The sequence below is a fragment of the Poromitra crassiceps genome (genome assembly GCF_964638095.1).
Source record: "Poromitra crassiceps genome assembly, chromosome: 4".
Classification (NCBI taxonomy): Eukaryota; Metazoa; Chordata; class Actinopteri; order Beryciformes; family Melamphaidae; genus Poromitra; species Poromitra crassiceps.
Window position 1 is genome coordinate 77,556,635 of NC_139626.1, and position 144,179 is coordinate 77,700,813.

The 144,179-nt window shown below is 43.3% G+C and overlaps 1 protein-coding gene across 1 annotated transcript; it reads right to left on the minus strand.

Annotated features, from left to right (window-relative positions):
- Positions 1-28,586: 28,586 nt before the first annotated feature.
- LOC310775955 (eukaryotic initiation factor 4A-III-like) lies at positions 28,587-95,594 on the minus strand (the record flags this gene model as incomplete). The annotated part of the gene is made up of 12 exons (XM_083636077.1): positions 28,587-28,633; positions 35,114-35,241; positions 36,944-37,051; positions 38,282-38,397; positions 78,860-78,998; positions 87,511-87,652; positions 88,664-88,744; positions 90,986-91,097; positions 91,256-91,318; positions 93,829-93,895; positions 95,036-95,108; positions 95,507-95,594. The coding sequence occupies 12 exons, from the start codon at positions 95,592-95,594 to the stop codon at positions 28,617-28,619; spliced, it is 1,134 nt and encodes a 377-aa protein (XP_083492203.1). The 3' UTR covers positions 28,587-28,616.
- Positions 95,595-144,179: the final 48,585 nt, after the last annotated feature.

Below are 144,179 nucleotides of genomic sequence, written 5' to 3' on the forward strand. Positions count from 1 at the left end.
ACCATTTCACATTTCTGCCATGCATTGCTTACCTCCAGCCACCTCTATTGCAGCTCCAGGAGCAGGAGTGGAACCGGCAGCTATCTCTGATTCTAAAAACACAACAAATGTTCAAAGCTCATTCATGTTTACAGCACAGTCATGCAATGTCAGTGCTTCACAATAGTCTGTGTATTTAGTAAGGTGACGTACAGCCTTATTGTATCAAAACTGCTAGTCACATCGCACATGCAGGTGGAACTAAACTATTGGCACACCTCAGAACCAAACCCGCATTACGTCTCATGTAATGAGTCAACTCTTAAAGGAACACTCCACCGATTTTCAACCAGCTTTGTCATCATCCCAAAATCAGTAGTATATCAGAAAAATATAAACAGTTTTGCAGCCATTCATGGAGTTTGACAGTTATTGAGAGTTGATTTGAGTTAAGCTGTGGACAAGTGATGGCATTTGTGCATGAATGACCTCACTGGTCCACAACTTTCACTCAAATGAGCGCTCAATATCTGTCCAATTCAAATCATGCCTGCAAAACTGTTTCCAGTTTTTGGATATGTGTGAGATTCTGCTAAATAAATCATCATTGAAAATTAGGGGTGTCACAATATATCGTCCCACGAAATTTCGCGATAGTAAAACGTCACGATATGTATCGTTGAGATGAAATCTCATATCGCAAAAAAAAAAAAAATTTTTTTTTTTTTTTTTTTTCTTTTTCTTCAAAAAATAGACTAAGAAACGTCTTTGTTTGTTGAAGTTCAATGTGTGGAAAGTAGTTCAGTTGAACAAGTCTCTGAAGAGACACATGAGAAGTTATACAGGAGAGAAACCATTCAATTGAGTTTCTGGCAAAACTGTTTACTTGACAGGAAAAACTGAAGATGCATAAAAAATAGATTAAGGTCTTGTTGTTTGAGTTTGAAGAAAAACTGAAGATGCATAATGAGAATTTATACTGCTGAGAAACCTTTTAGTTCAAAGTAAATCTAAGTGACGGTGTAACTCATTCTATTTCAAGATAAGCCTTATCTCCAATCTCATGTTTTTTCTAGTTGTTATTGTAATAACAATTTCCCACAACAGCATGTTTTGTATTTGTGCATTTCAAATAAAATACTACTTTTCCAGTCATATATTGTCATTATTCAAGTTTAAAAAAATATTGTTAAAATCGTATCGTATCGTATCGTTATCGTGAACCCAGTATCGTGATACGTATCGTATCGTGAACTGAGTGTATCGTGACACCCCTATTGAAAATCCATGGGGTGTCCCTTTAACATTGCTCTCGTTATATGTACAGATGCTACACACCTTACATAGGAGGAATGTTTTGGTTATTGTGGGTTCTCTGGCAGAGCTGTGGATTTGTGTTGTGTTGTTCATAAATGTGAGATAATTTACACTCACCATTCAATTCGTTCACAAGTGCCCGGTCCCACTCCTGCTCCATCCGCCTACCGGCCTCGTCCTCCAGGGTTTTCAGCTGGGCCTCCAGCTGGGCCACTTTGGTGGACAAAACAGCCCGCTGCCTCCGCTCCTCACGCACTTGGTCTCTTAAAGCAGCCAGCTCCTGAGCGGAGGGAGCGGGCTGTTTGGCCTGCAGGTGCTGGAGGCACCAGTTGGTGATGAAGTCTACCTTCGTACACATCTCTTCCCTGGGGATTTGCCCCTGGGCCAGATCATGCTGTGAAAAGAACAACACATTATTATTGAATAAACATGTATCAGCACATCCAAATACAGCAACCTGTCAACTTTTGTCTGGTGACTTTGTGAACAAGTTTGCACACATTAATATTGCTGGGAATGAAATGTCCAACCAATATATATATGTAAAATTGTGTAATAACTTGTATGGTGGGGTTTTCCCATACAAACATTTACATTAAGCAAGCTCTCAGGTCTGTATTAAAAATATATTTAGTAAGTGTCTCTCAGAAAACAAGAGAGACATCATGTGGCTGGTCTCAGTTGGCAGACTAGCGGTCCGAGCAGTCGTCAAGTGGAGCTGCTTTGTTAAAACCAAAGAGTGTCCTATGGACGACTGCAAGGAGGATGTGACTGTTGAACATCTGCTCTTAAAATGTGAGCCATCTAAATATGTTTGGGGGAAAATGATTGGTATTGGTCTTTATGTTACTGTGAATTACAATGCTGTGATGTATGGTGTCTTTAATTTAACTATGACAGGGCCACACCAGGACTTTTTCTGGACGGTTGTTTGTGTGGTCATGGCCAAATTGTGGAAGACGAGGTGTGCCATAATTATCCACCAAGCCGTCATCCCAGGTGAAGTGGTCTATAAACAAATCATAGCATAACTGAAAATACAAATTTCACTGGACTTCAGAACAAAGACACCCACACCCTGGCTCCTGCTCACCTTCTAACAGACTTCTTATTTTTGATAACTATTTTTTTATACTGTTAATAACAAATAAAATAAAAACACAAAAACAAATGTATTTAGTGTAAATGTTTATAACCCCTGATTGAATAATTGAATAAAGTATATTTAAAAAGGAACAAACAGAGGCTTGTCTGGCAAAAATATGTTGACAGGAGAATGGTTTCTCTGCCTTGTATTAGCGTCCATTCTGGCTGACAGGTGGGTTCTCCATAACAGAGAAACATAACTCACAACACAGCCCCAGTGTAATTCTGAGTTGTTCCAATATCTGTTTTTAGTTAACTACCCAAACATCTATTGTGCATAGCAAGCCATTTCTGCCCGTTTCTCTTTGCTTTTCACCCAAAACCCATTTTCCCTTTACAAAGACAGTCCAATGTTCCACACAAATAGCTTGATTGGACCATGATAAAGTGAACACTGTATGGCTATGAATCTGTTCAAATGAACACAAAATACACCTACCCGAAATATTATGAGCCTCTCCCGGAGTTGGGACATCGGCCCTGGAGTGGCGTATCTCCCGATTTTGCTGGGGGAGCAAGTGGGGGTGTTCGGACGCTGCATTTTTCGAGTGGTCCGTGGTATCTGAGTCAGAACAAGGAATGAGCGCCAAGCTAGCGCGCTTTGACCAAGGTCCTCCACGCATGCGCACGTCACGTTGCTGCAATGGGTTTATTCAAACACTCCCACACAAAACGTCACATTAGCCTGAGTCCTGTAGCACCAGTCTATCGCCAACAGGTGGCAGCATCACTATGTGAACAGCGTTTGTGCAGAGAAGGTCGGGGTTGCGGTACTCTCGCGCGAGCGCGTCACACCCATGAGATCTCGGACCCGGAAATGAAAACGAGCCATCTGAAGTTGAACGTGTGCCTGAAACAGATTCAGTTCTATGGCGTTTTCCAGGTAAGCTGGTGGTTTTGTTAGGTACCCTGTGTTAGAGATATGTTACCCCATATATCTGGCCCACTCGTTTATTTGATGTTGGGTTGTTGTGTTGAACTGGTTGGAATGACTGTGGATTAGCCGTTAGCCGCTAACAGCTAATGGAGCTACACTGCCCAGTTGAAACTAGGGAGGCAGGGGTTAAGGGGTTTGACTATTAACCGCCATTTAAAACGTCACGGTTATATAACCGCAGAGGCTCCGTAACACCGGGTGTTTTGTTGTCAAAATAAGTCCGTCAGTTTAAACAACGATGCGGCGCAAACAACGCTGGAACGAGAGGAACCAATCTCTCGCTTCGTTTCCGCACGGACTATTTAGCGGGTGCACAAACACAGCTCATAGCATAGCCATGGACGTCAGCCAAACATAAACTTTTCAGAGACGTGCGCGATGTGTCAGTCGCCTGACACGAACTGTGGTCTCCGTGACCTCTTAATTTGTTTACTGAACGGCCATCGATGTAACGATGTAACGCTAGTTAGTTATCTGACTCTTGCCTACGCTAGCATTACAGCTAACGTAATGGCAGAGCCTGAGAGACCACAAGCAACTCAAAGAAATGATCTCTTCCCCCCAAAAAAACGTCTAAAGTCATGGGTATGGCAGCATTTCGGTTACAAAAAGGACGCGCAGTGTCTTGTTAAAGATGACAGCTACCCAGTGTGCAAAACCTACCCAAGTTGCAGTCGCAGCTAAGGGCTCCAACATCTCCAACTTTCTACAACACCTGCATAACGTTAGATGATTAAAAATTAATCATAATCAAACTAATTGGCATGGATGAGGATGACGCTGTTGATGATAACACTCAAGTGTATTACCCACATTCGTTATATTTCTCATAGGTCACTAAAAGTTAATCAAAATGTACACTAACAGATAAGTTAGATCTGTTTTTCCACCAAGTTTTACAAGTTCTCTACTCAGGTGTTCCAAAATAAATGTAGAAAAATTATACACCTGCCTGACTATGTTTTGTTCTAAAGCGATCTACTGTCATAAATATTACAGTCAAACTTTGTTCATTTTATTCATTCGCAGATGCTGGGACAACTGCTGCAGTAGACCCATAACGTGACGCCTTCTTACTGTACTTACTGTACAGCAGTCAGCGCCACACAGCTACAATCCAGAATAGGTGGACAAGGCTGTTCAAAAAGCTCTCCTACCTGTATCCGACCTCCGACTGCAAATCAGAGGATATGATGGCCAGCCTAGTGAAGACAGTAAGTTTGCCGGGGAGGTTAAATGATACTGATGCGTGAAACATGGGTTTAGAAGCAGTCTTTGCACAGCCTGCACTGAATTTACAGCAAAGTGTGTTTGATCTCACTATCATGGTGCACCGCTTGCACGCGGCGAGCAAACAACACATGCGGCTGTCAGTGATCAACACAAATCCAGCGCACCTGGGAAGCAAAACACTTTATGAAATACTCAAACTCCCAAGCTTCCTGTCGGCACTAGGAAGCTTCTCCTGTCCTCAATACGGCACAGGCTGTGCAAAGACTGCTTGTAAACAGTTGTTTCACGCACCAGTATCATTTTACCTCCACGACAAACTTACTGGCTTCACTAGGCAGGCGATCATATCTGCAGATCTGCAATCAGAGGTTGGATATGGGTAGGAGAACATTTTAAACAGCCTTGTCCACCTATTCAGGATTCTAACGCTGTGTGGCGCCCACTGCTGTACAGTAAGTACAGTAGGAAGGCGTCGCGTTATGGGGCTACTGTTGCAAATGGTTCTATAAATGAAGGTAAGTGTCTGTGTTTTGATGCACATTGTACACACACACAGACACCTTGTGACAACATCCACTTAACAAATGTCATTAGAAACATCTGTCAAATTCACCATTTCATGTCATGTCTTTATGTCACATACATATGTTACATTTGTGAGTTGTATCTCACACCACTAAACACAGGGTTGGTTAGCACTACTATGATGGCATTCTGGCCTTGAAAAGTGTAGACTCCTGCCTTACAAAATAGGTCACTTGCACTACTCCACCTAGGTTTTATCATCAAATTCTGCATACAATCGTTATATGCAACCTGAAGCTGATGTTGGCTCGCTTTTTTGAAGTTCACCCACAGGCGAGCAGTATAAATGGGGGTACAGTAGGCTCTGAAAAGGTTCATCTTTACATCATCTGAAAATTAACGAAATTTCCGCACCAGCATGTTAGCCTGCCCATATAGCACACGCCACTGTCTAATACATGTGGTCATCATCAGACATTTGGTCAGTGATTAAGTGACCCAGATATTTTGTTTGATCACAAACAGACAGAACATTATCTAACAAATAAAAGGCAGGGAGAGTGATTGAGTGTAACGACTGACCCGGAACTTTTTGAGCTGCTGCAGGAAATACTCGCTGGTGGGATTTGCTAATCTTGACACTGGTATTCAGATCCCATGATGAAATTCATGGAAATGCTTGTACACTACAACATCATGTGTGCTTACAATATGTCTAAGTGCTACACTTGAAGGCTGGCTGACAGTGTGACAACATCCATCAAGTTAATATTTATTTCAAAAAACATTATTCATTCAAAGTTAAAACATACTGTGTAATCAATTAAAACTTAAAGTTTCTTCTCCGTTGTCAGTCTACCTATTTTCACTCAGATGACGAGAAGCCCTGAGTCCCCGTCTCTGAGCAAGAACAGCACAGTCACCAGTGTCCCCGCTGTCCCTGCTGTCCCCACGCAGACCATTAAGGCGCTGAACTTCCAACACCTGCAAGAAATGAAGCTGGTGTTGGCCAAAGATTCCCCCACCTTCTACGATTGACTCCACCGCAAGGACTGATGACATCACCAGCTGGAATCACATACACACAGTTGAATTAACATGAAGGGTTTACTGAGTTCAAATATTCTTCATCTCTGTGTCTTCACCGTGTGTATGAAGGGATAGGCTACTCGTTTCCCCATTTAGCTATAACTACATTAAGGCACTGTAATGTTTATTATGTTGTTTGTTAGGCCATTTCTTTATTTGCCAATTTCAAATGGGATTACAGTATGTTGGCTACTCTGTTTAATCTTGCAAACAAATTACAACTGTGCCATTTGACCGTTTGAGCAATAGCTATTTTCATTCCATCCGAACTTTCATTGACTGGATCCCTTTCAAATCGGAAATCCTCATTCTCTCTCCAATGCACCCTCCCTACCCCGTTGAAAGAAGTCTCCAAAGTGACTCCAATGTCTTCAATGTTGCTGCAGATGCATTTCAGCACTATTAAAATCATGTATTGTTCATATTTGGTCATCACTGTCTGCTAACATTATGCACAATGGAAATGCAGCGAATAGCAGGGGAACTCAACCTATTGAAATTCAAAGCCCACTTTTGATTGGTAAAACTATTGTGAGGACCACCTTCCCAATGCATGAAAAGCTATCTGTGTTAGATTGATGTGAGGTCCTCCGCAGCGCGCTAGATGAGGCTCTGATACCTGCCAGTGGTTAAGAAACACTGCCCTTCATTTTAATACATGCTCGCTTTCTGTAATAAACTGATGGGGCCCTGAAAACAAAAGCTAATTTGTGTCTGTTTAAGCATCCCTGGCGTCACAAAGTTTGAGATGCTTGGACACTATAACATGTGATACTTGTAAACAACTTGTGTGCTTATGTGTAAGTGCTACACAACATGGGGCAACATACAATGGTGGCCAAATGGAGTTTGCCAAGCTATGTTTGTTTATTCTATGACACTACTTTATATGGAACTACTAATTTCATTTACTTTAATCTACTTGCTAGTGCCCACACTTATGTCAAGTAGCGTGCAAAAGCAACATAACTACTTCCGCTCTAAGAGTTTCAAAAGAAAAGTCCCACAAAACAAAGCCAATAAAATAAAAGATTAGCAGAAAGAATGAATTCCTTATTAAAAGACCTTCAGGACTTCTTTACAGCCCTGATGTCCGCCAGATCTGCTCCAGACGGTTACATGCTGCTATTCCAACATGCCTCTACTTACACATTGACGTCTAATTATCATCACAAGTTGCATTGCGAGTTTTCGCCTGCGACTTGAATTGTTAACCACTGATTTCCATAGGCTATAGGCTATTTGTTTATTTTACAGGGCAGCCAGTCAATCGAGGCTGTGAGAGTGTACACTTGTGCCATGCTTTTTTCGTTCAGTTGTTTTTGGAGGAGAAACTGATGAATGTCGGCCGGGCTCTTACCCGCAAAGTCAGATGCCATAGGCTACATGACGGTGAGCTCGGTGTAGAGTCGGGGCTGGTCGAAATATGAAATATTATTATTATTATTATTATTATTAACATGTCTTTTTAGAGGGAGAACCAGCGCCAGGCATATTATGTGTCATGGAAGCTAATAGACAATACATTAAGGATAGAAAGGCATACTGTTGTAACTGACTGCCAAAATGAGCGCGTCTTGGAGACTTTGCGCGGCCAGGCTATTCAGCGTAATTTACAAGCCTATCAAAGGCTATACAAGTAGCCTAGTTAGTGATATCAACTGGGAACGTTTTCAAACGTAAGAGGGATGGATGGAGAAGCTGGCTAGTTCCTGCACAGCCCACAATTGTAACGTCATGTGTCTTTGATAAAATCACATCTCACTTCCTAAACTTGCCACTTGAAACCCGGGCAAACGTGTCAGAATGATGAGCTCTTTTCAGACTATGTGTGTGGCTCTTAAAAGAGCCGTTTTGTTGCTGCAAAGGAATTTTTAAGGGAGACTAACAGCTACTGCCACTCTGATGTTTGAAAGAAAAGCCCTATTCCCCGCTAAATTTAGGTGAACTCCGTCCCTAGCTAAATGATTCAATGTAATATTGGGATGCTTGATGCAATCCAAACCATTGTCTTGCATGAAACCAAACATGACACCATTCAGCCAGCGTCGAGCCCTTTCCAAGCCGTACCCAGAACGGGCAGTTTGGCCTCTCCAGTTCCGACGCGGCAGAATGTCAGACAACAGCAATTTGGTATTGGGAAAGAGAGACTCGATTTCCCGAATGTCTGACTTCATCCTCACCATCAAATCGACCCTCGCTGTAGAGCCAATGTTGTTTCCACCAAGATGGATAACGATGAGAGCTGGCGGCGGAGAAACTATCAGCTTCTCACGGAGCACCGGCATGAGATGCTCCCACCTCATCCCTGAACGCCCAAGCCAGACCACATCGACATCCAGTCCCAGGTTTGGATCACAATCTCCCGCTTCCAAGTGAGCCTGCAGGCGGCGAATTAGCGAGCTCCCGACAATCCAAACAGCCATAGTTTCTGGAATGAATTCAGGCGCCAACATCCTCCTTTTATTCACAAGAAACAAGCCAGTGCCCACGCCCCCTTGCGGTCCTGTCCCCTTCAGGTCCGCTAGCCGGGTATATATAAAACAGGCGTATATAGCATTTCCCATTTTCCTTCTAACGACTCAAAGCATCAACACGCAAGACGACCCGGCGAGGAGCAGCTGTCTGGAGGGAGCGTGGCGGCCGCCAAGGAGCAGCTCATGAAGGAAGCCGCCGCTGGTGGAGCGTTCTGCCGTCTTTGACTCGGGACGGGGAGGGAGCGTGGCGGCCGCAGAGGACCAGCTCATGAACGGCTGAAGGCACAGAGGAAGCCGCCGCTGGTGGAGCGTTCTGCCTGCACGTCTGTGACTCGGGACGGGGAGAGAGACAGCTAGAGATGGCCTGCCGCCGACAACCAGCTCATGAGCGGCATTGACGTTTGTCCTGTCCATATTAGCAAGGTTTTTAATAAGGTTTGATGAATTGCATATGCAGCCAGCTGTCTATAGGAAGCCTTAACTTATTTTAGATAATTAGATAATAAAGTGACCTTTTTGGATTGCCACCCTGTTTCCTGTGTGGGATTCTTTCAGCCTCTTTGATTGTGACATTGAGCCAATTACTGGTTTTATCCAGGTGACGGCAGCATTTAACTGCCATATTTAAAGGTTTGATCACAATATATATTGCAGTTGGAACCTGGCCAGTTCAACCCTAGACCTGCATTATATTACTGTCACTTTAAATGAAGTTGTTTGACACCCGTCCCTTTGCACTCGGAGTGATCATCTTTCTCTGTAGACCATCTCTGATATGCTCTGCCTCAGGGCGCAGAGAGCACTACCGAGTGGCCATCTTTTTTGTAACAGACGATCTTCTATAATGATATTATAGACATAGCGTCATTACATACAGCTCTATGAATAATGCAGTGCAGACTTTGCTTTGGCTAGAGGAGGCTTGAGGCTTTCAAAGCATCACAACTCTGAAATGTCAAACCAGAGGCCCAACTGGAAACAAATTTGATGTTTACATCCCAGGTTCAACGGTGACACCTGACAGGCAAGCAACAGCAGAATACAGTCAATGAGCATCAGTGTTGGGCAAGTTACTTTCAAATAGTCATATATTACATATTATTAGTTACTTTCATTTGAAAGTAATGTTACTTTACAATCTTACTGTCTGTGTAGAGTAACTTGTTACCTATTACACTACTTTTGCATTATTTTCACCAAAACAACAGCTGCAGCAGAATGACATTGCTGCCCCAGAACATCCTGAAAAATAATTGCAACCACCTTGAAGTCAGTGGAAAAAATCCGAAATTCGAAATGTTATCCTTTTCCTTTCTTGTCATCTATAGTGGTTATTTGCATAAAAACACACAGTTTGATTAGGAAATGATTGGATTTTTTTTTTCTATATGTGATTTGATTTCCAAAAAAAAAACTATTTGGAACTTGACTTACTTGACAAAGTAACTGGTATATTACTGGCATATTACTGACATCCTATAAGTAATAACTTATACACTGATGACCATCAGCAGGAACATCTATGGACAACTACAACAACTTAGTACACCCTAGGAAACATCAACCTAATGCCCAACCAACCACCTGCAAACACCGTAGCGAACACAGTTAATCCTGAATCAGAATCAGAATCAAAAAGACTTTAATGATCCCCAGGGGGAAATTGGGACAAGTTACAGTTGCTCGTTCACATAACACACATAGCATAAAATAAAATACACAGTAGTAATGCGATAGTAAAATAAGCAGAATAGGAAGAAAGAACACAACATAGCATGGAATCAACAGTATTAAATGCGATAGGAGCAAAATAGTGGAGTACGTCTAAGTAAGCAAATACATAGAGTAAGTATACCTTACGTGCCAATTGTCTTTATTGCACACTGAACTTATATTATTCGGCTTGCCCCATACGTTACACGTGGCTCAGCCAGGCACTTTTTCCAGTTAGCCTATCTTTATTGCACACTGAAATTATATTATTCGACTTGCCCTATACGTTACACGTGGCTCAGCCAGGCACTTTTCCAGTTAGCCTATCGGCTGGCTCAGTCTCAGGGAGACTGAGCATCTCCGAGGTGCTCTTTTAAGAGAGGCATTAAATAGACCAATGGCCACAAGGCCAATAGGCCTACACCTATAGGCCTACACCTTCGCAACCACACACCAAACATTACCAATTGAGGCCGGATTTAGACTACATCAAAGCTCAGAGTACTTCTGGCGTGTGTCTTTACACCTGCAGCTCCGTTGAGGCAAGCCAGGCCAATGTTTCATCGTACATGGACCGCGGTCTCCATGCGGTGGCCCGTATTTGGAGCAACTGGTGATTATATGTTCCAGAGTCTGTGCAGCCTAGGGGCTCCACACTCGCATGAGGCACTGTCCTTGAGACCCCACCTCTTCATTGAGGCGCCATAGCATCCGACGCCGGTCCTTAGGCGGTTGAGGGTTGTCCACTGCTTCCGGAGCAAGTCCTGACCAGGGACGTCCAGAGGGTCATTGATGTAGAGGTGCAGCCTGGATGGTTCTGCTGACCTCCACTGGTCCCTCCATCTCGTCCTGACCCAGGAGGCCTAAGGTCAAAGGTCAGAGTAAAGGTGTAGTCTCAAAGCTCTACAAGCTCTCTCTTCATTTGTCCTTCAAGCCCCCCCCCCCCTGTCTCTCAGTAAAGAACCGGGAATCCTGTCCTGTGGCCATGTCTGATCATTTGGGGGTTTTCTGCCGGAAACCAATTCAATTGTAATGTGACTTTGTCTGTTCACAGGGTTCGGGGATTACTTTACACATGGAACCACAATTGGATTCAATATCGTAACCGGTAACAGAATCCAAATCACAATATAGAAGCAATGTAATTGATTACTTTCCATTACTTGTGCATACCTTTGGAACACATTTCCTACATTTGACTACTCATGTCCAGGGGCAACTACTCACCACATTAACAAAAAATTAGAACAACAACAAATAGGTCTGTAATGCTCATTTCTGACTTTGTGTTTGTTACGACAGGCATTCAACCACTCTATCTAATGTTGCCTATTTATAGGCTGTCACATGAAATATGACAAACATTTGACCATGTACAATCCATGTAGTCAGTTGTTGTCGCAACCATAAACACGAATGACACTACAAGGAATAGTACTTCTCTAGAGGTTATCATGTCCTATTTTCCTTGAGACAGTTGGAGACATTTAGAATACAGGGTAATTATTGAGGCTGTAGTTTGCAGGTAATGTAGTTTTAGATTGCAGAGATTGAGCCGACTTTCCCCTTTTGTGTCTCTGTAGTAGGCTACAACCAGTCTGACTTCCCCACCTACCAAGTACTTTTACTCCAAAGTCCTTTTACTCACATAGGCACCCCCATAACTACTTAGTCCCCCTAATTGCATGGGCAGGGACCTTGCAAGCCAGGCGGTGCATGGCGAGGACGCAAGCACAATTACATTTTCGGTAGGAAATGTAAACATTCTAGTTATTATTGTGCTTGCTGACAAGCAAGGCACAATCTTGAAATCCCACATACTTATTATTCTTATTATATCTGCCAGAAAAGTTTGTCGCGTAACAACTCCCACAATTTTTGCGCGACATAGACATGCCAGACCTCAAAATGACCGGCTCATTGAGTACATGTATGCTATGACTTTGCTAAGGGTTTGTGAAAGCGGTTTGGCCGCAATTCACCATTAAGCGCAATTTTTTTCCCCATTGACTTGCATGGGGTTTCGAAAAATCTTGCAAAATCTTGCAGTCAATTAGGTGTAATTCAGAAACCATAACAGCTACAGCTACGAAACTTGGTAGGGAGGTGCACTGAGGGGTCCTTTACTATCCCCGAAAAGATTGCACCAATTGACCATATGGTGGCGCTATAACAGCCCTCCTTACCTTTTGGTCCATAACTTTTGAACCGTAGGGTCTATCATCAAAATTCTTTTTTCCCTGGATTCCTTGTGTCCTCCCGCATCTACTCAACTAGGCCACGCCCATTTCCGTCTGACTAGATTTTCCGCCATTTTGCATTTTGTCCAAAACCGTTTTTTTGCCATTTCTCCTTAAAATTTTGTCCAATCTTCACCAAACCAACGCACACATCATGTGGGGACTGTCCTGCACAACACTGATTTGGAAGTTAAAAAAAAAAAACACACCGTTGCGATATAATCCACTTCCAACTTTCTGTGGGTGGGGCCTATTTCACAAAGATCGTCCGATGCTAACCAGACTTGGTACAGGTGTGGACGGATGTACTCTGAGCCTATAGGAGAAGTATTTTGTCATTTAGCCTTTAGGGGGCGCTATAGCAGCATTCAGTGCCTGTCCCTTCTAAATTGTTTTATTTTGAAGGGCGGCAGGAAGTGCAGATTCATTCTCATTATGGCCAGCCTTCCTTCTTGTATGACACTTGACACTTCTGAGTTGATTTCAGAAGAGATAGTGTCATTTGGCGTGTAGGGGGCGCTATTGTTTGCCTATGGGGGGGCGCTACAGCAACGTATCTCCGCAACCGTAACTCGTAGAGACTCACGGATGGCGGCGTTGGAATCGGGGTGAAAAAGTACGCTAGTGCTGGGCGGAATCACGATTGCACCTTCCGTTTCCGAGATAAAAGCAATAATTATTGTGCTTGCTGACAAGCAAGGCACAATCTTGAAATCCCACATACTTATTATTGTGCTTGCTGACAAGCAAGGCACAATCTTGAAATCCCACATACTTATTATTATTGTGCTTGCTGACAAGCAAGGCACAATCTTGAAATCCCACATACTTATTATTGTGCTTGCTGACAAGCAAGGCACAATCTTGAAATCCCACATACTTATTATTATTGTGCTTGCTGACAAGCAAGGCACAATCTTGAAATCCCACATACTTAATATTATTATTATTATTCCATCCGCCAAAAAGTTAGCCGCGTAATAACTCCCTCAATTTTTGCGCCACATAGACATGCCAGACCTCAAAATGACCGCCTCATTGAGGACATGTATGCTATGACTTTGTTAAGGGTTTGTGAAAGCGGTTTGGCCGCAATTCGCCATTAAGCGCCATTTTTTTCCCCATTGACTTGCATGGGGTTTGGAAAAATCTTGCAAAATCTTGCAGTAAATTAGGTGTAATTCAGAAACCATAAGAGCTAGAGCTACGAAACTTGATGGGGAGGTGCACTGAGGGGTCTTTTACTATCCCCGAAAAAATTGCACCAATTGACCATATGGTGGCGCTATAACAGCCCTCCTTACCTTTTGCTCGATAACTTTTGAACCGTAGGGTTTATCATCAAAATTCTTTTTTCCCTGGATTCCTTGGGTCCTCCCGCATCTACTCATCTAGGCCACGCCCATTTCCGTATATCTAGATTTTCCGCCATTTTGCATTTTGTCCAAAACCGTTTTTTTGCCATTTCCCCTTGAAATTTTGTCCAATCTTCACCAAACCAACGCACACATCATGTTGGGAGTCTCCTGCACAACACTGATTTGGAAGTTAAAAAAAATAACACACCATTGCGATATAATCCACTTCCAATCTTCTGTGGGTGGGGCCTATTTCACAAAAATCGTCCGATGCTAACCAAACTTGGTACAGGTGTGGAGGGATGTACTCTGAGCCTATATCAGAAGTATTTTGTCATTTAGCCTTTAGGGGGCGCTATAGCAGCATTCAGTGCCTGTCCCTTCTAAATGGTTTTATTTTGAAGGGCGGCAGGAAGTGCAGATTCATTCTCATTATGGCCAGCCTTCCTTCTTGTATGACACTTGTCACTTGTCACTTGTCGCACGCACGCTATTATACAGACAACAGACACACCTATGCTTGTATCTCAGTGGGTATATCACTCATGGTCTCAATCTCATTTGCATACTGTATGTTTTCAGCAGCTCCAACTCTTCTCTGTTAAAAACCAAATGCTAAAAGTGTACTGGAAACAGGAATCCGGTGAGATTTGACCAGATAAATAGAGCTAAAGAGCAACTCTGAGCAGCAGCGTTGCATGTTGGGTAGAGCAGTGTTGCATCTTGGGTAGAGAGAATGATATACACTTGTCGCCAACCATGGGAGGCCTGTCTGTGCTGTTAGCTGCTGTGTTAATGTAGCATGGTAACATGTCCAGAAAACAATGAATGAACAAAATGAACTGAACCCATGGGTAAGTGTCACCACTTTGTGGTTGTTCATTTTATACAGCCAGCTGGGTTTGAAAACATAATGGAAGAGATAGCCTAGTGTGAATAGCCTAGTGTGAATGGAGGCTGTTAGCCACAACAACTGTGCCTTATAGGCTAACCTCAGCCAGCCAAAACAAACACCTTGTCCCCCTGGCGTTAGGACACACTGTTCATCAATGTTTGGGACTAGTTGCAACAAGCTAATTGAGCTAATGCTAGCGTTAGGCCAGCGTTTCTCAACTGGTGGGTAGCGTCGCGGGGCCGTTTTGATTGGGTCGCGGACTTTTACAGTACAGTCCTTTTTTTTTTTTTTTTTTTTTTTTTTATTCAGATTATTGAAACTGGATTAGCCTGACCAGTTTCACTTGTTTAACAAGCTGAAGCATATGCTCTGCCTGTAATTCAAGAGAAGTCTGCCTTTTCATTTCATATTTAATTTTAGTTCAATTCAGATGATTGAAACTGGATTAGCATGGCCCCAGTTTAATTAAAAGTTATGACCAGTTTAACTAAAAAGCATATAGCCTGCCTGTGATTCAAGAAAAGTCTGCCTTTTATTTCATATTTCATACAGTTCAAATAAGACTTTCTGACCATGACCAGTTTGACTTGTTTAAATTTAAAAACATATAGGCCTGTAATTCAAGTCTGCCTTATTTCAATTGGTTTTTAGCCGTAGTTGCACTTCTGTTGCACTTTTTTGTTCATTTGACAGTGCATGAAGGCATTGTGTATTAAATAAATGCGCAATTTTTTGTGCAATAAATTTGAGTGATTTAAAAAAAAATCTGAAATTTGGGTCGCGACTTCATGACAAGGAAAATAGTGGGTCCTGAGGCTACACCAGTTGAGAACCACTGCGTTAGGCGTTAGTTAGCATGCTACCCAAGCAGCTTCTCTGGCTGACTGGACACATGACAACCGATCAGCAACTCCGTAACAAAACTAAAAGGGTAACATTACTTTGGTGACCAGGGACTATTATCAGTACATTTGACTTCTTACACTAACATAATGGAAGATAGCCTACATTAGTTACTGGCTGATTAGATGCAGCCATTGATAGCTTTTCACTTGTGTGTTTGCAGCTCTGGTAAGCCTGCTAGTTTTGTAAACAGTTGTTGTCGCAACCATAAACATGAATGACACTACAAGGAATACTACTTCTCTGGAGGTTAGGGACTGTTCGTTATTTATGAGAGGGGGGGTATGGTGCAGAAAGGGGGAGGGATATCAAATATTTTTTTTAGTACTGGGGAGGGACTTGTGTTTTTTATTTTGGCTTTAGGGAGGGCTATACAACATTCATTTTTTGTATTTTGTATATATTTTAAATGCGTTTTTTCGTTCCAAAATTCGTGTTTACTCCCCTATTTATATCTATGGTTTACCTGTATGGTGACTGGACTTGGTATCTCCCATTCCTTCCTTTCACATAAACCGCTGCTCCTATGCACTGTGTACAGGCCCTCACTCGGTCCTGCTGTTTGCTTGGTGCATTGACTGGAAACGTTTATCATCGCTTTATATTGTTTCAGAGCTGGAATTGTTGACACATATGCAGTTGGCTAGGCTCAGGGCCGGTTCGAACATATAGGCGACATAGGCGACCGCCTAGGGCGGCACTTGTGCGCCTTCACTTGCAGCTCTCCAAATATTCTCCAGCGCTCTGCCTCTCATGCTCTTCCCCGCTAGATCCATTCTCTCGCCGCTGTCCGCAGCACGAACCGCCCGCCCTACTATGCCTCTGATTGGCCTACCCTGATATTCTTACCCTAACCCAACCAATCATCACTCCTCATGCCTAAACAAGCACTACTACTAACCAATCAGAGGCAGAGGAGGGCGGGTCATCATGTCTTCTCCATCCCACTTGAATGAGGAAAAGGGACACGGAGTAAATTAAATGACATAGCCTACAAGTAGACTAATTTACATCATTAACTTTGGGTTAAGGTAGCCTAGGCCATGTGCTCATATGTGTGTACCAGTATTAGTGTAATCAGTAAATAAGCGCAATATTTCTAACGTTGTTTCTGGGTTCCAAAACAATCTGTTTCCCTGTGCAGCGCGCAGTGCGCACTTTGCCTGCCCATTCATTGGAGAGACCAAATGCAAGATACAATATCTGAAGTTTCTCAAAGTTGAAACTACCTCTGCAGTAGTAGCCTACAATGAAACAAGACAGACTTAATGGACTGGCAACAATCTCCATATAAAATGAACTGGCAGAGAGAATCCTAATAGAGGATGATTGGATTTATTTAAAGACCTTTGCTGACGCAGCCCCCGCTGGTGTCCACTTCTGAAAGGTAAACAAGCTTTATTTGCCAACAGCTCGTAACAACAACTCGCCTTTGTTAAGTTGTGAATCTGCTGATGATATAGGCTATAGGCTAAATACATTGTGAGTCTTATATTACTGTGGTTGCGCCGCCGTGCGCACATTCCATGTTTTATGCACATGAGAAAGTGGTAGATAGCGTTGTACAGTGGGTGGTACCAAATACAAGATAGCGGGAAAAAACAACACAGAAACTGAAAGTGAGGATTTATCCTTCAAGATGAAAAACGTACACCAGGATTTGGTACAGAAAACCTATACTTTCCCCCCAACTCCAGGGATTTCGTTGTCATGCGACCATCAAATGGTAAGTGTTATATGGCCGCCGTGCCAATATTGTGGACGCTGCTCCTACAGTATGCACTGTGTACAGGCCTATTCAGTACATTTGGGAGAACGGTCATTAATATGCACGTGTCGGTATGTTTTGTGTGTGTGTGTGTGTGTGTGTGTGTGTGTGTGCAGAATAGGTTGTTTTGGTCCTGCAGTTTGCTTGGTGCATTGACTGGAAACGTTTATCATCGCTTTAGCCTATATTGTTTCAGAGCTGGAATTGTTGACACATATGCAGTTGGCTAGGCTACTGTAGGCTTTATAACTAGGAGATGAGGCCATATTGGGCTGGATACTATTAACGTTATATGCCCCCCGCCCCCTCTCCCCCCCGATGTCGGGCGCTATCAAACGTAGCGTTCTTCAGTAGGCTACTACCTTTGGTGTGAATATGATAAAGTGTGGTTATTTATGGTGGAGGGAGGGTGATGCATTTATCTCCAGTCACTCAGGGAGGGACATGGGAAAATATTTATAGATCTGGGGAGGGTGAAGGAACAAAACGAAAACAAAGTCGCCCCTGCACCATACCCCCCCCTCTCATAAATAACGAACAGTCCCTTATCATGTCCTATTTTCCTTGAGACAGTTGGAGACATTTACAATACATGGTAATTATTGATGCTGTAGTTTGCAGGTAATGTAGTTTTAGATTGCAGAGATTGGGCCAGCCTTTTGTGTCTCTCTAGTAGGCTACAACCAGTCTGACTTCCCCACCTACCAAGTACTTCTACTCCAAAGTCCTTTTACTCACATAGGCACCCCCATAACTACTTAGTCCCCCTAGGTCCATGGGCAGGGACTTTGGAAGCCAGGCGGTGCATGGCGAGGACAGCAAGCACAATTACATTTTCGTTAGGAAATGTAGACATTCTAGTTATTCTTATTATATCTGCCAGAAAAGTTTGTCGCGTAACAACTCCCACAATTTTTGCGCGACATAGACATGCCAGACCTCAAAATGACCGGCTCATTGAGTACATGTATGCTATGACTTTGCTAAGGGTTTGTGAAAGCGGTTTGGCCGCAATTCACCATTAAGCGCAATTTTTTTCCCCATTGACTTGCATGGGGTTTCGAAAAATCTTGCAAAATCTTGCAGTCAATTAGGTGTAATTCAGAAACCATAACAGCTACAGCTACGAAACTTGGTAGGGAGGTGCACTGAGGGGTCCTTTACTATCCCCGAAAAGATTGCACCAATTGACCATATGGTGGCGCTATAACAGCCCTCCTTACCTTTTGGTCCATAACTTTTGAACCGTAGGGTCTATCATCAAAATTCTTTTTTCCCTGGATTCCTTGGGTCCTCCCGCATCTACTCAACTAGGCCACGCCCATTTCCGTCTGACTAGATTTTCCGCCATTTTGCATTTTGTCCAAAACCGTTTTTTTGCCATTTCTCCTTAAAATTTTGTCCAATCTTCACCAAACCAACGCACACATCATGTGGGGACTGTCCTGCACAACACTGATTTGGAAGTTAAAAAAAAAAACACACCGTTGCGATATAATCCACTTCCAACTTTCTGTGGGTGGGGCCTATTTCACAAAGATCGTCCGATGCTAACCAGACTTGGTACAGGTGTGGACGGATGTACTCTGAGCCTATAGGAGAAGTATTTTGTCATTTAGCCTTTAGGGGGCGCTATAGCAGCATTCAGTGCCTGTCCCTTCTAAATTGTTTTATTTTGAAGGGCGGCAGGAAGTGCAGATTCATTCTCATTATGGCCAGCCTTCCTTCTTGTATGACACTTGACACTTCTGAGTTGATTTCAGAAGAGATAGTGTCATTTGGCGTGTAGGGGGCGCTATTGTTTGCCTATGGGGGGGCGCTACAGCAACGTATCTCCGCAACCGTAACTCGTAGAGACTCACGGATGGCGGCGTTGGAATCGGGGTGAAAAAGTACGCTAGTGCTGGGCGGAATCACGATTGCACCTTCCGTTTCCGAGATAAAAGCAATAATTATTGTGCTTGCTGACAAGCAAGGCACAATCTTGAAATCCCACATACTTATTATTGTGCTTGCTGACAAGCAAGGCACAATCTTGAAATCCCACATACTTATTATTATTGTGCTTGCTGACAAGCAAGGCACAATCTTGAAATCCCACATACTTATTATTCTTATTATATCTGCCAGAAAAGTTTGTCGCGTAACAACTCCCACAATTTTTGCGCGACATAGACATGCCAGACCTCAAAATGACCGGCTCATTGAGTACATGTATGCTATGACTTTGCTAAGGGTTTGTGAAAGCGGTTTGGCCGCAATTCACCATTAAGCGCAATTTTTTTCCCCATTGACTTGCATGGGGTTTCGAAAAATCTTGCAAAATCTTGCAGTCAATTAGGTGTAATTCAGAAACCATAACAGCTACAGCTACCAAACTTGGTAGGGAGGTGCACTGAGGGGTCTTTTACTATCCCCGAAAAAATTACACCACTTGACCATATGGTGGCGCTATAACAGCCCTCCTTACCTTTTGGTCCATAACTTTTTAACTGTAGGGTCTATCATCAAAATTATTTTTTCCCTGGATTCCTTGGGTCCTCCCGCATCTACTCAACTAGGCCACGCCCATTTCCGTCTGACTAGATTTTCCGCCATTTTGCATTTTGTCCAAAACCATTTTTTTTGCCATTTCTCCTTGAAATTTTGTCCAATCTTCACCAAACCAAAGCAGACTTCATGTGGGGACTGTCCTGCACAACACTGATTTGGAAGTTTTTGAAAAAATCGTTGGAATCGGGGTGAAAAAGTACGCTAGTGGTGGGCAGAATCACGATTGCACCTTCCGTTTCCGAGATAAAAGCAATAATTATTGTGCTTGCTGACAAGCAAGGCACAATCTTGAAATCCCACATACTTATTATTGTGCTTGCTGACAAGCAAGGCACAATCTTGAAGTCCCACATACTTAATATTATTATTCTTATATCTGCCAAAAAGTTTGGCGCGTAATAACTCCCACAATTTTTGCGCCACATAGACATGCCAGACCTCAAAATGACCGGCTCATTGAGGACATGTATGCTATGACTTTGCTAAGGGTTTGTGAAAGCGGTTTGGCCGCAATTCGCCATTAAGCGCCATTTTTTTTCCCATTGACTTGCATGGGGTTTGGAAAAATCTTGCAAAATCTTGCAGTAAATTAGCTGTGATTCATAAACCATAACCGCTACAGCTACCAAACTTGGTAGGGAGGTGCACTGAGGGGTCTTTTCCTATCCCCGAAAAAATTGCACCAATTGACCAGATGGTGGCGCTATAACAGCCCTCCTTACCTTTTGGTCCATAACTTTTGAACCGTAGGGTCTATCATCAAACTTCTTTTTTCCCTGGATTCCTTGGGTCCTCCCGCATCTACTCAACTAGGCTACGCCCATTTGCGTCTGACTAGATTTTCCGCCATTTTGCATTTTGTCCAAAACAGTTTTTTTGCGATTTCTCCTTGAAATTTTGTCCAATCTTCACCAAACCAAAGCACACATCATGTAATGAGTGTCCTGCACAACACTGTTTCGTGGTTTTTGAAAAAAAAATGCACCGTTGCGATATAATCGACTTCCAAAGTTCGGTGGGTGGGGCCTATTTCACAAAGATCGTCCGATGCTAACCAAACTTGGTACAGGTGTGGACGGATGTACTCTGAGCCTATAGGAGAAATACTGTGTTGAAGGTGGGGACTGGGACTTTTCCACTGGGAAACACCCACGTCCCAGGTGTCTGGAAGGCAGCATTAGTCCCCCTAATTGCATGGGCAGGGACCTTGCAAGCCAGGCGGTGCATGGCGGGGACAGCAAGCACAATTACATTTTCGTTAGGAAATGTAGACCTTCTAGTTTATTTTATTATTGTATTATTCCTCTATTATTGAAAACAACTATTGTTCAGATGTCTGATGTCTCACTGATGCCAAAAATAAATGGTTAAAGTGACTGTTCTGCCTGTTTGATTGAATTTCACAAAACTGCATTTTTCTCAGCTTTCCTTCTCAGATGCTGAAACCATGCTGTATTCAACGGCTAATATCTACATAACTACTAACTCTACAAACTAACTCTTTTAGACAGATAAAGCACACATTCTATTAGTTATTTTGAGATATTTTGTTTTCACCAAATCATAGCAGAAAAGAATCCTCGGCTCTTGTAAAATGAGCCAGAATCCTAAAAAAAAACCTTGGCAGAACCTACCTACAGTATTGAAAAAACGGCTGGCAGTGAATGTGTTAAGAATTACGACCCAACACGTTCCCCAGCCGTACTACTCACTGCTCAGAGCCTGGCTTCTATCAGCTGAGATGGCTGACTGCTCCCAGTTCCTCAAATCTCTGGCGACAACGAAAAGAGTTCCAAATAGCCGTTATTTTGATCAACTTACTTGACTATCTTTTTTTTTATGGTCCGAAAGCTTCCTGTTAGTATCGCTGGCTGATAGTGAGAATCAACGGAACTGAAAATCTTCACCTCAAACCTGCAGGCAGAAAACAACACAAGCATTACAAACTACTTTAGGGTGTTTTCACACTTGGACCCCTTTAAAAGAACTGAACTCAGACCTCTTTAAGTGGAGCAACAAAAGGGCTTTTCACACTACACTTAGCCGGGGTTAAGTCAGTCTCGCGTTTAGCGGAGGAATACGGTAGTTGTACGGTTGGGAGGAAATAGTGCCGAGAGGGCTGTTTGACGGTAAAGTAAAGCGCTGAAAATTGTCAAAATAGAGCGTACATGTACACCGATATTGATTTGTTTAGGTGGGCGTTGTTTTTAGGTGGCTAAATTATGTTTTAGTTCTTACCCCCCTGTAGCCTACTAGAGACAGAGCTGTGGAGGCTGTTGCTTCAGAGTGCTGGGTCTTGATACACGGTGCGCTCAGCGTCCAGAACACTGTACCTATTTCAGTTAGTGTATGGAACTAGCTGATAGGACCCCACTTCAAACAAACCCAACAATCCCTTTAAGCCTATCAGAAAACTGTAAATAGCCACATGGCATGGGCATAAGAGGTAGAACTCAGGCGATACGCTGAAGCTGTTACGAGCAAAGAGCCAACAAATGGAGTTAGCTTGATAACTGAGGTTCAGGAACACAAGATCACACCATGTCCGCATCATATCTCACCGCCACCTACTCTAATCCATCACCCATTCACCTGCGCTCCTCCAATCCAATCACCGAGCCACACCGGCTTTCTATCAGCTCAATCACCTGTAGCCTTTATATACTCACAGGCATACCACTTCTCTCCCGTTTGTCATGTCTTCACGACTGCTTGTTCAAGACGCACTTGTTCGTTCCGACCCATTTCAACTCAAGCGAACAGTTCATTAAAATAGTTAAAAAAGAAAAGTCAGCTGACACGCGCCGTTGTATGTCCCTCGCCCGGGCGTCAAATCTTCGCCATCCAGTTCCAGCCAGACACCGCCCTCTACACCGCTGCCGTCATCGGAGATCCTCAGGCGACACGACAGCCGTGTCCTCCACGCGCCCCGCGCCGACACGTTCCAGCCCAGTTCGAGCCACAGCAATGCCGAGGCCACCCCATGGCCAACCACCATCTCCGACCGGACCGTCGCTCACCTCCAGGCTCCAGCTGACCCTCCTTGGCGCACACCCATCGCCTTCACGGCCAGGTGTACCTCTTCTGTTTTCATTCAAGTTTAGCTTTCCTGAAACTCTTTCCTATACTATCTGGTTTGACTTACAGTATATTGACATCGCATCTCACGCGATTACCATTGACTTCAGCAACTCCAAACCATGCATTTACTGAATCAACACTACTACCTGTATGAGGGGTGAACAGTGCCAATGTTTACCTCACTAAGCAACAGCCTCTCATCCCACTTGCTGCTGCTGCCACTACTACGAAGCGACGTCATGTCACTACCGATTACAGCTACTACGACTGCTACCACTAGCCGCTCCGACTACTACCACTATTACCACGGCTACTACTAGACATGGCTACTTACTAGGCTACTACTGCTAGATGCCTTTGCTGCTGTAGCGCCGACAACAGTCTGGTGCCGCGCACCACAACAACAGTCCGGTGCCATGCATCACAACAGTCACTACTGCCGCTACTACTAATACAGTACTGCTACGGAAAAAAAAAAAAAAAAAAAAAAAAAAAAATCTACACCGTTAAAAGAAAACAAGACCGTTAAAGGGACAGTTCATCCCAAAACAACATTAGCTCTCAGTGCACACGCTTCCACGCTTCCCCCCCCGCCCCTCCCATCCTTTGCCTTCAGCCTTGGCACTGGGGCCCCGCCAGCACACGGACCCGGGTCTGCACAGCTCGCTTCGGATCACGCCGCTGCTGCCCCCGTCGGGCCCAGGCATCGTTCCCGCCTCCTGAAAAAGACACCTCCTCGGCGCCGCAGCAGCAGGCACCTCAGGTATCGATCCCGCCTCCTCTCCCTTCCCAGCAGCGTGGCCACAGCCAGCAGGCTCACGCCACCACAGCCACAGCCTCCCCTTCCCTCCCCCCTCCCTTCCCTTCAGGCTCAGGGCACCGTGGCCACAGCCAGCAGGCTCACGCCACCACGGCCACAGCCTCCCCTTCCCTCCCCCCTCCCTTCCCTTCAGGCTCAGGGCACCGTGGCCACAGCCAGCAGGCTCACGCCACCACGGCCACAGCCTCCCCTTCCCTCCCCCCTCCCTTCCCTTCAGGCTCACGCCACTGTGCAGAGCCACGGGAGCTCCGTCCAGAGGCGCAGTTTTCATCCTGGGTTGCAGAGCCACGGGAGCTCCGCCCAGAGCCGCAGTCTTCATCCTGGGTTGCAGAGCTACGGGAGCTCCGCCCAGAGACACTGTCCTCATCCTGGGTTGCAGAGCTACGGGAGCTCCGCCCAGAGACACAGTCCTCATCCTGGGTTGCAGAGCCACGGGAGCTCCGCCCAGGGACACAGTCCTCATCCTGGGTTGCAGAGCTACGGGAGCTCCGCCCAGAGACACAGTCCTCATCCTGGGTTGCAGAGCCACGGGAGCTCCGCCCAGAGACGCAGTCCTCATCCTGGGTTGCAGAGCTACGGGAGCTCCGCCCAGAGACACAGTCCTCATCCTGGGTTGCAGAGCCACGGGAGCTCCGCCCAGAGCCGCAGTCTTCCTCCTGGGTTGCAGAGCTACGGGAGCTCCGCCCAGAGCCGCAGTCTTCATCCTGGGTTGCAGAGCTACGGGAGCTCCGCCCAGAGACACAGTCCTCATCCTGGGTTGCAGAGCTACGGGAGCTCCGCCCAGAGACACAGTCCTCATCCTGGGTTGCAGAGCCACGGGAGCTCCGCCCAGAGACGCAGTCCTCATCCTGGGTTGCAGAGCTACGGGAGCTCCGCCCAGAGACACAGTCCTCATCCTGGGTTGCAGAGCCACGGGAGCTCCGCCCAGAGCCGCAGTCTTCATCCTGGGTTGCAGAGCTACGGGAGCTCCCCCCAGAGACACAGTCCTCATCCTGGGTTGCAGAGCTACGGGAGCTCCGCCCAGAGACACAGTCCTCATCCTGGGTTGCAGAGCTACGGGAGCTCCGCCCAGAGACACAGTCCTCATCCTGGGTTGCAGAGCCACGGGAGCTCCGCCCACAGACGCAAGGGCCTCTCAGAACACACGGTCCAAACCTTGGGCCGCTGGAGAAAAGAAAAGCAAAAGGAGAAAAGAAGAGAAGAAAAGATAGGAAAGAGAGAGAGAAGAAGAAAAAAAAAAAAAAAAAAAAAGAGAGAATAGGGGCTGCAGCGCGTCCGGCTGCCGGTTCCTCCACACATGCTCTTTCTGCGGCGGCGCCCACTCCAGGGTCGCTTGCCCCCATGGCCCCACCACCCACGCCAAATGACTCCGTCACTTTTCAGGCTTCCCTCCCGGCTGAGAAGTTCAACCGCACTTCGCTTTACATCACCAACCACCCCCTCACCATGCTCCTGAAAGGACTCCGTAAAAAACGAAGGTCCTCCCAAGCATACCACAGCTACATCCGCGACGACCCCGACGACATCCGACGAGCCCATCTCCTGCCGTGTCGAAGCTCTTTTGGGGGTGGGTGGAGATCGTACGTTATCCTGGGACACCGAGCCCAGCGGGCTCCCACCCAGGATGCGATCTTCATCCACGACGACCTCGACGACATCTGACGAGCCATCTCCTGCTGTGTTGAAGCTCGCTGGGGGTGGATGGAGATCGTCCGCTACTTTGGGACACCGAGCCCAGCGTGCTCCCTCCCAGGATGCGATCTTCATCCACGACGACCTCGATGACATCTGACGAGCCATCTCCTGCTGTGTTGAAGCTCGCTGAGGGTGGACGGAGATCGTCGTTTATCCCGGGACACCGAGCCCAGCGGGCTCCCTCCCAGGATGCGATCTTCATCCACGACGACCTCAACGACATCTGACGAGCCAGCTCCCGCTGTGTTGAGGCTCTTTTGGGGGTAGGTGGAGATCGTACGTTATCCTGGGACACCGAGCCCAGCGGGCTCCCACCCAGGATGCGGTCTCCATCCCGGGCGCAGGACCTAGCAGGCTACGCCCGGGCGCAGGACCTAGCAGGCTACGCCCAGAGACGTCACCCCCACTCAGAGTCTCAACCGCCGGGTTCCTGGTTCCTGACACGGCCGTGCCGCGTACTAGATGAGTCTCCAAGCAATCCTGGTTCCGGACACGGCCGTGCCGTGTACTAGAAGAGTCTCCAAGCAATCACACCACACTCACTTATCAATAAACATATATTCATTCTAACCATGGTGTGATCTGTGTTAGTGAAATGGAGTTAGCTTGATAACTGAGGTTCAGGAACACAAGATCACACCATGTCCACATCATATCTCACCGCCACCTACTCTAATCCATCACCCATTCACCTGCGCTCCTCCAATCCAATCACCGAGCCACACCGGCTTTCTATCAGCTCAATCACCTGTAGCCTTTATATACTCACAGGCATACCACTTCTCTCCCGTTTGTCATGTCTTCACGACCCCCCCCTCCACACCCCTTAGTTCACATCTCGCTACGGGCAGCACGAGCGGAGTTGCAGGTTTCTCCCCGTGCTGCGCGGGTTTTCCCCGGGCACTCCGGTTTCCTCCCGCAGACTGTTAAAGATATGTTTTGCACATGCCTAATCTTGCTTCTCTGTCCTCTGAACACAGGAACCAGGGGGGGTAGGTGGAGATTGTACGTTATCCTGGGACACCGAGCCCAGCGGGCTCCCACCCAGGATGCGGTCTCCATCCCGGGCGCAGGACCTAGCAGGCTACGCCCGGGCGCAGGACCTAGCAGGCTACACCCAGAGACGTCACCCCCACTCAGAGTCTCAACCCCCGGGTTCCTGGTTCCTGACACGGCCGTGCCGCGTACATGAGTCTCCAAGCAATCCTGGTTCCGGACACGGCCGTGCCGTGTACTAGAAGAGTCTCCAAGCAATCGCACCACACTCACTTATCAATAAACATATATTCATTCTAACCATGGTGTGATCTGTGTTAGTGAATGTGATATTAAAGTGAATCTGGAGCACTTTGTGTTCACACTGCACAGGTGAAGTGAACCACAAAGGGGACTTGGATGTGAACCGAACTCGGACCACCTCCCGAGTCCTGATCAGGTCGGAGTTCGGTTCACTTCACTTCAGAGGGGTCTGACTTCTGTTGGAGTGTTCACATATGCACAAAAAATGCTGACTAAAGAGGTCCGAGTCCACTTGGAGGGCTGAAAGGGACCAAGTGTGAACAGAACACACTTTATACTTGAACATGAAAACACAAACATGTTGGAAAACCACTTGAGCGATGAGTTGTTTTGAAGCGAACGTAGCTGGCCTAAACATCAGACAGCCAGCCACACCTTGAACAGCTCAGCTGTAGATTTCCTCTAGTTCTAGTGTAGATAAGCTAATGGCAGGCAGGCGGTAACATTCACTAAAGATCTGCTGGCAGGAAAGTAAAAAATTATTTTAAAAACTGTCAATAAACTCTTGTTACAATACCTTTAGCCGGAGAAAGTTATCTGCGCCACACCGAACAAGGAAATGAACCAACTCAGAGGGGGGAGGAGGCTTCTTCTGAGAAAGTTATCTGCGCCACACCGAACAAGGAAATGAACCAACCCAGAGGGGGGAGGAGGCTTCTTCTCTCTCTTCTTTTTTCTAGTTGCCAAAAAAGTTCTTGTTGGAGGAAGTGAAACTTCAAAATATGGTTTGAAGGCTGGAACACTTCCTGCTGCTGCTGCTGACGTAACGTTAACTCTTTCAGTGGAGAACATAACAGAGGAAAGGGAGGGCATAGAGAGCAGGGAAGAGCTAGAGGAAGAGACAGAGGGAGACTCCCTCAAAAAACTATGGTGATATGGTGAAAACAGTAGGAAATAAATGAAGGTTTACATTCTGGAGAATTTTTTGACGTGAAAATGGTCAAATTTAAACAGTGGCAGAAAGTATCTGCTAAATTATGTTGGTATAATGTTTGTCTAATGAGGAAATTAATCAGGCTTGTTTCCTGTGATTCTTTGATGTTATTTATTGTATTTGTGGTACTTCAACATTGACTGTACTAATGATGTATGAATCACACCCCACCAGAGACTGATCTGTGTGTGTGTGTGTGTGTGTGTGTGTGTGTGTGTGTGTGTGTGTGTGTGTGTGTGTGTGTGTGTGTGTGTATGTATGTATGTGTGTGGTATTTAAACCTGTCAATCAAGCCTTGTCCTTTACTGACTCTGAGGAAGACATTGTCCAAACGTCTGTCTGTGTCTGTGTGTGTGTGTGTGTGTGTGTGTGTGTGTGTGTGTGTGTGTGAGAGAGAGAGTGAGAGAGAGAGAGAGAGAGAGAGAGAGAGAGAGAGAGAGAGAAGCGTTGAGTGTGAATGTGGTTTTTAAATGAGGTGAGACTCGGATGTGGAACCAAAGGATCTTTATTTACAAAAAAAGCATCAGACAGCAACAGTCACCACAAACTAACTCAGACTCTGGCCTAAAATTATTTAAAAAACAAAGTAAAACAGGAAGTCAGGAAATAACAGGAAGTAAAGGGGTGAAGGAGCCGTGGTTCAGTCCTCCTCGTCTAGATCAGGTCGGCCACTGCAGACAAAACAAACAAACAAACAATCAATAATGAACAGAGGAAACAGACAGATGGAAGCTGTGAACGTGTCTGGAGACAGGAGGCAGGACTGGAAGGCAGGGATACTCAACTTGCTTTGCCCGCGGGGGCCACTTTCATGAAATGATAGAAGGCCAGGGGCCAGTTAACTCATTCATGGCCAGTTTAGGACTGCCAATATTTAGCTGAGGCCAAAGATTTTCATAATTGTTGGTCATCATTCAAGACCCACAGTAAATTATCTATTAGCACCAAAGTGATTTGCAATACCTCAAAATGAAGATGTACGTCTCTGGGTTCACCAGAAAAAAAAGTGAGCTTTTAGCATGTTCTGTACTCTACTTATAGCCATTTATATACACCCTGTTTTCACCAAAAAGGTCTCTCTGAGAAGGGAAATAGGAGAAAAGGGCATTTTTGTAAAGGACACAATCTCAGGCAGAACTCGCTCTCAATTATTTTATTTTGAACTGTATTGACATCAGACATGTAGTAGAGTAGAGTAACATCAACAGACACACACACACACACACACACACACACACACACACACACACACACACACACACACACACACACACACAGAGAGAGAGTTCTGTCCACAGCTGCTGCTGGATCGCACCTCCTTCCCAGGGAACACTATTGATCGCCCCGCAAATTAGCATAGGAGAACACCAAACTGGTCTTAGATCAGCGTCTAGCCTCCTCTGCCTCTGCATCGTTGGCAATGCAAATAACTCTGAAAAATGGCTCCTGTCTTGCTGCGTTGTCCTCGTTTTCCTCCTCCTCCTCTCGTTCGGGGTGGGACGAATGCTGGGACACAGGAACGGGGTCCGGCTTGGCTTTGGGACCAGGCGCTGGAACCGGATCGATCATGTTGGTCACGGCATCGGGTTTGACTACCGCGAACAACTCAATCCAGGTTGCCTGCCCTGCAGCAAGGCGACCAGCGCAGCGCGCCGAGGGGCATTTCAATGGCGTTTCTCCTCTCTGCAACAGGCAGCGTTTCTCCGTTTTCTCCTCCTCCCCCATTTCAAAACAACAGCTGCGTAGTTGTTTGATAACGTGTTGTCGGCTTGTTCTTGAGGCCAGGGACCTGATACCATGTCACAGGCTGGGGAAGTCTTTGAACTACGCTAAACACGAATAAAAACAAAAACACGTCAAACACGTCTTTGGCGGGGAGGCACATTCCTGATAAGACGTTAAAGACGTCTTTGGCCATGAATGAGTTAATAAACAAACAATATACATTTTTCTGTAGCGGATTGTAGGTTTTTGGGGTGTCAGCCGGAGTTTAGTCTGACAATGTTGTGCACACCGGATAGTTAGTTAGGTTAAGTACATACATAAGTGCCTGGGTAGCAAGCAGACGGCGGTATTTGACAATTTAGCTGGAGCTCAGCCAAACTTTATTTCACATTAGTTTGCATTGTAAATTAGATTCTAATTCACAATGAAAACTAACGTGAAATTATTAGAAAATGGTCGGGGGGCCACTCTGCACCCTGTCACGGGCTGCAAGTTGAGTATCACTGCTGTAAGGACTTGTCTTGAGCTGTCAACAACTTTTAGAATTCTACAAATTCTTGTCTGAAAAAAACAACATATCCATGTGGGTGTTGCATAACCTCAAGTCCAATCTGGTAATCCAGAGTCTATTTTGATTTGAAAAATAGACTCGTCACACCGTTAGGGATGGGAATCGAGAACCGGTTCTTGTTGAGAACCCGGGTCCCAGTGGATCAATTCCTTGGAATCGTTAGCCAAAATCCTTAACAATTCCACTATCGATTCCATGCGCAATGACGTCACACGCTGCGACACGCACGCAACGCAGCCTTGTTTTGTTTAGACCGCAGCCACCATGGCGTCTAGGCAGAAGCAAAACGATGACCACAGTGCCACTTGCAATGCTTGCAAAACCTCTATTTCGTCAAAGGGGGGAAATACTAGCAATATGCAGAAACATTTGTCCACACAGCATGCAATAATTCTGGAGGAATGTCACGTTTCTGATGTGCTACGGAGTGACGATAACGTGGCTAACAGCAGCGCGGCTAACGTTAGCGCTCCTCCAGACCCTGGCTATTGTGTGTTTATTGTTTGTGCCATTTGTTTCATTGCGTAAACCAGATTTCACCAATACTCCATTTCCATCCATTTAATTTAGATGATGACGACGTTCAGAGTCAGACTGGTTCAGAGGCTGGTAGTCGCTCTGGGTTAGAGGCTGCAGCGAGTACTTCTTGCGCACCTCTAGCCCCTCCATTCACCCAGGCAGGGAAGAGTAAAATGACCGAGGCGAGGGTAAACGAATGTCACCGAGCAGTGACTAGTTTGTCTGACATGCCAGCTAAAGTAAAATGTCAAAGTTGCATGTTGTCATTCTAACCACTAGTTCTGTTTCATTCATTCCCACTATATATTTTCTATAGGGAGATGACAAAGATGCTCAACCCAAAATACAAACCCCCAAACAAAGCCAGTTTAACAGACACTGATCCCTGCTTGGTATGGGATTGAAAAGAGCAATCTGATCTCAGAGCTGAATAAGAATACATAATTATAATGATAATAATATAAAAGAAAATTAATGTTAATAAACCCGTTTGTACTCTTTTTTTTTTTCCTTGCCCAATGAGAATCGATAAGAGAATCGATAAGGAATCGGATCGATAAGCAGAATCGAAAATGGAATCGGAATCGCTAAAATCTTATCAATTCCCATCCCTACACACCGTCACTTCCTTTTCCACGTCCGTGCTCCACTGTTTACAGTCTAAATAGCAACTTGCACCACGACTTTCCAGTAAATTTCCACTGTTGTTGTAAGACGAGTCGACGTCTTCTATGCACTGTGTTTATGCGTTAAGGTTATTTGCGAATAGCCGAAAGGGAAAAGCCGAAAGGGAAAAGGAAAGCGGAAGTGACGGAAAAGCCACGTCACTTCCTTTTCCGCGTCCATTTCGGCTATTTGCTAATAACATTAACGCATAAACACACTAGGGATGCAACGTTTTTTTTTTTTTTATGTACGATAGGGGTGGACGATATGACCAAAATCTCATATGCCGATATAGGTCATTTCATATCCCGATAACGATATACATCACGATATAGCATATTTTTTTGTAAATTCAATTGATAGTTTATATAAAATTACCACATGGCCATTTATTTATGTAGCAGTTTAACCAGTTAAACTTTTGTCAGTCAAATCCCACAAAGGATACATGCATTCAGAATACAGATAAGCATGGCTATTCTTAACAACCCAAACAAATGTATAATGAGTTGCAGGGCAGTGCTCTGAAGACCGAGACGAGCAGCAATGACCCAGCGCAGTGCGGAGAGACTGTAGAACAGTGATACTCAACCTGCGGCCCACAGGCCACATGCGGCCCGCGATGGAATTGCAAAAATAATAATAATAATAATAATTACAGTGCACCTGCAAGATACCCGCTGAATAAGTGTCCAAATGTTCATGTCATTCTGGCCAATACTCCACTTCTGTTATAGCATTTCAGTCTGGAATATGGAATATCCTTCAATAATCTATGATTTAGCTGCTAAATTGTCAAATACCGCCGTCTGCTCGCTACCCAGGCACTTATGTATGTACTTAACCTAACTAACTATCCGGTGTGCACAACATTGTCAGACTAAACTCCGACTGACACCCCAAAAATCTACAATCCGCTACTGAAAAATGTATATTGATTGTTTATTAACTGGCCCCTGGCCTTCTATCATTTCACGAAAGTGGCCCCCGGGCAAAGCAAGTTGAGTAACCCTGGTGTAGAAGAGCGCGACGAGCAGCAATGACCCAGCTAGGGGTGGGCGATATGACGATTTTAGATCGTTAACTCATTGAGTGCCAATGACGACTAAAGTCGTCAATTGCGTTTTTTGACGGGGGGATGTCGATCTAAGCCTCTTACATCGCCTCTTACAATATGGGAGCTATTGAATGTGTCTAACCTATTTTACAGAACCCTTAGGTGGTGACAGTGCTCTCCAGATTAGACAAATGTCCGGAATACAACCTGAAAAAGCCCCGTGATCAAAGAGAAACCGCTCATGCTGCAGCCCAGAGCCATGTAGATTGCTCTGGCTGCAGCTGACTGACGGTGCCTGCCAACAGCAATCAATCCGCGCACACAACTGAGCTCCTCTGCCTCTGTCTGTCTGTCTGCATAGTTTCTTCACACGATTAGCCGCCAGAAAGGCAGCACCCGACGCCGAAGTGCCAAACCTTTCCCTGCAGTCCGGGTTGGCATTTCCTTGTCGCGCTGCCTGGGAGGCGGCGCACAAAAAGCACTCCGAAAATAGACGCTGGGTGCGTGAGGCTGTGTGTTACTAGTGTGGGGAGGAGTTTTCAGCTGAGGGGGGGAGAGGGGGGTGGGGCACGCAGGGCAGCACACAACTACACCACATCACTACATCAGAAAATATTAGCTAGAGTCAGTGAATGTGCTTGAAATGCTGCATTTCACAAAACGCTGAATATCTCAGCTTCTAGATAGAAAGGCCTGATTTTGCTGTTTTTGACCTATCTTCTCCGGCTGATAACTAAAGAACGGAAAATGGTATCAATAAACTTTTTTTTGCTGATGATACAATAGAGTCTCCTTGTTCTTTTTGCGTGTTCGGTGTTTACATAGTAATATCACACAATATTCTGTGGGCCTCGAGAAATCACTGAAAACGCTCTGAAACTCTGGCACTGGGAGCGTCCGTTCTCCAAAAGTGGCTGGCACTCAATGAGTTAAGGATTAGAATGGCTCGACAATCTGCCTTTCCAGACAGTTCGCTACATGCAGTGCACATTCTATCAGTTGCATTTCTTGAAAGACGACTCCAAAGTCCCCCCCCTTCACAACACAGAGGCGGAGTTGGTTTGACTTGTGATGTGAACACACACACACACACACACACACACACACTAACATAGCAGGCTGGCATCTTGAACGAGTTCACTAATAATAATCATTAGCCGCCGTCAGAGTTGCCTCCACAGTTAGGCATGGGTCGGTGTGAAAATTTTGAAACCGGTTCGATATTGAATTTTGCCACTAGGTGTCGCACTTTGAGCAGTGCTTCCCAGTTTAGGCAATCAATGCCTGTAGTGCGACTCCAGTCCACTTGGTGGCGATAATGCACCTCTAAGCTGGTTCGCCAACCACCAATAACTGGCCATTTACCATTTACCATAATAGAGAGCCCTAGGAACGAGTCCGGAAAACATCGATGCTAACACTTCCTGGTTCTTCACTGTTTTCGCCTATGGGATTTTTGAATGGGTTTTTGGCGCGATGCTTCTAAAAAGGTCTCTGGGCAACGCAAGCTTAATCAAATGCGAACCAGTGTTCAGTAGGATAATCTTCACACATGAGGACCACTTTTATGAGTTTTTAAGCTTTTCCATGCCGTTAAAAGGGCGGCTAGCTGGCAAACGGCTAAATGAGACTACACTGTTGAGTCGACGGGGATATTATACGTCAATAACGTCATCACTTCAAAGGACGAATACAGAAATTCTCTTTCCCTCACCTGGTTCAGCCCGGGGTAATCAGTGCACAGCAGCGCACACCTCAACAACAGTCCAGGTTGAGTGGTGACGTGACGTGGAAGCCTATGCGACACTGTGTGTAGTTCTGGATTAGCTTAGCACAAGCTTTTTACTTATAGGGCTCGCATTTACGCTTCAAAACTCATGAAAGTGGTCCTCATGTGTGAAGATTATCCGGCTGAACACTGGTTCGCGTTTGATTAAGCTTGCGTTGCCCAGCGACTTATTTGAAGCATCGCAGCAAAAACCCATTCAAAAATACCATAGGCAGAAACAGTGAAGAACCAGGAAGTCCGGGACTTACGCATTCAGACTACAAAAATACGTGATCCCTATAACTCAGTTTAGCTGGTTGCCGATAAATCAAACAAATCCAAAGCTCGTACACCGGACCTGACCGGCAAAACCGAAAATCAACCCATGCCTACCTGGGACGATGAAAATGATTTTTTTGGGGGGGGAATTTGGGACGAAACTTTAGGGGGGGGGGGGGGGGACTGACCGAGTTACAATGAACCATGATGAAAATATCCCATACAAATATTTGTATGGTATATTTGTATATGGTAAAAAAATAAAACGTATGCATTGTATACAAATATACAATGCATACATATTATAATATGTATTATTATGTCTATTTGTATGAGGTTTTATTTATGTTAAAGGTCACTTGGTATTGTAGAAAAGAAAACAAGAGATTTCAAATTTGGGACGGCCGACATTCATTTCGCGACGGCTTAGATTGCATTTGGGGACAGTTCCAGGAGGATGATGAGAAAAGTGTGTTAAGAGCCGTGGACAGCAGGTAAGATCAGCCAATAACAGAAGGCCAGCTCGTGGGCATCATGGGTGTGTGTGTGCGTGCGTGTGCGAGTACCGTTCATGGGCATCTCGTCGATCTGGGTGGAGTAGTACTGCTCGATGTCTCTCAGGATGCGGATGTCGTCGTTCTTCACAAAGTTGATGGCCACGCCCTTCCTGCCGTAACGCCCGGACCGACCAATCCTGTGTGTGTGTGTGTGTGTGGGGGGGGGGGGGATGATGTTACTTCAGGGGTTCCCAACCTTTTTAGCTCGTGACCCCGCTTTGAAGTCACAAAAATCTAGGGACCTGAGACCTTCAAATTCCAGTACTGATGTCATTCGTGCACAAATTACATCACCGGTCCACAACTTAATTACTCAAGTCAACTCAAAGTAACAGTCAAATTAAATGAACTCTCGCAAAACTGTTTACAGTTTTTGGATCTACTACTGATTTCGTAATGATACAAAACTGGTTGAAAATCAGTTTCCCTTAAACTCAGAATTCTGACTTTAATCTTGGAAGTCTTTTGACTTTATTCTCAGAATCCTGACTTAAACTCAGAACTCAAATAAATTTCTCACATGTGGCCCTAATCCTCTTCAGTAGCTTTTAACACATTGAATGCCAGCCATGTTTTCATTCCTGTAGGTAAGTTGTGCCAGGGGTGTTTTTGACGATTCTGGCTCATTTTAGAACAGCCGAGGATTCTTTTCTGTTAAGAATTCATGAACACCAATCATCTAAAAATAACTAATAGAATGTGTGCTTTCTCTGTCTAAAAGAGTTAGTTTGCAGAGTTAGTAGTTATGTAGATATTAGCCGTTGAGTACAGCATGGTTTCAGCGTCTGGAAATTTATTCAGAGATAAATGGCTTTTTGTGAAACAGTCACTTTAACCATTCATTTTTGGCATCAGTAAGACCGTCAGACATTCTAAACAATAGTTTTGAACAGTAATTTCCTCCATAACAACAGGAAACACCCCTCTCATTCAAACTCCTCCCTCCGTGTGTCTTCTCCTCCTTCCTCCTAACAGCGGGCGTGTCAGAAGCGCGTTGTGCTGCCTGCCTGTCTGTCTGCGTGCCTGCCTGCCTGCTTGCCTGCGTGCGGGGACAAGTCTGAAATGGATTACTGTAAAATCGCCAAGCCATTTCCTTGAATGGCTTGCTCCCGCGGTGTGTGTGTGTGTGTGTGTGTGTGTGTGTGTGTGTGTGTGTGTGTGTGTGTGTGTGTGTGTGTTCGCGCGTTGGTCCGCGGCTCTGGGGGGAAGAGATCTCTGTCCGTTCTGTGTGTGTGTCCGGGCTTCTGACTGTAAAATCGCCAAGCCATTTCCGCGGGAGGCGGCTGCTTTTGGGTCCCGTGGCTGTGACTTCTCTCGGTCTCTGTCGCCACTTAGTGGTCGGTAAAATAGATTACACACATGCTCTTGCTCCAAATAGTTATCTCGAAGATGTAAAAGGGGTTGATTGATGTCCCACCGTCAAAAAAAAAAAATGTTTATGTAAGACGAGTTAGCTCGTCCTTGGCACTTAAGCGCTGGATTATGTAAGACGAGTTAGGTCGTCTCTGGCACTTAATGTGTTAAATTGTCTGGTGTGTAAAAAAAATAAAACAAAATCAGGCGACCCCATTTGAGGTCGCGACCCCATTTGAGGTCGCGACCCCAAGGTTGGAAACCACTTGAACATACTACATAAAGGACAAAGGTGAGTCTGTTTTTGGGCAAGTAGCTGTGTGTGTGTAGTTGTGCTTGTGTACATGTGTATATATACAGCTCTCTGTTGTTGGGCAGGCCATAGTGTGTGTGTGTGTGTGTATTTGTGGTTGTGTACATGTGTATATATACAGCTCTCTGTTGTTGGGCAGGTCATAGTGTGTGTGTGTAGTTGTGGTTGTGTACCTGTGTATATACAGCTCTCTGTTGTTGGGCAGGTCATAGTTGATGATGAGGGAAACCTGAGGAACATCCAGACCTCTGGCCCACACATCTGTAGAGATCAACACATGACTGCGCACACACACACCCGCACACACACACGCACGCGCACACACACACACACACACACACACACACACGCACATGCACACGATGAGTAATGATGAGTAACGTTAAATAACAGTGAAGTCAACACTCACAGCAATGTGTCAGAGAAATCAAATGGTCAAATGCTAATCCCGCTGTGTCTGTGACTGCGTCTGTGGCGGTGTGTGTGTCTGTGACGGTGTGCGTGTCTGTATGTCTCTGTGTCTGGCATTAGTGGTGGCATGTGTTCTCTACACATGCCACACATGATTTCCGCAATGCAGAAAATGTGGGCGGAATCACGGACTTTATAATCGTCAGATTAATCGATAATGAAAAGAATCGTTAGTTGCAGCCCTGATGACTACAGCAAAACCAGGCTGTCTTCAGGTGGTTCTGGTCTACAGGCTTGTGATCTACAGCAGCGTTTCTCAACTGGTGGGTCGCGACCCAAAGGTGGGTCGCGGGGCCGTTTTGATTGGACATTGGCAAAAAAAAAAAAAAAAAAAATCTTCCCATATTTCATTTGAGTTAAATTCAGATTATTGAAACTGGATTAGCCTGACCAGTTTTACTTGTTTAACAAGCTGAAGCATATGCTCTGCCTGTAATTCAAGAGAAGTCTGCCTTTTCATTTCATATTTAATTTTAGTTCAATTCAGATGATTGAAACTGGATTAGCATGGCCCCAGTTTAATTAAAAGTTATGACCAGTTTAACTAAAAAGCATATAGCCTGCCTGTGATTCAAGAAAAGTCTGCCTTTTTATTTCATATTAGTTAAATTCAGACTATTGAAACTGGATTAGCATGACCAGGTTAACTTGTTTTATTATTATTAACTTGTTTAAAAACATATAGGCATGTAATTCAAGATAAGTCTGCCTTTTATTTCATATTTCATACAGTTCAAATAAGACTTTCTGGACATGACCAGTTTGACTTGAACATATAGGCCTGTAATTCAAGTCTGCCTTATTTCAATTGGTTTTTAGCCCTAGTTGCACTTCTGTTGCAGTTTTTTGTTCATTTGAGGTTTATAACAGTGCATGAAGGCATTGTGTATTAAATTAATGCGCTATTTTTTGTGCAATAAATTTGAGTGGTTTAAAAAAAAATCTGAAATGTGGGTTGCGACTTCATGACAAGGAAAATAGTGGGTCCTGAGGCTACACCAGTTGAGAACCACTGATCTACAGGGTTCTAGGTGTGGTACCTGGCTCCGGATCTGAACTCCTTCATGATGGACTCCCTCTCCTTCTGGGGCATGTCTCCGTGCATGGAGGAGACGGTGAAGTTCGCCTCGCGCATCTTCTCTGTCAGCCAGTCCACCTGGAACAGGAAGTGACCTGCGCTTACAACAGACAACAGGCTCCTACACATTTTCAATCTTTTGTTGTTTTGAAGATGTTGTCTGGTGTTCGGGGTGGTGAATGTCTCCACGATCTGCCTTTCCAGACAGATCGTTAGTATCGTGCTACATGCACCCTGTTCTTGACTGGATGTGATTTTGGTGCAAACCCTCTGTTCTTGACTGGATGTGATTTTGGTGCAAACCCTCTGTTCTTGACTGGATGTGATTTTGGTGCAGACCCTATGTCAGGGTTCATACACATTTTGACCAATGGATTTAAACTTTTCAATGATTTTTAAACCAAATTTCCATGAACAAACATTCTCTCGGCATATACATGAAAACGTGAGTACCAAGTACGACATTGTACATTTATTGATATAAATAATCATCAGTAATATGGATACAATGACTAAGTGGGTAAAGGCAAATCATAGAACAGCTAGTAAGAACAGCCTGGTAAAAAAAAATTACACCCCACAACTGCAATGCAACCAGGAAAAGACAAACACTTATGCCATATCACCATATTCAAAATCTAAGACCAGTTTAAATTTTAATTTAATTAAAAGTTGAATTTCTCTCTCTCTCACACAGCTCATGAATGTGGATTGTTGACTGGCATTTTGATGGAGCTATTCTGGTTTACTGTGGATTTAGTTTTGAATAGTGAAAATCCTTCACGCAATTGGCCGTATATGCACTCACGCAGTCACACAAACACACACACACACACACACACACACAAAGTCTTTACAACTAAACTGTCTGAGTCCTCGTCTCTAACTCCTGAGTGGTAATGCCTGAATGCTGGAGTCTGAGTCCAAGTCATCAGTACTCAAGTGTAAGTCGAGTCACGACTCGAGTCGTGAAAACAAGTCCAGGACCAAATGGGCTAGAACACGGGTCCTGACTCCTGACAGATAGATGGAGCTAAGAGGCTTGAGCAGGTAAGTTGTGTGTGTCCAGACAGACACACACACACACACACACACACACACACACACACACACACACACACACACACACACACACACACACACACACACACACACACACACACACACACACACAAAGACAGTCAGTCAGACAGCCAGCCAACCAGTCAGTCAGTCAGACAGACAAACAGGCAGAGAGACAGGGCTGTTCAATTTGGCCTAAAAATAAAATCTCAGATTTTCTTGCTCAAAATTCGATTTTTGATTTTGATTATACTATTATACTTCTCTAGCCATTTGTTGCCCTGCACAGCTCAAAACAAAATCTCTCATAAATGACCCAATTTATGCTTTTACTCTGAAGGCAGAACAACCTAACTTCCCGTCTTAACATGGCGCTGCTATGCCTAACTTCCTGTCTGTTGCTCAGCGCTCGCTAACCACCTGCAGTCTCTTGACCCGGGTATGGGGGTAACTGCGATAGCAGTCGGAGGAAATTCAGACAGATGGGGTGAGTCAGGCTGAGGCTGCTAACGTTACAGCCAGAAGCAGAAGTTGTAAGCTACTCGGTGGTCCCACGTGTTGTTTTGTTGTTACGTGTCCTGCCTTTAGGACCTAAAGGCAACATTTCACCGTCCGGTGAGAACATCTGTGTTCGTGAAATGTGTGTGTGTCTCGTTATCTTGTACAGTCCGCAGTGCAACATGCTGCTCGCACTCTGTGTGCTTTTTTGGAGGTGTTGAAATAAGTTAATTGATGCCGTCTTCAGTAGCCACTAGCCACGGCCTTCAGAGAGACTTTACAGGAGGGAGGAGGGACGAGGAAGCAGCACACGCGTACATGAGAGAGAGCCGCCGTACCGCAATTAATCCTAGTTAAAGTGAAAATTGATTGACGATGTTCTTTTTTTACATCGGCCTAACTAATTAATTATTCAAATTATAATTCAAAATCAATTGTGCAGCCCTAACAGAGAGACAGGCAGAGAGAGAGAGACAGACAGCCAGTCAGTCAAACAGGCAGAGAGACACACAGAGAGACAGTCAGACTCAGATTCAGATTCAGATTCAGATATCTTTATTTGCCATTGTGTAAAACACATAGGAATTTGTTTTGACATTGACAGTGTGCGCATTCCTTAATCTTTTCCACATATAACAACAAGACAACAACACAAACATAGCACAGTGCAGGAAGTATAGATATAAAGTGCAGAGTTAAGGAACATAGTGCAAAAATGTCCGGTGACCCTGCCTAGGGGGCAGGGGTGGGAGGGAACCCAGAGGCATTTAGCAGCCTGGCGGCTGAGGGGAAAAAGCTCAGTCTATGGCGGACCTTTGTAGCCTTCGGCAGCCGCAACCGTCTCCCAGAGGGGAGCAGGGTGAGGAGGCCGTGGCCAGGGTGGGAGGGGTCGGCCATGATCTTTCTCCCTCTCCTCAAAGCCCTGGAGTCATGCAGGGACTTGAGGGAGGGCAGAGGACGGCCAATCACCCTCTCCGCAGAGCGTATCACCCGCTGCAGCTTGGCGAGATCTTTTGCAGCTGCAGCAGGGAACCAGGTGATGATGGAGTGTGTGAGGATAGACTCAATGATGGCTGTATAGAACCGAGCCATCATAGTTCTTGACAGTCTGAACTTCCTCAGCTGCCTGAGGAAATACAGCCTCTTCTGGGCCTTCTTTAGGAGGGCCATGATGTTGAGTTCCCACTTCAGGTCCCGAGAGAGGATCATGCCCAGGAACCGACATGACTCTACTGGGGTCACCTGAGTGCCTCCCAGCATGATGGGAGGGGGCGGGGCTGCGTTCCTCCTGAAGTCCACCACCATCTCCACTGTCTTTAGAGCATTCAGCTCTAAGTTGTTGTTGCTGCACCAACTCCGTAGCCGCTCGATCTCCCTCCTGTAGGCCGACTCATCCCCATTGGAGATGAGGCCTACCAGGGTGGTATCATCCGCAAATTTCAGGAGTTTGACGGATGGGTGGAGGGAAACACAGCTGTTGGTGTACAGGGAGAACAGGAGTGAGGACAGGACACAGCCCTGCGGGGAACCGGTGTTGGTGGACCTGGAGCTGGAAGTGCACTTCCCCAGCTTGACCCGCTGCGACCTGTTGGTGAGGAAGCTCGTGATCCACCTCCGAGTGGACTCCGGCACTTGCAGCAGGGACAGCTGGTGCTCCAGGATGGATGGCAGGATGGTATTGAAGGCCGAGCTGAAGTCCACGAACAGGATCCTGGCGTAGTCGCCTGCAGTGTCCAGGTGTTGTAAGGTGTAGTGCAGAGCCATGTTCACGGCATCCTCCGTGGATCTGTTGGCTCTGTCACTGAAAGAATTTACTGCATGGTGTAGTAATGTTTAGTAAAGAACTGACATAATTTCTACTTAGTAATATTAGGAAGTATAATTTCTAAATATTATTTTGTAATATGTACACATTTTATTCTTGAAAATACATTAAATGTGTGGGATGGGTACATTTTAGTAAGAATGTTTGCGTAATATTTACTTACATAATACATAATAATATTTACATACATAATCCTAAAAACAGTAAGTAAATTAACTGTGTGGAATGGGTACATTTTTGTAAGAATGTTTGCGTAATATTTACTTACATAATACATAATAATATTTACATACCTAATCCTTAAAACAGTAGGTAAATTTTAATCAAGCATAGCTTTATTTAATCCGCGCATGCGCATTTGCACCAGGCAGGCAGTTCTCTTTCGGTTTCAAGCACATGGAGTTGGTGGGTGGCTGCATTTTTGCAAGAGGATTGACTTGGTTGCAAGGTAAGTTTGCCTTTCTGTTTAATTCGATTTGTGATACTAATAGTGGAGCCGTGTGCGTTTGTGATACTTGTTGATATGTTACTGTTCATATTTTAATCTCATAAACTCGTGTTGCTAACAGTGCAGTGCAGCTGCACCGCGCTAATAGTTGCCGCCATTTGACTGCCCTGTATTTTGAGCTGAACAATTCACAGTTTAAGCTGCCTAGTTGCTCTTGTCAGTCCACTCTCGTTCCCCACCAGTGTGGGACTGAGTATCCCGCCAGTCCCGCGCTGTGGAAGAGCTAATTTAATGTAACGTTATGTCTGGACATGTCTGGACATGCCTGTGGCTGCGTTGGGCTCTCGCTCTCGCTTGCTGCTCTCGCTCTCTCTCTCTCTCTCTCTCTCTCTCTCTCTCTCTCTCTCTCTCTCTCTCTCTCTCTCTCTCTCTCTTAATGTAACGTTATGTCTGGACATACATGCCTGTGGCTGCGTTCGGCTCTCACTCTCTCTCTCTCTCTCTCTCTCTCTCTCTCTCTCTCTCTCTCTCTCTCTCTCTCTCGCTCTCTCTCTCTCTCTCTCTCTCTCTCTCTGTGCTGTGCTCACTGCATTTGCATCACACACACACACACACACACACACACACACACACACACACACACACACACACACAGAATGCATGTCTTTAAAAAAGGGCTAGTCTGCACACAATGAAAGAATGTGTAAATACTTTTGCAATTAGGTGAATGTGATCCATGAAATTCACCTGTAAAAAAACATGTCTCTGTCAACAGGACACAGGGCAGCACCACAGCTGCAGGATGAGACAGTGGAGTGACACTGCAACATTAGTCAGGCAAGTAGAAATGTAATGCATTCTATCATGTTGCTGTTACTTATTTCCCCCTATCCTAATGTGATATAAAATTGTGGCTAAATGTTTTAGATCGGGGCTGAGATTATTCTCTGACTGGAGGGGAAAATAATAAATGATCTCTGAACTATCTCTTTAACCAAATCACATACATTTAGGCTATTCTATGTGATCTCCTTTTGATAACTAATGAAATAATGATATATGTTTTAACTTCCATTCACTGAGCCTTCCCTGAAACTGTTTGGAGTCCCCCTGGGGAGGCCCGCCTCTCACTTAGAAAACCTCTGTTTTAGACCATTGTTTTAATATCACAATTGTGTCTGTTACAGGATGACCTTACTCTTACGATGAGTCGAGAGTGGACAGTTGAGGGAGGAGGACACACCAACACCAAGGGAGGTGTTGTGGGGACAACTGAGGCCGTTCCTGGACAAACTGAGTCAGGTGTGCTTGTTTAAAAAAAATTCAGGAAGACACACCACTCCAATCCATACACAGCACAAATCCTCCATCTTTCCACCCATGGCTCTTGTAGGGGTAAGAATCACACGTTTGATCTCAATACAATACTACATGTATATGGATTCATTGGACAATGATGCGATATTTGCCAATATCACGATTTCTATACGATTCGATTGAGCGGCTGTGATCGATATTAGACTATATGCATTGATTTATATCCGAGAGGGGAGCGAATATCCTCTCCCTATTTTTCTTGCGTGCTTGCTATGGTGCTCGCATTGTTTGTATGCGAAAGAGTACGCTAATAATTCATATTGATGTTTTCACTGTCCATCGATGCTGAACAGTCACATGACATCTCTTGCCCCGGAAGTGAGTTTCCCATTAATTTTTTCCATAGACATTTAAAAAACCCTTATATAACAAGTTTTAAGGCTGGAACCAAGCCAACTCGTGACCTACTGAACTGTGAGTGACCATAAAACATTTAACTTGGAGCAAAAACAAAAAATGTACAGTATCAGATCATTGAATCGATGCATCAATGCAGATCGATGTATCGTTCCACCCCGAGGCTCTTGCTCCGTAGCCTGGTAAACCAGCCCGTCACGTGAACTCACATTTCATTTGGTTCTCCGTGACGGTCTGGCCCCGACGCCAGTGGGGGGGTTTAGCAGAAGCGGAAGAGCCAATCAGCGACTCCGCTGGGATTGACAGCGCAAGTTGGCCAATCAGGAACGCCACTAGCACTGCACTAACAAAACAGTAATGGCCGCCTCCTTGCCTGATGGTCTCGAGGAGTCATGTCAGCGTTTGTCTAGTTTAAACAGCCATAAAGTGCAGTTATTGCAGAAATAGACTCAATAACAACAATTAAGCAAGTACAGGAGTATCGCCGCGACCGCAGAGTTTCTTGGCGGAAAATATGTTTTTGCCATTCTCCCGAGTGGATTTGGGTTTGATTGGATCCGACGCTGATTGGCTGAAGGAGTTGTCTGTCAAGGCAACTAAGCCCGCCCATGCTCCCGCCCCTGCTAAACCCCCCCCCATGGCATCGGGGCCAGACCGTCACGCAGAACCAAATGAAATGTGAGTTCACGTGACGGGCTGGTTTACCAGGCTACTTGCTCCGTGCACTCAAATCACATGTTGTGTTCTCTCTTGACAGTTCATCGTGTATGAATAATGGTTCAGTATTGACACAATATTTGTTGTGCTCTGTTCACAGAACCAAAGCATTGAGATGAGACATGAAGCTGTTATCTGCACCTTCATACTGTACCTTGGCGAGAAAGAAGAGGAACTTTTTGACGAATGCCAGGTAATGCATGATTTTTTTAACACTTTAAAATATTAATTTGTTATTATTTAAAATGCTAATTAACGGTAAGAGAGGAAGGCAGACGAAGGGATGGAGGGAAGGGATGGAGATATTACACTCAGCGATGGCCCAAATGGCAGATAAAAAAAATTAAAAATCATAATGTATCATCTGGAAGAACAAACTCAATTTCAATGATTCAAATTAAGTACAATCACAAAAATTAAACGTGCTCAACGGTTACAAAGCCATAGGTGGGCCTTTTCCATTGGCCCCTTTGGCCACTTGAGCTAAACCATGTCACCCTGATTTATGTTTCCTTTACCACTTTAAATGCGCCGAGCCTTGCCCGACATGGACATGGGGCCAAAGGCACGGCTCATGTGATCAGGAAATGGTACAGTAAAATGAAGCAGATATCTGAAAGTACAAACCGAAACACACGAGACAAATTAAACATCAAACCACAGAGATTGAATTATTAGAAGCTACAAAATAACACTTAAGAGGCTTTTAAACACACCTTTCTCTCTGCTCTCTCCACTCTGGAGAGAGACAGGAGAGTTTGCTATTACAACCTATATGCTGCAACACAGCTGTTTGTTTGAGGGGGAGGAGGGGGGTCGTCAAGGGTTGACTGAGGCGTTGCTTCAGCTCGCTTGCAATTTTGCAACCCGCTCGAGGTGGGTCTAGTGTGCTTTGGTCCCATTCCAGAGAAGGTCCATCTCGATCGCAGCTCGGCATGGCTTGGCACATAAAAAAAATTGTAATGGAAACTGAAATCAGCTCGACATGGCATGGCTTTACACAGCTAAAGGTGACAATGTAAAAGGCCAATTAAGGTGCAGAGGCACACGATTGGCTGAAAGCAACATGTATGCAGGGGCTACCATCTGGAATGCAGCCATCTTGTGCCATGTTCTGCAAATATTTTATGAATGCTGGCTTACTGTAAAAGCATCACAGTGTGAACTTACTGTAGATTTGACACAATTTAACATAATCTGAGCTATGTTTAATAAAGGTCATTTTTAACACTACTGTATGTGTTCATTCTGCCCTGACAATGTAATCACTTCAAATGATTCAATCACTCTATTTTGTATTTGTTTCTCAACTGAATTGTCTTCTTTTTTCTTGTCAATTGTATGAGGGGGACAGTCGCAGTGATGCCACTCAACACATCCTCAAGATCCTGGTTGTCCATGGTGCTGATCGAGAGGCGCCAGTGGATGTATCCGTCCTTCTTGAGGGCAAGGAGATGTCAGGATGCGACAGTACTGCTGTCGCCATGGCAAGTACTGTACAATCTGCTGCTGGTACGCCTCAAATCACTTCTCCATCTTGCAAAAGACTGTAACAATTCACCTGCATTGGACCCTCATCTCGCATACAGCAGCTTGTGGACTTTCCAATGTCATGACAGACATTAATCAATAACAGATGCATCTGATATAGAATGGTTGTTTTTTTGCTGTAACTGAATGTTCATTCAAGTGTCTGCTTTTCTGTAAAATGTTTCCAAAGTCAAGTCCTGGACATATTTGACTAGATCCAACACAAGTCTTTTAGAGCAGTGGTTTTCAAACGTTTTCACATCAAGGACCCCTACATGACACAAATTAGACCATGGACCACATTTGATAAGATTTTGTCCCAGGGTCCACCATCTGATACAATATTACAGAAAGTGTATGAAAATCCATGACCAAAATAGTCATACATTCTGTCATTGTATTACTTTTGGATGGAATTATAGTAAAATAATGTCTGTCGCTTTTTGATGGGGATCTTCTTAACACCTTAACTGCCAGCGACGAGTGTACTCGTCAAACACAATCCAGCTGTTAACTGCCAGCGACGACTGTACTCGTCAAACTGTTTTTCCAGTGGTTTCCACTAGGTGAGGCCCTTGGGCAATAGGTGAATGTGGATCCGACCTCTCCCGCTGCCCCGGAAGTACTCTAACAAAGATTTCTATATAGGGAAGGCGGGCTCTTTGATCAGCGGGTTGTGTAGGTAAGATTGAGCGAGTAAGACAGAGACAGAATTACATAGCGATTTATATATAGAGAATTTCAGCAATTTAGCAATTTAGAGTCAGATTTAGAGCGAGTTGGTTAGCGTAGTTGATTTAGTTGTTAGTACAGTAGTAGTGTTTAGTATAGTCTTTATAAAGACTTTGTTTAGATAGATAGTTAGCGGTAGTTACAGTTAGTGTTCATTGTAGTTAGCTTAGCACATTTAGCGTTAGCGTCAGTTCATTTTAGTATTTAGCCTTTATTCTAGTTCAGTTTATTCTAGTTCAGTTTGATCGAGTTGGTAGCCGGTAGATTAGCCTTATTTCAGCAGTAGTTTTATTTCAGTTCAGTTTGAGCTAGTCGTAGCAGTAGTTTTATTTCAGTTTAGTTGGGAGCGGGTGGCGTGTTTGTGCCATGCCGGCCAAACGCAAGCGGTCTTCGGCGGCTGCACGCAAGCGATCGGCCGATCAGAGATCACTGCTTGATTTCTTTTCCGTCCGAAACGAGCTTGTGCCGGAGACCGATTCCGAGGTCTCGGATGATGAACGGGGTGAGCCTCTGGATGTCGCGGTTGCGGCTGCTGGACTGACTGAGTCCGAGTCTAGTGACATCACGTCTTCCCCAGACGTGGAGGACTCTGAAGATGAGTGGGCCCCATCCAGGAGCGAAGGTCCACAGAGCAGTGGTAAGACGATGTTTGAGATGACTTGTGTAACTTGTGTAAATGTAATTACTATGACTGTACAAAAGCCAGCAGTCAGTCAATTCATTTTACTGAATTTCAGACTCTGAAGATGAGCCTGGAGCCAGCTGTAGCGCTACAGCACCTGGTGCCACAGCCTCTCGTGCCAGGAAAATGGGTAAGAGCACACTCCAGAATCAGGTTTATTTTCACATCACAGGTTCCAGCCAGAATTCCAGAAATTCTAGAACTCCAGAATTCAGTACCACACATATAAAAAACACTATTTTATGGTAATTATGTATTTCTATAATTTGCAGATGGAGCTGGAAGTGGGACACGTCCTCGGCCTGCAGGTCCTGCTGAGTGGAGTGGTGCTGACTGGGAGCCAACCCACATCCCATTCAGAGCAGAACCGGGGCCTCATAGTGGTGGTGCTGCCTCACCAGTGGAGTTCTTCCAGCTCTTCCTGGACAATGAGCTGCTCCAGGCCATCGTAGCACAAACTAACTTGTATGCTCATCAGTGCATCAGTCAGGTGAGCGAGGCTCTGCCACATTCGAGGCTTGGGAGGTGGAAGGACACTGATGTGGCAGAACTCAAGAGCTTCTTGGGACTGTACTTCCTCACTGGGATCGTGCAGAAGCCTGAACTGTCCATGTACTGGAGCACAGATGAAGTGACTGCTACCCCCCACTTCCCCAGAACCATGTCTCGCAACCGCTTTCAGCTCCTGACACGATTCCTCCATTTCTCTAACAATTTTGATGTTGATGGTGCAGACAGGTTGTACAAGGTCCGGCCAGTATTGAACGACCTGTTAGAAAAGTTCAGAGCCATGTTGACACCAAGTCAAAACATTAGTATTGATGAGGGGATGCTCCTGTGGCGTAGGCGGTTGGCCTTCAAGGTGTACAACCCCCAAAAACCCATAAAGTATGGGATAAAATCATATATCCTCTGTGACTCCCAGACAGGTTACTGCTATAGCATGAAGCCCTACTGTGGTGAGCGGTCCACCCTAGGCGAGACAGTGGAGTTCCTCCTCGGGGACTTGGCAGGGCAGGGGTACCACTTATACATGGACAACTATTACAACTCTGTTGGAATGTGTGCACAGCTGCTGGAGTGTCAGACACATGTCTGTGGCACTCTGAGGAGGAACAGGGGCGAGCCACCTGCTACAAAGGTTACCAACCACACCGTGAAGCTGGGGGAAACTGTCATGCGCCACAATGGTGGCACCATGGTTCTGGCCTGGCGAGACAAGCGCATCGTCAAAATGGTTTCCACGCTGCACGATGACACGATGGAGACGGTGCAGGTCAGGCAGAAAGGCAGCAGAGAGAGGGTCCCACATGCAAAACCCAAGTGCGTTGTCGACTACAACAAGTACATGAATGGGGTAGACAGATTGGACCAGAACATTGCCTACTATCCCTTTGCCAGGAAGACATCCAGGTGGCCATTCAAGTTTGTCATGTACATGTTTCAAATGTCTTTTTATAACGCCTTTGTGCTGTACAAAGCTAAACACCCAGCTAAACGCCAGAGAAAGTGTAAAACATTGATGGCTTTCATCCTGAGTGTTGTCACTGCATGGACCAGACCTGTGGTGGAGGAGGAGGTGGGGGCTGGGGTGGAGGAGGAGGAGGTGGGGGCTGGGGTGGAGGAGGAGGTGGGGGCTGGGGTGGAGGTGGGGGCTGGGGTGTGGGGTGGCGGGGAGGAGGTGGGGGGTGGGGGGGAGGGCAGTGACCAACCTGCAACCAGGCCGGGCCGGGCACCATACCTGGACCCTCCAAGCAGGCTGGATGTCGATCTAGCGGGCCATCACATGGCCATGTATCCAGCCACACGCAAAAAAGCTGGCCCAACGAGGAGGTGTAGAGTTTGTCTAGAGAGAGGTGTTAGAAGCGAGTCACGCTTCCGTTGTGTCATGTGTAATGTCCCATTACACAGGGCTGAGTGCTATGAGGTGTACCACTCAGAGAGGAACCGTGCTCGGTGGCACAAGTAGGCATGGGTCCTAAAAAAAAAAAAAAAACTGCCTGTTTTTGATGCTCTTTGTTTGATTGTTTGCTAGCTAGCAGGAATACATAAAAAGCACCTGCCGATTTTCATGTAACTTTGTGGATGGGTGTAACATGGGCCAAGGAAGTACCCATTACATTTTGGAGCAGTTCTGGATTCGGTGTACGAGCCCAAACCGGTTTGATCACGAACCGAAAAAACCAATAAAAAAAAAAAACATGTAAAAAAAAAAAAAAAGCTGAGTGACCTGTGGTCTGCTGTTGTTTTGTATTTATTTTGACATTTATTTATTTTATTATGGTATTATTCCTCCATTATTGAAAACAACTATTGTTCAGATGTCTGATGTCTCACTGATGGCAAAAATAAATGGTTAAAGTGACTTTTCTGCCTGTTTGATTGAATTTCACAAAACTGCGATTATCTCAGCTTCCTGCCTCAGACCCTGAAACCATGCTGTACTCAACGGCTAATATCTACATAACTACTAACTCTACAAACTAACTCTTTTAGACAGAGAAAGTACACATTCTATTAGTACTTTTGAGATATTGTATGTTCACCAAGTCCAAGCAGAAAAGAATCCTCGGCTGTTGTAAAATGAGCCATAATCCTCAAAAAACGCCTTGGCAGAAGCTACCTACAGCAAGAAAAAAACGGCTGGCAGTCAATGTGTTAAGGACCCGTGGGGGTCCCCAGGACCCCACTTTGAGAATCACTGTTTTAGAGAGTCAGAACATTTATGGTCGCTATGATTAAGGCACTTAAAGGGATAGTTTGGTTTGTTTGAAGTGGGGTCCTATCAGCTAGTTGCATACACTAACTGAAATAGGTACAGTGTTCTGGACGCTGAGCGCACCGTCTATCGAGACCCAGCACTCCAAGCAACAGCCTCCACAGCTCTGTCTCTAGTACACGGGGCCAATAACTAAAACGTAATTTAGCCACCTAAAACAACGCCCACCTAAACAAATCAATATCAGTGTACATGCAAGCTCTATTTTGACAATTTTCAGCACTTTACTTTACCGTCAAACAGCCCTCTCATTCGGCACTATTTCCTCCCAACCGTAGAACTACCGTATTCCTCCGCTAAACACCTGCACAGAACACAGAGCCATGGTTTACAAAACAGGAAGGCGTAGAAGAGAGACAAAACACTGACTTACTTTAGAGACAACAAGTCACCTGGCCTCTCACGTCACGTTTTCCCCAATTCATCCTGGGAATGGTGAAAAAGGTCTGCAGGACACCCCGGCAATTAGGCACCATATTATGGCAGTTCCTCGTATCTCTCTTTCTGCCTGTTCACTCTCTCTCTGCAAAAGTTCCTCTTCTGTATATTAGTCTCTCTGGTTCATAATTGTATTTGTCACCAAGGTGAATGGCATATCGTCCTCGCTATCAAAATCACTCATATTTTATTCTATTTGTTGTCTTCACTAACAAGCCGGGAGAAATAACGAAAATAACAGCTGATCTGCGGAGTAATCCAGCGCCGCGGCTCTGTGCAGGCATTTAGCGGAGGAATACGGCAGGTGTACGGTTGGGAGAAAAAGTAGTACCAAATGAGAAGGCTGTTTGGCAGAAAAGTAAAGCGCTGAAAATTGTCAAAATAGAGCGTACATGTACACATATATCGATTTGTTTAGGTGGCCGTTGTTTTAGGTGGCTAAATTACGTTTTAGTTCTTGGCCCCGTCTACTAGAGAGACAGAGGTCTGGAGGCTGCTGCTTCAGAGTGCTGGGTCTCGATAAACGGTGTGCTCAGCGTCCAGAACACTGTACCTATTTCAGTTAGTGTATGGAACTAGCTGATAGGACCCCACTTCAAACAAACCGAACTATCCCTTTAAGTGAATGATTTTTGAGTGGTCTTGTGTCTGCCCTGGTATGTCACCTTTTTCATTATCCATGTTTGCATCCCTGGTCAAGCTAATTCCACGGTTTTGTTGTTTCAACCATTTGGAAAGTTTTACGGAATGCACCTTAAGTAGATGTTTCCAGATGTCACATGTGATGTGAACGTTGGTGATTCATTGTTGGGGAAAAAATAAACTGTTAAATGGTATTTTAGTTGTGATTTGTGAATATTTGGTAACATTTATGGAAAACATGTAAAAACATTTACATAATAGACCCTTCTCACGGGGGCCATTTTGTGTCGAAAAGGCAGAATAAACACAGGTGCAAGCAAAACACTAATGAGGATTTCCAAATTCCAATCATGGAAGTTGGAAACCCTCATTAGTGTTTTGCTTACACCTGTGTTTACCCTGCCTTTTCGACACAAAATGGCCCCCTTGAGAAGGGTCTAATTATAGTGAGTAATTATTAAGTAATTAAAATGTCAAACAGAGAACAATACAGATGAATAAGATTTACTTGATAGTTTTCAATAACATTTACTTAAAGGTTTTAAGTAGATCTTACTTGATACTGGCAAGTGAGTTGTACTTAGTATTTCAGCACTAAAATGTACTTGAAAATCGCCGTGCAAATAGTCGCAGAGATTTCATTAAGTAAATCTTACAAATCATTTTTTTGAGTCACTGAAAGAATTTACTGCATGGTGTAGTAATGTTTAGTAAAGAACTGACATAATTTCTACTTAGTAATATTAGGAAGTATAATTTCTAAATATTATTTTGTAATATGTACACATTTTATTCTTGAAAATACATTAAATGTGTGGGATGGGTACATTTTAGTAAGAATGTTTGCGTAATATTTACTTACATAATACATAATAATATTTACATACATAATCCTAAAAACAGTAAGTAAATTAACTGTGTGGAATGGGTACATTTTTGTAAGAATGTTTGCGTAATATTTACTTACATAATACATAATAATATTTACATACATAATCTTAAGAACAGTAGGTACATTTTAATCAAGCATATTTTTATTGAATCCACGCATGCGCATTTGCACGAGACAGTTCTCTTTCCGGTATCCGGTTTCATGCACCTGCAGTTGGAGGGACATGTGCTTGTGACTGTTCACATTTTTCGAGTGGCTGCAAGGTAAGTTTGGCTTTCTGTTTAATTAGGTTTGTGACGATAATAATTGGGCATAGTGCGTTGTGATACTTGGTGATATGTTACTGTTTGTATTTTAATCACATAAATGCACGTTGATGTTACTGCAGCCCTCAGTCAGCATGTTTTCCGCCTGCCATGGCAGGACCCACAGCCTTGTATTTGACCTAAACAATTCACAGTTTAGCCGTCTGTAGTCGAGTGGAAGGAACTCTTTGTCAGTCCGCTCTCCCACTCTCCGTTCACTACCGTGGCGGGTCAGGATAGCCAGTCCCGCGCTGCGGAAGAGCTAATTTAATGTAACGTTATGTCTGATCGGCTCTCTCTCTCTCTCTCTCTCTCTCTCTCTCTCTCTCTCTCTCTCTTCTCTCTCTCTCTCTCTCTCTCTCTCTCTCTCATGTAACGTTATGTCTGGACATGTGCTGTGAACTGCGTTCGGCTGCATTCGGCTCTCTCTCTCTCTCTCTCTCTCTCTCTCTCTTTCTTTAATGTAACGTTATGTCTGGACATGTGTGAGCTGCGTCTCTCTCTCTCTCTCTCTCTCTCTCTTTCTCTCTCTCGTGCTGTCTCTTTGCAATTAGGTGAATGTGATTCATGAAATTCACTGTCATTGGTTTGTGGAAAAAAACATGTCTCTGTCAACAGGACACAGGGCAGCACCACAGCTGCAGGATGAGACTGGAGTGACACTGCAACATTAGTCAGGCAAGTAGAAATGTAATACATTCTATCATATTGCTGTTATTATTTCCCCCTATCCTTCACTGTGTAATGTGACATAAAATTGTGGCTAAATGTTTTAGATCGGGGCTTTTAAACTCTGAGACTGCATCCCCCCACCCCCTTAGTTTACGTATTTACTACAAAATGCCACTCAATACCTGTATTGATCATAAATTCCGTAGACACTCAATAATTGAGCAATGATAGCTTGATATTGCTGTTTGACATCAGACTACACCAAATTCATAAAATAAGGTTGGTCTGAAGGCATGTATTATTCTCTGACTGGAGGGGAAATAGTAAATGATCTCTGAACTATCTCTTTAACCAAATCACATACATTTAGGCTATTCTATGTGATCTCCTTTTGATAACTAATGAAATAATGATATATGTTTTAACTTCCATTCACTGAGCCTTCCCTGAAACTGTTTGGAGTCCCCCTGGGGAGGCCCGCCTCTCACTTAGAAAACCTCTGTTTTAGACCATTGTTTTAATATCACAATTGTGTCTGTTACAGGATGACCTTACTCTTACGATGAGTCGAGAGTGGACAGTTGAGGGAGGAGGACACACCAACACCAAGGGAGGTGTTGTGGGGACAACTGAGGCCGTTCCTGGACAAACTGAGTCAGGTGTGCTTGTTTAAAAAAAAATGCAGCAAGACACACCAATCCAATCCATACACAGCACAAATCCTCCATCTTTCCACCCATGGCTCTTGTAGGGGTGGGAATCACACGTTTGATCTCAATACAATACTACATGTATATGGATTCATTGGACAATGATGCGATATTTGCCAATATCACGATTTCTATACGATTCGATTGAGCGGCTGCGATCGATATTAGACTATATGCATTGATTTATATCCGAGAGGGGAGCGAATATCCTCTCCCTCTTTTTCTTGCGTGCTTGCTATGGTGCTCGCATTGTTTGTATGCGAAAGAGTACGCTAATAATTCATATTGATGTTTTCACTGTCCATCGATGCTGTGGAGCTGAACAGTCACATGACATCTCTTGCCCCGGAAGTGAGTTTCCCATTCATTTTTTCCATAGACATTTAAAAAAATCCCTATATAACAAGTTTTAAGGCTGGAACCAAGCCAACTCGTGACCTAATGAACTGTGAGTGACCATAAAACATTTAACTTGGAGCAAAAACAAAAAATGTATCGGATCATTGAATCGATGCATCAATGCAGATCGATGTATCGTTCCACCCCGAGGCTCTTGCTCCGTAGCCTGGTAAACCAGCCCGTCACGTGAACTCACATTTCATTTGGTTCTGCGTGACGGTCTGGCCCCGACGCCAGTGGGGGGGTTTAGCAGAAGGTGCAGAGCGGAAGAGCCAATCAGCAACTCCGCTGTGATTGACAGCGCAAGTTGGCCAATCAGGAACGCCACTAGCACTGCACTAACAAAACAGTAATGGCCGCCTCCTTGCCTGATCGTCTCGAGGAGTAATGTCAGCGTTTGTCTAGTTTATACAGGCATAAAGTGCAGTTATTGCAGAAATAGACTCAATAACAACAATTAAACAAGTACAGGAGTATCGCCGCAACCGCAGAGTTTCTTGGCGGAAAATATGTTTTTGCCATTCTCCCGAGTGGATTTGGGTTTGATTGGATCCGACGCTGATTGGCTGAAGGAGTTGTCTGACAAGGCAACTACGCCCGCCCATGCTCCCGCCCCTGCTAAACCCCCCCCATGGCGTCGGGGCCAGACCGTCACACAGAACCAAATGAAATGTGAGTTCACGTGACGGGCTGGTTTGTCAGGCTACTTGCTCTGTGCACTCAAATCACATGTTGTGTTCTCTCTTGACAGTTCATCGTGTATGAATAATGGTTCAGTATTGACACAATATTTGTTGTGCTCTGTTCACAGAACCAAAGCATTGAGATGAGACATGAAGCTGTTATCTGCACCCTCGTACTGTACCTTGGCGAGAAAGAAGAGGAACTTTTTGACGAATGCCAGGTAATGCATGATTTTTTTAACACTTTAAAATGTTAATTTGTTATAATTTAAAATGCAAATTAACGGTAAGAGAGGAAGGCAGACGAAGGGATGGAGGGAAGGGATGGAGATATTACACTCAGCGATGGCCCAAATGGCAGATAAAAAAAAAAAAAAAATCATACTGTATCATCTGGAAGAACAAACTCAATTTCAATGATTCAAATCAAGTACAATCATAAAAAATTAAACGTGCTCTACGGTTACAAAGCCATAGGTGGGCCTTTTTCCATTGGCCCCTTTGGCCACTTGAGCTAAACCATGTCACCCTGATTTATGTTTCCTTTACCACTTTAAATGCGCCAAGCCTTGCCCAAGATGGACATGGGGCCAAAGGCACGGCTCATGTGATCAGGAAATGGTACAGTAAAATGAAGCAGATATCTGAAAGTACAAACCGAAACACACGAGACAAATTAAACATCAAACCACAGAGATTTAATTATTAGAAGCTACAAAAGAACACTTGAGAGGCTTTTAAACACACCTTTCTCTCTGCTCTCTCCACTCTGGAGAGAGACAGGAGAGTTTGCTATTACAACATATGCTGCAACACAGCTGTTTGTTTGAGGGGGAGGAGGGGGGTCGTCAAGGGTTGACTGAGGCGTTGCTGCAGCTCGCTTGCAATTTTGCAACCCGCTCGAGGTGGGTCTGTGCTTTGGTCCCATTCCAGAGAAGGTCCATCTCGATCGCAGCTCGGCATGGCTTGGCACATAAAAAAAATTGTAATGGAAACTGAAATCAGCTCGACATGGCATGGCTTTACACAGCTAAAGGTGACAATGTAAAAGGCCAATTAAGGTGCAGAGGCACACGATTGGCTGAAAGCAACATGTATGCAGGGGCTACAATCTGGAATGCAGCCATCTTGTGGCATGTTCTGCAAATATTTTATGAATGCTGGCTTACTGTAAAAGCATCACAGTGTGAACTTACTGTAGATTTGACACAATTTAACATAATCTGAGCTATGTTTAATAAAGGTCATTTTTAAAACTACTGTATGTGTTCATTCTGCCCTGACAATGTAATCACTTCAAATGATTCAATCACTCTATTTTGTATTTGTTTCTCAACTGAATTGTCTTCTTTTTTCTTGTCAATTGTATGAGGGGGACAGCCGCAGTGATGCCACTCAACACATCCTCAAGATCCTGGTCGTCCATGGTGCTGATCGAGAGGAGCCAGTGGATGTATCCGTCCTTCTTGAGGGCAAGGAGATGTCAGGATGCGACAGTACTGCTGTCGCCATGGCAAGTACTGTACAATCTGCTGCTGGTACGCCTCAAATCACTTCTCCATCTTGCAAAAGACTGTAACAATTCACCTGCATTGGACCCTCATCTCGCATACAGCAGCTTGTGGACTTTCCAATGTCATGACAGACATTAATCAATAACAGATGCATCTGATATAGAATGCTTGTTTTTTTGCTGTAACTGAATGTTCATTCAAGTGTCTGCTTTTCTGTAAAATGTTTCCAAAGTCAAGTCCTGGACATATTTGACCAGATCCAACACAAGTCTTTTAGAGCAGTGGTTTTCAAACGTTTTCACATCAAGGACCCCTACATGACACAAATTAGACCATGGACCACATTTGATAAGATTTTGTCCCAGGGTCCACCATCTGATACAATATTACAGAAAGTGTACGAAAATCCATGACCAAAATAGTCATACATTCTGTCATTGTATTACTTTTGGATGGAATTATAGTAAAATAATGTCTGTCGCTTTTTGATGGGGATCTTCTTAAGGACCCGTGGGGGTCCCCAGGACCCCACTTTGAGAATCACTGTTTTAGAGAGTCAGAACATTTATGGTCGCTATGATTAAGGCACTTAAAGGGATAGTTTGGTTTGTTTGAAGTGGGGTCCTATCAGCTAGTTGCATACACTAACTGAAATAGGTACAGTGTTCTAGACGCTGAGCGCACCGTCTATCGAGACCCAGCACTCCAAGCAACAGCCTCCACAGCTCTGTCTCTAGTACACGGGGCCAATAACTAAAACGTAATTTAGCCACCTAAAACAATGCCCACCTAAACAAATCAATATCAGTGTACATGCAAGCTCTATTTTGACAATTTTCAGCACTTTCCTTTACCGTCAAACAGCCCTCTCATTCGGCACTATTTCCTCCCAACCGTAGAACTACCGTATTCCTCCGCTAAACACCTGCACAGAACACAGAGCCACGGTTTACAAAACAGGAAGGCTTAGAAGAGAGACAAAACACTGACTTACTTTAGAGACAACAAGTCACCTGGCCTCTCACGTCTGGGACGTTTTCCACAATTCATCCTGGGAATGGTGAAAAAGGTCTGCAGGACACCCCGGCATTTAGGCAGCATATTATGGCAGTTCCTCGTATCTCTCTTTCTGCCTGTTCACTCTCTCTCTGCAAAAGTTCCTCTTCTGTATATTAGTCTCTCTGGTTCATAATTGTATTTGTCACCAAGGTGAATGGCATATTGTCCTCGCTATCAAAATCACTCATATTTTCGTTTGTGTATTCTATTTGTTGTCTTCACTAACAAGCCGGGAGAAATAACCCAAAATAACAGCTGATCTGCGGAGTAATCCAGCGCCGCGGCTCTGTGCAGGCGTTTAGCGGAGGAATACGGCAGTTGTACGGTTGGGAGAAAAAGTAGTACCGAATGAGAAGGCTGTTTGGCAGAAAAGTAAAGCGCTGAAAATTGTCAAAATAGAGCGTACATGTACACATATATCGATTTGTTTAGGTGGCCGTTGTTTTAGGTGGCTAAATTACGTTTTAGTTCTTGGCCCCCTGTACTAGAGAGACAGAGCTGTGGAGGCTGTTGCTTCAGAGTGCTGTGTCTCGATAAACGGTGTGCTCAGCGTCCAGAACACTTTACCTATTTCAGTTAGTGTATGGAACTAGCTGATAGGACCCCACTTCAAACAAACCAAACTATCCCTTTAAGTGAATGATTTTTGAGTGGTCTTGTGTCTGCCCTGGTATGTCACCTTTTTCATTATCCATGTTTGCATCCCTGGTCAAGCTAATTCCACGGTTTTGTTGTTTCAACCATTTGGAAGGTTTTACGGAATGCACCTTAAGTAGATGTTTCCAGATGTCACATGTGATGTGAACGTTGGTGATTCATTGTTGGGAAAAAAATAAACTGTTAAATGGTATTTTAGTTGTGATTTGTGAATATTTGGTAACATTTATGGAAAACATGTAAAAACATTTACATAATAGACCCTTCTCACGCGGGCCATTTTGTGTCGAAAAGGCAGAATAAACACAGGTGCAAGCAAAACACTAATGAGGATTTCCAAATTCCAATCATGGAATTTGGAAACCCTCATTAGTGTTTTGCTTACACCTGTGTTTACCCTGCCTTTTCGACACAAAATGGCCCCCTTGAGAAGGGTCTAATTATAGTGAGTAATTATTAAGTAATTAAAATGTCAAACAGAGAACAATACAGATGAATAAGGTGTACTTGATAGTTTTAAATAACATTTACTTAAAGGTTTTAAGTAGATTTTACTTGATACTGGCAAGTGAGTTGTACTTAGTATTTCAGCACTAAAATTTACTTGAAAATCGCTGTGCAATTTCTTGCAGTGTTTTATTTAAGTAAATCTTACAAATAATTTCTTTGAGTGTATCTGTCTGTCTGCCTGTCTGTCTATCGATCGTTCGCAATGCAAACGTCACATGCCGTTGGGCAGTGAATGTGTGAGTGTGCCCTCAGTCTGGATTTGAGTGTGTTTGCTCGTGTGACGCTTTCATAGACAGGTTAGGATCGCATCGCACTTCATAATGAGACATACTGCCTGGTTTTGAGCTGCCCGTGAGAACAATGAATGAACATCTAAGAGTCTGCCTGCTCCGGATTAAAACAAAATCTTTGTTTTTGCGGTCTACTCGAGCACGCCATGTGAAATGACTTATATCTCTCGCATATCTCTGAGTCTCTCGTCTCTACTTCGTCCATGTGTCACTGACACTCTCTCACCTGCAGCACTGGAACCGACTGGAACAGGCAATATCGAATCGGATATTTGATTGGCTGAGTAGCATCACGTGTGATGATTTACAGCGCATGCATTGGTCTGTGAGCTTCCTGGCAGATAAACCAGTACCGTAAAGGGTAGAAAAGCATGTGCCGGTTAAAAAAGAAAAGCTCCGTGAAATGTAACAATTCTCAATGATTTATAGGTTAGGCTGGGTTCACACCAGCGACCCAAGCCTTGCCTATGCCTTGCCTTTACCCACGCTTTTAAATAGGCGTCCGTTTTTGGCAACGAGGCTGTGTACACGGGGCGCCTCAGCGTGAACCCTGCGTGTACCCACGCCTTGCCTGTGCCTTGCCGATTTTATCGTTTAGGCGTGAGTTCTATTTTCAAGCCGACTAGGCGCGTGCAGGCAGGCTTCTTCTGTCAAGCTTCTTCTGTCAAGCCATGAAAGAAAAACGCGACAATATCCGTGGGAAATGGCATAGTCAACTGAATTTCAAAATAAAATGGAGTTACTACAACCGTGTTGAGCAGAGAGAGAGAGAGAGAGAGAGATTGACTAGTGGCTATCACGTGGGGCTTTCTCCCTTTTTTTGCAAACAAATCTTCATGAGAGAGAATAGCGACCGAAGAAGCAAGATGGACAATGTTGTTGTGCCAGCACATATTCTTGCAAGATCACCTCTCTAAAATGTCTCACTATAGTCAGACCTGGTTATACATATCCAGCATCAATAGAACATTAAATATATCAGATTTATTTTACCTAGGCTACCCATGACAATTCTGGACAACACGTGAAAAAATACAGTCGGGAGAGAGGAGAGGCGCTTGAGACTCGGCTCCAGGTTCGGCGTGCAAAAGGCGTGCGGTGTGATCGCAAAAGCGTGTAACAGGTTCACGCCCAGCTCGGCGTAGGCGTGGGTTGAGGCAAGGCAAGGCGTAGGTTGTCTGTGTGAACTAAGCGTTATAGGGCTCGGTCCGGATAGGACGGCGTCTGGGTCCGGATGCGGACCGGAGTCCGGACTTTGAGGATCGCTGATGTAACCTGACATGTAACATGTTTGTTTACCTGGCCACAGCGCTAGTGTCTGATATTCTTACTACACAGCGGCATCGCCATTATACCTGGCTGAGAACGCGCAAAGTTATTACCAGACCAGAATTAAAAAAAAAAAAAAAAAAAAAAAACATTATTATTATTATTATTATTATTATGCTATCGATAATCGATAATTGATCGTTTATTTTCCCGAATTTCGATTATGGAAATTTATTCAAAATGAACATCCCTACTACAGTGACAATAAAAGGAATGTATTATTGCAGTAAACCTACATATAACTTACATTTGAATCTCATTTTAGTTGTACAACAATGTGTGGATCTATACTCTCAGGTATCAAAAGTGCACTTACATTAATTCATAATTTTATAAAACAAAATGTAAATTGTGTAAATGTAATTAAAGTATCAGGAACTGTAGATACAGAGTAACTTTATAAACAAAATATAAGCATTAGATAATGTGCTTAGTCACAGAACCATAGTTAGTACTGTAACTAGTAACTCATATAAACAAAACAGAGGCATCAATGTGCTTAATCACTCCTTGTACCACCACAACAAGAGGAAATACACCAAAAATTAGCCTCAAACAATCACCACAAACAGTGACAGCTATACCAACATTAGCATGCTAGCTAGCGAGCACATTAGCACAACACACACATGTATCAGACAGAAACTAACTTAAAACTCTAAACGTACCTGGTAGGCTGCTTGTTACTAAAGGGGATAAAACGTCTTGCTTCTAGGTCCTCCTTCCTCTAGGCTGCAGGTTCGGAGTTTAATCTTTTATTTGCTTTCTTTGGTGAGCTCTTGGCTCCGTGGCGCTCAATTTGCAATGTGGTGTGTGTGTGCTACCGTTAATCTCGTAGTCTAGAGGCGGAACTAATCTGACGCACCCGTGTTTATCGGACAATTGAGAACGTAACACACACACAGACCACATTGCAAGCTGAGCGCCACGGAGCCAAGAGCTCACCAAAGAAAACAAATAAAAGATTAAACTCTGAACCTGCAGCCTAGAGGAAGGATGACCTAGAAGCAAGACATTTTATACCCTTTAGTAACAAGCAGCCTACCAGGTACGTTTAGAGTTTTAAATTCGTTTCTGTTTGATACATGTGTTCTGTGTTGTGCTAATGTGCTAGCTAGCATGCTAATGTTGGTATAGCTGTCACTGGTTGTGGTGATTGTTTGAGGCTAATTTTTGGCGTATTTCCTCTTGTTGTGGTGGTACAAGGAGTGATTAAGCACATTGCTAGCTAATGCATCTGTTTTGTTTATATGAGTTACTAGTTACAGTAACTATGGTTCTGTGACTAAGCACATTATCTAATGCGTATATTTTGTTTATAAAGTTACTCTGTATCTGCAGTTCCTGATACTTGAATTACATTTACACAATTTACATTTTGTTTGATTAAATTATGAATTAATGTAACTGCACTTTTGATACCTGAAAGTATAGATCCACACATTGTTGTACAACTAAAATGAGATTCAAATGTAAGTTATATGTAGGTTTACTGCAATAATACATTCCTTTTATTGTCACTGTAGTAGGGATGTTCATTTTGAATCAATTTCCATAATCGAAATTCGGGAAAATAAACGATTGATTATCGATAGCGTAATAATAATAATAATGTTTTTTTTTTGTTTTTTTTACTCTAGTCTGTTGCGCGTTCTCAGCCAGGTATAATGGCGTTGCCACTGTGTAGTAAGAATATCAGACACTAGCGCTGTGGCCAGGTAAACAAACATGTTACATGATGTAAGGCAATCGGCGTCTTCCAGCTTAGCTGACCGCGCAAGAGTCAAATCAACAGGCCTGAGCTCGGCGCGTCCTTACGTCATGAGTGCGCCTGCGGTAACGTTGACAACCACAGTCACACAGCCTTAAGCTTCTGGCATACTCTTAGCGCACGCGCTGGAGGCGGGGCTCCGAGGAGGGCGCGCGCACTCTGCGCGGGCCAAAACAGAACATACTCAGTGCTCAGCTCGCTCCTCCAGGCAGTCTGAATGAAATTGAATGTAACGTTCCCAATTCTATGTATTAAATTCTAAAAAACGACCCTCAACATTTGGGAAGGCTAAGCCACACAACTAGTTCGTTATAATCGAACGCCATGCTTCAAAGGCAACTTTACGACGCTGAGGACTCAATCACAGCAGATATCCGCTTATAGCCTACCACGGAGATCTCACAGGCACAGGCAGCAAAACCCGACGCACTGATAGAAAAATCTCCATGGACGCGCCGCGCTGCGCTCAGGCCTCGCCCCCCGACACGCCCCGTGCGATGACGTCATAATCGCCGTGCGCCCTATGCGCTTGGCTGGGCGCAAAGAGTATGCCACAAGCTTTTTTTTTTTTTTACCTTTATTTATACAGGGGGAGTCTCACTGAGAGCAATGCTCTCTTTTTCAAGAGTGCCCTGTTCACATTCACACACACATTCATACCTGGAAGCTGACCAGTACAACCACAGTCTGATCTGCTGGCCACTGATCAGCTCCACTGGAGCAGATGGGGTTAAGGGGGGGTAAGGGTAAGCTTCTGGCATACTCTTCGCGCACCAGCTGGAGGCGGGGCTCCGAGGAGGGGGCGCGCACTCTGCGCGGGCCAAAACAGAACATACTCAGCTCGCTCCTCCAGGCAGTCGGAATGAAATTGAATGTAACGTTCCAAATTCTATGTATTAAATTCTAAAAAACGACCCTCAACATTTGGGAAGGCTAAGCCACACAACTAGTTTGTTATAATCGAACGCCATGCTTCAAAGGCAACTTTACGACGCTGAGGACTCAATCACAGCAGATATCCGCTGATAGCCTACCACGGAGATCTCACAGGCACAGGCAGCAAAACCCGACGCGCTGATAGAAAAATCTCCATGGACGCGCCGCGCTGCGCTCAGGCCTCGCCCCCCGACACGCCCCGTGCGATGACGTCATAATCGCCGTGTGCCCTATGCGCTTGGCTGGGCGCGAAGAGTATGCCACAAGCTTTAAGCTTCTCGCATACACTTTGCGCCCAGCCAAGCGCATAGGGCGCGCGGCGATTATGACGTCATCGCACGGGGCGTGTCGGGGGGCGAGGCCTGAGCGCAGCACGGCGCGACCATGGAGATTTTTCTATCAGCGCGTCGGGTTTTGCTGCCTGTGCCTGTGAGATCTACTCCGTGGTAGGCTATCAGCGGATATCTGCTGTGATTGAGTCCTCACCGTCGTACAGTCACCTTCAAAGCATGATGTTCGATTATAACGAACTAGTTGTGTGGCTAAGCCTTCCCAAATGTTGAGGGTCGTTTTTTAGTATTTAATATATAGAATTGGGAACGCTACATTCAATTTCATTCAGACTGCCTGGCACTGATCGCCGCCATTTCTGGAGCACTCACTATGTTCTGTTTTGGCCTGCGCAGAGTGCGAGCGCCCTCCGTGGAGCCCCGCCTCCAGCGCGTGCGCGAAGAGTATGCCAGAAGCTTTACACTAGCTAGGCTACTGTACTCACATTTTGAAAGTAGAACTCAGGCAGCTCACCGGCCGCGGCTTCCAGGCGTATAAACTCGTGACAAAAACCTCATCTGTCCTGATGGTCGAGTTCCATCCAGCTGCTCTCAGAGTCCGACGCGTGGATATTATTATTTGCCGAGATGTGTGTGAATTGATTCAGGTGGGCGTTAGCAGCTAAAGGCTAGCTGAGTCCATGCTGACTGCTGCTACTTCATAGTTCATAACATTATAAACAAATAAAATGACTTGAATTCACTTAAACACGTGTACCGCTACTCACACTTTGTTGAAAATTAGGAGAGAAGTGTGCGAAATGTCATAGTTATAACAGCCTCGCTGAGATCCACAGACCACTGGGTGCGTTTGTTTGTGTCCGCGGCGCATGCCGTTGTGAATTCCCCATGTTTAAAACAGTTTTGTTTTAAACTAAAGGCTATATGAAGCTCCACCTCACGTTAGTCGGCTGTGCAATGGAGTGGGGCGAGGAGCAACAAATTCCACCCAAACCTAGTCCGCAAATAACAAAAATCGATAAAAATTCCACGTGATCGAATTCATTCCTCAACTATCAATTATCGATTATTGATGAACATCCCTACACTGTAGCTTGTAGATTGAATTACTATTGGTTTACTGGGATATTACACACATTTTATAAATATTGTAGCCTGTACCAATTGATTTGATTACAGAATAGTAATTGAGAGAAATGGTGTGACCTTGTCAGATTTTTGTAGACGGGGACTTCCAGGATGAATCCCAGGATCCAGGGGAATACAGCGAGACTACAGATCTCCCAGTCGACTGGGATGGCGAGCCACCACTGAGCATCTAGAAGAGCAATCCACACATTCACTGCAGTAGCATCAAGGACTACCCTGCTGTACGACTGGAGCGGTCGTTACACACACAGTCCAGCGGATGAACTTCATCGGGACGCGTACAGACACCCATCGACTTTTGGCCCCAAACAATTTTTTATTTTATTTTTTGGACTGAAGGGACAACATATTTTATTTGTGGGCGCACTTTATTATTTTTGGGGAATTATAAATTGTCAACTGTGAAAAGCTGAAGTACTGAATTCATGTTTACAAACAAAAAGCTTTAAATTCATCTAACTCTTACTAAGATAATCTTGCTAAAAGCCAAAACTCTGTGTTGTCTAATTTCATTGCTGTCATACATTTTTAAGGGCTCTGGTCATTCTGAAAATCTGGTACTTGTCCATGCTCATTTATATTAATATTCTATTATTATTATTATTATTATTCAGAATTACAGTACATATGCTACAGTCATCAAAGAGCATTCATTTACCCATTATCAACTCACTTTGTATCATTATAATGCTTGTTGATATAAGCAGATGGGCAATGTTTACCTTTGCTACATGTTTTTCAGACTGAGAGCTCCCAGTTCATCCTCTGGCAAAACATTCAGCTGTGACGCTTTTCACATCACAACGCATCATAACGGAATTGCGGAAGCTCTGCTCCGAGGGCTGTTGATTCGGCTTCCAGGGCGCTGTTATTGTTAAAGAGCATTAATAGATGGTTATTTACGGTTAAGTAATGCTTATTCAGCACTCTTGTGCTTTTATGAAATGTTCCTTAACTCATTCACCGCCAATGACGTCTTTGACGTGTTATCAGCAATGGCCTTCCCCGCCAAGGACGTGTTTGACGTGTTTTTGTTTTTATTGGTGCAGCGCCTGCAGCAAACACTTGCCCAGCCTGTCACACAGACACAGGTCCCTGCCTTCAAAGGGTAGCCGACAGCACGCGATCAAACACATACCGCAGCTGTTGTTTTGAAATCTAGCAAGAGGAAAAGCAGAGAACGGGTAACGCTTCCTTGTGCAGACAGGAGAAACGCAATTGAAACGCCCTCGGCACGAGCTGGAGTCGCCTTCCTCTGTGCCAGCCAGGAGAAAACGGGAGAAAGTAATCAAGAGATGTGTTTGATCATCGGAGGAATGAGGAAATGATCGATCAGTTTGCGAGGGCGGTGAGGACGTGTTGAATAGCCGAGGGGAAAACGGGAACGATCAAATAGCAGAGTTGATAGGGAGACGGGTGTACCAGAACAAATCAAAAATAAACACAGGAACAGCTAGGCAGCAGCGGGCAGAAGGCACTCACAGCAGCCCGCTGTCCTTCTCAAGAGCTCTTCAGTTATGAAATCGCTGGGCTGCGTGCCCTCCAGTGTTGCTCCTGGCCAATCCCAGCGCCACAGGGCGTGGTTATTGCTTATCCTATGTTGGGTTAGAAATCTAAAAGGGGGATCGTGTGTGTGTGTGTGTGTGTGTGTGTGTGTGTGTGTGTGTGTGTGTGTGTGTGTGTGTGTGTGTGTGTGTGTGTCTGTCTGTCTGTCTGTCTGTCTGTCTGTCTGTCTGTCTGTCTGTCGGTGTGTCTGTCTGTCTGTCTGTCTGTCTGTCTGTCTGTCTGTCTGCACACTCACACCGAGTAAACTGTATTGTTGAAAGCACTTCATGTGTGTATATATATATATATATATTTTTTTTTTTTTTTTGTCATTTGTGTCCTAACGAATAATATTTACATGTCTGATGTCAATACAGTTCAAAATAAAAGAATTGAGAGTGAGTTATGCCTGAGATTGTGCCCTTTTACAAAAATGCTTTTTTCTCCCTTTTCTCTTCCCAGACAGGCTTTTTTGATGAACATGGGGTGTATAAAAAGGGTTATAAGTAGAGTACAGAACATGCTAAAAGCTAACTTTCTTTTTGGGGGTGAAAGTAGAGACTTAGATCTTCATTTCGAGGTATTGGACATCACTGTAGTCCTAGTACAGAATTTACTGTGGGTCTTGAAAGATGACCAAACATTATGGAAATACTTGGCCTGTGCCAAAAATGCCAGTCAGATATTGGCAGTGAATGAGTTAAGTGATACATGTTTTCAGCTTTACAAGTGTCACAAAGAACATTAATAAATGGTTTATTACAGTTAAGTAATGCTTATTCAGCACTCTTACGCTTGTTGTTATTCAAGGGATGTTTTCAACTTTACAATAAGGGTCACACAGAGCATTAATAAATGGTTAATTACGGATAAGTAATGTTTTTCAGCACTTTAATAAGTTTATGAACTGTTAGTTAAGGCATATGTTTTCAACTTTACAATAAGGGTCACAAAGAACATTAATAAATGCTTAATTACGGATAAGTAATGTTTTTTCAGCACTTTAATCTGTTAATGAAGTGTTAGTTAAGGCAGACATGTTTTCAACTTTACAATAAGGGTCACAAAGAGCATTAGTAAATGGTTAATTACAGATAAGTAATGTTTTTTCAGCACTTTAATGTGTTAATGAAGTGTTAGTTAAGGCATACATGTTTTCAACTTTACAATAAGGGTCACAAAGAGCATTAATAAATGGTTAATTACAGATAAGTAATGTTTATTCAGCACTTTAATGCATTAATGAAGTGTTAGTTAAGGCATACATGTTTTCAACTTTACAATAAGGGTCACAAAGAGCATTAATAAATGGTTAATTACAGATAAGTAATGTTTATTCAGCACTTTAATGCATTAATGAAGTGTTAGTTAAGGCATACATGTTTTCAACTTTACAATAAGGGTCACAAAGCATTAATAAATGGTTAATTACAGATAAGTAATGTTTATTCAGCACATTAATGCATTAATGAAGTGTTAGTTAAGGCATACATGTTTTCAACTTTACAATAAGGGTCACAAAGAGCATTAATACATGGTTTATTACAGGTAAGTAATGCTTATTAGGCACACTCAAGCTTTTATTAAGTGTTACTTAAGGGATATATGTTTGCAACTTTACAATAAGGGTCGCAAACAGCATTGATATATGGTTAATTACAGTTAAGTAATGCTTATAGAACATGCATATAAATTAGGGCCACATGAAGAAACGGAACCAGCAAACCTCAAATTAACGTTAATTAAGGGTTAATGGATGCTTATTAAGCACTACTAGTCATGTTAATTACGGTGTGTTAATTAATGCTTATTAAGCATTAACCAACCCTTACTTAATGCACATTAGTTAATGTTAATTAAGGGTTAATTAAGGCTTACTAAGCTTTACTAACCCTGTTAATTCATGCTTATTAAGCATTAACTAAGCATTAATTAACCCTTAATTAATGTACCCTTATTGTAAAGTGTTACCACAAACTGTTTATTCGTGGAGGTGGGACTATGAGGAGATGAATTGCGGGGGAATCCTGCAATTGTCTCACTTGCATATCGTGTTGCCAGATTGTTTTGAAAGAGAGAAAATACACTGCGAGGCGTAAATATTTGAGTTGGGAGTTGCATGCTGTAGCATGTGTTTCGGGGTTCTGCTTACACAGATTGTAAACTGTTACACGTGATGTGCGATCCACAAAAGTTCGGTAAAGTTGGAAATATATTGACAGATTCGCACTTCCCGGATCAATAGCTCATAAACGAAGCGTGTACTGCACACACGACGCCTCCCCATCTTAGTAGACAACGAGCTACAACGTCATTTTCACCTAAATGAGCGATCCTCCGAGCTGGACAAATAACATTGGTCTCTATGTGCTGCGGGCGGTGAGGCGAGTGCTTAGGTCAGACTTGACGCCAACGTTTTAAATAAAAAACAAGTTTCTGCCATAATCCTATCGTATACGGTAGGCTATGTATTATCCGTGTCTCATAGCCTGTTTTGTGTGTGCAGGAGCACTGGCAAACAAACGTTATAGGCTGGTGACACTTGTAAATTTTGAGGGGACACTCAATGATTCTTCCAGATTCAGTTTTGAATTAAATTAGCTATCGTTTTTAATAAAAGTGTCCCGACTCCATGGATGTTATACTGTTATAAAAATAACAGGGGGTCCATGTTTTGAAACAGTAGGCTATATTACTCCAACCTACAGCAGAATATTTCAGCGAACAGTTAGCGTAGCGGTAGAATAGCCGACCTGTAAGTTGTAGATCCCGAGCACGGGCTGGTATTATATTTTTTGAAAATGTAGCATAAAATTGTTAATCTGGACATAATTATAGCTTTATGTATAAAGTTGCTGAATATACACTGTTTAAATAGCAGAATAACTGAACATGCCCATTCATGGTAACGGTCATATTTCGACGTCACCTTGACGTTCCCGCGTAGACGTCTAAATCATCCCCAAATCACCATGTGATCTGGCCTAGTCCTGAACGTCACTGGAACACGTCATCACAACGTTATCATGACGTAATTTTGCTTGCTGGGTAGATGATCATAGTGACATGGCAGCCACTCAGAGGTGGTCTTCTACAAGCCAAAATGGCGGATTGCTGATGTTGCCATTGAATGAAGAATTACTGACACTTAAGGGAAACTAACCCCCCGGATTTCTGGCAAGATGGCATTCTGCCTTATTTGAAAAACAATGGAGGGACAGCAGCGTCTCCTCTTGACCAAAGCAGGTTTGAACCCATAGAGCACTTATGCAAGAAAAATGATTAAGATTGTAGAAATGATGTAACAGTTTGGTCAGAGATGTGAAACTCTGGCCAAATCCTTCACACACCACCCCAAAAAACATATTATATAGCCTATATATATATATATATATTTAAAAGCTGAAAAAGGTTAGTTAGAAACATTAATGACTGAGCAAGATAGCATACCATTGCAAAATGAAATTGCAAATGTGACTCACAGGGAATGAATGCATACCATTGCAAAATGAAATTGCAAATGTGACTCACAGGGAATGAATGCATACCATTGCAAAATGAAATTGCAAATGTGACTCACGGGGAATGAATGAGCTGCTTGCTGAAAGGGAAGACATTAAAGTTAGAATTTGACCATACAAACGATGATGCTATGAGAATTACAGGACTCATGTCTTGCGTAGGTTTTAAGAATGTCATTGAATGATACTGAATAACCAACAATTATTCACATTGAAATGGAATTAACGTGTGAGCTTCCATCTCAAATGCTCTTCTAAAGCCACCTATTTCTGAAGAAAATGGTGAAACGACATATGCTGAAGCGCTAGGGTTACAGACAAGTGCCTGACCTTTTCTGAAAGGTAAAGCTTTGAAGTTTCTGTTCCAAGTGTCAGAATGACTGTTACTCACCCTGAGCAACACCAGCTCAAACACAATGGTTGATTCTCGCCTTGAATAAAAACACTTCGAGTGTCAGTTAGCTGAGGTTGTTGTATTTATTGCTAGAAACCCAAAGGAGACACAGCCACAGGCCTTACCACATCCCAACTCAAAGATGAAAATACCAAAACATGAGTAGCCTATTTGGCAGTGGTTTTTGTAGGGAGATACCTAGCGGATTTCCAAAAAGCCATTTGAAAAACCATTTGAAAAAGCCAGATAATCTGAAATGTTGATTTTGTACAAAAACGGCTATAACTTCCGCTTTGTTGATCTGATCCGAAAAAAGACGACATGGTTCGATGCGCAAGATTCAGACGATTAATTTGGTATGTAGCATGAACAGCATTGTTCAGAATTAACCACCTAATTCATCACATTGACAGATGAACAGCAAAATCTAAAACGTAACGCCCGTGATACGGTGCAATGTAAAGGAACAATGATCCACATACTGCATTTAACATGTGCCTTGTGAATGTTGAATCTACCACCTGACCGGAAATACGGCTCAAAGTAAAGCAATGAACTACATTTCCCAGCATGCTTGGCGCTGTTCTCTGGGTGATGACGTCACCTTCAGCATTTACCAGGAAATGCAAGCCACGGTGTTTTGATATGAAACTCGTGTGAAAAGTTTGGAATACCTTGCTTCTGCGTGAGGGAACTTTGCATCTGGCAATCCTGGATTAGACAAGCAAGGAGTTTGAAGGACTGCTACTGCCGACTGGATTTTCAGTGACCAGGAGGAATCTCCCTGCTTTAGTGCCGAGTGAAAATGCAGCAACCACGTCGGGGACAAGAGAGGCATATCATTGAATCATGCATCGCCCGAGAATTAAAGTGGCTACAACATTAACAACAGCGCGACCAGCAACGCTTGATAACGTCATTTGCAGACTGCAACGATTTAGCAGGTAAGCCTGCCCTTCAGCATGACAACATTTTAGCAAAGCTGAACTGAGCAGAATACATTGCCTTGATATGAACAGCGGTGTGAAGCAACATAGGCTAGTAGTATTGACTACAGGATCCAACAGATCCTCAGAATCGCTCATGGTGAGTTGAACCAATGCAAAATACGCCGACAGCCAAATATATGTAGCGAGCAATCGCCATACAACCTGCTTTTGATGTAGAAGCAGAGAACACGGGGATGAATAAAAAGTTCTGCAGAGAACCACCAACACCAGTAATTTGCAATGTGTCAAGCGAGCAATCGCCATACAACCTGATTTTGATGCTGAAGCAGAAAACACGGGAATTAATCAAAAGTTCTGCAGAGAACCACCAAACACCAGTAATTTGCAGTAAATGTCAGCTAGCATGTGTGTCAGCCAGCAGGATGAGAGAGACTGAATGAGACACAGAAAAGCATATTTATGCACACATCAACCATGTGATAGGCTGCCTAAAGGGGAGTGCCACAACGTGATAGGCTAAAAGTGCAGGTGAGCAAAGGTGTATGAGGTGATGTGTTGCTATGCTATTGGCTTATGGGAAACTAGGAGGCAACCACTGATTATTCAATTATCACCAGGAAGCTGACAGGTTACCAGGTGAGCAAGTAGGAGAAGTGCAGTGACTGTGGAACCGGTGAGGATCAAGATCGTCCTGTCTGAACCTTCGTTAAAAACTCCACTTATACGATCTCTCCTTCTGTCTTTCCGATAGTAGGCGTGTTTTCTCCTCCTTGGTCCTCATCACATGACCTGGCTCTTCCACTGGAGGTCACACGCACTAACCCTCACTTGAAATAGTCATCTATTAACTCCCCTGTCTACCAAACAACTGTCAATATATTTGCTAATATTACCAGCTTGATATATTTAAATTCCTATTTTAACTCCTATAATTTGGGTCAGCTAATTTAGCTATTTTTCTATTAGAAATCCTATAGCACTTTATCTTATGATTACTCTTAGACTAGATTAAACTAATCTACATCCTGGATAAGATCAAATTCAACTAATCATGGGTTAATCCCAGTCTGAACTGGAAAAACATCATACAGCCCAGACCACTACCTCTTAGTCTAAAAACCACCCTATGAGTGTAAAAAGAGTAAGATGGTAGTTTCTTAAGTTAAATTCAACAAACCAGAGAAAACCTCACCCTTCCTTTTTAACCAGGATGAGGAAACTCTTATCAATTACCAATTATCAACTAATTTGACGGCCACCTGCCAATTCGGTCGGCAGATGCAACTTTAATATGACTATGATTTTGACTATACATTTATTTTCCCAACCTATAGTTGCAGTAGTAATAATAGGCTAATATTTATCTAGATATTATATACTGTAGCTCCCTTATTGTATAGCAAGTAATGCAAATATTCCCAAAGACCAACGCCGGGCCGTCTGAGATTCGAACCCGGGACCTCTCTCCTCTGCTCTGTGCTGTGTCCTTAGAGCAGATCCTGTCTTCTCTGGGGGGGAAAGGTCAGCACATGGTAAAAACATCACTCATTACCCAAAAATACATAGTGGTGTCTTCCTTCCCACAGAGATTCTGCAACCTGCGGGCCCCGTGGAATGTCCCCCCTCTCTATTGATGTTCTGTAGCCATTTGTCTTTAAAGACAACCTATAAACTAGTGATGATCTCCAGACTTGTACCGAAGTGACTGCTCTCTTGTCCAACGCAATCCGAGCAGAGGCATATCTCATTGACCTCTGCTCTCTAAGTAAGCTGACCATGGCTTAAATGACAGTTGAAAAGGAAACTACTGATAACCAGGACCATTTAACCATCTGGAGAAACCTTTTAAAGAAAACATCATTAACTGTGACGTCCTTGTGCAGCTGGACCATTAACCTTTCCACGGCCTTTCGTCCCCCTGTGAGAGAAACTTTTCACTCCTTGTGACCTACAATGAAACATTTATTTCTCAGTTGAAGTGAAGTTTCCTCTCCGCAGCTCAGCCAATGACCTAGACGTGTTTTTCAGGAACATAACATAATAATAAAAAGATATATTTAAATTAGCAAATGATAACATCATCTCTGTAATTGCCCTTCACTCCAGCAGGGCCTCCGTGCTGGGGTATCCTCCCCCTGCTGAATTCAATCTGGACTTAATGAGGAAATGTTTGGTTACTTATCAAAAAACCAGGGATCTGAGGAGAGAAATCCTATCAATCCCCCTTTTTACACCTCCAAAAGAGGTGTAAAACCACCTACTTATTGATCTCGTCCCATTACTCCAGTTGCATCTTTCCCTGCAACATAGCATATAATTCATTAGCACTGTGATTTAAATTATCTTAAACCTATTCTTCAACTTACCCACTTCAACTTGGCTCCTTATTGAATCTAACATAAGCCCCATTGAAAACCTCTAATGACCAACATTCAGTCTGACCTTGATGGTCACGAGTTCATTCAGTAACATAACTGTTCCCATCACTTTCCTGGAACCCACTTCCTGTGTACACACATAGACAACATTAAACCTCAGCACTAACACAACTTAACCCATTAGTGCATCTAATCATTTTCCCAATTTGTCATATTATTTGCCCCCTTGTCCCATGCTAAACCCATACCCCTAGACCCAGATTCTACCCCCTTGTTCTATTTGCACCCAAATGAGTGCATGACAACCTGCAACTGTAAACTTTTGACTTCACGATGTGCCTGTATTTTAGACAAAATAATTTCTTGTATTTTTATTAGTACAACAAGTACGCACGTATGGCAGATAATGTTTGAGATACTCTGTGAGTACCTATTCAATTGTTCACTTTATAATTTGTTTGCAATGACGCTCATAAACAAGATGACTCCTGAGTGGGCATTCACAGCTTACAGTGTGGTAATGTATTGACCCTGTGGACTTGTGGCAATGTGCCCCCCCCCTTTACCTCTCAACAGATCCAGGAAGCAAGGTCCTGGACAAAGCAGCACTGCCGAGCTGCAGCAAAACAGACAGTTTGGTGTTACAGCTTCCTCTGAAAGGGTTTGTTCCCCCTTGAATCAAACTGTACATTATCAACTTCATTTTAACAGACAAAAGTAGCGCGGCGCGACCCACTCCTAGTGGTTTATAGACCAAATCAACGAGTCTCGCATTTTGGTCACAAAGGCTAATTTTACTTTGAAAATCAGTTCAGTTAAATCGGAACCAATTGCATTCTTATGGTTAACTTCACCCGCAAACTAAAAACATTTTAGCCTGCTGGACATCAATCAAAGCCAGGAACGGAATATGATTATTATCCAGCAACAATTTGAAACACATTCGGGACATATTTTACACCGGAAAACGTTACTCAGAGGGACCGCGACAGGAACAGCAAGATTTATTATCATTCAACCGAGCGCTCTCACTCTTTCCAACTCTTTTCCTCCGACTTGGGTTCATATGGTAAAGCCGTCTCCATTTCCGCGTCGCAGATTATCTCTTAACAAGTCAATCACTACTATTATTACCACTATATCACAGTGATGATGTTCAGACTCGCTTTCATGCATAGCGTGACGTATCTCATGCAATAATAATCCCGGCTTCATGGTCGTTTTACTGTAAGTGTGAGCTGACTTTACAACGGCCTATTGACTTGTCACCCGTTGAGGCAGCCCCAGATGGGACGCTTCTCGACAGGCATATCCGCAAATTTAGGGTACGGGGCGGAGGCCAGACCGAGGGAAAAGATCCCACGTTTTGGCCAAAAAAAACATGTTATTCACGCAGTTTGATCAAATATCGATTCCTCAGAATTTGCTTTCCAAAGCCTCTCATTTTAAAATAACATTACCTCAGTGATCACGCGCACGCAGCCAAATATAATCAATAATATAATAGGCTATAATAGGCTACAGTAATGGCAAGCCTATTCATAATGCTCAGTGAAATAGCCAAACGTCGCTCTTCACAGAGTTAACACACAGACGGACGGAGGAGAGGCGAGACTCAGAGAAATGCGAGAAGTGTGATGCGATCCTGATCATCTTTCTATATGGAAGCGCCACATGAGCAAACACACACACACTCAAATCCAGACTGAGGGCACACACACATTCACTGCCCAACGACATGCGAAGTTTGCACTGCGAGCGACCAATAGATATAAAGACAGACAAACAGACAGACAGACAGACAAAAACTAAATAAAGGTTGTCGATGTTTGTTTTGATTTAACAGTCAGTCGTTAACTACAGTCTACATACAGACATTGTACCATTAGGCTACTGTGGAACCGCACACTCACAGGTTCAAACCCGGGCGCTTTACCAACTGAGCTATATTTATTTGAATGCGTAAAGAGCCGGTCATGCTTATATAATCTACCCCGTCTCACGCACACATCATGTCTACTAGTTGGGAGGACATATTATCTATGTGACGCCTATTATATCTATTTGCATAATCTATAGGCCATAGGCCATTAAATAACATTCCATATCTATACCTCTATCGAATCCCCCACTCTCTTAAAAGATCCATTTATATTTCTAAATAAATCTAACGTTAAAAGCATACGCTATTATTTTGAACTGTCGCGCGACCTTAACAGCGCCAACTTGACGGCAAAATAACTCATAGGCTATCTACAATTCTCCGCTCTGCAGCCCAACTCCGCCAGACGGGGCGGCGTTACCTCAGACTCACAAGCTTCTCCTGTCACATTCCAGAGCCCACTCAGACAGCAAAAGTGCCAGCAGACCTACACCCGCGACCGTTTGCCCGCAGGCGCACCCTTGGTTGGAAGCTGCGCCCATCTCTTATGGTCTATTTTCTTCCACAAACAGTTTTTTCATAAGCGTCAAATTACTGTTGATGTTCTATTAATGTACTATACTCTTGCATATTACCGTTTCACTGTGACAGGCGTCCCTGCACACTGAAACCTCTTTGTTTCAAATAGCATTCACTTTACAAATCAAGGAGTGTGACTAATTATACAACCTATTTATCCCTTTCTATTATATAGAAAATGTTCCCCTATATCTAAAGATCATTTACATTCATTTTTTCTTCTTCTCAAACTTACAGCAAAGTTAAATATGGATCATAAAACAGTGTAACACATTTGTTACTTACAAAGGAATACTAACCCAAAGTGACCTCATCTTATATGGGGTTCACCGTGTTGTTCAAATTCATAGCATCCACTTTTGTCTCTAATTTACATGGCAACACAAATTGGAAGAATCTGAAATTCAACTCAAAATATGGATATTGATATTACCATAATTAGACAATTCTGTGTTATTTATTCCCCATTAAAATGATCTTTTATGATCTTTTCTATAGCTGATTTTTTCACAATTCATAATATAGCAAAACCTTCAGAGCTATATTACAATTAAACACAAAAACCTGAGCATTAATGCCCTCTGTACAAAGTGGACTTCTCCAGAACACGCTGGTTCTGTATATATACATATTTTTGCTATGATCTTGGAAAATTACTGTTATCCCACATGCACTCGGTCAGCTGTATGGTCTTGAGAAAATTACTGTTATCCCCTCACATACGCTCGGTCATGGGCAATGGTCTTGAGATTAATTACTTCTCTCACACGCGCTCGGTCTCTTGGGCAGATGTTAACGTACATCTCGCCCACAAGTCTTTCCAAAATATCAAAACACGTGTCTGACCAGCTCTGTACCTGTTCCTAAATTTGGTTGATAAATGACAGCATTTGTGGAATCCAGTTAGTGTAACAATAATTTAGAATAGCCAATGCAGATATTTTTATGAAAAAGGTAATCCGCTCACCCTTTGTTGATATTTTCCCGGGATTTGTTACCCACTGTTCTCCGAATGCTGATCAGAAAGCTTACTTTTCTGGAATCGCGTCGGGGTCGCCATTTTGATAGGAAAGGATTTTTCGGTGCCTTGTTCAACCTAGATAAAACTGCCCACTCCAATCAGAAGGTGTTGACATATGTTAATACCTTTCCAGTGTGTCCAATTATTCCAGATACATGAAAAACCAATACAACAAGCAATTCTGATATTTAGAACATTATTTTATATAGAGATTATTGCATATTAGTACAGAGCAGGTCAAGTGATATATTACCCAGAGATCTCCGTGGTGGATTTTCAGTGGTCCTTCCTAACAGCAAATATGTAGCAGGTCAAAAAAGACCCTTGAAAACCGACCAATTCTAATATTTTGCGTGGGCTTTTAAAGTGCATTTCCTTGGGGGCGTTCTCTTCTGGTGTGGGCTGGTCTCTCCCCGAAGGTTCCTCCTCCATCTGGGGACATCCTTCACTGCTGGGCTGTCATTGGTAGTTATACGATCTCTCCTTCTGTCTTTCCGATAGTAGGCGTGTTTTCTCCTCCTTGGTCCTCATCACATGACCTGGCTCTTCCACTGGAGGTCACACGCACTAACCCTCACTTGAAATAGTCATCTATTAACTCCCCTGTCTACCAAACAACTGTCAATATATTTGCTAATATTACCAGCTTGATATATTTAAATTCCTATTTTAACTCCTATAATTTGGGTCAGCTAATTTAGCTATTTTTCTATTAGAAATCCTATAGCACTTTATTTTATGATTACTCTTAGACTAGATTAAACTAATCTACATCCTGGATAAGATCAAATTCAACTAATCATGGGTTAATCCCAGTCTGAACTGGAAAAACATCATACAGCCCAGACCACTACCTCTTAGTCTAAGAACCACCCTATGAGTGTAAAAAGAGTAAGATGGTAGTTTCTTAAGTTAAATTCAACAAACCAGAGAAAACCTCACCCTTCCTTTTTAACCAGGATGAGGAAACTCTTATCAATTACCAATTATCAACTAATTTGACGGCCACCTGCCAATTCGGTCGGCAGATGCAACTTTAATATGACTATGATTTTGACTATACATTTATTTTCCCAACCTATAGTTGCAGTAGTAATAATAGGCTAATATTTATCTAGATATTATATACTGTAGCTCCCTTATTGTATAGCAAGTAATGCAAATATTCCCAAAGACCAACGCCGGGCCGTCTGAGATTCGAACCCGGGACCTCTCTCCTCTGCTCTGTGCTGTGTCCTTAGAGCAGATCCTCTCTTCTCTGGGGGGGAAAGGTCAGCACATGGTAAAAACATCACTCATTACCCAAAAATACATAGTGGTGTCTTCCTTCCCACAGAGATTCTGCAACCTGCGGGCCCCGTGGAATGTCCCCCCTCTCTATTGATGTTCTGTAGCCATTTGTCTTTAAAGACAACCTATAAACTAGTGATGATCTCCAGACTTGTACCGAAGTGACTGCTCTCTTGTCCAACGCAATCCGAGCAGAGGCATATCTCATTGACCTCTGCTCTCTAAGTAAGCTGACCATGGCTTAAATGACAGTTGAAAAGGAAACTACTGATAACCAGGACCATTTAACCATCTGGAGAAACCTTTTAAAGAAAACATCATTAACTGTGACGTCCTTGTGCAGCTGGACCATTAACCTTTCCACGGCCTTTCGTCCCCCTGTGAGAGAAACTTTTCACTCCTTGTGACCTACAATGAAACATTTATTTCTCAGTTGAAGTGAAGTTTCCTCTCCGCAGCTCAGCCAATGACCTAGACGTGTATTTCAGGAACATAACATAATAATAAAAAGATATATTTAAATTAGCAAATGATAACATCATTTCTGTAATTGCCCTTCACTCCAGCAGGGCCTCCGTGCTGGGGTATCCTCCCCCTGCTGAATTCAATCTGGACTTAATGAGGAAATGTTTGGTTACCTGAGGAGATTTCTCTCCTCAGGGATCTGAGGAGAGAAATCCTATCAACAGACAGTCAGTCAGACAGACAGACAGACATGTGGTCTCACCTTCCTCTTGGTGTTACAGAAGATGACTGCCTGGGTGATGGTCAGTGTGTCGTACAGATCACACAGTGTGTCAAACTTCCACTCCTCTCTCTCCACCGCCACAAAGAACTGCTTGATGCCCTCCAGAGTCAACTCATCACTGAGAGAGAGAGGGAGAGAGACAGAGAGAGAGGGGAGACACAGAGTGGGAGACAGAGAGAAAGGGAGAACTCAAACCTCATACACAGGGATGTCCTATTGCAGGGGTATTCAATTAAAATTCAAAGAGGTCCACTTAGAGAAAATGTACTCGAGCAAAGGTCGGGAACATCGCAACGTCTAACTTTTATGATGATTCAGTGCCATATATGTTGAAGTAGCCTATATCAACGTCTGCAGTCAACAACTGACTGTTAAATCAAATAAAGTAATTCAGTATTTCAACAATGTTTATTTTCAGAAAAAATATATTCTCAAATAAAAAAAGTATTTTCAGTTTTCACATTTAACACGTTCACTGCCGTCGACGAGTTGACTCGTCAAAAAAAATCCAGCGGTTGACTGCCGTTGACGAGTCAACTCGTCAAAAAAAAAAAAAAAAAAAAATTGACGGTGGGACGTGGATCAACGCCCCCCACGTCTCCTATAAAAATATGGGAGCCACCGAACGTGTACAACCCATTCCACCGACCCACTAAGTGGCGACAGTGCTCTCCAGAATAGAAAAAGCCGAGCCAAAACTGCAGGGGAACGCGCGAGGAAACCATTCTCATACTGTAAAATGGATTGGCGAAAACGCTTTCGCTTTCGCGCTGGGAGCTGGCGGTGGGGGATTGCAAATTTGCATAATAGATTATGGGTACAACACACTTTGAAACACCGGCAGAAAGCCCACAATCGCACGCAGCTTCATTCCAGCTGAGCTCACAACCGAAACGAACGAGCCCCATGCAGATTCGCCCAAAGAGCGGCCGCCAGCAGCCAGGCAGCACAGACAGGCAGAGCCTCGCTTGTACCGCTGCAGCCACGGAGGGAGGAGGAGAACACACACGGAGGGAGGAGTTTGAAGGAGAGGGGGGTGAGGGTGCTTCTATGGAGGAAATTACTGTTCAAAACTATTGTTTAGATGTCTGACGTCTTAATGATGCCAAAAATAAATGGTGAAAGTGACTGTTCTATCGAATTTCACAAAAAGCCATTTATCTCAGCTTAAATTTTCAGACGCTGAAACCATGCTGTATTCAACTGCTAATGCCTACATAACTACTAACTCTACAAACTAACTATTTTAGACAGAGAAAGCACACATTCTATTAGTTCTTTTGAGATATTTTGTGTTCACAAAATCTTAGCAGAAAATAATCCTCGGCTCTTGAAAGATGAGCCAGAATCCTCAAAAAAAAAACTTGGCAGAAGCTACCTACAGTAAAAAAAAAAAAAGTGTTGGCAGTGAATGTGTTAACTGGTATTACATGTTTTAATAATAAATACATTATATTTTCTCTTTCAAGTAAAATAAGGGCTGCATTGAAAAATAAAAATACATAGAGAGCTTAATTTTAGAAAAAGGAAAAAAAGTACCATGAGTTCAGTTCATCTTCTTTTAGTTAACTGCACTTTTTAACAGTCTCAACCAAAACTATCTGAGCAGATTTGAACAATTCCCCCACTTTCTCTTGTTCAATGAGAGAAGGTTCAAGGTTCAAGGTTCAAGGTTCAAGTTTATTTGTCTTCCTTGGGAGAAATTTGTCTTGGAGACAGAGATTCGAGCTGCGTACAGACATTTAACACAGATACATCAGATACAAAAACATAGGACATAATTGCATAGTTGCAACGTGAAATTGCATACACCCTTGTGCATTACCTTAGTAAGGAGCAGCTAGTTATCGTTGAGTAGCTTAATTGAGAGAGGGACAAAGGAGTGTTTATATCTATTGTATTTACACTTTGGAATTCTATATCTTCTACCGGACTTCATGAGCACATATTCTGGGTTCAGTACATGCAAAGGGTCAGAAGTAATGTTCCGAGCTTGTCTGACAGCTTCCTGGTCAAAAATGGCTTGGAGGGTGATCGGGGGGCTAGACATGCCCATGATCTTCCCGGCCGCTTTTGCAAGCCTTACAATTTGGGATTTAAATTTGACTGTCAGGTTGCCAAACCAGCTGGCTATACCATACCTCAGGATTGATTCTATGCTCGCCCTGTAGAAAATCAACATGATACTCGTACTGACTCCAAACAACCTGAGTCTGCGAAGAAAGTGCAAACGCTGATGTATCTTTGCACAGCAAGATGTGACATGCGTGTGCCAATTTATATCCTTATCAATATGTACTCCTAGATATTTATATGAGGAGACCTGTCTGATGTTATTGTTATGGACACTTATAATAGTGTGGTCACCTATGGACCTGGGATCTATAACCATCTCCTCTGTTTTTTTTGTATTTATGATCAGGTAATTCTGATCACACCACTCGTCAACCCTGTCCACTCACTCTGTATGGCTGAGAAGGCTGGAATTGCTTGTTAGTAGGGTTAGTACGACAGTGTCATCAGAAAATTTGATTACATATTGATTCGGATCTGAGCTTACATAGTCATTTGTATACAGAGTAAAGAGGAAGGAGGAGCTTACAGTTCCTTGGGGTACCCCTGTACTACTCAGTGCCTCCTCCGATAGCACACTGTTGAATCTGACCCTCTGTGGTCTCTTGGACAAGAAGGAAAAATACCACCTTATTACAAAGGGGTTCACACCCAGCTTAACTAGTTTCCCTAGCAAAATGTCTGGGTGGATAGAATTGAACGCAGAACTGAAGTCAATAAACAACATTCTAGCATATGCATTGTTACTCTCCAGGTGTTTCAGTGTGAGATGTGCTACTGTGGAGATTGCATCACATGTACTTCGATTTCTTGTATAAGCAAACTGGTACTGGTCCAATTTAGGTTCTACTTCTTTTCGGACTGTCTCCACAATTATCCTTTCCAGTGATTTAACCACATTAGAAGTAATGGCCACAGAAGTGTGCCCCCCTGGCAGAACCATCCTGATAAGATAACGTTATCTCACAGTGATATCAGTGGGCGGGAGTACTTGCCTTGACAGACAACTCCTTCAGCCAATCAGCATCGCCACATGCAGTCCAAAATATAATCCATCCATCGTAGAAGAGCGACGAAAACATATTTTTGGCCGATAAACTCCGCTGGTGCATCATAGTGTTCGTGTTAATTGTTTTTATTGAGTCTATTTCTGCAAGAACTGCACTTATGGCTGTTTATCTCATTGCTTTTTCTGGAAACAGGAGCAGCCATTACTCCTCTAAGCAGCAGCTTGAGTGGCACCCCTGATTGGCTGAGTAGCATCACATGGGTTGCCAGTGGCGACCCTGATTGGCTGAGTAGCATCACATGCGATTATCAATGCATGCGATTGGTCTGTGGCTGGTGAACTCGTACCGTGAAGTCTAGAAACACTGCACCGGTTAAAATCGAGACGCTCTATCAAACTTTAATAATCCTCAATGATTTATCATATATAGTCTGGGTCCGGACCCGGACCGCGGTCCGCCATTTGGTGATGTCTGTCCTATTGGCTGTCACCTGATATAATCAAAAGTAATATATTCATCTAATCATCGATTTGGAAACCCCTATGTTGTGGTGTGTTTTTAGACAGACAGATACATAGATACATTATCAAATGTTGCACACTATATTACAGCTATTTAAAAGAAATATGTTTCTTGTATGTTTTCCCCTCATTTGGGAAGGTGGTCCTTAGATAGATACTTTATTGATACTTTGCAGGAAATTCATGTGTCACGTAATGCAGCTACATTCAACATGTCAGGACAAAAACAGGAAAAACATGAGGACATCGAAACATGCAGCAGGGCACACAAAAGTACTATCAAGCACTAAGAAAAAGGTGCAGCAATAATGATGTCAATAACACTAAAGTGCAAATTCTTGCATAAAGTGACTTACAGTATCTAGATAAAGAACAGGCACCACTGGCCAACAAGATAAAAAATATAATATAAACAGCAACATCCACACACAAACACTCACAAGCACACACGCACGCACGCACACACACACACACACACACACACACACACACAGCAAAAAACCTACAGTAAAAAGAATAATAATAATATATATATATATATACCCCGGTACATTGCACAGTTATCTAAAGTGCAGGGAAGTGCATATATGCACAGCATATAAAGACATTATTTGATGTGTTGATTAAACAACCTAATAGCAGCTAACAGGAAGGACTTCCTGTAACGTTCAGTCCTGCACTTGGGTGGGATCAGCCTACGACTGAAGGTGCTCAGCTGAACCACCTCCAGGGCGAGCTGGATTGTTCATGATGGAGTGGAGTTTGGAGAGCATTCTCCGCTCTGCCACCTGCTGGATTTGCTCCAGCTCAGTCCCAGAGGTGGAGCTCGCCTTCCGGATGAGTTTATTTACTCTGTTCTTGTCCGCGGAGCGAGCACCCTCCCCCCAGCACACCACCCCAAAGAACAGAGCACTGGCCACCACCGACTGGTAGAAAGAACACAGTAGGGGCCTGCAGATGTTAAAAGATCTCAACCTTCTTAAAAAATACAGACGGCTTTGACCTTTTTTGTACAGCGCCTCAATGTGGGCAGACCAGCCCAGCTTGTTGTCCAGCTGGACTCCAAGATACTTGTAGTTGGAGACAAGCTCCACCTCTGACCCCTGGATGTTCACAGGTACTGGTTTGGGCCTCTTCCGCCCAAAGTCCACCACCATCTCTTTGGTCTTTGAGGTGTTGAGCTGTAGATGGTTTTCTTTACACCAGACCACAAAGTCATCAATTGTGGCCCTGTACTCCCCCTCCCGCCCCCCCTCAATACATCCAACAACTGCCGAGTCATCTGAGAATTTCTGGAGAAAACAGCTGTCTGAGTTGTAACGAAAATCAGATATATAAAGAGTAAAAAAGAAAGGGGAAAAAACAGTTCCTTGTGGAGCCCCCGTGCTGCTCATTATTTTCTCAGAGACACAGTTTTGGAGGCGCACATACTGCGGTCTACAGGTAAGGTAGTCCTTGATCCAAGAAGTAAGTGCTGGCTCCACCTGCATCCTCCTCATCTTCTCACACAGCAGCCCTGGCTGGATTGTATTGAAAGCGCTGGAAAAGTCAAAGAAAGTAATCCTCACCGTTGCATCAGAAGTGTCAAGATGTGCAAGGGCCCGCTGGTGCATGTATATAAGTGCATCCTCCACTCCGATGCTCGGCTGGTATGCGAACTGTAGAGGATCAATATACTCGCTCACCTTGGGCCTGATGTGAGTGAGGACAAGTCTCTCAAGAGTTTTCATGCAGTGTGAGGTGAGGGCCACCGGCCTATAATCATTCAGCACAGCAGGGTGTTTCTTTTTGGGAACAGGGACCAGACAGGATGTTTTCCACAGAGTGGGTATTCTCTGTAGCCGCAGGCTCATGTTGAAAATATATGTGAGAATCCCACACAACTGTCCAGAGCAGGTCTTCAGCAGACTGGAGCTGATGTTGTCAGGTCCAGCCGCTTTCCCCAGCTTCAAGTTGTTCAGCTCCCTCCTGACTTGTGAAGTGTCAAATGATATAGGGGAGGTAGTAGATGAAGGAAGGGGGGGGACAGACAGTGGACACACTGGGGTGGGGCTGGAGGTAGGTGGAGGGAGTGGGGTAGGGCTGGAGGGAGGGGGTGGGGTGGGGCTGGAGGGAGGGGGAGGGAGTGGGGTGGGGCGGGAGGGAGGGGGAGGGGGTGGGGTAGGGCTGGAGGGAGGGGGAGGGGGTGGGGTGGGGCTGGAGGGAGGGGGAGGGGTGGGACTGGAAGGCGGGGGAGGGTGGGGCACAGACAGTGGACACGATGGGATAGGAATGTCAAATCTGTTGAAGAACATATTCAGGTCATGGGCCAGGCTCTGATCTCCATCAGGCAGCGCTCCTCCCTTCCGCTCAAGGCCCGTGATCTTCCTCATACCAGCCCAGACCTGCTTTACTCCATCCTGCTGCAGCTGTTGTTCCAGCTTCTGCCTATAGGCCTGTTTCCCCTCCTTAATCTTCACCCTCAGCTCCCTCTGTAGTTCCCTTACTCTTCCTCTGTCTCCCTCCCTGAAAGCCTCTTTCTTCTGGTTTAACAGAGCTTTCAGGCTGCTGTTAACCCACGGCTTATTGTTCGGGAAGCACCGAATTACTTTGCTAGGAATAATAGAATCCACACAAAAATGAATATAGTCTGTGACACAATCTGTAAGTCCATCGATATCCTCCCCATACGAGTCACAGAAGATATCCCAGTCCGTTGTTTCCAGACAACTCTTCAGAGACTCCTCTGCCTCCTGAGTCCAGCACTTAACTCATTGAGTGCCAGCCACTTTTGGAGAACGGACGCTCCCAGTGCCAGAGTTTTCAGAGCGTTTTCAGTGATTTCTCGAGGCCCACAGAATATTGTGTGATATTACTATGTAAACACCGAACACGCAAAAAGAACAAGGAGACTCTATTGTATCATCAGCAAAAAAAAGTTTATTGATACCATTTTCCGTTCTTTAGTTATGAGCCGGAGAAGATAGGTTGTTTTCAGCGTTTTCAGGCATTTCAAATTATAAGCTGAGATATTCAGCCTTTTGTGAAATGCAGCATTTCAAGCACATTCACTGACTCTAGATAATATTTTCTGATGTAGTGATGTGGTGTAGTTGTGTCCTGCCCTGCGTGCCCCACCCCCCCTCCCCCCCCTCAGCTGAAAACTCCTCCCCACACTAGTAACACACAGCCTCGCACCAAGCGTCTATTTTAGGAATGCTTTTGGTGCGCCGCCTCCCAGGCAGCGCAACATGGAGAAGCCACACGCGGACTGCAGTGAAAGGTTTGGCTTTTCAGTGTTGCGCTGCTGCTTTTCTAGCGGCTAATCATGTGGAGAAACTATGCTGACAGACAGACAGAGGCAGAAGGACTCAGTTGTGTGCGCGGATTGACTGTGTTCGCACGCACCGTCAGTTGCAGCCAGAACAATCTACATGGCTCTGGACTGCAGCATGAGCGGGTTCTCTTTGATCAAGGCTATTTCAGGCTGTGTATTCCTGACATTTCTGTAATCTGGAGAGCACTGTCGCCACCTAAGGGTTCTGTAAAATAGGTTATAGACCTCCAATAGCTACTATAGTTGTACAGGAGCTGCGGAAGGCTTTGATCGACGTCCCACCGTCAAAAAACGCATTGGACGTCGAAGGACGTCCGTGGCACTCTACGTCACTATTTAATTGGACGTCGAAGGACGTCCATGGCACTCAATGAGTTAACAGATCTGCTAGTGACAGGCAGTCTTTTAACAGCCGGTGTGTAGGACGGAGAGAGATGGACCAGATTGTGATCAGAACCACCGAGGGGGGGCAGTGCAGTGGATGTATATGCCTTTTTAACATTAGCATACAGTAGGTCCAGAGTCTTGTCTCCCCTTGTGGTGCATTTTACAAACTGTTTAAAAGTGGGCAGTGTCTTGGAGAGGGAGACATGATTAAAATCTCCAGAAAGGAAAATAAAAGCGTCAGGGTATTTTGCTTGTAATCTCGCAGTGGCTGCGTGAACTACGTCACACGCTGCTTCAGCGTTAGCTGACGGAGGAATATAAACAACAATGGCGATCACCCCAGTAAATTCCCTCGGGAGGTAATACGGCCGCAAACTGACCGCCAGCAATTCAATGTCTTTGTTACATATCTTTTCCTTTACAGTAGCATGGCCAGGGTTACACCATTTGTTGTTAACTAGCACCGCAAGCCCCCCTCCTTTCCGCTTACCAGTCGCTTTGGTGTCCCTGTCTGCTCGTATCGTCAGAAAGCCGTTAATACTGGAAATACTATCTGGTATGCAGTCATTCAGCCACGTTTCTGTGAAACACATGACGCTGCTGCCCCTGAACACACTCTGATCTCTCGCAAGAGCCTCAAGTTCTTCCATTTTGTTATTCAGAGAACGGACATTCCCCATGGTTATGGAGGGTAGGGCTGGTCTGAAGGTTCCCCTCCATGCTCGCTCTCTCCGTCTCCTATTTCTCTTGACGCCGGCTCGAGTTCCCCGACGTCTTCTGCGCAGTAACTCCTCCGGAATATTGTGCCGCGTCCCGGCCAGCTTGGCGAACGCCGCTAACTCCAGTAGGTCTTGTCTGGAGTAGACAATAGCCTGACTTCGCTCCTGCGCATGGAGTAATTTGCCCAGTACCAGGCATATTAAAAGCAGCTTTACCCACTCCATTTTAAAAACAACCACGAAGCACTATCAGCTCTAAAGCATAACTAAGATGCACAAGCCACAACTTGGAATAGCTGGGCACACATAAAACGATTTAAAAACAATAAAAAACGACCAAACACACAGAGCTGCACGCGACAGGCTGCCGCATCACCGGCGCCATCTTCTTTTAATAATCAAAAGTGAGCCTCAAGTTACAAAAGGTTCAGAGCTGCTGCTATTAGATTCTAGATATACAGATTCTAGATTGGTTAGACTCTGGATTGACCTGCTAATAAATAGACTCTTTTTAAATCTACTAAAACCTTTCTATAGATCCGGTATCATGTGACGATCCTGGAGAGAGAGAAAGAGAGAGAGAGAGAGAGAGAGAGAGACTGACCGTTTAACCAGGATGCGGATGGGGTCGGTCATGAACTTGTTGGTCATCTCCAGTATCTCGTGGGGCAGCGTCGCACTGATCAGACACACCTGGGTGGCTGGGGGCAGGTAGCGGTACACATCGTAGATCTGCTCCTTAAAGCCTGAGCACAACAACAACAACACACTTAGCATTAAAGCTAATGGGTTGTATGCCTCAACAAGTCAAGTCGACATCCATGTCTGTCCAGAGTCCAGACTCTACTGACATAAATGCTTCCAAGCTTCAATCGATGCCATGGTAATAATCCATGTCCAAATCAGTATTCGAATGCGTCAGTTTTCCCCCCCTTACATTTATTTTTAAATAGTAACCCAACATTATTAGTGCTAGTGAGTTGCAAGTGTAACGTTGCGTTAAAGCAATCTCTCTTCTTAATTCAACAAAAAGAAACTATAAGAATACCGTTGACGTACCGGATCAATAGAGCTCAACAGACACGTGACTTTTCGTGACGTAATTTGCCCCGGAAGTATGTTCCACGCCCATTTTCTCCAAAGACATTTCGATAAATCCAAATATAACGAGTTTTAAGGCTCGTAAGTTTCAAGCCAACACGTGATCCAGAGAATCGTGAGTTACCATAAAACATTTGGTTTAAACGACAACAAAAAATAACAACGGGATTTTCCCGTTATTTTATTCTGTGAGAATCTGCAGTCTGCTCTATCAGCTGATTTCTACGTTCTGCTGTGGATTAAAACACAAAATACAATCAGAACTCTGTCTCAACACGTCTCTCTCTCTCTACAGTATAGAGAAGCTCGCTCCATAATCGTCTATAATGTCTAGGTCTATAATGCATTATAGACATCATAGACATAGAAAGTTACAGATGACTCCTTTAACCCCGTCAGGCCCAAGAAGATTGGAGGTTGTGTCGTTCATAGCCAGATACGGGACCTAAAACACATTTACTATCCATTAGCATTGTGAGGCTGAACAACAGGACCCACTGACGATGTAAATGTGGTCTAAAAAGATGTGGAATAAAAAAAATTACAGATCATTATTATTATTATTTGAGATAGCTAAAAGTGATGTAATTTTGTAACCAAGGGTTGTACAGGGGCTCTAAATCCTTCCTGCCCGGACAGGAAGTGTCTCTCCTCACCTTTGTTGAGCATCTCGTCAGCTTCGTCCAGCACCAGCATCTTGATGGCTCTCGTCCTCAGACTCCTGCGACGAATCATGTCTGAGGAAACACAAACAACTCAGCTTCCTATTGGCTGCCTCAGTCACACAAACAACTCAGCTTCATATTGGCTGCCGCTATTTTGTCCCTTCGTCGCACCCGTACTTGTAGTCAAGCCGGTCGCAGCTGTTTCCTGTCTGTGCAGGCATGGAAGAGAAAGACAGCAATAAGCTTCTAAATTGCTCGTTTTACTTTAAGAAACTCCCAAATGGCACAGTGGACAAGTCAACAGTAGTTTGCACCTTGTGTAAAATGGCATTAAAATATCACCGAAGTACATCGAGTTTAAGCATACCGGAGCGGAGCAGCTAGCTCGCGCGAGACTCATCACTCAGTCTTCCTTCAGAGTCTCGGATGCGCGGGTCCTCTAACGGTTACCACTGGGAGGTCGGCTCCAATGGCTTCACGCGATATACACGTTATCAATATACACAGTTTCCAATACCGAGCCATTATTCACATGGAAGTGCTAAAGTTTTTAGTTCAGGCTGTGTCATTTTGGGTTTCAACTGCTCCACAGCGCCGCCGCCGGAAGTATCGGTTCTAATAATATAATAATAATAATTAAGCTATATTTGTATAGCACCTTTCATACATAGAATGCAGCTCAAAGTGCTGGATTCTGGAGCGTGGACTGCACTGTTTACAATTGTGCATTTATTTTCTATTCAAGATATATTTTGTAGACATTGTTACCTCCTGTCTACATATTGCACTTCTATTGAATTGAAAATAAATCTAAAATTCAAGATCACAAAGTACATTTATTTGCATTCATTTGATTCCCAATCACGACACACTGGTAAGAATTATTAATATCGAATTAAAAATGCTTTGAAATGCAAAATAATGGCATTTTAAACATGAGATACAAAGAAGCGATTAACTATAGTTAATCGCAAGATTAATCGCATTAAAAAAATTAATCGTTTGACAGCCCTATATATTATACGTCGGTCAAAACAGTTCATTAATTTTAATCGGCTACATTCTTAACGGCAGTTAACCGACTACCGGTTAATCATTAACATCCCTAGTCTCTACTGAGATGGATGGATATATAGATAGATAGATAGATAGATAGATAGATAGATAGATAGATAGATAGATAGATAGATAGATAGATAGACAGACAGACAGACGGATGGATAGATGGATAGATGGATGGATAGATGGATAGATAGATGGATAGATGGATAGATAGATAGATGGATGGATAGATAGATAGATGGATGGATAGATGGATAGATAGATAGATAGATAGATAGATGGATGGATAGATGGATAGATGGATGGATGGATGGATAGATGGATAGATGGATGGATGGATGGATAGATGGATAGATGGATAGATGGATAGATGGATAGATGGATAGATAGATGGATAGATGGATAGATAAATAGACAGATAAGGCTCTTTCATACACAGATCGCGCAAAAATTGCCATTTAGGAGTCCCATAAAGCCAGCCGCCTCGCCACAGAAATTGCTTTCACACAGAGCCAAGCCGCACGGCCACATTACCGTGCTGCTGTGTACTTTCAGGTGAAATCCCCCGCTCCCGGATTGAAAGGCGAGCGGAGGGATTTCCTGCTCCTCCTAGCCCAAATTAATATTTTCATAGGTTAGTGTAGCCTAGGCTACTCTATGATGAACGAATTCATTCGACAAGACTTCCCTCCTAGTCCGCTGAGCAGGGAGGATAGGTGCACTCGCATGGTGGGCGGGCAGATCGATATGGTGTCCTACTAAAATTGAAACGATACACGACCGCCCGCATATCAAACAGCTGCAGTCTGCATAACGTTCGTCGGGGGAATAGTATATTCACACATGACTACTTAACGTTAGTAGTTTTTGTAAGGGAATGCACAGAGCTGATTTCGAGAGGGAATAACCTCAGACCAACTCGCCACAGACAGCTATAGCCCTCTGAAGCTTATTATTATATCCGTTAATTGTAGCCTTCCTACTAATGTCAACATCGTTTGAGCATAAAGCCTAACCGCACGCAGCATTCCTCCTGGCGTCCCTGCAGTCATGATTGTATAGGCTACTTTTTTTACTTTCACTCGTGCACTTTCTTGATACATGAGGTGATTTCCCCTGTAATTTCTTTTATGAATGAGCAGACCATTCGCACCTTTTCCGGCTCGCTGCGACGACCTTTCAAATGGAGGCGGGTTGCCAGGTAACCCGGCGCTGTTACTACCTCCCGTCGTGGGACAAAAGGCGTAAAACAATTGTCCACGTGCTGGCCATAGTCCAGCTTCCTGATGTCCTCGCCCACATTGGTCCCCCCGATGCATGAGTGACACTGAACACTCATGTAGTCCCCCAGAGCCAGGAGCACCTACACACACGTACACACACACACACACGCAAATGCACACAAAACACATATAACCTAACCAACCAGAACAGACACAGCTCAGTAAATGAGTAAGTGAGGCGTGTGATTGGCTGGGTGAGGCGTGTGATTGGCTGGGTGAGGAGTGTGGGTGGGGCTACCTTCTGGATCTGTCCAGCCAGCTCTCTGGTCGGGGCGAGGATCAACGCCTGGGTCTCCCTCACCTGCAGACATGACAGCAATTAAGAGGGGGAGTGTGTGTGTGTGGAGTGTGTAAGCCACAGTATTTCCAAAGTCAAATGCTTGAAATGAGCTTGAGTCAAATATAAACTCAAATCAAACTGATCATGTATAATTTTCTTTCCAAATCCTTTGTCTTTCCATCAAGACAGATGATAATAATAAAATAAGATAGTTTGGATTTGTTTGTTTGCTGCAGAATTCAGTTTGTGTTATTTCAGAGTTTTCGGTCTTTGTTGTTATTGTAAAGTGTGGAAAATAGTCAAAGTAAAGAGAAATGTGGTGTGTCCAGACTGTTGTTGGACAGTCTAGCTACTGTAGCTCCTCATTGGATGGCCGGGAGGACGTGGAGGAGAGTGACAAAATGCAATCTGAGATAAGAATAGGAAGATGCTTAAGAACTGTAGTTCAGCTTACAGTTGATATATTCTGATATTCTGTCTACTGTTCCATGGGCCATCTCTGCTTCGTTCGGGAAGCTAAGCTAACGTAGCTAACGTAGTCTGGGTCTATGAACGTCAATAGCGTGCCAAAGACACACCTTCTCCCTCTCCATGGGATTTCATCCGCCATTCATTTCTCCATAGACCTTGTGTAAAATGCTTCTAAAAGTTGTCTTACTTGGTCAAACCAAGCAATTCAACTATACTTAGAATCAGGGGAGACCATATGACTTTTGACTTTTTTTTTCGGGTGGGCGAATTTCGACGAAAAGTCGACTTTGGCCCAGTGAATTTCAAAAGTTCATTCATTGTTTTTGTTAGAAATGCCCATCCCTAGTAAACTCACCTGGATGTCCAGACATTAAACAGGTAAACTCACCTGGATGTCCTGACATCAAACAGGTAAACTCACCTGGATGTCCAGACATTAAACAGGTAAACTCACCTGGATGTCCAGACATTAAACAGGTAAACTCACCTGGATGTCCTGACATTAAACAGGTAAACTCACCTGGATGTCCAGACATTAAACAGGTAAACTCACCTGGATGTCCAGACATTAAACAGGTAAACTCACCTGGATGTCCAGACATTAAACAGGTAAACTCATGTCCAGACATTAAACAGGTAAACTCACCTGGATGTCCAGACATTAAAACAGGTAAACTCACCTGGATGTCCAGACATTAAACAGGTAAACTCACCTGGATGTCCAGACTAGGGGTGTCACGGTACATGTATTCGTCCCGTGAATTTACGGTATGACCCTCACGGTACCTCGTTTCACGGTACATGAAACGACACGACGAATACGTCAAATCCAGAAGCACCTAAACGCTGTTTGAACGGCATTGAATTGAATTGAATTAAACGCCACAGAAGGAGACACACCAAAACAACACAAGGGCCATAGAAATCCGCGTTCACAGAATGGGACGTTTTGTGGCGATAAGCTGTTTTGCAAATTCTGTCAACATCAAGCCAACGAGGTAAGCTTGCCAATGTAACGTTACGTAGCCGCGACAAAGTCCTTTATAGTTGCGCGTTGCGGCTAAACGTTACATAACACTGACAAGGCTGTTAACTTGTAAACAAGCAACATACATCGCGTGGGATGAGTGATGCGGTCAAGCAGACATCTGCGGATGCAGACAGGCAAGCTGCGGTGAGGAAGAGGCGATGACTCCTTGTCATGTTCCAATAATCCATTAGATGACCGAACGTAATCATATTATGCTAAACAAAACTCACATCCAATAACGTTAATGCGCTGACAGGGTTCTTTCCCGTACTTACTGGGCAAAGATACCCCCAGTGGGGGTATCTTTCAACAGGGGTAAAGAAGTTTTTCTTCTTCTGCCGTTTTATTCTTCTTCTGAACATGTAGGTATTTTGACGTTGACTAAAGAAACACTGCCGCCTAGTGGCCGCTTTTAGATAGGATTCCAAATTAGTGCTTACATCAAACGCAAATGCTACATAAAACAAATACAACAGGGGGAGGGGTTGGTGGGAGTATTAGGCTACTCCACACATGCGCTCTGTTTACAAACTTGTGTACAATAAAGCTTTAAAGTGGGGGGAAATGCCTTTGCCCTGTCAAACAGCTGGAATACAGACATCTGAGAGGGAGGCGCACCCCACACTTTGAAAATCACTGCTCTAGAGTAAAACCTTTTTGTGTGGATTGCCTAGATCTTATTAAATAGTGGACATTTATTCATTCCCACATATTAGACACTATTTCTGATGGTAAAAATAGCGTAAAAAGCAGAATTCAGACATATTCAAAGGGAAAAAAACAGAATTTGGGATTTGTTGCTTTTTTCCCCCATTTTCGTACCGTGCCGTATTCGTACCGAACCGTGGCCCCAAAACCGAGGTACGTACCGAACCGTGACTTTTGTGTACCGTGACACCCCTAGTCCAGACATTAAACAGGTAAACTCACCTGGATGTCCAGACATTAAAACAGGTAAACTCACCTGGATGTCCAGACATTAAACAGGTAAACTCACCTGGATGTCCTGACATTAAACAGGTAAACTCACCTGGATGTCGAGACACTGCAGCACAGGGACGCAGAACGTGGCAGTCTTTCCTGTTCCAGACTGAGACCTGCACACACAGAGAGACAGCTAAGACACTGTGTGTGTGTGTGTGTGTGTGTGTGTGTGTGTGTGTGTGTGTGTGTGTGTGTGTGTGTGTGTGTGTGTGTGTGTGTGTGTGTGTGTGTGTGTGTGTGTGTGTGTGTGAGAGAGAGAGAAAGAGAGAGAGAAGCAGCTCAGAGAAGCCTCTGCTAAACATGAGCTGTGGATCATAACAGTAGAATCAGGACAAACTATCCCCACAGTTACTCTGCTAGACATGACTCAAACCACTTCATCACTGCCTAAACATGGGGAGAAGCTCTGGTTTTGGGGGCAGTGCTGCTGCCTACTGGAGAGGAAAGGTACAGAACAGGCTACAATCCTCTGGATCAAATTAGATGTTTTGAATGCATTTATTCCTCTAGTACTCTTCTCAGAGATCGACTGCAGCGGGAATATGTCTAGACTATAGCCTATTTGTTCAGCACGTCATACATCATTCTGGGCAAGCTTAGGACGCATCACTCATCGTTATTGAAACACAGACAACATGCAGGCTCCTATCTGCATTTGTGGACACAAATATGAGGCAATATTTCATCAACATTGCCTTGATGAGACAATGCAGCTTAAAACGTGTTGGCATGGGGAATAGCTTAAACTCAGTCATGGAGATATCAAAGTTGAAATGCTAGTATCGTGACTAGGGATGTAACGATAACCGGTTTTAATGATAACCGTGATAAAATTCCTTACGATAACCGCACCGCTTCAAATTTTCATTATCATTAAAACCGTGGTACCGTGATTAACAGTGCTTTGAAAAACATGGTAAATACTGTCCATCATCAACCAACCGGCAACGGTCTCCCAGATGCCTTGGAGAAATGATTTCAGTGAGTGTATCAATCCTTTTTGGGTCTGAGTTTTCAATATAAAACTTAGTGAAATGATTTCTGTGAGTGTATTAGTACTTTTTGAACATTTTCAGCACATTTTAATAAACCGTGATAATACGATAACGGTGATAATTTTGCTCACGATAATCATGATGTGAAATTTTCATGCCGTTAAATCTCTAATCGTGACAACGCTATCAACGAGTACTCGTGCCCATCCCTAGAAGAGAGGAGAGGAGATGAGGAAAGGAGATGAGAGGAGAGCTTACTGAGCGATGACGTCTCTGCCTTTGATGATCTGTTTGATGGCTCTCTGCTGGATGGCCGACGGCTTCTCAAAGCCTGAGGAGGAAAAACATCAGAGGTCAGAAGTGTGCCTGCAGCATGGAGTGTGTTACAGCTTCAGAGGACTATTCTTTCTGTGTGTTTCTTACTGTTTCCAGTAAAAAATAATCTAGTGTGACTGTGAACTCTGTCCTTTTAGAACATCATGGACGGGGACGAAGAATGGACCCTCCATGACCTCCATCCTGACTCCAGTGGGAAGAGACCCACCACCCCTATTACTATTATTACGGTAGTCCTGTTTTTATTACAGGTGATACAGTTACTGCTGTTGTAAATGTGCATCATTACATCAGAAATCCCCGGTCTCATATTTCAGCTCAAAATCTGCCGATTCCGATTGATCGGAGCACCCCTAACTACGAGTGAGAGAAAGCCTGGTGACGTAAGGTTACGTGAGAGGGGGGGCTGGGTAGGCTTGCCGCGGTAGTCGGTGTTACCGATGTTACACGGGAGTGGGGGATACACCGATTTACATAACATGTCCACCGGTAACACCGTTTGTTTTTACAGAGGAAGAAATGAAAGGAAAACTGTGCAGTTTCAGCGCCGGTGTAAATTACAAGCGCTCCCTCTGAGCCGCAGTGTGGCTCCACTGTTCTGGTTAGACCAGCAACTAATGTTAGTTGACACTAGGGCTGGGCCAACACAGTCTCACAGAAAATTGTATAATAGCAACGTTGCTATGTTACAATTTCGGCTCGAAAATTGTAAAATGGTAACGTTCTGAGATCTTAGGGTTAGGGTTAGGGTAGGGGGAGGGGTTAGAAACAGAAAATCTCCGTAAACCACGCCCAAACCACGCCCACCGCTCTAGACACATACGTTACCATTTTACAATTTCTGAGCCGAAATTGTAAAATAGCAACGTTGCTCCACAAACGTTGCTATTTTACAATTTTTTGGGAGATCGGGTTGGCTGGGCGATATGACCAAAATCTCATATCCTGATATAGGTCATTTCATATCCCGATACTGATATATATCACGATATAGCATATTTTCTGTAAATTCTATTTATAGTTTATATAAAATGACCACATGGCCTTTTATTTATGTAGCAGTTAAACCAGTTAAAATGTTGTCAAACCTCACAAAGGATACATGCATTCAGAATACAGGCTATTCTTTACAACACAAATAATAATAATTAGTTGCAGGGCAGTAGAATTAAACACAAACTGAACCACACCACCAGTTCGATTTTCAAAGAGGACACTAGCATTTGCTATTGATGCGTTTGATTTAAGCACTAATCTGGAATCATATCTAAAAGCGGCCACTAGGCGGCAGTATTTCTTTAGTCAACGTCAAAATACCTACATGTTCAGTAGAAGAATAAAACGGTAGAAGAAGAACAACGTGAACCAACACAACTCACCCAGGGAAAGCTAAAAGCTAAAGCTAATGATAGACGTTTTGTTGTCGGCCCTCAATGGATTTCCTTGGGATGATGAGAGGATGGGAAGAGATGTTTTGCCTGAACAAGGCAGGGATACGCTTCCCCGGTTCAAGGCCTTCACCTCCTTCCAGAACCCAGTTACTACATTACAGTTAAGGAGCTTCTCTGCCATAGAGTCTGCTCTAATAAGTTGTTCATGTCTGGCAACGTAGCGGATGGCTGATTTGTATCTGGCATGTGTGAACTTTTTGTAGTCCAGAGAAGGTCCCTGCCTGGGCCTGCCTGCCTGAACCCACTCACTGTAAGCTTCCCTGGCTGCAGCATGATGAGGAGCTACATGTTTCTGCCAACCTGGTTTACCCGGCTTTTTGCCCTATTTGCATATGTAAAGCAAGTACTGGCATTACAGATGGTTTCAGCTATAGTCTCATACATAGAGCAAAGAGCAATATGGTGAGCTTTGTTCTTACAATTAAGATCAGAACACATAATAGGATCATAAGGCAAAAACACATTGTCCAGAAGAGCATCAGTTCTTTCACCATACGACCTGATATCAACATCTGAGAGTTTTGACCAGTCTACTTTAGCTATAGAGCCGTCATTGCTCTCCCGACTCAACTCTGGGAGACTGTCCACCTCAATATACAAAGTAAAAGGAATGTGGTCACTCATGGATGCTTCAACAATCTCCATAGAGCGGATATTGGCATGAGCATCGGCCGTGGTACCAGAGTGATCAAGCCAGGATGTAGTGTGCCAGGCTTCACTAATATAAGTATAGCTGTCAGCTGGTAAGAGCACTTGGCTGGATATTATGAGATCACTGTCCTCACAAAGGTGAACCAGGTGCTTGGCAAATAGGGAGCTTTTATCCGTTATGTCAGCATTCCAGTCGCCTACGACATAAACACAAGTACAAGGATTATCCTGCATAAAAGAGTGTATAAAAGCAAGTTTACTTAGGTAGTCATCTTCATTGTGCAGTCACAAGTCAAGAGAAGCTTTTATGTTGACGATTGTCTAAAATCTGTTAAAACAGAGGAAGATGCTGTGTCACTGTGCAAGGAACTGAAAAATGTATGTGCGAAAGGAGGATTCAACTTAACCAAATGGATAACTAACAGCAGAGCTGTGTTGGCTTCAATCCCTGAAAGCGAAAGAGCCAAAGAGGCAGAACATCTGGATTTGGAGTCAGAAAAAGCCTTCCCATTGAGAGAGCATTGGGAATTCAATGGCATGTGGAAGATGATGTCTTCAAAGTTCAAGTCTCTCTGAAATCTCAGTCAGTCACAAGACGAGAGGCATACTCTCTACAGTAAGTTCTGTATATGACCCATACGGATTTCTTTCCCCGTTTGTCTTTACTGCAAAGCTCGTTCTGCAGGAGTTGTGTAAACTCAATTACGGATTGGATGAAGAAATTCCAGATGCCCTCAAGAAGCTGTGGCATAAATGGCTCATTGGATTGAAAGAGATGGAGAGCTTTCGAATTGATCGCTGTATCAAACCAAAGGCATTCCAATGCATTACATCTGCACAGTTGCATCATCTTAGTGATGCAAGTGAGAGTGGGTATGGTGTTGTCACGTACCTTAGAATGATGCTATGCTCCAACGATGATGTTCACATAGCTTTCATGACAGGAAAGGCGCGTGTTGTACCTCTAAAGAGAGTCACCATCCCAAGATTAGAGCTCACCGCAGCAGTGCTGGCCGTGCGTAAGAAAAGGATGATTTCCACAGAGGTGCAACTCCCTCTCTGTAAGTCTGTATTTTGGAGAGAGATCTGTTTTAAAATACATCAAGAATGAAACTCAGAGGTTTCACACCTTTATTGCCAACAGGATCAGTTTGATCAGAGAAGCAACAGATGTATCACAATGGAAATATGTTCACACCAAACAGAACCCAGCAGATCATGCTTCTCGTGGGTTATCAGATGATTCTTTCTTGAAGTGTAAAACATGGCTCAACGGTCCAGACTTTCTGAAATGACCAGAACATGAATGGCCAGATCTTCCTGACAAACTTAGCTTGATCAACGCAGATGATCATGACGATCCTGAAGTAAAGAAGGAAAAGATTAGTGTGAACACAACTGTCCATATGGAGCTTGAAGCAACAAGCAAACTTCTTCACTACTAGTCAGACTGGAGAAACTTGAAAAGAGCAGTAGCTTGGTTTCTACATTTAAAAAAACTGTTATTACAACTAAGCAGGAAAATAAAGGACATTCTCACATCCGTGCAAGCACAGGGAATGGACAAGGATAAGCAGCTACATTTGATTGAAAAGGAAATGAAAACTTTGAAGAACACTAAAAGACAGTGGTCTCTCTCTAAAGACGACCTAGAAAAGGCAGAAACATCAATGTTGGGCTTTTGCCAAAAACAAGCTTGCTCAGAAGAGCTGGAACTTCTACAAACAGGAAATCCTTTGAAAAGGAAGAGCTCATTATACAAGCTGGATCCATTGATTGAGAATGAACTTTTACGAGTTGGAGGACGCTTGAAGAACACGGCAATGCCAGAAGAAGTAAAGCATCCAACTATTGTTCCAAAGAATCACCATGTCTCCAAAAACCTACTCAGAAATAACCATCAACAAGTTGGTCATAGCGGACAAAACCATACTGTATGCTACATTCACTGCCAGCCGTTTTTTCAATACTGTAGGTAGGTTCTGCCAAGGTTTTTTTTTGAGGATTCTGGCTCATCTTTCAAGAGCCGAGGATTCTTTTCTGCTAAGATTTTGTGAACACAAATGATCTCAAAAGAACTAATAGAATGTGTGCTTTCTCTGTCTAAAAGAGTTAGTTTGTAGAGTTAGTAGTTATGTAGGCATTAGCAGTAGAATACAGCATGGTTTCAGCGTCTGAAAATTTATTCTGAGATAAATGGCTTTTTGTGAAATTCGATAGAACAGTCACTTTAACCATTTATTTTTGGCGTAAGACGTCAGACATCTAAACAATAGTTTTGAACAGTAATTTCCTCCAAGGCAGCAGGAAACCCCCCTCTCCTTCAAACTCCTCCCTCCGTGGGTGTGTCTCTGGTGGCTTTGCAGCGTTTGTCACAAGCGAGGCTCTGCCTGTCTGTGCTGCCTGGCTGCTGGCGGCTGCTCTTTGGGCGAGTCTGCATGAGTCGTTTCGGTTGTGAGCTCAGCTGCAATGAAGCTGCGTGCGATTGTGGGCTTTCTGCGGGTGTTTCAAAGTGTGTTGCACGCATAATCTATTATGCAAATTTGCAATCCCCCACCGCCAGCTCCCAGCGCGATAATGCGCGAAAGCGAAAGCGTTTTCGCCAATCCATTTTACAGTATGAGAGAATGGTTTCCTCGCGCGTTCCCCTGCAGTTTTGGCTCGGCTTTTTCTAGTCTGGAGAGCACTGTCGCCACTTAGTGGGTCGGTGGAATGGGTTGTACACGTTCGGTGGCTCCAATATTTTTATAGGAGACGTGGGGGGCGTTGATCCACGTCCCACCGTCAATTTTTTTTATTTTTTTTTGTTTGACGAGTCAACTCGTCATTGGCAGTCAACTGTTGGATTTTTTTTTGACGAATCAACTCGTCATTGGCAGTGAACGTGTTAAGACAAAAATATTGGATACCATCTGCAAGTGCAACGGCAAGGAGGATAATATCTGAATGTACTGTGTGCCGACGCCTACAGGGCACCGCAGGGGAACAAAAAATGGCAGATCTACCTAAAGACAGAGTTACACCTGCTTCCGCCATTTACGTATGTTGGAGTTGATAAGTAAAAATAAGAAGATGCTGACATGTTTTAACTACATTAATGTGACTCTTTCTTCTTCTCTGTCAGGTTTTAAGTACATTAATGTGACTCTCTCTTCTTCTCTGTCAGGTTTTAAGTACATTAATGTGACTCTCTCTTCTTCTCTGTCAGGTTTTAACTACATTAATGTGACTCTCTCTTCTTCTCTGTCAGGTTTTAACTACATTAATGTGACTCTCTCTTCTTCTCTGACAGGTTTTAACTACATTAATGTGACTCTCTCTTCTTCTCTGTCAGGTTTTAACTACATTAATGTGACTCTTCTTCTCTGTCAGGTTTTAACTACATTAATGCGACTCTCTCTTCTTCTCTGTCAGGTTTTAACTACATTAATGTGACTCTCTCTTCTTCTCTGTCAGGTTTTAACTACATTAATGTGACTCTCTCTTCTTCTCTGTCAGGTTTTAACTACATTAATGTCACTCTCTCTTCTTCTCTGTCAGGTTTTAACTACATTAATGTGACTCTCTTCTTCTTCTCTGACAGGTTTTAACTACATTAATGTGACTCTCTCTTCTTCTCTGTCAGGTTTTAACCACATTAATGTGACTCTCTCTTCTTCTGTCAGGTTTTAACTACATTAATGTGACTCTCTCTTCTTCTCTGTCAGGTTTTAACTACATTAATGTGACTCTCTCTTCTTCTCTGTCAGGTTTTAACTACATTAATGTGACTCTCTCTTCTTCTCTGTCAGGTTTTAACTACATTAATGTGACTTTCTCTTCTTCTCTGTCAGGTTTTAACTACATTAATGTGACTTTCTCTTCTTCTCTGTCAGGTTTTAACTACATTAATGTGACTCTCTCTTCTTCTCTGTCAGGTTTTAACTACATTAATGTGACTCTCTCTTCTTCTCTGTCAGGTTTTAACTACTGTTCCAACAACGGCGGCTGCTCTCACCTCTGTCTACGCCGCCTCGGAGGCTTCTCCTGCCACTGTCCGGACGCCGCGGAGAGGCCGCTGTGTGGAGCCCAACCAATGAGGAGACAAGTATGCTGAGGACAACACACACACACACACACACACACACACACACACACACACACACACATACACTGTAAAAAATTTACTGTGAAATTTACAGTAACTTACTGGCAGCAAGTAGCCATTAATTTACTGTAATTATATTCACAGTACAACTACAGTACTTATATTCACAGTAGTGATTTCTTTATTGTAAAATGTATTTACAGTACCATTGTCTTTACTGTGTTTCCTTTCACAGTGTTATTTTATTACTGTATATTTGTTTACAGTAGTATTATACTGTGTTTCTGTTCACAGTCCCAATTTTTCTACTGTACATTTGTTCACAGTAGTGTTTCATTACTGTAAAATCTGTTTACAATATATTTTCTTTACTGCGTTTCCTTTCACAGTGCTAATTTCTTTACTGTACATTTGCTTACAGTAATGTTTCATTACTGTAAAATCTATTTACAATTCTGGTTTCTTTACTGTGTTTCTTTTTACAGTACCAATTGATTTACCATATATTTGTTTACAGTAGGTTTTTATTACTGTAAAATGTATTTACAATATTTGTTTCTTTACTGTGTTTCTTTTTACAGTGCCAACTTATTTGTAAACTTTGTTTACAGTAGTGTTTTATCATTGTAAAATATTTTTACAATATTGGTTTTATTACTGCTTTTCTTTTCACATTGCCAATTTCTTTACTGTACATTTGTTTACAGAGCTGGTTTCTTTAATGTAAACTAAACAGTTAAGCACTGTGATTTTTAATGGTACTGTAAATGGCGTTACAGTGCAGTAAACAGTGCTGTACATTTGATAACTCTTATTCACTGTGATTTCAATCTTCTACTGTAAAATTTTAATCTTGTTGTGATTTCATATTTACCTATTAGTAACTTCAGAAAACAGGCAACTTGTTAATTACACAGTTATTTATTAAAGTAATTTGAACATGCAACACACAAAATTACCCGTAACTAAACTTTTTCGCTAGACATTTGTCTGGACTTCCAGCATGTAACAGGTGCCAATCAGGGAAAACAATAGGCATCTCCCGAAGCATCGAGCGGGAATGTTAACGTTAGTAGAGTAAACACAGCCATAAGTGCAGATATTGCAGAAATAGGCTTAGTAACAATTAAACAAAGAATTTGAACATGCAACACAATAACAATTTTAAAACTAAAAACCTCACATTATGTTTCGCTACATGTTTCAGTCTGGACTTCCAGCTGTCCACCGGCAAAACAATAATGGCATTTCCCAAGGATCAAGCGATAATAAAGAGCATGGTGCAGGCAAAAAATAATAATTTATAGTTAGGAGGTAGGAGTGAAATGAAAAAAAAAAAAAAAAAAACATGCCCTTAGCTCAGAAATCTGGAGGAAAAGGTGGCATTATAATGCACCATTTCCCCCCTAAAGGCAACTGTTTACTTTTTGTTTAGTTTTGGCTCTATCTATGGTTGATATGGCACTTTATGAAGTTTTTAATAGTTTCAGTAGTCAAACATAACTAGTTGACCCCTAATATGCAATCGGTTTTTCAAAATAACGCCTATTTGGAAATATAATTTTGGAGAACCGCACAGCCGACTGATCATCTCAGCTGATGTAACCCGGCTCCAGAATGGTCTCAGGTGGATAAGTATATCGTCGCAGATGGACGGACAGATGGTCGGCCTACGGAGGCAATGATCCGAGGGAACGTTTATTGTTAATTAAAAACGTCACAGGTGTTATTGCTCGATTTGCAGGTTTATAAAAAACAGTCTAGATGCAACTATGTGTGGGGAAAAAACAAAAGAGAATCCTAAAAGTCCCACATATTATTGCAAAGTGGTCTCTAACCTGCACCATGCTCTTTAATGTTAGTAGAGTAAAAACAGCCATAAGTGCAGATATTGCAAAAATACAATAACAATTAAACAACAAAAAATGGCAATGGGATTTTAGAGAAAAAAATCATTTTCAAAAAAGGTAAAAAAAGTGCCAAAAAAGGTCTACCCCTTGCCTTCCACCCTGAGAGGACCATCACCAGAATTCCAGTTGGAGCCCTGGGCCGTGGCGCTGCAGTGCACTCGCTTCAACCAACTGTAATCACACAAGAGAAAAATGTGATAAACATGTTCCAGTTTTATTATCTGAACATCAGAAACGGTAAGCAAATGTTAGGCCTATACATATAAAACAGAAATATAAAACAGATCAGGACAATCTGTGTAACAGAAGTACTGAGAGGGAGTATCTCCCGTAATGATTGCAACAATAATAAACTAAACATGTAGCCTACAACATTAACATCTATTATCAACAAATCAAATTGTCTGTGGGCTTACTGGGCTACAATCCAAATTAGATTATCATTTGAAATTATTTGACCAGACTTACTGACCATTAGTCGATTTGTTTTCTGCTTCTGTCGCCTGCCTCTCTTGTTTTACTCGAGATGTACTTTTTCCTATTGTTTTATTTATCTATTGTAATTGTCTTTTTGTTTATTTGTTTTTATGCGGCCATTGTTTGTCTTCTTCCATCCAAACCGTTGGTAATCGAGAGAAGAAAAAAACTTTGTTATAAAATAATTAATTTGTTCCTAAACAAACGCCAATGTTCCAATATATTTATTACTGTAGTAGTCTATCCTTTATAGTTGATATTTATTCCAGTGTTTTCATTAAGGGGCAGTAGAAATATGTAATTGGTCGGCATTAAACAGGCCAGGCCAAAAGGCGTGGGCTTACGCGCACCGGCAAAATGTTTGGCCATTTGAAGCCAAATGAGGTGAATCTAATGCTAATGCAGGGATGAAAAGTCATGGATACTGAAAAAAGGTGACACATATCAGGGCAGACATAAAACCACTCCGATATCCTCCTATTTTGCTATGAAAAAGGTGACTGTCACTTAAATGTGACTTTTTGCATCCCTTCTAATGTGATGTTACATCTTACCTATTTGTTCACGAATATAATTCAACATTGCCTACATAATTGTAAATAACCTCAACTTAAAGTGGAGATGAAGCCGTTTGATAATATGACTAATTTGCATTTTATCTCAGCCATGACACTGCATCAAGTCTGAAATCCACTTCGATTTTCTAGAAGAAAATATAATTCATAATTCACCTTTTTACCACTAGATAGATGGATTTGAGACTTGCAGTGTCCAATCTTGTCTTGTCTGAGGTAAAATGCAAATGAACCACTATTAACAAACAAGAGTGGTAGGCTACAGAAGCAGAAAACAAATAAAATTTCATTTTACAGTGTGGTCAAATCGACTAATGGTCAATACGTCTGGTCAAATAGATTGTAGCCCAGTGTACTTGTATTGTGCAATCATTGCATACCCGATTATACCATGAATACTCGATTCTGATTGGCTGCATGGTGTCCATCATTTTCTGATAATGTACACCTAACTAGTAGGGCTGTGAATCTTCACTGGCCTCACGATTCGATTACGATTCAGAGGGCTACGATTTGATTATAAAACGATTATCGATGCATCTTGATGCATCTTAAATCGATGCATCACTTTTTTTCCCCAATACATGATTTATTTTTTCTCACTGTGTGGCTACTTTTAAAATAAAAATGCATTTGGAATTGCATTGTATTATGATCCATAATTAAAATAAACAAATGCATGTACTTCCATTATATTTTATTCGATTATTAAAAAATGTATAATAATAATCGATTTCTGACATTTGTGAATCGATGCAGAATCGTGCACGTCCGCATCGCGATGCATCTTATAATCGATTATTTTTGACACCCCTACTAACTAGACAAACAGAATCCAGGAGGTCTTGCTTGATGTCAGTCCCCAGGTTTTGATGCAGACTACCATTGAATAAAACGAAGGCACTCCGTCTTCAAGTAAAAATATATATTTAATTGAGCACAAGGCAAAGTAAGTCAAGTTCAAGTAAAGTTTAGTTGGAGACGGAGATAGTTTTATTTCATGGTAGTCTGTAGCAAAACCTGGGGACTGAAATCAAGCAAGACCTCCTGGATTCTGTTTGTCTAATACTATTACCTGCCCCACTAATGAGCACCAGTCGGATGAGCCATCAGATCCATGCGGTTCCCTCTTCTGCTGTATACTATTGTACACCTACTTAATTCAGTCAAATGGTCTGTTCACCATTCATAACTCAATGGGCCATGGTCTCAGCCTGTATAGAGGATTTTACAGCAGAGCCGTTCTGCTCTACCGGGTTAAAGGAGAATTTCGGTTTTTTACACCACGGTCCTCATTTCCAGCTTAAAATATGATGTTTTCTACCCACAAATACTTTTGGGTTCATTCGGAACTCCACAGAAGATTTGTCGCACCGAGTACACTCCTCAAACACTCAAACAGGCGGGAGCCTGTGGGGCATGCTGGACGGGCTGTGTAAATGACACTTTTTCGGTCACATCGCGGTTCATTCTGGTTGTAAATATAATTATTTAGCTAATAGCTAGAAGCTAAGCTAACAACAACACAACAGTCAACGTTGATCTGCCCCGGATGGGGTTACAGTGCTCATCTTCTTCTGTGGTTTCTCTTCTTACCACACTTCTTCAGAGAAACCACAGAAGAAGGAGATGAGCACTGTAACCCCATCCGGGGCAGATCAACGTTGACTGTTGTGTTGTTGTTAGCTTAGCTTCTAGCTATTAGCTAAATAATTATATTTACAACCAGAATGAACCGCGATGTGACCGAAAAAGTGTCATTTACACAGCCCGTCCAGCATGCCCCACAGGCTCCCGTTCTAGCCTGTTTGAGTGTTTGAGGAGTGTACTCGGTGCGACAAATCTTCTGTGGGGATCCGAATGAACCCAAAAGTATTTGTGGGTAGAAAACATCATATTTTAAGCTGTAAATGAGGACCGTGGTGTAAAAAAACGAAATTCTCCTTTAATATGGCCCTTTTATAAGTTTAGGGGGGGAAACTGTAGATCACCATATTGTGCTCAGTTTATCAAAAATAACGGCTATTTAGAAAATTTGATTTTCATTTTTAGAGATCTGAAAAACCCGGACGAGCCAGTCACCTCAGCTGACAGAAGCCAGGCTCTGAGCAGCACGCCCGGGGAACGTAACTGTTATCATACCAGGGAGAACGACCAAATTAACTGTTTTGTGCACCTCTGTGGTCATTAGATAATGTCCCTGTGGCATTTTGATTATGATGTATTTCCTTTTGGAAGATAAATGTTCTCACATATTCAATCTAATGCCTTGTAGTTAACTAGAACGACCGCACCGCGGATATATGCCTTCGCCAACAAGTGAGCAGTCGACATCCCTGTCTGTCCAGACTTTGACGTTATGAGCCAAATGTGATGACATTCAGTCAAGGTGTTCCTGAGATATCACAGTAACGAGCTTGAAAATGGCATTCGTGAGGTGACAGTGACCTTGACCTTTGACCACCAAAATATAATCAGTTCATCCTTGAGTCCAAGGATTTAAGCCAAATGTGACGAAATTCTGTCAAAGCATTCATGAGATATCGCGTTAACGAGCTAGAAAATGACGTTCGTGAGGTCAGTGACCTTGAACAGTATGGGTGCGTCGAAGGGACAAAATATCGGCATTCGATTAACACGATAAAAAAAAACGTGTTATGGTCGGCCCTTAATCGCATCGCGATTAACGCGTTAACGCTGACAGCCCTAATATATATATATATATATATATATATATATCGAAAAGCAGCTTTGAGGGGGGGCGTAAATTACAGTCTACCCAGTTCTCCAGGGACCACTACACCACTGGATACCGTTGCTATTTTCAAATACCCCAGTATACGAAATTTCTTTATTACCACCCAACCCTACCGTGAGTCCTGCTTGTGATAAAGGGCTGTATTTAAATAAATAAACTTTCAATACAAAGGCCAACCTATTATCAGAACCTCACCTTCATCTAGATTTGCCAATCAATCTCTGTGAAGGCCCTGATGAATGAAACCACATGGAGGTTCATTTCTGATGTCTTCCGCTTCACCGTTTTCCCACTCTTCCGGCTCACCTGGACCTTGGCAGTGCATTTGGTGGAATCAGGATTAATCCTGACAAAAAACCTATAAAAAATGCAAACATTCGATGTAAAAAAAAACTTAGTGCTAGTTAAAAATCGACTTTTCAGTGGCCACAGAGAAACTTTCCACTTTCTGCAGTCAATTGTGGAAAGAGGAAACAGCCTTCTAGTGTCAAACTCTACACAGACATGATTCTGCACAGTGAAGCTCAAACATCCAACTGTATGAACAAGAAGAAAAATGTTTTCTTTTCTTTAGGGGTGTTAAAGAGTTTCATAAACTTTTGTTAACCGCAGATCTTATTTCAGGCATCTAAACAAAACCCCCATACAAAAACCCCATTGATTTCCAGCAGGGCCCGAAATTAACTTTTGACCCACCGGCCAGTGGCGGTGGGTAGATGGAAAAAATCTACCCGCCAAGCATATTTCTTACCGGCCAAAAAAACAAACACATTTTTGTGTCACATATATTCATATATATTTAAAAAAAAATCAGTACATTTCAAGTAGATAAGGTATTACGTTGAAGAATACACACTTAAATAAAAGGCCAGAGTAAAATTTGAAGCAAATTATTGGCACAGCTGGCAATATTGGCACCATGGCGCAGCATTGTTTTGCGTCGGTAACGTGTTCTCCGTGATAAATTACACCCTTTGATATTTATGACTCATGCTTTGGTTTTCCACAAGCTGCGTCACTGCATACAAATTAAAATAACAGCAACAATTTAGCGAGGCAGGATGGTTGTAAATTAGCCTACAATGCTGATGAAGAGCTCAGAGATAAACGTTAACAGTAGCCTATTATGAACCTAAACGTGTTATTGTAAGTCGCTTTGGATAAAAGCATCTGCCAAATGACGCAATTTAATGTAAACGAACGTTACTCAATAACGTTCTCATTTGGTTAGTGTTGATGAAATATGAAAGCACTAATTTGCGGTTGGCAACATGTCTGACTGTTTTCATTCCACTTAATTAAACAACGGTAAATAAACACCGTTTCCACCGTGCTTTTCACTGATTGGTCAGAGATACTGTACACGTCATTTTCTGCAACACTATTTTGGCTAGTGTGAGGTTTAAGGACTACTAGTTAAGATGTACCTTACGTCTCCGTGATGCAACTAAACAAAGACACAACTTTAGTCTCAAACTAACTAGTTTGAACGTAGCAGTTAGTTTACACCCTAACTTAAGAGCGAACTTACGTTCAGCTGGTGCAACAGGCTGCAGACTCCCATGTTACACCACGGAACAACTCATCACTACAGCCCCAGCATCATACTGTAGCCAGTCTCTTGAAACACCGCTATCGCCAAACTTCCACTCCTCTCGAAACTTTCTTTTGTTAGGTGGTCCCGCTCTCGCTGCCGCTTCATCCTTTTCGTCGGAGAAAGCCGCGGTGGGTTTTCTTTTTAGCGGCCGGCTTACTCCCTCGATATGGTTCCACATTGTAACCCATTTAACGTTATATTAAGCTAACGTTAGCTATAGCAGGCGGACCGGCGTAACGTTAGCTCCCTGCAGTGCAAGCAGGTGCTGCAGAATGCAGATGGCCACGGCCAGTCGGGACAGAAGAGTAGCGGATGTGACGTCGGTAAACAAGCCAAAACAAGCCAAAAATGAGGCCGGAGATGACGCGCAAGGAGAGATTGGGGGCTGCAAAAAAGGCGACTGTCGTAAGACCAAAACACACCGCAGTTTTAATTATTGTACATGACTATTTTGTTACCCGCCACGTGGCGGACAGACCTCTCAGTGTCACTCGCCAAACCTAAAATCTGCCCGCCATTGGCGGGTGGCGGGCTCTAATTTCGGGCCCTGATTTCCAGACAAGGAAACCAAGTGATGCTAACTTCTGGTTCGGCCTGCAAAAATATGTCATCGCTGCGATATTCCATTTGTACCAAAATGTTCAAAATCCACCCATAGAGACGACCCCCCACACACGCACACATGCATGCACACTCCTGATTTACTGACATTTCAATACCGGTTCTTCCACACATGACAACGCCATTACGTTTATAAAATAGGCCGCATATGGGAAAGGGTACTTGGAGTATTGCTTCTCCATAATATGCCATGTACTATCTGTGGACATGATGGATGTTATTGAGTCATTTAAGTTGGTGGTTCTCAAACTGGGATCCGGATGGGGACCCTGTGACAAAATCTTGTCAAATGGGGTCTGTGGTCTAATTTGTGTCTTTTATCTTTCATTTAGTGGTCCTTGACGTGAAAAAGTTTGAGAAAGTTTGAGAGACTAGTAGGTACCACTGTTCCTGACAAAGTGGTCCATGGCAACTGCAAGTAGCTTCTTAACATCTAAAATATTCCCTGCATGCAAGTGGGGCTTTGTGACTTTAGGGTCAATGCATTGCCAATATACAGTATGTAAGAATAGTTTGCAGGGTTTACAGCCGAAATCATTTAAGAAATAGTATACAGGTAAAGTGATAACACAACCATTTGTGAAAATAAGTAATACCTCTGAATAAACTCCAGAGTTGTGGCTGCTTCCACCTGATATTCTATGTTGAACACATAGTAGGAGGCGAAGAGGACGGCCAAGGCAGTGGTGAAGTCAAGGTGGCAGGTGGCAGCAGGTGGGATTACTACTCTCCCCTCAATGGACAGCATCCATTTTTTTGCAGTCAGAATTGGATCACCTGAAGAACAATAAATCAGACATTGCAACAATTATATTGCATTGCAATATCTTCTACAAATGATTGGATCCTCGGTCAGAACTGTAAAACAGAAAACATGCTACAGCGTCAAAGCACTTGCCAAATGAGCTGCGGCTGGCGAGCATGGCAGCGCAGCCGGCGTGCAGAGCTCCCCAAAAATGTGACTCAACACAGCTGATGCGCAGGGATGTATTAGCGAAGGGGCGTACCAGGCCCAGGGACCCAAGACCTCAGGGGCCCTATAACCCAGAATAGGGATGGGTATCAAGCACCGGTATTATTTGATACCAGTTCCTGATTAGTCAGTACCAGGAGTATTGATAAGGTCCTGGACATTTGGAGCTGCCATCGGTATTTTATTTTTAATTGTTTTACCGTTCCCTAATGATGACGAAGCGGCACCAGGCGTTTGATGTTGCGTGTTTACACTCTGTCCTGTCACGGCATAGTTTGAGACACGGATCAAGGTTAATAAGCGTTATGTGGATTTTCGGTTAATTTTACTTTCGACTAACCGACACCCTTAAGCGGAATTCGATTCTATTAACTGTAAATGTTTTAATTGATGATTCAAATGTATTTTTTCCTGCACCCGTACTGTATTGCACTCTCAAGCTTGTTTGTTTTCTTGATTGTTGTCTTGTTGTAAGTTTTACTGTTTGTTGTGTCTGAAACTATGTAGCTGCAGCCATTCTTGGCCAGGTCTCTCTTGTAAAAGAGATTTTAATCTCAATGAGACATACCTGGTTAAATAAAGGTTAAATAAAATAAAAGCGGTTAACCCTTGGTTAATTTTTTTTTAAGACGTGAAATATTAAGACAGTGGCGCGTGCCTTTCATTCCAGAGCTCCATAGGGTTTCAGACTGCATTTTTGCTACCATTATTTTAGTGTGCGAGTCGGCCTGCTCTGCTTCCTACACTACCAAATCCACTTGAATTTGACATTAACCTTATGATAGATGGGCAGATAACAGGTAACAGCACTACATTCTCTGCTTAGGCTAACTTCTAGTCAATTTACACATTTTGCTGGGGACTCCCCTGCGACCCCCTCGTCAAGCTGAGGTTTGAGTATATAGGACAGGTCATCGGCAAGGCTGCAAGCCGAGGCTGATTGTTGGAGCATGTTCCTCGCAAAAAACTGGGCACTGGGCAGCATGACAAAGGTTTGAATTGAATGTGAAAATATATGAATGTGAAACTTACCAAGCATGATGATCCTTGGAGTGACGGGGAGAGACAACTGGGCTTCTGCATCAGCGGGAGTGGTAGTCACCTACAGTATAAATGACAGTGAAGATAAGAAAATGGAGAAAGGTATGGAGAATGAAAAAGTAATTGAGTTAAAGAATTGGGAAAAACTTCAGAAAGACTTCATAAATATCTGGTTTTCAGTTTTCAGATTAACTACTTTCAAGAGATTCACTGGAAAAAGCTCATGAGATGTTTCTGGGCAATTTAACTACTCGTACTGTAGCTAGCAACCCATTAGAATACATACTTTACATGTGCAATGGAAATAGGATTTGTGGAATGTGGACAGAGTGCAGGATGCCACTTCTGGTTGTAATCAATAAACTCTTGATAATGTAAACATTGTGCATACAGTAGGCACCAGTGAATCCACCCTCCACACAGCATGCTCTAAAGAGTTGAGAGATAGACGCTTGCACCGTATAAGTCATAGTGTAAGGTGAGGTATTTCCATTTAAAAGTGCTCAACCACCAACAACATAAACGTGCCCTCAAACAAAAATATGACCCAAGGCCCCAAGCTATTGGCAAACAAACCATTTACAAATATACAGTTAATACAAACTCCTAGGGAGACAGGACTGCCAGATGCAGACCTGCTTTTACTTGAGCCCAAGCACAAGATGCCATCAAAGGTTCACCAAACCTGCAAGACAATTCTGGCGGTTTGAAATGTTGCACTCTAATCAAAGTTAAAGGAGAACTTCACCGAAGAATAATGCCGATTTATTTAGCACTTGATCTCACACATATCCAAAAACTGGAAACAGTTTGACAGTTATTGAGAGTTGATTTGAGTTAGTTGATACCAGTGATGTAATTTGTGCATGAATGACATCACTGGCATCAACTTTAACTCAAATCAATTCAATAACTGTCAAACTAAATGATTGCCTGCAAAACTGTACAGTTTGCGGATATGTCTGACATCAAGTGCTAAATAAATCAGCATTGTTTTTCGGTGACTATTCTCATAGAACGAGTAGCACTGAAATTAAGGGTCAAAATAGCAAACTAATATATTAAAGCAATTAACGCACTTAGCCACTTACATCAGCTTGGAGAAAAAGGGCGCTCTCTTGCTCTTTGAAGTAGGTCAACATTACAAGCATCACTGCTAGTCCATCGGTGCCTGGCTCTCGGTCCTTCTTTAAGGCTTCCTTCAGAACAGCTTTCACTTCGTTACTCCACTTTGTACGCTGAGCTCCGAAGTAGTTCAGAAGCCTTTCACCCTTTTTGTCCAAGTCTTCGCCCAGTCTGGTGTGTAGTTCAACACCGGTGAGGGTCGTGAAGTGTGAAAGTAAAAACTTCAGTGAAAAAAGAAATGGCCACTGTTTACTTAAGTCCAGAATGCTGGGGGGTGGGGTTGCATTTATATCCTCCCGCTGTTTAACATATGTGATTGTCATTAGCTCTTCTACCTTCCCTCTCTCAGCTCCCTTGAGCCCCTCTCGACTGAATATATCCACCATCTCAAGCCTCTTTTCTTCTAATGATGCTGACGTTTCCCCATCTGGGTACTCCTCTGGCTGCCAACGAACACACCCATAACTGTCGATTTTTGCACATTTAGTTACTCTTGGCTGGTCATCATCTTCACTCATCTGGATGCGTTTGGGCTTCCTCAGGCGGGACAGTGTGTTGTCTCGATTTACATAATCAACTCTGGTCTTGAGCTGTTGGAGTAAACTGAAGTACCCGCATCCAAGTACATCCCCCTCCCCAGTTGTATCTAAGAAGCTATTTGGATATTTCTGAGTTATGGCTTTTGCTAATACTGTGCATTCTTGGCGAGTAGGGTTCAAGGAGTGTTCTCTCATCGCATCAACGGTGACTCTTATCAAGTGTCGGCGGTCCCCCTCCTCTGGCTTCTTACCAGCATCTATAGCTCTCTTAAAGGAGAATTTCGTTTTTTTTTTAACCTGGAGCCATTTCCTGGCATTAATTATGATTTGGCCACTCACCTAGCGATGTCTGCAGCGTTTCTGGGCGTCCTAGCGTTGTTTTGAGATCAATATCGTCCAAGTCAGTCGTAAAATGGAGTTGATTTGGGGCCAAGTGGTAGCCTGTATTTCCTGCATCTAAATAGCTATTTTTCTTCCCGTTTTCGCCACATATCGCCGTAATCTGATCCGTCAACATCCAGCCGAGTGTTATTTCACCCCAGGCTGTTTCCTGGAGTGCACAGGGATCAAATTACCTCAAACGTGATCTAGGTCACCAAGTCTCGTGAAGTCCCGCGATACTTTCCTGTCGACTGGCCAAATACAGGCAGGACGCTTTGCGGTCGTGGTTTTAGCGTAACCTATGTGGGGTTTGGCGTAACCTATGTGGGATTCGAAATAACGAAGGTTATGCCAAACCCCACATAGGTTACGCCAAACCCCACATAGGTTACGCTAAAACCACGACCGCAAAGCGTCCTGCCTGTATTTGGCCAGTCGACAGGAAAGTATCGCGGGACTTCACGAGACTTGGTGACCTAGATCACGTTTGAGGTAATTTGATCCCTGTGCACTCCAGGAACGTTTGAGGTAATTTGATCCCTGTGCACTCCAGGAAACAGCCTGGGGTGAAATAACACTCGGCTGGATGTTGACGGATCAGATTACGGCGATATTTGGCGAAAAAGGGAAGAAAAATAGCTATTTAGATGCAGGAAATACAGGCTCACACTTGGCCCCAAATCAACTCCACTTTACGACTGACTTGGACGCTATTGATATCAAAACAACGCTAGGACGCCCAGATACGCCGCGGGGATCGCCTGGTGAGTGGACAAATCATAATTAATGGCAGGAGATGGCTCCAGGTTCGAAAAAAACGAAATTCTCCTTTAAGAGACGGCTTCGCTTTGTCCCAGGGCACCCGGAAACTGTCCACCCATGCACTGTTCTGTATGGAGATGGGACTTTGGGGGGCCGATATGGAGCTTATGCTGGAGGTGGAGGTGGAGGTGGAGGCGGAGGAGGAGGTGGAGGCTTCTGGCTCAGGCGCTAAAGTGCTCAATTGGGGAATGGCAGGACCTGCATTATACAAACACAAGTGACAGGTCACAAAATGGTTGTGAGAAGTAGGGATGCACCAATACCACTTTTTTCCAGACCAACAGGGATATATGCTAATATATGTGGTGGCCTGCAGAAACCCACACACTCAAAGAAAAGATTCAGGCCCTTCGTAACCGTGACACATTTAAATATTGTTTGCCTTATATAAATATATCTATTTAAAAGTTATCTATGCATATTTAATGGGAGTGACATAAAATTCCAGACCCCTCTTTGGTGTGACACATTTAAATATAGTGTACCTTATATAAATATATCTGTTTAAAACTTATGCATGTATATCTAATGGGTCTGACGTATAATTTCAGGCCCATCTTTAGTATGGCACATTTAAATATACTGTACCTTACATAAATATATCTGTTTCAAGGTTATGCATGCATATTTCATGGATGTAATCTAAAATGCATTGATAGTTTCCCTTATGAAATTAAAATTAAATGTGTTGCCTTGGGGGACCGCCCACCCACATGGTCGTCTCCTTCCATTTCCTCATTCTTCCTACTTGGGCTGGTGCACGTCTGTTCCTTGGTAAGTGGCATTTTATTCATTCATTTTGTGGTAACATTAGTCTAGAATGTAACTAGCTGTCAGTCAAAAAACGTGCATGCATTCTGCAAATTGACCAAAACCTGTGCAGGCTGATAACTTTTTATTCATTCAACTACTTTGTTCGTTTTCAGTGAAGTCGGATTTGGCGGGGTATAGGCCTCACCCGTCCTTTAATTGTGAAGGATTTGAGTGCAGGAGTGAATCTGCTAATCTTTCTTTAAAATGTAGAGCAAGTTTATTTTCTGTTTAACATGCCAATGATACCGACATTTTGTAGGTTTTCCTGTTTGTGTTCGTTAAATTGTTGTTGGCCACAACAAAAGCTTAAATGGCGTTTTCTCCAACACAGTCTTGCAGAAAATTGTAAAATAGGCGCGGGTGCACGCAGGCAAATGTTACTCTGAATATGGCATCTTTTGTCCTTTTTCCAGTTTGTGCTCTTTTTATTATTGCTGGTCACAAGCTTGCCTCTGACCTCCGCGCAGGGAGGTAGACCGAGAGTAAAGTGGTTAGGACAGGTCAGGAGACATTTTCGCGGAGGCTGTCCGCTGTTTGGCTCACTGAAATCGTCATCGTTAAGCCCTATAAATACTCGCGATAGGCGGACATGAGCTGCATGCAGACACAGCCGCTTAGTAACTAGTACTGTTCATACTCGTTCCTGGGCTTGGACGAGGATTTGTGGGGAGAGAGAGGGGGAGACCGTGGTGTCAATTTATTTTTGAAAGAAGAAATGCGCAGCTGTGGGGAGACACCTGTGTTGTCATAGCCCTTATATGGAGTTAACCAGCACGTAGTACCCAGCAAACATCGTCTTGACCGTGACGTCACCAGACGATAGAATTGTGGTTTGGCATCTACCATCTAAGTCTGACGTTCTCTCCACGTTCCTCCAATGTAACGTTTAGACTGTCACTTCAAAACAAAAAATATTGATCTCATATTGCTTTGAAAACACCACATGTAGGTGTCTTTTGTGTTTTTGTTGAATAAAATGACATTGGATTGACAATTTACCTGTTGTGTGATCAGATAGACATGCACTCCATGTGCAATGACGACTTTTATTGAACGCCCTTTTCTTTTTTTAATATGAAAACACGTTTATGTCATATAAGTGCAAGTGTCTCTTGCTATTGGCTTGTATTTATCACAAACTTCCTGAATCCTGTGGTCCCATCCTGTGGTCCCAATCCTGTGGTCCTGTTGTCCCATTTCTCTTGCCGTAACTAAACGCAGTGTTGTGGGTTTTGGATGTGCTATGCTGTCTGCTAGTCACGTTGGTTATATTATCGTAAATGCTATAAATATACCTGTCTCATCGCTGGTTGAAATCATGAAACAGAATTAGCGAGGCAGCTAGCCTATCAACGCAACTTCCAGTCGGGACCGTCAAAATGCTAAGTGCTCAATGTTAAGTATCTCTATATATGACCAAATCCGTAGCATTTGTAACTAATTCGGTGGCCTAATGGATAAGACACATGACTGCCAAGCGGACGCCGCAGGATCGAATCCCGCATGAGGTGCGATCTTTTGTCTTTCAAAAATCGTTGAATCTGGACACGTTGTGGGGAAGTAGAGGAATTACGTCGCTACGATTTCCATTCAGAATATAGAATTAGACCCTGACTAGATGTAGTGGTTTGACGTGCAGCTGACGGTCCTTATACGTGTAAATGTTTGCTGGGTAGTCTCTCTCCTGCCCTATACAGTAGATTTGGCCAGCAAGGGGAATACCTGCCTGTCATTATGTGCTAATGGAGTGGACTCACGCCGATTTGTTGGGCCAAGGGCGTAACTTTGGTTTGAGAAGTGGGGGGGGGGGGGGACATAATAACTCCGACCTCCCCCCCCCCCCCCCAAAAAAAATAAATAAAAATAAAAAAATAATAATAATAAAATAAAAAAGAGAGAGAGAAAGACAAAGAAAGTGGGGCGAACTTAATCAGTTTTGACCATGGGGGGGGCTCCAAAATATATTAAGATGTAGTGAGCAAAGCTCTGACCTAACCTATCTCGAGAAATGGGGGAACGCAAAGTGGGGAACAAACAGCCCCCGACACATGCGCAGGTCCCAACAAGCATTTTTCTACCAATAAAGCGCTACAACACCGCTCATTGGCCGTTTGTGTCAGTTGATTGTAATCACCTGTTAATGAATTACAATCACCTGTTATTTTCCTACCAAGATGGTCATATGGTAATGTAACAGAATACTATCAATTGCAAATTGCAATAGCGTTATTTTGTTATCATCTGAAACTGAACAGCCACACTGGTGGTGGGCATGTTTCGCCCTATAAGGCAGGCGTAGCTGCTTGTGACGCCATGAGCACGCGACAATGCTCATCTTCCAATGCAAAAAAAGCCAAGTTGGTGCCATATTATTGGGGGCTATTTATCGGCTAAAATGTCATTATTGGAATAATAAATATTAACGCAAAATGGCCATATCAGCCGATAATTTATCAGTCCAATAAATATTGTGCATCCCTAAGTGTATTTATCTGAAAATGGTGAGCAATTTAATTATGTTCTGGAAATTGCTCAGAAACCCCCTTATTGTCAATATACCTATGAAAGCCATACATCCCTGAATGCCTAGGTCACAATAGCTCATTTTATAAATCAATGTCAATATTATTGTAAATGGTGTTGATGCCTGCTACTCACACCTCTAATATATTTATCTCGTCTTTTTCAGATGATCAGCGTTACCAAGCGCTACTTATGGCAACCTCCTAGTGATAGTAAGTAATAGGCTACTTGCTCAATGCTGGCACAAGCTGATCTGTATCATTGCCATTTTGTCAATGTGATATGTGCTAATTCTCTTAATTTTCATTTTTAGGATAATGAATGTGGCAGTGCAAAGAATGCAGTTTGGAACTAGCTACCAGGTATTTGTTGTTGCAACATTTTAGGCAGACTCATTGTCATTTTAGGTGCAGTTATCACTAGCCATGTCCATACACAGATTGCCCCTGTACAATGTTAATAGTTGGAGAAAGCTAAATCACACATACAAAAGCCATTGTAAACAGCAAAATCCAAAGCCAGTAGAACTATCTACATTCCGGTGTCATGTGTGCTCATGCAGAGAACTAGCAACATAAATGTCAATACATGGCCCCGCATGGTGGCTAGTACACACACACATGCTTCAGAGACACCGTGAAATTTGTCTTCCGCGTTTGACCCATCCTCGTTCGTCGTCCTCCATGGTTAGGGCAGGGGCGGTGGGCAGCTGCAGTCAAGTGCCCGGGGACAAACTTATTCCAACCGCCACTGCATGGTCAGATGATGATCTTCTGCATGTTTTTAGTGGGGGTCCAAATGTTATGTGGATAAATCCCCATGGGAGAACATGCAAACTTCACACAGAAAGGCCCTTTTCACGAGATAGCTCACCTGGGCACTGGGCCCCGAAGGCATGGGGAGAGATACCCCCAGTGTCTGATTCCCAGGTGGGACTCAAACCCAGGACCCATAGCCGATGGTAGCCATTTTAGATTTAGGGCCGTCAAAAAAGTTGCCCGCATTTTCGTGAAAGGCGCGGGAGCTAAATTTGTTTATTAACCTTCATAGATGACAAATCCACTGCGAAACGAACCTTCGATCTCCACGGTCACGGAATCGACAAAAAATATTTTTGCAAGACACAATCCACCAGCGTTTCAGCACTGAGCTCTAGACCTTTCAACAGGTGCATTTTCCGCACCCATGCACACAAGGAAAAACTAGAGTTCCCAGTCCTCTTTAATGTTCGATATTCCTAATTTGTGTTTCTACATTCTTTAGCCATTTTAGGTTCATACTAAGCTAGTTTTCCCAGAGTGACAGAGTTTGCGCTTGTCTCTAGCACCTGCATACAGAGCGTGAGACCTGAGATAAATTGGGATTGGTTGCTCAAGACGGTTGAGAGGTTGGGGCGTAATAATTGATATGATTTATTTTATATATTTTTTAACAACAACAAAATTATATGACTTGAGCATGAAATATTGATTAATTCGGCTGACAATGTTATTATTATTATTATTATTATTATTATAACTACCCATAAAGGAGCCGCAGGATGGCTATCACTGCCCTAATGCATTGGTTTCTTGTTCTCCTTCTTCCTTGTTTCTGCTCTAGATGAAAGGTGTTCAATAATGGCTGTTCTGCGGATCATCTTTGGTGACGAGTCTGACTCAAGAAAACTTCCCCTGGTTTCTGGAATTCCAGCAACAGTGGAAGAACTGATACTGTTATTAAAGACATTCTTTCAATTGACACAGGACTTCCGATTGCAATACCTGGATGCTGGCTTTAACACATTCTTCAACCTAAATGATGTGTCTGAAATTGAAGATTTGGCAACACTGAAAGTAATATGGTCTCCTATCGTGTCAGCACCACCTGCGGATAACTTGTCAGCTGAGGAGCCGTACATCAATGTGTCAGCGCCACCTGTGGAGCACTTTTCAACTGATGCGCCCTACATCACTGTGTACACAGTAGACCCACCTGCTGAGACCTCCATGGGCCCAGAGCCTCAAACCCCTGATTCATCATTACCCTCATGCAGCCATGATACTGTGTACACACCAGCCCCGCATTCATCCCCAGAAACTCCGCCCTCAGGATCGTACTCCTGGCCCAAGGTTTTTGTGATCCCTAAATTCAGCTATGAGGCTGAAATGGAGCTCCACCTAAAGAATACAGAGTTTGAGACAAATGGATCATACTTCACACCTGGCTATAAGCTGAAATCAGTCATCCTTGATCATCTAGCCCAAGAAATGGTGAAATACACAAAGTATCCAAAAGACTATCAGTGTATCGAGGTAGCAGCAGCTTTGACGACAGCCCATCCTTGTTTGGGGCAGCTGGGAACTGAGACAGGATTTCAGGGATGGAAACAGTCACTTAAGAACAAAGTGCAAAACTATCGAAGAGTGCTTGGGCGACTCGGAGATCCTGAAGTCCTTGTGAACTCCTTGAAGCACAAACAAGAAGGCAAAGGCAAAGCTGCAGCCAAAATCAAGAAAGCAAGAAAGGCTGAAGTTTACTACATGCCTATGCACCCAAAAGGCGAAACCACAGACAGCTTGGAGAATGAGAGAATTGCTTTATTGTCAGAACTCAAAAAGCGTGGCAATGAAGTGGTGATAAAAGAGAAAATGGGGAAGACCTTCTCCCACAGACGAGCAGAGATCGTGCAGAGGCCCATGATAGCAGACTTCAAGAACCGATGGCCTGCCTTGTTCCAGCAGAGTGAAGTAAGTAAATGTGTATGTTTGTAAGCATGTGCTGACCATTTTTATTGTTTATGATATTGCCAATTTGATTTTGCCAATAATTCTGCATCCCTATATGGTAGTAATTATAATAAGTAACAGATGTCTGTATTGTGTTTGTTAATATATTTCAGGTGGATGCAGAGTTCCTGAGGATCACCACGAAGCCACTGCAGTCAGCCTTCATGTCACAGCTGGACCACTTCTCGGACAAGCTGCTGTCGATCTTCAAGAGCGTAGGAGGAGTGAAGGGGGGAAAGCTCAAGGCCTTCCTGCAGACCTACGATTCGGTTAGTAGGAATGCAAAGAACATCCTTTTCATTGTATTGGGGTGGTTATTGTAAGGTTTTCTTGTCCATATCTGCCCATTTAAAAACTTTTGAACACATAAATGATAAATGGCTTACTTATATAGTGCTTTTATCCAAAGCACTTGACAGTGTGCTTGCATTTCATTCACCCAGTCATACACCAACGACTGTGTAAAGTAAACCATGCAAGGCAACTACCAGCTTGTTGGGGCATTGAGGGGTTACACTGTAGGTGTGCTGCTCAGGGCCACCTTGACAGATACAATCCTCTATACAGACAAAATGCAAGACCACTGTCTCAGCCACATTTGGCTAAATTCTGCCTTGATTTGTCACCCCTGCTTTAGTGTGACAACATCAACACCAGGAGGGAGTGCATCCTCAGAAGCCTCATAATCTACCTCAACGAAGATCCAGAATCGTTATTCAAGGAATATCTGGTAAGTTTATCACAACTAGTGCAATGCCTGTTCTCTCTCTCTCTCTCTCTCTCTCTCTATCTCTCACACTCACTCACTCACTCCCTCTCACACACACACACACACACACACACACACACACACACACACACACACACACACCACCTCTCATGTCACTTGAGTTTATTATTCTCTTCTCCTCTCTCTCTCTCAACACTGAACAGTCACTGCAGTATCTGTAAGTTCTTCACAATAAAAAATAGTCTGGGTTTGTCAATGTAAGCTCACTTTTTATCAGCAGTCATCAGGAAAGGTTCAACACGGTGAACAAAGCGATCAGGATTAAATGCTAAAATGGCACGGGTGCTGCATGTCTCAGGATCGTTAACGTCATTCTTGTTCTCTGGATCAACAACAACTTTGACATCACTGGCACTTGGCATCAGGAGGATTAACGTTATTATTAACATCGTTATCGATAACAGATTCTTCGTCATAATCATCACTGACAGTGACATTAACGTTACTCCCTTCGGGGTCTGCGGGCACCGCTAGAAGTTTTTTCTCCGTTTTTAGCCAGCGATCCATGTTTGCAAGCAGCTGTCTATCCATCCACCGGGAAATCAGCAGAGGTAGTGTCCAAAAACATACGCAAATCCCGCGCCAAAATTCAGTCCCTGCTGACAACTGATGAATTAAGCATCTGGACTGAGCAGTTGATCTAAGAATGCTTATTTATAGTGTGTATGTGTTGTTAAATAAAATAAAACGGCTCGCACACTGCAAGGGCTCCAGTGAGGTTGCTTTTATTGCACCGGTGGTGACGTTTGGAGCAGGGTGACTGCTCTTCTTCAGACAAAAAAGCCATCTTAAATAAATACCCACATGATGTAGTCATGTGACAGTGGAGTATGAAAAGCAGGAAAAGTACATATAAATATATCCATACAGTACAAGTGAGACCAATATAGATTATTTAAATATATATATATCTCTTGTTGCTTGAATTACTGAATGACTGATCAATATTTTTGGTCAGTTTTAATGTATGTCTGTGCACACATTCCTGCATCAGGGAATGTGTGTTTTGTGGAGACACATCCTCTCTCTCCACTAGATTTTGTGCCATTTTTACTAACTAGGCATATCGCGCGCTCAACTCCTAGGCTCACCCGCTGCACGGCCTCGCCTGCAGCTTGGCTGCTGTGTGGCCTCGCCTGCCCTATTGGCGCGCGCAGGCGTAATATCTCTCTCTCCCCCCATCTCTCTCCTCTCCATCAGTCTCTCTCCCTCTCCTCTCATCACTGATGACATCATCACTGATGTCACAATGCCTCTGACATCACTGCTGACGTCACAATTTGACATCACTGATGGCATCATCACTGGGACTTTGTGTGTGAGTGAATTTATGACATCACTGATGATGTCATCAGTGGGACAGAGAAACAGACATGTCATAAATTCATCAGCAGTGATGTCAGAGGCATTGTGACATCAGTCTATGATGTCATCAGTAATGAGATGAGAGGGAGATGGGGAGAGAGACTGAGGGAGAGAGGCCACACAGCAGCCAAGCTGCGGGTGAGGCCGTGCATGCAAGCTGCAGGGCAGATGAGGCCGTGCAGCGGGTGAGCCTAGGAATTGAGCACGCGAGATGCCTAGTTAGTAAAAATGGCACAAAATCTAGTGGAGAAAGAGGATATGTCTCCACAAAACACACATTCCCTGATGCAGGAATGTGTGCACAGACATACATTCAAACTGACCAAAAAGATTGATCAGTCATTCAAGCAACAAGAGATATACATTTAAATCTATATTGGTCTCACTTGTACTGTATGGATATATATGTACTTTTCCTGCTTTTCATACTCCACTGTCACATGACTGTGTCAACTCGCGTGACTGCATCATGTGACTACATCATGTGGGTATTTATTTAAGATGGCTTTTCTGTCTGAAGAAGAGCAGTCACCCTGCTCGAAACGTCATCACCGGTGCAATAAAAGCAACCTCACTGGAGCCCTTGCAGTATGCAAGCTGTTTCTTTTTCAAGTGGCTTCTTCCAGCTCTGCAGCTGCCGGGTTTGGCTGGGATGTACGTGTTTTTAACTTTTTTCGTGTTGTTGTTCAGGCCTTCACCGCTGAGGATGCAGCGAGGGACTTCCCAGTCATGGGGATCTACACGATCCAAAGAGATGGTGTGCCAGAGGACGTGGGGATTCTGATGGAACGCGCCACAGTCCTCAACAACATAGGCAGTAAGATCACGGCCTTTGTCATCCTGTTTGGGCTCGTTTATGCCCTTGATCTGAACTTTCCAGACAACCTCAAGTTCACCTTCGAGTTTTTCCAGAAGGTGATAATGAATCTGGATGGGCACAAGCTGTCCTCGAAGATACAGCAGCTGAAAATCAAGATGTTTGCATAAGATGTGAACACCAGGTTACCAAGAACCTACAAAGAACATCAGTTTTTGGGGAATTATTTTTTTATCTTGCCGTTTGGGTCAAGTAAAGTTCACAATGGTGTTATATTCAAATTAACACCTCTCTTAAATTGTTCTTAAAAATACCTTGCTGTTTGAATCCAAGTATGCAATTCATATACAGATCCTTTCCAAAAAATGTGAATATCATGGAAAAGTTAGTTTTTTTCCATAATTCCTTTCCAAAATTGAAACTTTCATAGATTATAGATTCATTACACACAAAGTAAAGTACTTCAAATATTTATTTGTTTAACTTTGCATATGTCTGGCTTCCAGCTCATAAAAACCCCCAAAACAGTATTTCAAGAAATTAAATATAACATAAAACCAATCAAAAACCGGTATTTTTTAAAACAGAAATGTCGATCTGAAAAGTTATGTTCATGCCAATACTTGGTCGGGAATCCTTTTGCTTTAATTACTGCCTCGATGCCATGATATCTCCATGATATTTTTTTTTTTTGAAAGGATCTGTATTTGTGTGTGTGCGCGTGTGCATGTTCTGAGTAACACCTCTTAAATCATTATTGGCATTTGAATTCAAGTACGTTGAATTAATTTCTTGTTATGAATGTTCAAACATCAAATCATTCTTCAAAAAATCATATCTTGCTGTTTGTAAGATCTAAGCAGCATGGTGGAACGGCATGGTGTCTTTGTTTCTCAGCTTGGTCAGTTTTTTAAAGGTTCTATCCATCCAGTGTGTAATAGGTGACAATCCATGGGTTAGCTGAATTTGTTGAATTTTTAATGCGGCTCAATATGCAAAAGATTATTTGGTACTGGAGATAAATCTTTCAAACTAAAGATGTAAAGGCATGCTTTCCAACTTTGAACCAGAGACATCCGTGATGTTCATGTCCAGTCTGCTCAGTCGAATGCAACTTAACCAAGTGTTTTAACAGAGCACCTTTCTAATTTCCACTGCCTGTTTGATTGTTGGGTGTTTGTTTTAGTTTATAGCTCAGTCTGTTTCTTGAAATTATCTTTAAAACAAAACTAAAACAAAAATTTTGGCACTTTATAAATTATCTCTGAGCGATACAACAATACCAACAGTGTTTTAAGAGAGTACCTTTCCCATTTCCACTGCCTGTTTGATGATTGTTGGGTGTGTTAGTTTTAGTTTACGGCTCAGTCTGTTTCTTGTAATTATCTTTGAAAGAAACCAAAAAATGATGGCACTTTATGGAAATTATCTCTGAGCATTTACAATAAAAACACCTCAACTAGGTTTTGTCTCATGTGTCTTAATGGGGGGATTAAATAAAAAAAAATTTTTATCTGGTTTAATTTCCAATTAAGTAGATTAGTTTGAGTTGGATAAACGTAAATTAATTTCACCTAGTTAATGTAATTATTTCATGTTAGCAAAAGCTGTATTTGATCAAAATTGCTTGGACTAACTCAATTAAATTATATTAGCTTGTTTTGCACCTACGTAAATCGATTTCACTTAGTGAACACAATTATTTTTATTTTAGCTGTATCTGATAAAAAAGAGTTGGACTAACACAATTAAATGATATTACATGGGTGGACTTAGTTTGAGTTGGGGCTACATATATTAATTAGATGGAAATCCTGCCCAAATTTGAATTGCGTTCATCCAACGAGCTATTTTTATGAGTGCATGCTGAAAATGTGACATTTTCATTTTTTTGATATTTAAATAAATTAGAAAACGTGAGAAAAACAGGTATCAATAATACAACATTTAAATGGATACAATACTCATTTGCAACAGTTTTGATACCATCAGTGCTTTCTTTTAAGATTTGTCCCTCCCTATCATAATAGGTATCGAAGTAGAAATTCTAGTGTCGTGACATCCCTACTAGTGACAAGTTTAACATCACAAATGACCCCTATATTTTCGACATAACTGCATATTTACATGTTAATTAAAGTAACTAAAATCTCACCTCCTCTGAAGGAATGAAGAACCTTTCTGCACTGAAGGGGTGAGAGCAGATGGCTGAGGTCTCTTTCCTCAACGTAGTGCAGATCATTTCGCTCAGTCACACCTACTTTGGTTATCAACTCAGTGACTAATGTTTCCAGTGTCTCTCCAGCTAGCTGTGGTAGCACAGTCTGGACGGCCTCCTCAATGACCTTCTCCATTACTCACTCTGCCACCTGTAATACAGAATGATGCAGAGCAACAAGATCAAGACCAAACTGATTATATGCAGGCAGAGGGTAATAATCAACAAGATCGTCTACAGTCAAACACTGATACCGATCCTCGGAGTTGCTTTGTAAGCAATGCACACCGAGATCCAGTACAGGCACCGACTGATACTGTCGGACAACAAAATGCACCTTTGACCGATTTAACAGTATCAACATTATTCTCCCAAAGATGTACCCAGTGTCATTTTGGTTCACTACAACAGCCATGCCTCTTTTGTATAGTGTGCCTTTGAATGTGACAGAGGGTGTTTCTATAGTGTGTTCTGGATGTAGGCCCTTGAGACTGACAGCTCTCTGAATGCCAGTCTGGTACAGTTGGTCATCAAATTTACTTGCTTGACCTATTTGCAGAGTTGGTGGAAACAAGCAACCAGCATGTAAATATGCTTGTAGTAACTGGTGTCTTTCAGCTAAGGTCTTGCACAGGTTTTTAAAGTTGTGCAGTTTCCTTGCACATTGCTTAAAATACATGTACATGTACATGTGTACATGTGTGTTTTAATGGTACCACGTGCCACAGATGTGACAGGGCATTCTGCTACCCCACATGGAAATTTAAAGTTAGCAAGATTTCTGTGTATTGCAACATGTCCAATATAAGCAGGAATTGAAGCTGCATTGAACTCACAGTGCTTGCATGTGTATGGCATTTTGATGGGATAACCTCGATAGCTATGTTTGGTAGTGCTCAACACAGCATTGGTGGCTTCAAAATAACAGCAAACTAAAACTATTTTCGTTTAGTGCTAGTAGAAGGTACTTACAGATATTTTCTGGAAGTCCTGCTTGGACGTTAACACTTTGAGTGCCACGGCCCTTGGGCAAAAGGTTGCTTGCTGTGCCACATAGGCCGCAATGCATTTTAAAACAGTCATATAATTTTTTTAATAATTACTATGTAAACACTGAACACGCACAAATAACGATGAGACTCTCTTCTATCACCTGCAAAAAAAAGTTTATTGATCCCATTTTCCGTTCTTTAGTTATGAGCCGGAGAAGATAGCTTGATTGAAGCAAAAACATCCCTTTTTTTCTACGAGCTGAGATAATGAGCCTTTTGTGAAATTAAACATTTCAAGCACATCACTGACTCTGAAGCTAATTTTCTGATGTCTGGGTCTGTCTGGGTGAAGTGTATGCTGCTCTGCTGCTCTGCGTGCTCCCCCCCCCCCCCTCAACTGCACACGCCTCCTGGGTGTGTCTTATGTGTCTGGTGGCTCTCAGTCTCTGCTGAGTTTGCTGCGCACACACAGTGAATGGTGCGCGACATTCAGCTTTTTGGTTCCGCGTGTGTTTGTCACGGGCTCGCATGCTTCCAGTTCGGAATAATAAGGCTGATTATGTGAATGTGCTGTTGCAGCGTACATGGAGGTGCTCAGTTGTGACAGCGGATGCTGCTGCTGGGGGCACAGCTGGCGTTGTGCTCGTTTATGGAGGCACGTCGATGCATACGGATGGATGCGATGCGATTTCCTCATTTTCCCCAGTGACTATTTCTGTGTGTTTGGCTCCTTTTTCTCTGATCAGGAGAGTGCTGTCGCCACCTAATGGGTTTGTAAAATAGGTTATCGACCTCCAATAGCTACAATATTGTTAGAGGCGACGTAAGAAGCTTAGATCGACACCCCCCCGTCAAAAAAACAATTTGGAGTTATGACGCCATTTGGCGTCGCTGGCACTGTACGGTAAATTTCTAATGACGCCATATGGCGTCGCTGGCACTGAACGTGTTAAACCAGCCACTTCTCTCCCACGGCGCAAAAATCCCAGGAGCAAGGCTTTGAAAAGTAAAATTCTTCTTCTTCTTCTTTTAGTTGAAAGTAAACTAAAATTGAAAAGTACAGCATATAAGCTTGTCTGTCGCTGTGTATTGAAGTGTGCAGAGCGGCAGCAGGCGGGACCAGGTGTGTTGACTACACGCTGTCTTGGCGCAATGCTTGGTGCTCAGAGAAGCACCGTCAAGTCAGCAGCCAGAAGGAAATGGAAACTTCCGGTTCTTGCCTTCAAAATAATGCAATTTAAATAAAAGCATCCTTGCGAGTCATTGTTTTTGGTGTGTGAAATACCCCAAGTACCAAAGAGAAAAAGGAAACATTTGCAGAGAAACCTGTTGTAAATTAACATGACATTTTCTTTTACATATCACAGACAAATTGGAGGAATGTCTGCTGCCTTCGAAAAGACCGTTTTAACCCATAGTGAGTCTACAGTTATGTACACCCAGTAGCATTTATGTAGCCTAATGTTTTTATTTATTTACCTATGCAGTAATACATTTGTGATTTTATTTTGAAGGTAAAAATCGCCTAGCTTCCGTTTTCAGGTCTTTGGCAGCTGCAAGAGGCCTCTCAAACCCTGGCCCCGTTCCAATACCCATACTTCCATACTATTTAGTAGGCAAAAAAAGATTTAGTATGTCCCAATACATAGTATGTCAGATGCAGTATGCCAAGAGTACCAGGATGTTGTACTACATCAGCTCCTATTTCGGAGTATGCATCGATGCATGCTGCTTCAGCCAAACTTCCCCACAATCCTTTGCGCAGCAGGAAGTTATGTCTTCTTCTTCTTCTTCTAATGTTTTATGGCGGTTGGCAAACAACTTTTTGTGCATTACCGCCACCTACTGGAGTTACGTTGCACTGACTGAGCTGCGTGTTCATGAATGAGATAATTAACTTTAAGAAAGCCTTGAGATATGTTAAAACCAAACAAGCATGGTGTGTACCAAAACATGCATATCTTGATTCCTGTTTAGATCTCTGACTTAATGTTTTTGCTTTATTTATTTTATTTTGTTTATTTGATTGTCTGTTCCAATTTTGTAAATGTTTAGTCTGAATTTTTTGTATAATGTACTGTTTGTTACTGCCAGACTTTGTTTATTGAAAAAAAAAAAAAAAAAAAAAAACTCAAATGTGGCGCTGCGGACATCGGCGGAAGTGAGCAAGAGGTCGGAGTTCAGGAAGCTCACGTGACGACAGATGTAGTGTGTCCCAATAGTATGCATTTTGCATGCATGCTGCACACTACAATCCATACTTTGTGAGGGCAGCGGCAGTACATACTACAAGAAAGAAGTACAAGTATGGGTATTGGAACGGGGCCCCTCTCTAATGGCTCGTTAATTAACTGAGCTGCAGCCTGCCAAATAGTATTGTACCTTTGCTGACTTGTTGAAAACAAGGTTTTTATTTAAATCAGAACACCTATGGACACACTACAAACATCATAGCCTGATAACCTAAACCTGCCCTGTTCAAAAATGAAATTAAAGCTTGGCAGTGGAGTTTGCAGGCCATTATGGGCCACAACATAATGTGAGGTTCTCAAACTTTTTCACATCAAGCACCCCTAAACTGACACAAAAACCACGGAGGACCACCATTTGATAATATTTTGCTTTGAGATGTTTTATTAAAGAAAATGTATGATATCACTCACTGATGACATCACAATGATGTCACAATATCTATGACATCATCAGTAGTCACAGGACCTACAGGTGACAGGTGACTACATCATTGGGAGCAGTGATGTCATCAGTGATGTCACATATTGATGACATCATCAGTCTATATGACTTCATTAGCATAATGTATATGCCATCATCATATACATTGTGACATCATCAGTGGTGACATCCAGCCACAGTTTGAGATGTCCCTGCTTAGGAAGCCATTGCTCCCTAATTATGTCACTCAGTATCGTGACACTGATGATGTCATCAATATGTCACATCACTGATGACATCACTGCCCTAATGTCCCGAGGAGGCTGATGACATCACACTCGAGGCATCCATCGTCCATTTTTGGCAGAATAGCATGCATTTGAAATTGCAATAATTGTGTATGTTCCGGCGCCCGCCATTTTGAAACAGTAAAAGCGATTGGCACCAAACACAAATCTACTCGTCTGGGACCCATGTACAACATATTAAAAGAGCGGAGTGCTAACACAGCCTCTACTGAGAGGATTAGAGAAGCGTGGCAAGGGGAACTTGGTGTTGATTTATCTGACATTATTTGGGAAAGGAGTCTGTCTGTGGTACAACTCTGTTCAGTTAATAGCAGACACCAGCTGATCCAGTTTAAAGTCGTTCACCGTTTGCACTATTCTAAGCATAAGTTGCACAGGATCTACCCTTCCGTCTCACCACTGTGTGACAGGTGTCAGGTGTCAGAGGGCACTCTGTCTCATGCTTTCTGGTATTGCCCTTCACTGACAGGATTCTGGGCAAAAATATTTGACTGGTACTCTAAGGCCTACAAAGTAACCCTTCAGCCGGAGGCAGAACTCGCCATCTTTGGCTGCTCAGAGTCCTCTCTGAACTTCCCTACAGTTGTGCAACAGTCTCTGACACTGGGGACAATTGTCGCCAAAAAACTAATTTTGAAGGAATGGAAGTCCCCCTCTTCACCTCCTTTTCAATTGTGGTTAATGGACATGATCTGTGTTGTACGGATGGAGAGGCTCAGGTTCCTGAGAAGCGATTCACTTGGGAAATTTCTGGCGATCTGGGACCCGTTTCTGGCCTACCTCGAGGAGGTTAGGAGAGATGGGTGACTCGCCTGGCTGGATTCTTAGGGACACCCCACATTTCTTTCTTTTCTTTTAAGCACATATGCACCTTGTGTGGCTGGTAGCACCATGTTGTGATATTGAATGTTGATTATGTTTGTGTTTTTTGATTTTTGATTTTTTTTTTCTGTGTCTGAGCCTGTTTTGTCTTGTTTGTGTAACTGTTCTATTGAAAAATTGAAAATAAAATATATAAAAAAAAAAGAGCGGAGTGCTACCATGTTCAGAATAAGTTTTGCTCACATTGGACCAAGTATGGCAGATATTACGACTTAAGGGCCAAACACCATCCTAAGCAGAGCTGGATCAAAGGGGGAAACAAATTCTGAAGGATTTGTGGTTTATTGTTCTGTATTCTCGTATAGAAGCCTTAAGTGAACAATTGGGCCAAATCTGGGGTGTCGGCGGTCGAAGGGGCCCTTTTTTTGGCAAAAAAGCATTTTATGACGATGAGATTCCTCACGAAAGTGCTTTCTCGCTATTATACAGGCTCCTGAAGGCACAACGACCCCAGATTTTGCACAGTTGATCAGTAAGCATGCCTGAACTACTGTGCAAAATCTGGGTTCATTCCGTCCTGCGAGGCCAATATAGGGGCCAAAAAGCGGTTTTGGCCTCACTTTGTCTAAAGACAAAACATTGCTTTTTTAAGATAATACGGGCCAGCAAAGGCGAAAAGAGCCCAATTTTTGCACACGTGATTGGAATCCAGGTCTAAACTAGTGTGCAAAGGCTGGGGTCATTCCGTCCAGTGGAGGCAATGCTATCACTGAAAAGCTGTTTTTGGGCCTCGTTCGATCACAAAGAAATGCTTTTTGGGGATAATACGGCCCCGTGAAGACAGAAAGACCCCAGGTTTTGCACAGGTGATGGGAGGCCATCATTAAACTAGTGTGCAAAGTCTGGCGTAATTCCGTCGAGCGGGGCCAGTTTGGTGTCCACCCGCTATGCCGACCACCCGCAATGCCGACCTTAGGTTTAGGCGTGGGGGGTGGGAGAGGTTAGGTTTTGGGTTAGGGTCTGGGGGAGGTTAGGTTTAGGCGTGGGGGTGGGAGAGGTTAGGTTTTGGGTTAGGGTCTGGGGAGGTTAGGTTTAGGCATGGGGGCTGGGAGAAGGGAGGTCGGAACAGCGGGAGGTCGGAACAGCGACATGGAACCGCCAGTTTAGGGGCCAAAAAGCTGTTTTTCATCAAGTTTTGGCAGAATTGACCACATTTAATGGGCGTGCGGACCAACTTCCTGTAAGCATAACTTCACCAGATGTGGCTCACAACTAGCGCACATTCCAAAGCCTACTGTCAGCAAATTCTAGCCAAATCGAAGCTACGCTCAGAGAGATAGCCCCCGGCACAGCTGACCAAGTCACAGAATCTATGTGAAATCCTGAGTGTAACGGCCAAATTGAACCTGGTTTGTATTTCTTGTGTGCTTATTTGAGTGTAATATGTCGAGGGGTTAGGGTTAGTGACTTGTGACACGCTGTGCCGATTACCTGGGCTCAGGTGGTCTATAAATGTAGCTTCTGCCCTGGGATTGGTAGGTGTTCGGAAGGGCGAACGGTTTTTACCGCACTGCTGTGCTACATGCCGTTGATTTTGTTTTGTGCTATTTTGTTTGCTATGTTGGGATATTCGTGGGTCGATAAATTGATTATTGTTTGCCTGTTCCTATTCCTACGATGGAATAAATGGACTGGTTTCCGCACTATAAACAACTGTTTGGATCCTTTCATCAGCAGCACATCACAAACTGGTATCGTAACAACATCACCACAGCTAGCGAGTCAGGCACAACTCAACCCAGTAATCAAGCACCTCGGTGGCTCATAGTATAGGACTAGGGCCTGCCTCAACATTAGTAAAAACCCTGCCAAATTCACAACCCGGACTTTGTTTTGTTTGTTGGATACGTCACGTTTGTAACGTTACGTTACGGAGGAGGAGGGAGAGCTGCCAGGACAGGCCGGGTAGCCAGCGTTGCTAACGCTACTAACGTTTGGACTAACGTGGATGATTTTGGATTACGCGATCGCTGCGCCAGTGGGACCGGGAGACCTGCTACGGACAGGCCGCAGCTAGGCTCATCTCGGCTGGCCTTGCTGGCGCTGCAGTCAACCGAACCGGAGGAGGACCAGGTGATCTGCCGCGGACAGGCCGGGGTAGCTGCTTGGTGCTTGGCCTCTCGGCTAAGGTGGAGGACGTCTGCATCCATTCATAGGGGGTGGATACAGACACGCAGGAGCTACAGTGCTAATGCTATTTAGCCACCTGTGGAGTATCCAACACATTGGAGGTATTGACTGTTCGCTTTCCATTGACTGTTCATGCGAACGGACTATAGGACTGACGTTGCACCATGTCGTCCGGAGCGGTGCACGCCAATATAAAGGAAAAGGTGTTTAATCATGGTGGTATGGATCTTGGTGAATTGTTTGTTGTATGTGCAAAAGCTAAATCTATTAATGAAGGTATTTGAAAAACGTAATGTTGTTGTGGGTGATGTTCATCCTGATGTCAGTGTGTCTAACCATGACAGTAAACACTCCAGTAGTTGTAAAGGTGTTAGGTCAAGCACCATATCCAAAATGATCATTCAGACAGAGGCTGAAAGGGCAGCACTTGTGATCTGTGCAGCAGCTTTAAAGGAGAAGCATGCTCGGGAGGACGAAGCAAGGGTGCTGAGAAGGCAAGCCGTGGAGGAGCGGCAACTACAGCTGAAGAGGAAGTTGGAGCAGCTCGATATCGACACTGAGCTAGCGGTTTGTGATGCTAAGCTGGCAGTGTTTCGTGCAGCTGAGCACAAACGTTCCTCTCGAGTGTCCTCAAAGAGGAACACACCACCACAACCACCTACACAACAACCGGAGCAGCAGCCGCAGCAACCCTCACAATCACCACCACCACAGGCCGATCTGCAGCAGGAGAAGGTCGGTGAGATCTACGCCTCCATGAGAGAGTCGAACCCGCAGCAGGAGCGGGAGGAGGGGGCCGTCGTTGAGTTTGAGGCCTCCACGAGGGAGGAGGAACCGCAGCAGGAGGCGGCGGTGATCTGTGAGGTTCTGGAGGAGGAACCGCAACAGGAGCGGGAGGTGGCAGCTGTCTGTGTGGTTCTGGAGGAGGAACCACAGCAGGAGCGGGAGGAGGACGCCCACCAGGCCGACCTACAGCAGGAGCGAGAGGCGGCGCTCGGTGAGGCAAACCCACAACAGGAGCGGGAGGAGAAGCCACATCAGGTGTTGGAGGAGGCTTTTAGTGACGTTGATGCTTCCATGGCTGAAAAGGAGTGGTGCCAGGACCGCTCACTTCTTCCAGCCAGCCGAACCTGCTGCGACGGAGAGGCGATGGAGCAGCCGGCCTCTCGTCGTTTGGCAGTGCTACAAGAGAAGGAGCAACATTCTCGCCCCCCAGAACGGTGTCTTCAGCTGGAGGAGAGATGCACCGTGGAGCTGGACAGTATGTGCTCTGACCTTAAACCTCCTTAGTTGTCTTTCGTTAATTAATTTGGCTCTATGTTTATTTTGTGTAATTGCTCCTGACCTCCTGTCATTCTCAATTAAGGAGCGGGTGTGTAACGGCCAAATTGAACCTGGTTTGTATTTCTTGTGTGCTTATTTGAGTGTAATATTTGATGTGTCCAGGGGGCGTCGCTGTGCCGATTACCTGGGCTCAGGTGGTCTATAAATGTAGCTTCTGCCCTGGGATTGGTAGGTGTTTTGCTGTCATGGATGTAATGGCTGCAGTCTGTCTGGTGGAGCTGATCTTTGGTGGTCAGTGTAGTCATCCATAGTCTAGGAGGGAATCCTCCATTGTGAAATAGTTTATTGAATGACACATCCCAAAATTAAAAGTATGAAAAGGATCATTATGCCTATTTCAACTTTTATTGGAAAACATCCCAATTACACATTGAAATGTACAATACTACACTGGCTACTGTGTTTTTATACAGTAGTCTCTTTCTACTATGATTTTTCACAGTAGTGATTTGACTATACTGTGATTTTCCACAGTGTTGAAAGGGCTACTGTGATTTTCCACAGTGTTGAAAGGGCTACTGTGATTTTCCACAGTAGTAGTGCTTAAGCTACTGTGATTTTCCACAGTAATGCTTGGACTACTGTGATTTTCTACAGTAGCCCTTTACTAATGTGATGGTCTACAGTAGTGATTGGACTACTGTGATTTTACACAGTAGTGTTTAAACTACTGTGATTTTCTACAGTGATGCTTTAACTACTGTGATTTTCTACAGTAATGCTTTAACTACTGTGCTTTTCTACATTAATGCTTTGACTACTGTGACGTTCTACAGTAGTGATTGGACTACTGTGATTATACACAGTAGTGGTTAGACTGCTGTAATTTTCTACAGTAATGCTTTAACTATTGTGGTGTTCTACAGTAGTGATTGGACTACTGTGAGTTTACACAGTAGTGGTTAGACTGCTGTGATTTTCTACACTAATGCTTTAACTACTGTGATTGTCTACAGTAATGCTTTAACTACTGTGATTTTCTACAGTAATGCTTTGACTACTGTAATGTTCTACAGTAGTGATTGGACTACTGTGATTTCATACAGTAGTGGTTAGACTGCTGTGATGTTATACAGTAATGCTTTAACTACTGTGATTTTCTACAGTAGTCCTTTACTATTGTAATTTTACACAGTAGTTATTGGACTACTGTGATGTTACACAGTAGTGCTTAAAACTACTGTGATTTTCTACAGTAATGCTTTGACTACTGTGACTTTCTACAGTATCCATTTACTACTGTGATGTTCTACAGTAGTGATTGGACTACTGTGATTTCACACAGTAGTGCTTACACTGCTGTGATTTTCTACAGTAATGCTTACACTGCTGTGATTTTCAACAGTAGTCCTTTACTACTGTGATTTTACACAGTAGTGATTGGACTGCTGTGATTTTACACAGTAATGTTTAAATTACTGTGATTTCCTACAGTAAGGATTGGACTACTGTGATTTTCTACAGTAGTCCTTTACTACTGTGATTTTCTACAGTAAAATATTTTTTACTGTTGAATATACAGTGTACTACTGTACAAACTATGTACAGTAATAAACTGTGCATAACACAGTAAATTACTGTGGATTTCACAGTGATTTTTTACAGTGTACACACACACACACACACACGTAGACACACACACACACACACACGCACACGCACGCGCACACGTGCACACACACACACACACACACACACACACACACACACACACACACACAGAGCTATAGACAGTATTTGAATTTGATGACGGCACGCGGCGTGGTCCTCAAAGCACCGAAAATAAATAAATAAATACATTTGAAAAACTCAATAGCAATGTCTCTTTCCAGAAATCATGACCCGGTTACTCAAGATATTTCACAGACCTTCTTGTGAGCAATTTCATATAGGAACTGTTTTCTTTAGGCCGAACTACACCCACTAGCTGATAGCTAGCTGCTGCTGCTAGCGCCAACATCAAAACGATCCAGATGTAGATAGCACTAATAGAACTAGAGGTAAGAAGAAAAAGATGTTGGCTGGCGACAGCTCCACGTGCGTTCCAAACAATCCCAGGTGTCTAGTCATCAGCTGACTGCTTTAGCTCATAGCAGCCGTGCTATCTTCTCTAACGTTTCTCTTCTGACCTCTGTGTGACCCGGAAGCTAAATAACAGTGGCGAACCATCAGAGCCTTCTAGGTATTCACTGAATACCTAAGAATTAAAATTAAAATTAAGGGAAAAAAAAAAAAATCCCCCTAATAAATTATTTGTATTTGTTATTTATTAGTTTTTATTAACTGAAATAACAGTAATATTGTCGCTAAATTGTTCAGATCTTGGACTCACTTTGTTTCAGCAAACACGGGCCTTCACCGCATAGAAGGCCCGGTTCTGATAGGCACGGTTCGCCACTGCTAAATAGAGAAGCGTCAACCTTCACCCCGGATGTGTTTGTTGTCAGTCTCACCCTACAGCTGCTCTATAGCGCCACCTAGCGCTAAATATAAAGCAAAACCCGAATAAATACTGGGAAAAGATGATATTCTAAAGGTTAAGGAAATCCTCTGACTGACGTCGTGACTATAATTTCCTGCCTGAAGGTGATATCATAACACAGGAGGATAAAAATAAGCCAGAATGTCTCCTTTTGCAGAAGACGCGCAGCTACACACACACACGCACACACACACACACACACACACACACACACACACACACACACACACACACATACACACACACACACACACACATACACACGCACACACACACACACACACACACACACACACACACACACACACACACACACACACACACACACAGAGCTATAGACAGTATTTGAATTTGATGAGAAGGCTCTTACCTGGAGCGTTGGTTACCTGCCTGGATAATCCTGTTTCTTGAAATGTTTGTTTCTTCCTTTCAAATTAAAAGCTTTTTATTTTGTTTAGGATCGGTGGGAAATTAAGTCTTTGGTTGATAAAACATTGCTTTATCATACTGGATTCTTTAGTGTAGGGTGATTAACTACAAATTAGATTTTTTTGTTTCCAAAAATGTATATACATGATATACATGTTGGAAATGGACTCTTCAGTTGGACCACTATCGTTGTTAATAGCCGACCACTATAAGACTGAGATATAAGAATAAAGGGAGGGAGGGGGGGCGGTGAATATGTTTTTTATTTTTAGACTTATCAAATTTATTTTGTTTCATTTGTCCTAAAATGTACAATGTAATTTTTATACAAACGTGTAAATAATGACCTGAAATACAGATGTTATTCTCTGAACAACACATTTTCAATGCTGCCGACGACGGCCTGCGTTCAAGCTAACGATGATCATGGTGATGACTGTGAAGGTGGTTGCTCTCAGAGGCTTTTGAACCAGAACTACGTTTCCCAAATCTTTCAATGTAATTAAACTAAGCAAATCAGTGTAACGGAAATAAAACTAATGTTTGCTCCCCCAACTGTGACAGCTGTGTCCACAGGTACTGCAATGACAATGATTCTAATATTGATTTTGCTGTCTGCTTTCATGTGAGTTATGTGTCTGTAACAAACATGTCTGTTTTCATGTGAGTTATGTGTCTGTAACAAACATGTCTGCTTTCATGTGAGTTATGTGTCTGTAACAAACATGTCTGCTTTCATGTGAGTTATGTGTCTGTAACAAACATGTCTGCTTTCGTGTGAGTTATGTGTCTGTAACAAACATGCCTGCTTTCATGTGAGTTATGTGTCTGTAACAAACATGTCTGCTTTCATGAGAGTTATGTGTCTGTAACAAACATGTCTGCTTTCATGTCAGTTATGTGTCTGTAACAAACATGTCTGCTCTCATGTGAGTTATGTGTGTGTAACAAACATGTCTGCTTTCATGTGAGTTATGTGTCTGTAACAAACATGTCTGCTTTCATGTGAGTTATGTGTCTGTAACAAACATGTCTGCTTTCATGTGAGTTATGTGTCGGTAACAAACATGTCTGCTCTCATGTGAGTTATGTGTCTGTAACAAACATGTCTGCTCTCATGTGAGTTATGTGTCTGTAACAAACATGTCTGCTTTCATGTGAGTTATGTGTCTGTAACAAACATGTCTGCTCTCATGTGAGTTATGTGTCTGTAACAAACATGTCTGCTTTCATGTGAGTTATGTGTCTGTAACAAACATGTCTGCTCTCATGTGAGTTATGTGTCTGTAACAAACATGTCTGCTTTCATGTGAGTTATGTGTCTGTAACAAACATGTCTGCTTTCATGTGAGTTATGTGTCTGTAACAAACATGTCTGCTCTCATGTGAGTTATGTGTCTGTAACAAACATGTCTGCTTTCATGTGAGTTATGTGTCTGTAACAAACATGTCTGCTTTCATGTGAGTTATGTGTCTGTAACAAACATGTCTGCTTTCATGTGAGTTATGTGTCTGTAACAAACATGTCTGCTTTCATGTGAGTTATGTGTCTGTAACAAACATGTCTGCTTTCATGTGAGTTATGTGTCTGTAACAAACATGTCTGCTTTCATGTGAGTTATGTGTCTGTAACAAACATGTCTGCTTTCATGTGAGTTATGTGTCTGTAACAAACATGTCTGCTTTCATGTGAGTTATGTGTCTGTAACAAACATGTCTGCTTTCATGTGAGTTATGTGTCTGTAACAAACATGTCTGCTTTCATGTGAGTTATGTGTCTGTAACAAACATGTCTGCTTTCATGTGAGTTATGTGTCTGTAACAAACATGTCTGCTTTCATGTGAGTTATGTGTCTGTAACAAACATGTCTGCTTTCATGTGAGTTATGTGTCTGTAACAAACATGTCTGCTCTCATGTGAGTTATGTGTTGGTAACAAACATGTCTGCTCTCATGTGAGTTATGTGTCTGTAACAAACCTGTCTGCTTTCATGTGAGTTATGTGTCTGTAACAAACATGTCTGCTCTCATGTGAGTTATGTGTCTGTAACAAACATGTCTGCTTTCATGTGAGTTATGTGTCTGTAACACACATGTCTGCTTTCATGTGAGTTATGTGTCTGTAACAAACATGTCTGCTTTCATGTGAGTTATGTGTCTGTAACAAACATGTCTGCTCTCATGTGAGTTATGTGTCTGTAACAAACATGTCTGCTTTCATGTGAGTTATGTGTCTGTAACAAACATGTCTGCTCTCATGTGAGTTATGTGTCTGTAACAAACATGTCTGCTCTCATGTGTGTTATGTGTCTGTAACAAACATGTCTGCTTTCATGTGAGTTATGTGTCTGTAACAAACATGTCTGCTTTCATGTGAGTTATGTGTCTGTAACAAACATGTCTGCTTTCATGTGAGTTATGTGTCTGTAACAAACTTGTCTGCTTTCATGTGAGTTATGTGTCTGTAACAAACATGTCTGCTTTCATGTGAGTTATGTGTCTGTAACAAACATGTCTGCTTTCATGTGAGTTATGTGTCTGTAACATACATGTCTGCTTTCATGTGAGTTATGTGTCTGTAACAAACATGTCTGCTTTCCTGTGAGTTATGTGTCTGTAACAAACATGTCTGCTCTCGTGTGAGTTATGTGTCTGTAACAAACATGTCTGCTTTCCTGTGAGTTATGTGTCTGTAACAAACATGTCTGCTTTCATGTGAGTTATGTGTCTGTAACACACATGTCTGCTCTCATGTGAGTTATGTGTGTGTAACAAACATGTCTGCTTTCATGTGAGTTATGTGTCTGTAACAAACATGTCTGCTTTCATGTGAGTTATGTGTCTGTAACAAACATGTCTGCTTTCATGTGAGTTATGTGTCGGTAACAAACATGTCTGCTCTCATGTGAGTTATGTGTCTGTAACAAACATGTCTGCTCTCATGTGAGTTATGTGTCTGTAACAAACATGTCTGCTTTCATGTGAGTTATGTGTCTGTAACAAACATGTCTGCTCTCATGTGAGTTATGTGTCTGTAACAAACATGTCTGCTTTCATGTGAGTTATGTGTCTGTAACAAACATGTCTGCTCTCATGTGAGTTATGTGTCTGTAACAAACATGTCTGCTTTCATGTGAGTTATGTGTCTGTAACAAACATGTCTGCTTTCATGTGAGTTATGTGTCTGTAACAAACATGTCTGCTCTCATGTGAGTTATGTGTCTGTAACAAACATGTCTGCTTTCATGTGAGTTATGTGTCTGTAACAAACATGTCTGCTTTCATGTGAGTTATGTGTCTGTAACAAACATGTCTGCTTTCATGTGAGTTATGTGTCTGTAACAAACATGTCTGCTTTCATGTGAGTTATGTGTCTGTAACAAACATGTCTGCTTTCATGTGAGTTATGTGTCTGTAACAAACATGTCTGCTTTCATGTGAGTTATGTGTCTGTAACAAACATGTCTGCTTTCATGTGAGTTATGTGTCTGTAACAAACATGTCTGCTTTCATGTGAGTTATGTGTCTGTAACAAACATGTCTGCTTTCATGTGAGTTATGTGTCTGTAACAAACATGTCTGCTTTCATGTGAGTTATGTGTCTGTAACAAACATGTCTGCTTTCATGTGAGTTATGTGTCTGTAACAAACATGTCTGCTTTCATGTGAGTTATGTGTCTGTAACAAACATGTCTGCTTTCATGTGAGTTATGTGTCTGTAACAAACATGTCTGCTCTCATGTGAGTTATGTGTTGGTAACAAACATGTCTGCTCTCATGTGAGTTATGTGTCTGTAACAAACCTGTCTGCTTTCATGTGAGTTATGTGTCTGTAACAAACATGTCTGCTCTCATGTGAGTTATGTGTCTGTAACAAACATGTCTGCTTTCATGTGAGTTATGTGTCTGTAACACACATGTCTGCTTTCATGTGAGTTATGTGTCTGTAACAAACATGTCTGCTTTCATGTGAGTTATGTGTCTGTAACAAACATGTCTGCTCTCATGTGAGTTATGTGTCTGTAACAAACATGTCTGCTTTCATGTGAGTTATGTGTCTGTAACAAACATGTCTGCTCTCATGTGAGTTATGTGTCTGTAACAAACATGTCTGCTCTCATGTGTGTTATGTGTCTGTAACAAACATGTCTGCTTTCATGTGAGTTATGTGTCTGTAACAAACATGTCTGCTTTCATGTGAGTTATGTGTCTGTAACAAACATGTCTGCTTTCATGTGAGTTATGTGTCTGTAACAAACTTGTCTGCTTTCATGTGAGTTATGTGTCTGTAACAAACATGTCTGCTTTCATGTGAGTTATGTGTCTGTAACAAACATGTCTGCTTTCATGTGAGTTATGTGTCTGTAACATACATGTCTGCTTTCATGTGAGTTATGTGTCTGTAACAAACATGTCTGCTTTCCTGTGAGTTATGTGTCTGTAACAAACATGTCTGCTCTCGTGTGAGTTATGTGTCTGTAACAAACATGTCTGCTTTCCTGTGAGTTATGTGTCTGTAACAAACATGTCTGCTTTCATGTGAGTTATGTGTCTGTAACACACATGTCTGCTTTCATGTGAGTTATGTGTCTGTAACAAACATGTCTGCTTTCATGTGAGTTATGTGTCTGTAACAAACATGTCTGCTTTCATGTGACTTATGTGTCTGTAACAAACATGTTTGCTTTCATGTGAGCTATGTGTCTGTAACAAACATGTCTGCTTTCATGTGAGTTATGTGTCTGTAACAAACATGTCTGCTTTCATGTGAGTTATGTGTCTGTAACAAACATGTCTGCTTTCATGTGAGTTATGTGTCTGTAACAAACATGTCTGCTTTCATGTGAGTTATGTGTCGGTAACAAACATGTTTGCTTTCATGTGAGCTATGTGTCTGTAACAAACATGTCTGCTTTCATGTGAGTTATGTGTCTGTAACAAACATGTCTGCTTTCATGTGAGTTATGTGTCTGTAACAAACATGTCTGCTTTCATGTGAGTTATGTGTCTGTAACAAACATGTCTGCTTTCATGTGAGTTATGTGTCTGTAACAAACATGTCTGCTTTCATGTGAGTTATGTGTCTGTAACAAACATGTCTGCTTTCATGTGAGTTATGTGTCTGTAACAAACATGTCTGCTTTCATGTGAGTTATGTGTCTGTAACAAACATGTCTGCTTTCATGTGAGTTATGTGTATGTAACAAACATGTCTGCTTTCATGTGAGTTATGTGTCTGTAACAAACATGTTTGCTTTCATGTGAGCTATGTGTCTGTAACAAACATGTCTGCTTTCATGTGAGTTATGTGTCTGTAACAAACATGTCTGCTTTCATGTGAGTTATGTGTCTGTAACAAACATGTCTGCTTTCATGTGAGTTATGTGTCTGTAACAAACATGTTTGCTTTCATGTGAGCTATGTGTCTGTAACAAACATGTCTGCTTTCATGTGAATTATGTGTCTGTAACAAACATGTCTGCTTTCATGTGAGTTATGTGTCTGTAACAAACATGTCTGCTTTCATGTGAGTTATGTGTCTGTAACAAACATGTCTGCTTTCATGTGAGTTATGTGTCTGTAACAAACATGTCTGCTTTCATGTGAGTTATGTGTCTGTAACAAACATGTCTGCTTTCATGTGAGTTATGTGTCTGTAACAAACATGTCTGCTTTCATGTGAGTTATGTGTCTGTAACAAACATGTCTGCTTTCATGTGAGTTATGTGTCTGTAACAAACATGTCTGCTTTCATGTGAGTTATGTGTCTGTAACAAACATGTCTGCTTTCATGTGAGTTATGTGTCTGTAACAAACATGTTTGCTTTCATGTGAGCTATGTGTCTGTAACAAACATGTCTGCTTTCATGTGAGTTATGTGTCTGTAACAAACATGTCTGCTTTCATGTGAGTTATGTGTCTGTAACAAACATGTCTGCTTTCATGTGAGTTATGTGTCTGTAACAAACATGTTTGCTTTCATGTGAGCTATGTGTCTGTAACAAACATGTCTGCTTTCATGTGAGTTATGTGTCTGTAACAAACATGTCTGCTTTCATGTGAGTTATGTGTCTGTAACAAACATGTCTGCTTTCATGTGAGTTATGTATGAGGTGCGCCGGACGTTCCTGCGCATCAACCCACGCAAGGCGGCCGGCCCGGACGGCATCCCCGGGCGGGTCCTCAAGGCCTGCGCCCACCAGCTGGCAGGCGTATTCACAGACATTTTCAACCAGTCTCTCTCCCTCTGACAAGTTCCCTCCTGCTTCAAAGCAGCGACAATCATCCCCATCCCCAAGCAGCAGAAAGTGACCAGCCTCAATGACTGGCGCCCAATAGCCCTCATGCCAATAGCCAGCAAGTGCTTTGAGAAGCTGGTCATATCACAGATCCGCCCCACACTCCCCCCGGACCAAGACCCGCTACAATTTGCATACCACCCCAACAGGAGCACAGCGGATGCAGCAGCACACGTGCTCCACACCGCCCTGTCCCACCTGGAGGGGAAGGACACCTATGTAAGAATGCTGTTCGTGGACTACAGCTCAGCATTCAACACCATAGTACCCTCCAGGCTGGTACACAAGCTCAAGGATCTGGGACTAAACACAGCAATGTGCGACTGGATCCTGGATTTCCTGACAGACCGCCGCCAGGTGGTGAGGGTGGGCAACCTCACCTCCTCCCCACTGACCATCAGCATAGGAGCGCCCCAGGGGTGCGTCTCCAGCCCCTTCTGGTACGACCTCTACACCCACGACTGCGTGGCGACTCAAACTTCGAACACCATCGTGAAGTTTGCAGACGACACAGCAGTCGTGGGGCTGATCTCGGGGGGCAACGAGACGGTCTACAGAGAGGAGGTGGGGGCCCTGGAACAATGGTGCCAGGACAACCACCTCTCTCTGAACGTCTCCAAGACCAAGGAGATCATTGTAGACTACAGGAGGGGGGGGGGCACACACCCCCCAATCACCATCAACGGCACAGTGGTGGAAAGGGTGGACAGCTTCAAGTACCTGGGAGTCAACATCCACCAGGACCTGACTTGGGGCGGCCACACCGCCACTGTTGTCAAAAAGGCCCAACAGCGAATACACGGACTCAGGCGCCTGAAGAAATTTGGGCTAAGGCCAGAAATCCTTACGGACTTCTACAGAGGCACCATTGAAAGCCTGCTGACTGGCTGCTTCACCACCTGGTACGGGAACTGTACCACCATGGACCGCAGGGCGCTACGGAGAGTGAGACGCGCGGCCCAGCGCGTAACAGGATGTGAGTTGCCAGAACTGCATGAACTGTATAAACAGCGGTGCCTCAGGAGGTCCCTGAAGATCATCAAAGACACAAACCATCCCCACAACAGCCTGTTCTCCCTGTTACCATCAGGGAGAAGATACAGGGTTCCAAAAGCACGCACAAATCGCTTGAGGAACAGTTTCTTCCCGCAGGCCACGAGACTCCTTAACATACACAAATAGGGAAGTAGCCGTACTGTACCGTACTGTAGCTGCTACCATTACG